General features: G+C 46.5%; 1 protein-coding gene and 1 pseudogene across 2 annotated transcripts; both read left to right on the top strand.

Annotated features, from left to right (window-relative positions):
• Positions 1-45430: 45430 nt before the first annotated feature.
• Positions 45431-137624, top strand: traf3ip2a (TRAF3 interacting protein 2a). Of its 2 annotated transcripts, none has more exons than XM_078542593.1 (9): positions 45431-45465; positions 76586-77548; positions 91857-92094; positions 102409-102611; positions 103260-103348; positions 106222-106290; positions 112521-112637; positions 129087-129161; positions 136975-137624. In XM_078542593.1, exons 2-9 carry the CDS (start codon positions 76900-76902, stop codon positions 137119-137121), a joined length of 1587 nt encoding a protein of 528 aa, XP_078398719.1. In that variant the 5' UTR covers positions 45431-45465; positions 76586-76899; the 3' UTR covers positions 137122-137624. The 2 variants fall into 2 exon arrangements, with proteins under 2 accessions (XP_078398719.1, XP_078398718.1); XM_078542592.1 differs by lacking the exon at positions 45431-45465 and adding an exon at positions 48466-48682.
• Positions 70286-70394, top strand: LOC144681216 (5S ribosomal RNA; annotated as a pseudogene).
• Positions 137625-139772: the final 2148 nt, after the last annotated feature.

Here is a 139772-nt window from a genome sequence, read left to right as displayed (position 1 = left end):
CCCTGAAAATATTCCAGCAATAGTACTGAAGACTTGTGCTCCAGAACTTGCTGTGCCCTTAGCCAAGCTGTTCCAGTACAGCTCCAACACTGGCATCTACACAGCAATGTGAAAAATTGCCCAGGTATGTCCTGTACACAAAAAGCAGGACAAATCCAACCCGGCCAATTACTGCCCCATCAGTCTACTCTCCATCATCAGTAAAGTAATGGAAGACGTCATCAACAGTGCTATCAAGTGGCACTTACTTAGCAATAATCTACTCACTGATGCCCAGTTTGGGTTCCGCCAGGGCCACTCAGCTCCTGACATCATTGTAGCCTTGGTTCAAACATGGAAAAAAGAACTGAACTCCAGAGATGAGGTGAGAGTGACATCAAGGCAGCATTTGACTGAATGTCACATCAAAGGAGCCCTAGCAAAACTGGAGTCAGTGGAAATCAGGGGGAAAACTCTCCACTGGTTTGAATCATACCTAGCATAAAGGAAGATGGTTGTGGTTGTTGGAGGTCATTCATCTCAGCTCCAGGGCATCACTGCAGGAGTTCCTCAGGGTAGTGTCCTCAGCCCAATCATCTTCAGCTGCTTCATCAATGACCTTCCTTCCATCATAAGGTCAGAAGTGGGGATGTTCGCTGATGATTGCACAATGTTCAGCACCATTTGCGACTCCTCAGATACTGAAGCAGTCTATGTCCAAATGCAGCATGACTTGGACAAAATCCAGGCTTGGGCTGACAAGTGACAAGTGAGATTCGCACCACAAAAGTGCCAGGTAATGACCATCTCCAACAAGAGAAAATCTAACTATCAACTCTTGACATTCAATGGCATTACTATTGGTGAATCTCCCACTGTCAACATCCTGGGGGTCACCATTGACCAGAAACTGAACTGGACTACCCATATATAAATACTGTGGCTACAAGAGCAGGTCAGAGGCTAAGAATCCTGTGACAAGCAACTCACCTCCTGACTCCCCAAAGCCTGTCCACCATCTACAAGGCAGAAGTCAGGAGTGTGATGGAATGCTTTCCACTTGCCTGGATGAGTGCAGCTCCAACAACACTCAAGAAGCTTGATACCATCCAGGACAAAGCAACCCGCTTGATTAGCACCCCATCCACAGACACTCACTCCCTCCAACACTGACACACAGTGCCCGCAGTGTGTACCCATCTACAAGATGCACTGCAGCAACTCACCAAGGGTCCTTAGATAGCACCTTCCAAACCCACAACTGCTACCACCTAGAAGGACAAGTGCAGCAGACACATGGGAACACCATCACCTCTAAGTTCCCCTCCAAGCCACTCACCATCTTGACTTGGAAATTTATCGCAGTTCCTTCACTATCTCTGGATCAAAATCCTGGAACACCCTCCCTAACAGCACTGTGGGTGTACCTGCACCACATGGACTGCAGTGGTCCAAGAAAGCAGCTCACCACCACCTTCTCGAGGGCAATTAGTGATGGGCAATAAATGCTGGCCCAGCCAGTGACCACTCACATCCCATAAATGAATTAAAAATATACTCCAGGTGAGGCCTTACCAAGGCTCTATATAACTGCAACAATACAACTTTACTCCGATACTCAAATCCTCTTACAATAAAGGCTAACATACCATTTGCCTTTTCAATTGCTTGCTGTACCTTATTGTTAGCTTTCAATGACTTATGAACAAGGACATGCAAGTCCCTTTGAAGTTCAACACTTCCCAGCCGCTTGCCATTTAAGAAATACTTTGTATTTCTGTTTTTCCTGTCAAAATGGATAACCTTACATTTCTGCACATTGTATTCCATCTGCCAAATTTTTTCTCACTCTAATTCAGCCTCTCTAAATCCCCTTGAAGCGTCTTTGCATCCTCCTCACAGCTCACACTTCCACCTAGTTTTCTGTCATCTGTAATCTTGGCAATATTACCTTATATTCCCACATCCAAATTATTGACACAGATTGTGAACAGCTGGGACCCAAGTACTGATCCTTGGGGTACCCCACTAGTCACAGCCTGCCAAACCTAAAATGACCCATTTATTCGTACTCTCCGTTTCCTGTCCATTTACTAGTTCTCAATCCATGCCAGTATATTCCCCCAATCCCATGTGCTCTAATTTTGTTTGCAACCTCATGTGTGGGACCTTATCAGAAGCTTTCTGAATATCTAAATATACCACATCCACTTGTTCCCCCTTATCTATTCTGCCAATTACATCCTCAAAAAGCTCCAACAGATTTGTTAAACATGATTTCCTTTTTATAAATCCATGTTGATTCTGCCCAATCCCACCATTATTTTCTAAGTGTCCTGTTGTCATATCCTTAATTATAGATTCTAGCATTTTCTTTACCACTGATGTAAGGCTAACAGATCTCTAGTTCCCTGTTTCCTCTCTCCCTCCTTTCTTAAATAGTGGGGTTACATTTTCCACCTTCCAATCTGCAGGAACAATTCCAGAGTCTATAGAATTTTGAAAGATAACTGCTAATGCATCCATTACCTCTACAGCCACCTCTTTCAACGCTCTAGGATGAAGATCATCAGGTCCAGGAGATTTATCGACTTTAAGTCCCATTCATTTCTCTAGTACTTTTCTTTTGCAGTTCTTCGTTTATATTAATCCCTTGATTCTCCAATATTTCTGGGAAGCTTTTTGTTTCTTCCTCCGTGAAGACAGACGCAAAGTATTTATTTAGTTTCACTGCCATTTCCTTATTCCCCATTCTAAATTCTCCTTGCCTCTGCTTGTAATGGGTCCACATTTGTTTTTGCTAATCTTTTCCATTTTACTTACCTATAGAAGTTTTACAGTCCATTTTTATGTTTCTCGCTGGTTTACTCTCATATTATATTTTCTCTTTCTTAATCTTTCTCTTGGTCCTCTTTTGCAGAATTCTAAAATGCTCCCAATTCTCAGGCTTACCATTTTTTTAAGCAACTTTATACACCTCTTCCTTTGATCTATTATTAAAAATGTTATAGCAGGGCACTTGGAAACGTTTAGGGGTATCAGGCAGAGTCAACATGGTTTTGTGAAAGGGAAATCATGTTTAACCAATTTATTGAAGTTCTTTGAAGGAGCCACATGTGCTATGGATAAAGGGGAACTGGTGGATGTACTGTACTTAGATTTCCAAAAGGCATTTGATAAGGTGCCATATCAAAGGTTATTGTGGAACATAAAAGCTCATGGTATAAAGGGGTAACATATCAGCATGCATAGAAGATTGGACGGCTAACAGGGAGCAGAGGGTAGGCATAAATGGGTCTTTTTCTGGTTGGCGGGATGTAATGAGTGGTGGGCCACAGAGATCAATGCTGGGACCTCAACTTTTTGCAAGCTACATAAATAACTTGGATGAAGGGATTGAAGGTATGGTTGCTAAATTTGCTGATGACACAAGGATATGTAGTAAAGTAAATTGTGAAGTGGACGTAAGGCTAGTATGCAGGTACATCAAGTAATTAGGAAAGCTAATAAAATGTTATTGTTTATTATGACAGGAATTGAATACAAAAGTAGGGAGGTTATGCTTCAGTTGAACACGGCATTGGTGAGACCACATCTGGAGTATTGTGTATAGTAGCGGTCTCCTTATTTAAGGAAGAAGATAAATGCGTTAGAAGCTAGTCCTGTATCTACTGGAGTTTAGAAGAGTGAGAGGTGGCTTGATTGAACCCTTTAAGATCCTGAGGGGTCTTGACAGAGTGGATTTGGAGAGGCTGTTTCCTCTTGTGGGAGAATCTAGAACTAGGGGTCATGGTTTAAAAATAAGGGGTCGCTCATTTAAGACTTGAGGAGAATTCACTGTTGCTGGATCAAAATCCTGGTACTCCCTTCCTAACAGCACTGTGGGTGTACATACACCACATGGATTGCAGCGGTTCAAGAAGACTGCTCACCACCACCTTCTCAAGGGCAATTAGGGATGGGCAATGAATGCTGGTCTAGCCACACCCACAAATGAATAAAAAAATTAATACAATCTTTGATTTGTTTTGTTAGCCACGGTTGGAAGACTTGCTGGGTTTTTGTGCATTAAGGGAATGTATTTTTGTTGTATTAGTTCTTTAAATGTTAGCCATTGCCTGTCCACCATCATACCTTCCAACATACGTTCCCAATCAACCATAGCCAGTTTGCCACGTATACCTTCATAGTTTATTTTGTTTAGACTTAAGACCCTACTCTCTGATTGAACTATATCACTTTCAAACTTAATGTAAAAATATTTCATATTATGGACACTATTTCCTAAAGACTCCATTACAACAAAGTTATTATTTAGCCCTTATTCATTGCACAATACTAGATCTAAAATAATGCGTTCCCTAGTTGGTTCTTCAAGGTATTGTTCCAGAAAACCATCTTGCAACATTCTAAGAATTTGCGCTTCAGAACATTATTACTGATTAGGTTCACCCAGTCTACATGTAGATTGAAATCCCCCACAAATATTGTATTACCCTTGTTACACACACCTCTAATTTCCTGATTTATACTGTGATTTACGCTATCACTGGTGTTTGGTGACCAATGAACAACTCCCACCAATGTTTTCTGACGCTTGCTGCTTCTTAGTTCTGTCCAAATTGATTCCACATCTTGATCCTTTGAACTAGGGTAATCCCTCACTACAGTACTAATGCCCTCTTTAATTAACAGAGATACCCCACCACCTTTTCCCAGTTTCCTGTGCTTCCTGAACGCCACATACCCTTGGATATTCAGGTCCCAGCTTTGGTTTCCTTGTAGTCACGTGTCCGTCATGGCTGTCAGGTCATACATATGGGTTTCTATGTGAGCTGACAATTCATCTGTTTTATAGCAAATGCTGCAGGAACAGATACAGAGATACAGAGCCCTTTTATTGGGTTTTGTAAACTCTGGCCCTGTACACTGGCACACCCTTAAGTTTGCAATCATTGTCCCTTCCAGTCATACTCTGATTATCATTACTTTTATTGCTACCTTGATCTTTTGCCTTGCCATTTCCCTATAATTTAGTCAATCTTCCCCTACATGATCCCTTCCACCTTTATTTAGTTTAAAACCCTTCCTACTTCCCTAGCTTTATGACTCGCTAGAACACTGGTCCCAGCACGGTTCAAGTGAAGCCCATTCCAATGGTACAGCCCCCACTTTCCCCAGTACTGATGCCAGTGTCCTGTGAACTGGAACCCACCTCTCCCACACCAGTCTTTGAGCCACACATTCATCTCTCAAATTTTATTTACCTATGCCAATTTGCACGTGGTTTAGATAATAATCCAGATATTAGCACCTTAGAGGTTCTGCTTTTTAATTTGGTACCTAGTTCCTCATACTTTGTACAGAAGCTCTTTTGCAGTCCTAATCATGCTGTTGGCACCTACATGGACCATGACAACTGTATCCTCCATCTCTCAATGCAAGTTCCTCTCCAGCCATAAGCTGATATCACGAATCCTGGCACCAGGCAGGCAACACAGCCTTCTGGATTCTCGCCCTCAGCTCCAGGGAATGGTGTCTAATCATGACCCAGACCTCCCTGTCGCTTGCCATTTCAACATTCCATCCTACTCTCATGCCCACATGTCTGTCCTTGGCCTGCTGCATTGTTCCAGTGAAGCTCAACGCAAACTGGAGGAACAGCACCTCATCTTCCGACTAGGCACTTTACAGCCTTCCGGACTGAATATTGAGTTCAACAATTTTAAATCATGAACTCTCTCCTCCATCCCCACCCCCTTTCCAATTCCACCCCCCCTTTTCTTCCAATAATTTATATAGATTTTTCTTTTCCCACCTATTACCATTATTTTTAAATGTATTTCCATCCATTGTTTTATCTCTACCTTTTAGCCTTTTTCGTTTCCTTCACCCCACCCCCACTAGGGCTATCTGTACCTTGCTTGTCCTGTTTTCTACCCTTAATTAGCACATTCCTTAGATAATATCACCACCTTCAACATCTCTTTGTTCATTTGTCTGTGACATCTTTTGGCTATCTCCGCCTATCACTGACCCTCTATCCAGCTCTACCCGCCCCCCTCCCTTAAACCAGCTTATATTTCACCTCTTTTCTATTTTTACTTAGCTCTGTTGAAGAGTCATACAGACTCGAAACGTTAACTGTGCTCCTCTCCGGAGATGCTGCCAGACCTGCTGAGTTTTTCCAGGTATTTTTATTTTTGTTTTGGATTTCCAGCATCCGCAGTTTTTTGCTTTTATTATAATGGTGTCTAATCCCCTGACTATACCATCTCCTACTACCATTACACTCTTTTTATCTCCTCTCACTTGAATGGCTTCCTGTACCATGGTGCCATGGCCAGCCTGCTCATCCATACTATAGCCCTCGCTCTTGTCCATACAAACTGCAAGAACCTTGAACTTGTTGGTCAACTACAAGGGCTAAGGCTCCTCCACTCTCACCTTCTCGATCCCCCTACCTGCCTGTCTCACAGCTACACTCTCCTGTCCTTGGCCACTGACCAAATCAGATGACACTAAACTAAGGGGTGTGACTGCCTCCTTGAACAAAGTGCCCAGGTAACTGTCCCCCTCCTTGAGGTGTCACAATGTCTGCAGCTTAACCTCCAGCTCATGAACTCTGAGCTGAAGCTCCTCAAGTCGCAGACATATCCTGCAGATGTAGTTGCCATGGATTGCAGTGACATCCTGGAGCTCCCACAAGTTGCAGCCACGACACATCACCCATCCTGCCATCTTCATTGTGTTAATTAAATAAATTTAGTTTTCTTAATTAATTTATAGTTCCCATCTTCACCCAACTCCCTCACTCACCAAACTCCCAGCTTGACACGCTATGCACCTGTTGTGGTCACTTTGACAAATGGACCACAGGAGTCTCAGGTACAGGTCACGATCGTTTATTCGTGCAATTGCAAGGAGAACACCATCTCAATGCAGCTTGAGACAGTACTCTGCTAAACTACAAGTGTTCACCATATTTATACATTATTGGTCACGTACAAGAACGGTTTCCAGATTCCGATCTTGTCAACATATAGGTTTACATTAAACAGACAAGTCTCTGGTAACAAGTACATGCATCGTATGTCCCTATTTTTCACCCAGGCAGAGACCTTCCCTCCTATCTAAACTAGGACTATCTGTTCTTCCCCTATCTGTTGAAGAGCACACTTAATCTTAGTTGTTATTGCCAATGCTCTGACTGCAGTCCGGCTCTAAGGCCTTTCTGTTGTTTGCAGGCCCTCAGGCTGTGCAAGGTTCATCTGGTAACCTTTAACTGCCAATGTGCTTGGTAGCCCTGGTTGCCTGGAGATTTTAAGTCATTCATTCCTTTTCAATAAATTCTCCCTTACCATAAATTCTTACTTACTTTCTTCCCCCTAACAAACCCAAAGCAGCACTTAAGCATAGGCAACAAATGCTGGCCTTGCCAGCGATGCTCACATTTCATGAAGGAATAAAGATAAAAATGACCACCCCTCCCACCTGCCAATCCAACCACCATCCTTGAATCATGACCCTACTGTGATTTATTGCCCCTTAACCTTTTCTCCCACTGTGGCACTGTCCAACAATGAATCATCCCCATCACCTCAAGGGATGGTGTAGTGGTATTGTCAATGGACTAGTAATCCAGAGACCCAGGGTAATGCTCTGGGGATCCTGGTTCAAATCCCACCATGGTAGATGGTGGGATTTAAATTCAATTTAAAAACAAATGTGGAGTTAAAAGTCTAATGGTGACCATGAAACCATTGTTGTAAAAACCCATCTGGTTCACTAATGCCCCTTTAGGGAAGGAAAGTCTGGCCTATATGAGACTCCAAACCCATGGCAATGTGGTTGACTCTAAATGCCTCTGAACAAGGGCAATTAAATGCTGGCCTAGGCAGCAATGCCCACATCCAATGAATGAAAAAAAACCTTATCCCTCATGCCAACCATCCTACATTACTTACCTGTGCCTCCTTTGCCTGAGAGCTTGCTTACCAGTAGCTATTCTTTGGATGCTAAAAAGATGTTTCCCCTTGTGGGAGAGGCTATAACTAGGGAACACAGTTTAAAAATACAGGGTTTCCCATTTGAGATGAGGAGAATTTTTTTCTCTCAGGGTGTCATGAATCTTTGGAACTCTCTTCCCCAGAGAGCGGTGGAGGTAGGGTCATTGAATAAGTTAAGGCAGAGGTAGATAGATTCTTGACTAAAAAGGGAGTCAAAGGTCATTGGGGTAGTCAGAATGTGGAGCTGAGGCCATAATCAGTTCAGCTGTGATCTTATTGAATGGTGGAGCAGGTTCGAGGGGCCGAATGGCCTACTCCTGCTCCTAATTCATATATTCCTATGTAATGCCCAAACCATTGTTGATCATTAAAACACAGGCCTGCTTAGGATGACAAACTCCTTAAACTGTACAAACAAATAGTATTAACTGTACAAATGCCTTAGCAAACTAAAAGAATCTGTTTTTACCTAAGGAGCCTTTTAGTTTTTTTACCTATGGTTGGCAAATATACAATATTTTTACATATACGTATTCCTTGAACAGTAAACTAGTGGTGAAACCAGTGGAAGTCAGTAGTGGTCTCTGGGGCAAGAAACTGTGGTGATAAAGGCAGGAAGCAAGTAGACGTTTGCAGTTTTCCTATGCTTCATTAATTTATCCCTTTGTCATTCTGTCTACTGATCCATGAAGTTACCTATTAGTGTGCTTGTTGTTCTGTGGAATTATTAATTCTTCGGTGGTTCACTAATGTATTAATTTGTTGATGTGCTCTCTGATCTGTGAACCTGTCATCCACTTCTCAAATTAATTCACCGCAGTTGATTTGAGCTGTTCATTCATTGGCCACATCAAGGGATGTGGGCATCCCTTTATAATTAATTGCTGCCTGTATTTTTTTTAAGTTCCCTGTTATTTATATGTGGCAGTTTCTCTTGTCGACCTTTTAGGATGGATTGTCATGCTATTTTTTAAGAACATCACTTGCCAACACGATACAGGCATTAACTCACTATCTGCAACACCAACAGAAACCGATGTATGTGAAAAGGACAAGCCAGATGACCTGCAGTGGGGCAACACATGGATATTTCTGATTTTTCCCTTCAAGAATCGGTGGGGTGATGGTGGTGTAGTGGTAAAGTCACTAGGCTAATAATTCAGAAGCCCAGGTTAATGTTCTGGCTGCAGGAATTTAAACTCAATTAATAGAAATAAAAAGCCTGGATTATAAAGCTAGTCTTTGTAGTGATGATCATGAAACTATCGTTGATTGCTGTTAAAAACTCATCTGGTTCACTAATGCCCTTTAGGGGAGGAAATCTGCTGTTTTTACCTGGTCTGGTCTACATGTGACTCCAGACCCACAGCAATGTGGTTGAATCTGAAATGGCGCAGAAAACCACTCAGCAATTAATGAGGGCAACAGAGGCTGGCCTTGGCACTGATATGCACAGCCCATGATAAAAGTAGATTTTTTTAAAAATTGTGAATTAGAAACTGGGCTTTGCACTTCTTAGTTTGCAGTGAAGTGAGGTAGAGGTTTTCAGTCACTACTTCTCACTGGTGATGTGATGAAAATGTTTTTGCATTGCAAGTCACTGGATGTACAAGCTGATAACAGTGTGGCCAAGGCTACAGGACATCTGGAACCTCGGAAATACAGGATCAGCAATCGATATCTCTTTCACCAATGGGGTTTTAAAGGTTGAGAACGAAACAGAGGAATGACAGAAAAGGAGGGTGAATTAGAGTCAAATCAGCTAAATGAAAAAGAACAAATTGAGAGGGAATGTAAGGCTGTATCCACAAAGACAGAGAAAAGAGACAGAGAGGGAGAGGAAGAAACAAAATTCAAATTTTTAATTTCAAAAATCTCCAGCAACAATTTACTACTTCTACATAAGAACAGACGAATTAGGAGCAGGAGTCGGCCCCTCGAGCCTGCTCTGCCATTCAATAAGATCATGGTTGATGCGATTGTAACCTCAACTCCGCATTCCTGCCTACCCCCAATAACCTTTCACCCGCTTGCTTATTAAACTCTGTAAAAATTTTCAAAGATTCTACTTCCACTGCCTTTTGAGCATGAAAGTTCCAAAGACTCACAACCCTCAGAGAGAAAAAAATTCTCCTCATCTCTGTCTTAAATGGGCAATGCCTTGTTTTTAAACAGTGATCCATTTGCCAGATCTTTGCCCAACTCAATTAACCGATCTATATGCCTTTGTAACCTCCTTACGTCTTCTTCACAATTTACTTTCCTATCTATCTTTGTGTCATCACCAAATTTAGCTACCATACCTTCAATCCTTTCATCCAAGTCATTTTATATAATTATAAAAAGTTGAGGCCCAGCACTGATTCCTGTAGTGTACCACTCATTAAATCTTGCCAACCAGAAAAATGACCCAATTATGCCTACTCTCTGTTTCCTGTTAGCTAACAAATCTTCTATCCATGCCAATATGTTACCCCCTACACCATGAGCTTTTATTTTCCGCAATAACCTTTGATGTGGCACTTTATCAAATGCCTTCTGGAAATCTAAGTATAGTACAACCACCAGTTCCCCTTTATCCACAGCACATGTTACTTCCTCAAAGAACTCCAATAAATTGGTTAAACATGATTTCCCTTTCACAAAACCATGTTGACTCTGCCTGATTACCTTGGACTTTTCTAAGTGCCCTGCTATAACGTCTTTAATAATAGTTTCTAACATTTTCCCTGTGTCAGGTGATAAGCTAACTGGCCTATAGTTTCCTGCTTTCTGTCTCCCTCCTTTTTTAAATAAAGGAGTTACATTTGCTATTTTCTAATCTATAGGATGCTTCCCTGAATCTAGGGAATTTTGGAAAATTAAAACCAACGCATCAACTATCTCACCAGCCACTTCTTTTAAGACCCTTTGTAGGAATGAGACTCCATAATTTAAACTGTTCCTTTTCTGGGCCAGAGAGGTTGAGTGGTGTGATGGGAACATAAATTGCATCGTTAAAATGATAGTTACACTGTTAAGTTCCAGCCCTAACTCTCTGTGCTGAGTCTAATTGAGCAATGAAGGTAGCAGTTTCTTGGCACTCCTGGAGAGGCTGCTGGGGAGCTGCTGTTCCACAAGGCTAATGGTGGAGTGGCCCAAATCATCCAGCAACTTGTGGAGATTCGTAACTCACGGAGTGTTTCTGCTTCATCACAGGCTGCTGGGCAATTTACACATCAATAACGGTGTGAGCGTATAACTCATCATTACAGCAAAATCTGGGCCAGTTATCTGTTTACTAGACTTGTGTATTATTGCGCATTCAATGTAGTCGGGCACGTTCCTTTTTCCTGTAATACTCACATTTGCCACTAGAGGATGCTCAGAACAGTCTGGTCTTGATCCTAAACAAAAACAGAACTACCTCATGACCCTTCAACAGTGAGGACTCGCAACGTCAACTCTTTTCTTCTCTGCCGATGCTGCCACACCTGCTGAGTTTTTCCAGGTATTTCTGTTTCTGTTTTGGATTTCCAGCATCCACAGTAGTTTTTTGTTTTTATCTCTGGTCTTGATCCTGTTGAGCTGGGACGGGTGAAAGCTTGCAGACGAGGCTTGTGTCTGGGCACATCCGGAGCTGAACTCCAAGCCATTGTCAGCACCTTCACTGAGCTGTATGAGTGTATGGGCCTTACACTAAACATCCATAAGACAAAGTTCTGCTACCAACCTGCCCCCTCCACCCTGCACTCCCCCACCCGTCGCACCCCCCCCTGCCCTCCCCCCAGTTATCAAAATCCACAATGAGGCCTTGGACAACATGGACCATACCTTGGAGGCTGTCAGTCGACAAGGGAAAACATTGACAGTGAAGTTCAACACCGCCTTCAGTGTGCCAGCACAACGTTCAGCTGCCTGAGGAACAGAGTGTTTGAAGACCAAGAGCTCAAACCCAGCACTAAGGCCTACAAGGCAATAGTGATACCCGCCCCTCTATATGGCTCAGAGACGTTGACTGCGCACAGCAGACACCTCAAAACTCTGGGGAAATACCACCAGCGCTGCCTCCACAAGATGCTGCAAATCCATTGGCAGGATAGGCACACCAACGCCAGTGTTCTCGCTCGGGTCAACATCCCCAGCATTGAAGCATTGGCCACGCTCGATCAGCTCCGCTGGGCGGGCCACATGCCTGACACGAGACTCCCGAAAAAAACGTTCGACTCAGAGATTCGACACGGCAAGCAAGCGCCAGGGCGGACAGAGGAAACACTTCAAGGGCACCCTCAAAACTTCCTTGAGAAAGGGCAATGTCCCCACCAACATCGGGGAACCCCTGGCCCAAGACCCACCCGAAGTGGAGGGAAAGCATCCGGGAAGGAGCTGAAAACCTCGAGGATCATCACCAAGGACTAGCTGAAGCCAAGTGTCGACAGCGAGAGGAGCCCGTGGCAACCCAGCACCCCACCCACCCACTCCCCCTACCACCGTCTGCCCCGCCTGTGACAGAGACTGTAGGTCACCCACTGGACCCTTCAGTCACCTGAGAACTCATTTTTAGTGTGGAAGCAAATCAGCCTCCACCCTGAGGGACAGCCGAAGGAGCCGCTTTCTTGCAATAGTCACATTTGTCACTAGAGGGTGCTCAAAACAGTCTGATCTGAATCCTGCCGAGCTCTTCATGGTAAAAGCCATTCATGAATAATCAATTGTTTCAAAGTGTTGTGACTGTTGTTCCCAAGGGATATTAGGGTTGCCAACCCTCCTGGATTGCCTGGGAGTTTTCCAGAATGGGACATGGATTTCCCAGCTCTGACCCCAGATGATCTTGACACTTTGCCTCTTCCCTGTGCCAGGGCTTCCAAACCTTTTCCCACTGTGACCCCATTTTGAAATTTGAAAATTGCCGTGAGTGAGGGAGGAGTGCTGGGGGATCTGTGAGAGTGGGGGGGTTGGCGCTGGTGGGGGCAGGGGGGGGTGCTGGGGGACCTGTGAGAGTGCGAGGGTGGTGGTGCTGGTGGGGGCAGGGGTGGGGGTGGCTGGGGAGAGTGGAGATTGGTCAGAGTAGGGGGTGAGATTTGTGTGAGTGGGGGGAGGAGTGAAGTTGAACATGGCGGGAGGTGTTTAACCTGCAGGGTTTTTAAAAATTAAACACCTGGGGCAGAATCATCCCAGAACTCGGCAAGGCCCAGTATCGGGCAGGGAAATCGGCGCTTGACCAGCCGATGGAAATGACGGCTTTTTCCATCATGTCGTGTGGCACTTTGTTGAAAAATTGCAGAGGCACTGGTTTCACATCAGGTCGCTGGAGGGGCTGTCTCTGATTCACCCGCCCCGCCATCACCTCAGGCCTTAAGTAATCCGGGCGCCATATTTAAAGGGCCCCCCTGCACAGACTCAGCTCTCTCTAAGGGATTGGAAGCTGCTGGAAAGTCATTGCTGCCAAAGGGAGGAAACATACTGCTGCCAAATTTAGCAAGGCCTCCCTCGAGCACCTACTGGATGTAGTGGATGTGCGCCATGAAGTCTTCTACTCCCACTCTGGGTGAAGACCAACAAGCAAGGTCACCAATCCAGCATGGGAGACAGTGGCAGCGGTGGTCAGTGCCAATGCCCTGCAAAAGAGGACAGCCACCCAGTGCAGGAAGAGGATGAATGATCTCCTCCATTTACGCCAGGGTAAGTCACTCTCCTCACCACTCTCAACTCACACACTCACAAAGCCATCACACATCCATAGGGATCTCACTCACTGCCAGTTCCAGGGACACCACTCACTCTCTCACCTTCATCTGCCCTGCGGATCATGTCCTCATCCTGTCTATGGCACCACTCACCACCCACACATGCCAGGCATCCTTCTCATCTGACTTGGCAGGTGTCCTGCTTACACTCTCTCCATCAGTATTCATGCAGGACAAGCTGGCACACAACAAGAGGGAGAGGTCACAGACTGGTGGAGGAACACCTGACATCAAGGTCCTCACAGACTGAAAACAGAGCCATCCAGCTGGCCGGCAATGATCTGGACCATTCCTGTGCTGACGGTGAGGATCCAGCAGTGCTGGATCCATGAGACACAGTGAGTTCCCCTGTTACTCAGGCCCCGGCCATGCACTGATTATCTCTCCTTGCTTTCACAGACACATCTGGGAAACAGCTGAGGGGGTCCACGAGCCAGGTCCTCAACTCAAGCCCCGAAGACACCTCAGAAGAAGAATCTGACGACGCCCTAATTGAAGACCTGTCACAGAGCTCACCCACACCCTCCACCAGCGCAGAGACATGCATCTCGGTGTGGCCTAGTTCTAGAATAGCCTCGAGGTCACAATCTGGTGGCATATGTGAGTGACCAGTTCCCTTGACCTGGGCAGACGTCGGCGACATGGTTCTCGCTCATCTGCAGGTAGCACATGTGCCATCTATAGACCCTGGGTCTAGCGATGTGCCTACGAACAATGGCTCTTGGGGTTCATCCTCTGTGTGCGGAGGAGGCCACTCCTTGGTCTTCAAAGTTCTGCTCCTCCCTTTGGCGAGCCAGGCGCCCCCATCACATTCTTCTCCTTCTTCTCTCCTGCCTATAAGCAATCAGGCAGACAGGGAGACCACCAGGCTCTATGTTCCTGATGGTGGTCTCACTGCAGTATCAAAGAGAGAGACGCAAGGTCAGCAATTGTCTCCTAAGGACTACTCTTGGTCAAGTCATCCAAATGTGGCTGCGTCTCAAGGCTCCTTAACGCATACCGGAGAGTCCAGGCCATGACATGGATGCCAAGTGTTTAGTGCACATGATGGCTCACCATGCCCCCGCCCAGCACTGCCCCACACCACACGACCGAACGGTGACAACTTCAGCCACTCGACTGCATCCTGAACTCTCATCTCAGGCACAGGCATTGTCCTAATCTACACTCCAAGGCTTCGCAGTTTGCTCGGACGATGAGGGTGACTTTTCAATGTCAACTGGAACATAATGCAAGGGACTAGGTTCGCACCCCTCCGTCAGTGTTTGATGGACGCCTTTCCCAACAGGATCCTCAAGCTCGCCCATTCGCGCATTGTTTCTGCAGCACCATAGCACTCATTCGAATTTGAAATATGTGCGCGAGGGGTTAACAGTGGAGGAGCAATGATTGGCACAGTCAGGAATTAGTGCTGCTTGACTAGGCTGTCTCCAAGCATGTCAATTGAGCTCAAGCTAAGCGCCCTCCACTGCAGTGGAGCGCTCATTGTTCACGATTTACCATTAGCCCGGTCGTTTTCTTCACCCCCACCACGCACCCCCCACCCACCAACCACCACCCGCCACCCCCACGTGTTTGTGCTCAAACTTCAGTCGGTGCTGTCATGAGCCCCCCCACCTCGGCACTGCCACCCTTGCCCCAGGTTGCCTTCTCCCCCTTCCCCCTTTGCAGTGCCGCCTTTGCCCCAACACCAAAAGCCGGCCACGAAGAAGCACTGTGGAGACTTGACCACGCCCCCCCTTGGAATCCGCGGAGCCACTGAGGATCACCGTGAGCGCTGTGCAGAGTTGGACACATTTACCTCTGAGTTCCCCTCGAAGTTGAGGTCGCCAGATTCACGCTTTTTAAAGGCAGTTGTAAATCACGCCATCATGAAATCACGTCAACATGGGATTTAAATCTGATGTGCAGGGATGATTCCAGCATGTAGCCACAATAATTAGACGCGAATTTATTAAAATTAAACTCATGGTATAGGGGGTAACATATTGGCATGGTTAGAAGACTGGCTGGCTAACAGGAAGCAGAATAGGCATAAATGGGTATTTTTCAGGTTGGCGAGATGTGATGAGTGGTGTGCCACATGGATCAGTGCTGGGACCTCAACTGTTTACAATTTATATAAATGACTTGGATGAAGGGATGGTTGGGATGGTTGCCCAATTTGTAGATGACACAGAGATAGGTAGGAAAGTAATTTGTGAAGTGGACTTAAGGAGGCTACAAAATGATAATAAATAGGTTAAGTGAGTGGGCAAAGATCTGACAAAATGGAGTATGTGGGAAAATGTGAAATTGTCCATTTTGGCAGGAAGAATAAAAGAGAAGCACATTATCTAAATGGTGAGAGATTGCAGAGGTCTGAGATGCAGAGGGATCTGGATGTCCTAGTGCATGAATTGTAAAAGGTTAGTATGCAGGTACAGCAGGTAATTAGGAAAGCTAGTAGAACATTATCATTTATTGTGAGGGAAATTGATTACAAAAGTAGGGAGGTTATGATTCAGTTGTACAGGGCATTGGTGAGACCACATCTGGAGTATTGTGTACAGTGCTGGTCACTTTATTTAGGGAAGGATGTAAATGCATTGGAAGCAGTTCAGAGAAGGTTTACCAGACTAATACCTGCAATGGGCTTATGAGGAAAGGTTAGGCAGGTTAAGCTTGTATCTGCTGGAGTTTAGAAGAGTAAGAGGTGATTTGATTGAAACATATAAGATCCTGAAGGGTCTTGACGGGATGGATGTGGAGAGGATGTTTCCTCTTGTGGGAGAACCTAGAACGAGGGGCCACTGATTAAAAATAAGGGGTCACCCATTTGAAATGGAGATGAGGTGAAATTTTTTCTCTCAGAGGGTTGTGAGTCTTTGGAACTCTCTTCCTGAAAAGGTGGTGGAAGCAGAGTCTTTGAATATTTTTAAGGTAGAGGTGGATAGATTCTTGGCAAGCAAAGGGGTGATAGGTTATCGGGGGTGGGTGGGATGCTGATTTGAGGTTACTATCAGATCAGCCATCATCTTATTATGGTGGAGCAGGCTTGAGGGGCCAAATGTCCTACTCCTGCTCCTTGTTTGTATGATCCCAATGTTTGATGGTGACCATCGATAGGGGGAAGGGACAATCGCTTTGGATTTACGTTGTCGGGAAACACAACTAGGGCCTTCTCGCAAGATTCTCCTACTTCGCCATCTAACATTCCCCCCCACCGCATATAGGGGAGGTGGAAAATCCCAGCCCTACCTTTTCACAGGCTTTTTTTGCAGCAGCGATCGGGCCTCGAAGGTCTGTCCTTTAGGCTACGCCCACCATAAGAAAAGGGGTCTCAGAGGTGTTGGCATTTAGTCTGAACTCCACAGCAGCCTTCACTGCCTCGAAGCTTGAGGGCCCATTAAGGGTCACAACCCACAGTTTGGGAAGCCCTGCTCTGTGCAGTTGTAGCCCACCCACACAGTGACATGTTCCTGACAGATGTGATAAGGGCCAGTAAATGCCAACATTTCTTGTTTGTTGATATGAACTTGAAACCATTATGCATTGATACATAAACGGTGCGATAATGGCAAACTAAATCAGTCCAGTGGTGCACCTTAGGCTGTGAAAAACTGGTGACAACTGTATTTTTGTCTGCCTTCTGTCTGATAGCATTATTCAGGACCATATTACGGGGTCTAACTCCTCCTATATACAGATCTGACAAAGCTCTACACAATGCTCACAAAAAACAATGTGCTGTGTGCTGAACTTTGCTTAGCAGTCATATAATAATGATACAATTATAAATTACAGAGTAGGTTCCAAGGTGAGGAGCGAAGGTTCCAGAACCTGTGGACAAGTTCATAATTGGGGCGAATCATCGGCAAGCATAGTAAAACTTAAATACTAGCAAAACAGAATCAGCACCAATTACACTTTGAGAGGAAGCGACTGAGGTTGCTTTAAAACAAACTGATCTTCTCTATGCATTTTCATTATTTTTGAAATGGAGATGAGAACATTTGTTACACAGAGAGTTGTGTTACAGACAGGAGGAGGGAGGGGGGGCGTTAATTTAAAGAGCCCTGATTTCTCCTCTCACCACCCGTCCATAAACAGAAAAGTGTTTTGATTTTGATTTCCCCCTTTATAAGCAGTGGTATATTTCCCAAACCCTCAGTTTTGGCGTGACGCAATTTCTATTTATAACCGCACAGTAAACTCGAGTTAGGATAAACTCAGAGGGTTAGTTTATTTGTGCATACTTAAAACACAGGAGGCGGGTTGCTATATAGCCCCCTGTGCATTCAAACAATAAAAGAGGGGTAGAGAAAGAAAAATTTACTAGGCAAAGACCACAGAGCAAGTAATTGTTGTTTCACATGTGTCCAGGATCCAGAATCAAAGTCCAATGGTGTAATCCTTCACAGAGGTCAGCAGACTGAAAACTGGCTGGATAATTCACTTTTCCTGTAGTGATAACTTTCACACTGAGATAGGTCCGCATGGATGAATCAGTCTTTGGGCGATGGTACAAAAGGTCTAGTAGTTCCAGTCATAAACAGTGTAGATGGGGCCAGGCATTCAAACCTGGACAGAGCCCCTTTTCTATGCTGCTGCTTGGTAGATGGAAGATGGCAGACTAAGCTTTGCAGCTCCACTGGCTAAGGGTGGGTGGTGGGGGGCGGGGGAGGGGGGGATGGTCATGTCACATGACTACCACATCTCCACTTTGGCTTTGACAAAGGATATATATGCCTTTGTCTGGGTTCCAACTATTAAGAATTTGAAAGGAAGGTTGCAGGGCTCTTTGTCCTAGTAGATGAGTAGACCCCAGTTAGCCATTCTGGGCTCTGAAATTCAGATGGCCTTGATATGGTTCCCTTTGAATTTGGTCTCTGCAGCCCACAGGGGCTGTTAGCGTCTCTTCAGAGATAATGAGATGTGAATTTCCTTGATACTGCCGGATTAGCCTTTGAATCTTTTCTGCACTCTCTCCATTGCCTTCACACCCTTCCTAAAGTGCAGTGCCCAGAATTGGCTTGGCTTAGACCATACTCAGAGTACTGTGAGCAGATCCAGTCTGCAAAATATAAAAAGAAGATTGAAACATTGGAGAAAGTGCAGGAAAAAAAATTACAAGGATGTTACCAGAACTATGAAGAAGGTTTGAACAGTCTGGAGCTCCCAAAGAGAAAAGCAATTAAGAGAAGACCTGATAGAGCTCTTTAAAATTGCAACAAGGTTTGACAGGGTGGATCTAATTGTGGGCAACAAGAGAGCATAAGCTTTAGGTCACAATTAACAGATCAATTTAGAAGGAATTTCTTTGTACTGAGAGTGATGTGCAATTGACTACCATGTGAATCAGGTAGCATTAACACATTTTTAAGGGGAGGTGATGATGGAGAAGAAAACAGAGGGACATGGGGAACAGGATGGGAAGAAGTAATTTAAGTGGGAAGAGACACACGTGAACTATAAACACTTGAACAGAGCAGTCGGAACAAAAAGACCAGTTTCTGTGCTATCGATTCTATGTAACTTTATGTAAATAATGAAAGGATTATCCTATGAATCAGATGAGGAGGACAGTTACGTTCTGAATTTAGATATGATGTATGGAAAGAGCTCTTTAGAAACATTGGTGTATAAAGTGGAAACTGGGCAGTAGTGCGGGTCAGACAGTAGCAATTTGGCAGCTATTTTCGCTCACCCTTCGGTTTCTATTTCTATTGATTTCAAGCCGAATATCTATCCCAGTAGGCAAACTTGCAGGTGTGTTTGGTGGAGGAGGCAAGATGCAAATTAGTTTAACATTTCTTAAGTAATGTGTTTCTGGTTTTCAGTTTAAGAATCCACCCTTTACCTCTACTTTTTTAAAAATTCTTTCACAGCATATGGGCATCACTGGCTAGGCCAGCATTTATTGCCCATCCCTCATTGTCCTTGAGAAGGTGTTCTTGAAAAGTCATCTTCTTGAACTGCTCCAGTCCATGTGGACATTGCTAATGCATGATAAAATGAGAAACAATTATTCGGGACAGAATTAGTAGTCACATGGAAAAATATAGGCTGATAAGGAAGAGCCAGCATGGGTTTCTAAAGGGGAAATCATGTTTAACTAACTTGCTGGAGTTTTTTGAAAAATTAACAGAAAAGGTCAATAAAGGTAATGCTGTTGATGTGGTGTACATGGACTTTCAAAAGGCATCAGATACGGTGCCACACAACAGACTTGTTATTGAACATGGAATAAAAGGCACTGTAGCAACTTGGATGCAAAATCGGCTGAAAAATAGAAAGCAGACAGTAATGGTCAATGGATGTTTTTCGGACTGGAGGAAGGTTTGTAGTTGAGTTCCCCGGGGGTCGGTCTTGGGGCCCTTGCTTTTTGTGATATATATTAATGATCTAGATCCTGGTGTGCAGAGGACAATTTCAAAGTTTGCGGATGATATGAAGCTTGGGAGTGCTGTGAACTGCGAGGAGGATAGAGTAGAATTTCAAAAGGACATAGACAAGTTGGTGGAGTGGGCAGATGAAATTCAAAGCGGATAAGTGTGAGGTGATGCATTTTTGTAGGAAGAACATGGACAGACAATAGAAAATAAGGGGTGAAATTTTGAAGGGGGTGCAGGAGCAGAAATATCTGGGTGTATATGTGCTTAGATCATAGAAGGTGGCAGGACAGGTGGAGAGAGCAGTTAATAGTATTCTGGACTTTATTAATAGGGGCATAGAGTACAAGAGCAAGGAGGTTATGCTGAATTTTATAAGATACTCATTAGACCTCAGCTGGAGTATTGTGTACAGTTCTGGGCGCCACATTATAGGAAGGATGTGAACACATTGGACAGAGTGCAGAAAAGGTTTACAAGAATGGTTCCAGGGATGAGAAAGTTCAGCTATGAGAATAGATTGGAGAGATTGGGACTGTTCCCCTTGGAGAGAAGAAGGTTAAGAGGAGATTTGATAGAGATGCTCAAAATCATGAGGAGTCTGGACAGAGTTGAGAGGAAGAAGCTGTTCCCACTCATAAAAAGATCAAGAACGAGAGGGCACAGATTTAAAGTGATTTGCAAAAGAAGCAAATGTGACGTGAGAAAAAACTTTTTCACACAACAAGTGGTTCGGGTCTGGAATGCACTGCCTGGAAGTGTGGTGGAAGCAGGTTCAATCGAGGCATTCAAGGGGGCATTGGGTAATTATTTGAATAGAAACAAGATGCAGGGGTACGGGGGAAAAGGCAGGGCAATGGCACTAAATCATAATGCTCATTTGGAGAGCCAGTGCTGACACAATGGGCCGAATGGCCTCCTTCTCTGCTGTTAAAATTCTGTGATTCTGTGAAAATCCTTTTGTCAAGAACTATAGGCTGCTTTCATGCTTCCCTTTCTGAAAGGCATTATAATTGATATAAATTTTATTCAGAACATTGTATTTGTGGTTTGAACCACACTGAAACATTGAAGGCTTTCTAAGGCAGATTATTTACTGTCTCTGACTGTAGATTTGCTCAGTGGATGCCCATTTTCCAACAGTCTGCTTTTTCGACAATTGTAGTGTGGTCAGCTGGTTGAAGGCACTTCAGAGTTGAATAAAAATTGTTTTTAGAGACATGGAGACAGTAAGAGAAGGAAGTAGTATAGGAACTCACTGTGGAGTGCCCAGTTGGAACCAAACACACTCAAAGTGGCCACTGCTCACACCCCCATTGTTTTAACACTGGGAAATGGAGCTGTTATCCCAATTCAGGGATCATTGTCAGGCACGCTTTGGCCAATTAAAACCCCAGCTAGATACAAAACAAAGTTCCCTCTACTTCAACATGGGGCCTTAACCCTAGCCTTTTACTTCACCAGTGTGCTACTCCCCACACCTTGTGACCTCTCTGAACAAGATTTCCTGCCAACTTGTCCACTCAGATTATTGGTCATTTTGCGCTGCAGAGCCACAACTGCTAGGAACAAAGCATCCTGTACCCCCAGCAACCAGCCAGTGAAATTTATTCCTGCGTTTTGGCATTGATGGCATTTGATGACTTCAGACAAAATACTGTTTTTGTTTTACAGGCCAATGAACTAAAACCCAAATGTAGCTATTCCTGGGAAGGGTATAGCCGGGAAGGTGGGGGTGGGCAAGGGGATTGAGAGATTGTCTCCTGCTTTTCTTGTCGCTCTCTGGGCAACAAGTGGCAGTGTTTCAACAGTTAACAAAACCCACCGATTTCAACAGTTAACAAAACCCACCAATTTCAACAGTTAACAAAACCCACCTAATCAGAACTGAAGATCTCCTTAATATTTTCCATTCATTCCAGGTTTCTTACAACATTCTGAAGTGCGAGGTTTGGGCGGGGGTTTAAAACAAAGGCTGACTTTGTGCTGTGGGAGAGATTGGTGATTTCACTGACTACAGGGTCTATAAAATGCACAAGTTACTAATTGATCATTTGAAACAAAATGTAGCCATCAACAGCAGCACCTGGTATTTCAGAATTAATTTAAAGAGATGCTTCAGGCTACACCAAAGAGCTAAGTACCCAAAGAATAAGCAATGTGTACTTCCAGTCAGCCTTTTGCTCATGCAAAAGACTATAGGGACCCTGTTGCAATTATAAAGCTCACTGTGCTGGTCTCCAAGCACAGAGGAAGAGTTGAGGAACCCATAAACCAACAGTTGGGATCCCCTGAGAACCATGAAAGCAATAGTGACTAATTGGAGATGATTCCCTTAAGAGCTTTAATGAGCATCTCCTCAGTTATGTAATGTTCCACAGCTAAAGACCTGATCTTTGGAGACAGGTTGGGTGAGTGCGCAGGTAGTTGCTAGATGGACTTTACTCGTTGCACATCTACTGAATATTCCTGGCAGAATTCATCAGATGAGTTCAGCTCCTCCTGTTTTCAGTGTAGCATGTGGTGGAGGGATTGTTTTGCAGCAATAAATGTTGTTGAATTAGACTTGCTGCATCTTTTGCACAAGGTTCATTGTCCACTGTCCTGAAAAGTTCCCATTAAACCCATCGCACACAAGAAGAACTTAACTCCCTTCTGAACAAAATGACTTGATTGTTGGCTATTATGAACATTGTCTGCATATGAAATGGGGGTGTGCAGCAATGTCATCCAATATTTATATTTCACTAATAGATGTTTGTGGTCTCGTTCATAAAATATAATGAAGTATGACAACTTTTTAAATTCATTTTCATATGGGCTTCGCTGGCTGGGCCAGCATTTATTGCACATCCCTAATTGCCCTTGAGAAGGTGGTGGTGAGCTGCCTTCTTGAACCGCTGCAGTCCATGTGGTGTAGGTACACCCAAGGTGCTGTTAGGGAGGGAGTTCCAGGATTTTGACCCAGCGACAGTGAAGGAACGGTGATATATTTCCAAGTCAGGATGGTGAGTGGCTTGATGGGGAATTTCGAGGTGATGGTGTTGCCATCTGTCTGCTGCCCTTGTCCTTCTAAATGGTAATGGTCATGGGTTAGGAAGGTGCTGTCTAAGGAGCCTTGGTGAATTCCTGCAGTGCATGTTGTAGATGGTACACACTGATGCCACAGTGTGTCAATGGTGGAGGGAGTGAATGTTTGTGGATGGGATGCCAATCAAGTGGTGCTGCTTTGTCCTGGAGCTTCTTGAGTGTTGTTGGAGCTGCACTCATCCAGGCAAGTGGAGAGTATTTTGTCACACTCCTGACTTGTGCCTTGTAGATAGTGGACAGGCTTTGGGGAGTCAGGAGATGAGTTAGTCACTACAGGATTCCTAGCCTCTGACCTGGTCTTGTGCCACAGTACTTATATGGCTAGTTGAGTTCAGTTTCTGGTCAATGGTAACACTCAGGATGTCAATAGTGGGGACTCAGTGATGATTATGCCATTGAATGTCAAGGGATGATGGTTGGATTCTCTCTTGTTGGAGATAGTCATTGCCTGGCACTTGTATGGCGTGAATATTATTTGCCACTTGTCAGCCCAAGCCTGGATATTGTCTAGGTCTTGCTGCATTTGGACATGGACTGCCTCAGTTTCTGAGGAGTCGCGAATGATGCTGAAAGTTGTGCAATCATCAGCGAACATCCCCACTTCTGACCTTATAATGGAAGGAAGGTCATTGATGAAGCAGCTGAAGATGGTTGGGCCAAGGACACTACCCTGAGGAACTCCTGCAGTGATGTCCTGGAGCTGAGATGACTGACATCCAATAACCACAACCATCTTCCTTTGTGCTAGGTATGACTTCAAAAAGCGTAGAGTTTTCCCCCTGATTCCCATTGACTCCAGTTTTGCTAGGGCTCCTTGATGCCACACTCGGTCAAATGAGGCCTTGATGTCAAGGGCAGTCACTCTCACCTCACCTCGAGAGTTCAGCTCTTTTGTCCATGTTTGAACCAAGGCTGTAATGAGGTCAGGAGCTGAGTGGCCCTGGCAGGACCCAAGCTGGGCGTCAGTGAGCAGGTTATTGCTAAGCAAGTGCCGCTTGATAGCACTGTTGATAACCCCTTCCATTACTTTACTGATGATCAAGAGTATACTGATGGGGGGGTAATTGGCTGGGTTCAATGTGTCCTGCTTTTTGTGTACAGGACATACCTGGGCAAATTTCCACAGAGCCGGGTAGATGCCAGCGTTGTAAATACATAGAATCATACATAGAAATTAAGAGCAGGGGTAGGCCATTCGGCCCTTCGAGCCTGCTCCGCCATTCATTATGATCATGGCTGATCATCCAACTCAATAGCCTACTCCTGCTTTCTCCTCATATCCTTTGATCCCTTTCACTCCTTTCACTCCATCTAACTCCTTCTTGAAAACATACAATATTTTGGCCTCAACTACTTTCTGTGGTAGCGAATTCCACAGGTTCACCACTCTCTGGGTGAAGAAACTTTGCCTCAACTCAGTCCTAAATGAGTATCCTCAGACTGTGACCCCTGGCTCTGGACTTCCCCACCATCGGGAACATCCTTCCTGCATCTACCCAATCTAGTCCTGTTAGAATTTTATAAGTTTCTATGAGATCCCCCCTCATTCTTCTGAACTCCAGCGAATATAATCCTAATCGACTCAATCTCTCCTCATATGTCAGTCCCGCCATCCCAGGAATCAGTCTGATAAACCTTCGCTGCACTCCCTCTATAGCAAGAACATCCTTCCTCAGATAAGGAGACCAAAACTGCACAAAATATTCCAGGTGTGGTCTCACCAAGGCCCTGTATAATTTCAGCAAGACATCCTTGCTCCTGTACTCAAATCCTCTCACTATGAAGGCCAACATACCATTTGGCTTCTTTACCGCCTGCTGCACCTGTATGCTTACCTTCAGCGACTGGTGTACGAGGACACCCAGGTCTCGTTGCACATTCCCCTCTCTCAATTTATAGCCATTCAGATAGTAATCTGCCTTCCTGTTTTTGCTACCAAAGTGGATAACCTCACATTTATCCACATTATACTGCATCTGCCATGCATTTGCCCACTCACTCAGCTTGTCCAAATCAAATTGAAGCATCTCTGCATCCTCCTCACAGCTCACCCTCCCACCCAGCTTTGTGTCATCTGCAAATTTGGAGATATTGCATTTAGTTCCCTCATCTAAATCATTAATATATATTGTGAATAACTGGGGTCCCAGCACCGATCCCTGCGGTACCCCACTAGTCACTGCCTGCCATTCGGAAAAAGACCCGTTTATTCCTACTCTTTGTTTCCTGTCTGCCAATCAGTTTTCTATCCATCTCAATACACTACCCCCAATCCCATGCACTTTAATTTTACACGCTAATCTCTTATGTGGGACTTTGTCGAAAGCCTTCTGAAAGTCCAAATAAACCACATCCACTGGCTCCCCCTCATCAACTCTACTAGTTACATCCTCGAAAAATTCCAGTAGATTTGTCAAGCATAATTTCACTTTCGTAAATCCATGCAGACCCTGTCCAATTCTGCCACTGTTTTCCAAGTGCTCAGCTATTAAATCTTTTATAATGGACTCTAAAATTTTACTCACTACCCACTGTATTGGAACTGCTTGGCTAGGGCATGGCAAGTTCTGGAGCACAAGTCTTCAGTGCTATTGCCAGAATATTGTCAGGGCCCATAGTTTTTGTAGTATCCAGCACCTTCAGCCATTTCTTGATTTCACTTGGAGTGAATCAAATTGGCTGAAGACTGGCATCTGTGATGCTGGGGACCTCTGGAGGAGGCTGAGATGGATCATCCACTCGGCACTTCTGGCTGAAGATTGTTGCTAATACTTCAGCCTTATCTTTTGCACTGCTGTGCTGGGCTCCCCCATCATTGAGGATGGGGATATTTGTGGAGCCACCTCCTCCAGTGAGTTGTTTAATTGTCCACCACCATTTACGGCTGGATGTGGTTCGTTGGTTGTGGGATTGCTTAGCTTTGTCTATCACTTGCTGCTTATGCTGTTTGGCATGCAAGTAGTCCTGTGCTAAAGCTTCACCAGGTTGACACCTCATTTTTAGGTATGCCTGGGCCTGCTCCTGGCATGCCCTCCTGCACTCTTCATTGAATCAGGGTTGATCCCCTGGCTTGATGGTAATGGTAGAGTGGGGGATATGCCAGGCCATGAGGTTACAGATTATGCATGAGTACAGTTCTGCTGCTGCTGATGGCCCACAGCGCCTCATGGATGCCCAGTTTTGAATTGCTAAATCTGTTTGAAATCTATCCCATTTAGCACAATGGTAGTGCCACACAACACAATGGAGGGTATCCTCAATGTGAAGGCAGGACTTCGTCTCCATAATGACTGTGCAGTGGTCATTCCTATCGATACTGTCATGGACAGATGCATCTGTGGCAGGCAGGTTGGTGAGGATGAGGTCAAGTATGTTTTTCCCTCTTGTTGCTTCCCTCACCACCTGCCGCAGACCCAGTCTAGCAGCTATGTCATTTAGGACTCGGCCAGCTCAGTCAGTAGTGGTGCTACTGAGCCACCCCTGGTGGTGAACATTGAAGTCCCCCACCCAGAATACATTCTGCACCCTTGCCACCCTCAGTGCTTCCTCCAAGTGGTGTTCAACTTGGAGGAGCACTGATTCATCAGCTGAGGGAGGGCGGTATGTGGTAATCAGCAGGTTTCTTTGCCCATGTTTGGCCTGATGCCGTAAGATTTCATGGGGTCCGGAGTCGATGTTGAGGACTCCTAGTGCAACTCCGTCCCGACTGTATACCACTGTGCCGCCAGCTCTGCTGGATCTGTCCTGCCGGTGGGAGGGTGCTACCCAGGGATGGCGATGGTGGAGTCTGGGACATTATCTGTAAGGTATGATTCCATGTGTATGACTATTCCGTGTCTATGACAGGCTGTTTCTTGACTAGTCTGTCAGGCAGCTCTCCCAATTTTGGCACTAGTCCCCAGATGTTAGTAAGGGGGGCTTTGCGGGGTCGATGGGGCTGAGTTTGCTGTTGTCTTTTCCAATGGCTAGGCTAGGTCGATTAGGTCGATGCCAGGTGGTTCGTCCGGTTCCCACTTTGTAGCAGTTTGTTAGGACATTTATGAGTTAACCACATTGCTGTCCGGAGTCACACGTAGGCCAGACCAGGTAAGGACAACAGATTTCCTTCCCGAAATGGGGGCCAACAATCAACAATGGTCACCATTAGACTTATATTTCCAGATTTTTATTGAATTCGAATTCCACCATCTGTCATGGTTGGATTCGACCCAGGTCCCCAGAGCATTGCCCTGGATCTCTGGATTACTAGTCCAGTGACAATACCAAAATGCCATTGCCTCCCTGGATATCGTCCAGGTCTTGCTGCATTTGGACATGGACTGCTTCAGTATCTGAGGAATCACGAATGATGCTGAACATTGTGCATTCATCAGTGAACATCTCCACTTCTGACCTTATGATGGAAGGAAGGTCATTGATGAAGCAGTTGAAGATGGTTGGGCCTAGGACATTACCCTGGACATTACCAAAGCCCAACCTTGCAGTGATGTCCTGGAGCCGAGATGATTGACCTCCAACAACCACACCTATCTTCCTTTGTGCTAGGTATGAGTCCAACCAGCAGAGAAATTTCTGCCTGATTCCCATTGAGCCCAGCTTTGCTAGGGCTCCTTGATGCCACACTCAGTCAAATGCTGCTTTGATGTCAATGGCAGTCACTCTCACCTCACCTCAGGAGTTCAGCTCTTTTGTCCATGTTTGAATCAAGGCTGTAATGAGATCAGGAATGAGTAGCCCTGGTGGAACCCAAACCCAGTGTCAGTGAGCAGGTTATTGCTAAGCAAGTGCCGCTTGATAACACTGTTGATGACCCCTTCCATTACTTTACTGATGAACTAAAGTGTGACAGGAAGCAAGTGTGATGCTTGCATCTATATTCATATATTGCTCCCAGATCTCCCTGGTTTCAACGCAATGTTGTCTTACAGCAGCAGGGATGATGGGCATGTAATAGACAACAGCCGGGTCTTTCCAGTCCCACCTGTGGTGGGAATTGGCACTGGCGGGACCGGAAAGTTTGGAGAGCAGCCAAAAGTCAGTTGACTTTGGGCGGGAATTTCAGCAGCCGGAATGGAAAATCCCGCTGATGATTCTTCAACAGCAACTTCAAATCCCAAGGGCAGAATCATCCCAGATTTGCACTAAGTGCTGTAGCAGACGGCTAAAATGTCGTTTTACCTGCAGGCCGCAATGGCAGCTTTTCACGTCGTATTGTCCCGAACCCGCCAAATTAATTATGCATTCCCAGGAAACACACCATTTCCATGGCGGGTGGGCACTCATTCACCCGCCACGCCATCACCTCACTGCTTCATCACGCCAGGCACCATATTTAAAGACCAGCTGCACGTACACATCTCAGTGCTTCCAGACCACGACTGCTGCACGGAAGACAGGTTGACCCCAAAAGGCAAGAAAACTGCAGCCCCCAGGTGTGGTAGCACATCCCTCAAGCGGCTTTTGAACATCATGGGAGAGGCGCCGTGATGTCCTCTACCCCCACTCTGGCCGGAGGATAGGCAGTTGCATCACCAGTCCAGCATGGGACGTGGTGGCAGCTGTGGTCAGAGCCAGTGGCCTGCAAAAGAGGACAGCCACCCCCTTGACCATCAACCGTTGTGAGCATCAACGCTGACTTTCCAACTTCTGTGGACATCGCAGCAGAGCCATGTCCATGAGGATCCACCCAGCATGCCATGGACATTCCTCCAGGATCCCATTGCTTTCGGGCTCCAGCATCTTCTGCTCCTCGGATGTCCACAATGTGGGCAAGGCCCTGGCAGTAAGTCCCGACTTCTGCACGTCACACTTGTCAAGAGGTGTTCTGCACCGGTGTGTTTTCCTGCCGATGTGGGTGGATGATCCAGTCGGGGGGATACGTCCGGTGGGCTGGCCTTATAATGATATGTTGATGTTTTACAATGAGGTTCCCAACGTCTGATGGCAGGGAAGGCAGCCCGCCATCAACAGGCTGAGCAGACGCTCGCAAACTGGTTTCATGACGTCATGAAACCGATTTTTGGCCTTCTCGCCATATTGTCCACTCACGCCGCCGAACACGCCCGACCCCAGCGGGCACGGACGATTCCACCCCAAGAATTCTGCTGCCTGAAAGGGCAAAAGCACGGAACACATCAGAACAACATAACCAACAAGCTCCCCTCCAAGCTACACACCACCCTGACTTGGAACCAAATCGCCTTTCCTTCACTGAGCGGAGTCTTCCGGGCCCACCTGCAATGGGGAGCGAATAAGTTCTCAAGGCTTTTAAGGTGGGTCGAGCTTCCCGGTGATCAATGTCAGGAAGCCTTTTTGCATACATTTGCATATCATGCACGCTCATTAAAAGGCCAGCTCACCAGGATTAAGTGGTCCCTCCAAATTAAGTTCTCCCATAGTGAGAACTTCAACCATGCACCTGATGAGGTTGACTTCTTCCTGGACTTTGGAGTGAGTGGGCACTGCTTCATCCTACTTCGGGACCGTTCAGAAATGTCAGCCCTTGACTGAGAACGGATGCCAATAGACAAAGCTGTGCTAGGTCATCTAAGGGTCTTCTAAGTCTCCCTCTGCCAAGACATTCTTCCTTTGTAACACAAAGTTGTGCAGAGCGCAGCAAACAACGGTGATCAGGGACACTCTGTGCGGGGAGTATTGGAAAGGCCCACCTAAAGGGTCCAAACATCTGAACCTCATCTTTAGGAGGCCTATTGCCATCTCAGTAGTGGCTCTTATGGAGGCAAGTGCGGCATTGTAGCTCTTCTCAGGGGCACTCTGCAGATGGCAAACTGGCGTCATCCGGGGGCACCCTTTGTCCTCAAGGAGCCAGTCCTGCAATCGTCGAGGCCCTTCAAAAACTTGTGGTTCAGAATGTAGGCATCGTGACAGCTCCCTGAGAATCGAGCACAAATACGCAGGGCTTGTCTGGTGTGAGCACAGCTCAGCGGCATGTTCAAAGATCACCTATTGATGAATGTATTTGGCTGATGCGAGGGAGCTCTCAAAGCCACATACGTGCAGTCAATAGCCCCCTGCGATTGTGAGAATCCTGCGATTACTACAACATCCAACGCTCTGGCATCCTGGCTTTCGGGATCCAAGTGGAATTGGAAAAGTTGGCGCACTCTCCTGAAGAGGGCCTCTGTTACCTCCCGGATGCACTTGTGCGTCGGTTACTGGGAAATGCCGCACAGGACCCCCAGTGGAGCCCTGGAAGGAACCACTGGCGAAGAAGCTTAGGGTGGCGGTGACCTTTAATACCACCGGCATGGGATTGCCTCCTTGTGGACGCAGGTCTTCATGAAGAAGCTAGCATAGGTGAGCACCCACATTCTGCAATATCCTAAGGCGCCTCTGGCATTGCCTTTCTCTCGTCTGCAGGTAGCTGCACCATAGGCGATTGACCCGAGCTCAGGCCGATGCTCACCATCGTGCTGGCCCCTGGTCACCAGCATCCTGACCTCCTTGATGCTCCCCTGCCTCTTGCTGCACTGGCTGTTGCTCCTCCTGGCCCTGGGCTAACCTGCACAGTTCCTCCTCATCTTGACCAGAGCCAGTAGAAAGGCAGGGTTCCTTGGAGCCTGCATCATCTAGGCCTCATGTAGATCGCTGAATGAATTGCAGTGATCCATCTAGTCAGCATATTCTTATAGGCTCCATCTCTGAGCCTCTAAGCCAATGCTAAGCCCTGTGCCTGGCAGCTGTCTGGACATGGCACCCCTGCCCCACCCCTACCAGGTGAAGAACATCATGGAGGATCACAGATGAGTGTTTCTCCTGTTCATATATGACTGTGCATGGAGACATTTGCTATTGACCAGGATGATGACAGCCATGAGCGAGAACCCTCCATCAGACACTATTCCGCTTGCCTCCATTACCCTCGAGACTCTGTGGAGAGACCGTTGCCTTGGCAGCATAGAAAGACTCACCAAATGAGCTCTTGTTAGCCATGGTCATTTGCCAGGGAGGATGGAGGTTTGGAGTTGGGAATTTGCTGCCATCCACCATTCTCCTTCCACTCATCCCTGCCTCTGACAGCAGCAGATACCAAATCGCACAGAATGAACAGCAGTTCATGATGTGTGCTCGCTGGAATGCAACCCATGGAGCAATGCTGGTTTACTGGGCATTGGAACCTCGAGAGATGGACGCAGCCAGGCCTGGTCCTCCATGAAGTGAACTAATATTTAATGGGGTGCCCCTCTGCTTGGCCTAAAAGAAGAGGCATTAACCCCTCCCACCCAAAAGGAGACTCCTCCCATATTGAACGCTTGAGAGGTTTTACGAACTGCGCAACAACCTTGACAGCTTCAGCATGGTGCAAGTGAGGTTTGTCAGCGTGTCAAGCATCATCTATCCTCCCGCTGTTACCCAACGAGATACCCCCATCCTCCTACATAATCACAGCTTTGTCATTCCACTCCCTCCTATAACCATTCAGCCTCCCCCTGTTACCCTGGGCTTTATTATTATTCACGTGGAGATGCCAGCTCTCCCCATAACTGTTCCCATTACTGTCGATGTGCTCATGCCCCTCCTGAACATGACCCCTCTCCTTCTCGAGCCCAGCTGTACCCTGACTTTCCACAACAACCCCCACCACCACCATGAGACCATCCACTACCTCCCCATGAGCCGAGCACTTCCACCCTACCTGGTCCAAATCCCCCCTCTGACTGTAACTGTACCCTCTGCCTCCCAGTAATCTTATTCAAACCAATGTCTCGAGCTCACCGACCTTACCCTTTAGACCCATCTCTCCACCTCACCCACTGCCCAGAGCAGGCATTCAGTGGCCTACAACAGGACCAAGACACACATGACATGCTTATCCTCCTAAACAAGGTCCGGACAGCCTGGCTTCTCTCCCCGGACACCTTCCTAAACAAGGCCTGGACAGCCTGGCTTCTCTCCCCGGACACCTTCCTAAACAAGGCCTGGACAGCCTGGCTTCTCTCTCCGGACACCTTCCTAAACAAGGCCTGGACAGGCTGGCTTCTCTCCCCGGACACCTTCCTAAACAAGGCCTGGACAGCCTGGCTTCTCTCCCCGGACACCTTCCTAAACAAGGCCTGGACAGCCTGGCTTCTCTCTCCGGACACCTTCCTAAACAAGGCCTGGACAGGCTGGCTTCTCTCCCCGGACACCTTCCTAAACAAGGCCGGACAGCCTGGCTTCTCTCTCTGGACACCCTCCCGCCCTTCCCCTCTGACCCTGCCTCCATTTCCCAGCCTTCACTCCAGCCTTTGCCGAGGTCATTCCTCCGACGATGAGGACAGTGAAGGGGATGGTGATGACAAGGGCTAGGATGTTGCGGTGGAATGTGCAGAGGCCCTAGCAAGGGTAAAACATGGCAGGCAGGCCTGGGACAATCTAATCGCTAGCAGATTCCAGGAAGTGTAAGCTGTCCTACAAAGTTCAGTCCCAGGTGGCCTTAGTATTATTGTGAGACTGTGTTCCATCATTCTGACACTCCAGCCAAGATAAACATCTTTCCTGCATTGACCCTGCTAAGCACTTCATGTTTCACATGGATAGTCTCTCAGTTCTCTGCATGATTCAGCACACAGGCCCATTCTGCCTGCTCACACCTCATGGGAAAATACCCTGGTCCTTTTTTGAAGCCCGGTGCACTTTGGTTGCAAACCCTTTATGCGAGGTCAATATGCGAGGTATATGTAGTCTTTGTCCATATGCAGCAAGACCTGGACAATAGCCAGGTTTGGGCTGACAAGTGGCAAGTAACATTCGCGCCAAACAATGACCATCTCCAACAAGAGAGAATCCAAACATCACCCCTTGATGTTCAATGGCATTACCATTACAGAAGCCCCCACTATCAACATCATGGGGGTTACCATTGACTAGAAACTGAACTGCACTAGCCATTTAAATACTGTGGCTACAAGAGAAGGTCAGAGGCTAGAAATCCTGCGGCGAGTAACTCACCCCCGACTCCCCAAAGCCTGTCCACCATTTACAAAGCATAAGTCAGGAGTGTGATGGAATACTCTCCAATTGCCTGGATGAGTGCAGCTCCCACAACACTGAAGAAGCTGGACACCATCCAGGACAAAGCAGCTCCACTTGACTGGCAACACATTCACAAACATTCACTTCCTCCACCACCGACGCACAGTAGCAGCAGTGTGTACCATCTACAAGATGCACTGTAGGAATTCATCAAGGCTCCTTAAACAGCACCTTCTAAACCAACAACCACTACCATCTAGAAGGACAAGGGGAGCACGTAGATGGGAACACCACCACCTGCAAATTCCCCTCCAAGTGACTCACCATCCTGATTTGGAAATATATCGCTCTTCCTTCACTGTCGCTGGGCCAAAATCCTGGAACTCCCTTCCTAACAGCACTGTGGGTGTACTTACACCACATGGACTGCAGCAGCTCAAGAAGGCAGCTCACCACCACCTTCTCAAGGGCAATTAGGGATGGGCAATAAATGCTGGTCTGGCCAGCACAGCCCACACCCTATAAATGAATAAAAGAAATTCCTCCTCTTGACAAGGAGACGAGCAGGCCAAACAAACCTCCATGTGAGGTTTCACAGTTCTGGAGAGTCATACGGACTCGAAACGTTAACTCTGTCTTTCTCTCCACAGGCGCCATCAGACCTGCTGAGTTTTTCCAGCAATTTTTGTTTCTGTTGCGCAAACACCTCTTTAATCCTACACTCAATCCCTCTTGCAATCATGGCCCACTTGCCCTCTGCCTCTTTACTTCCAGCCTTCACCTGCATATTAACAATGTAACAGGGACAGCCAGGAACGAATGGACATTCACACCCCATTATTCTCCTAACATCTGGGGAAACCTCTAGGCCTGAATTTTCAGCTCGGCAGGCCGGTGAAATCAGCGGGCCCAGGCGCGGCTGGGAAACGGACCACTGACCGCGATTGGCCCCCAACCACGACTCCAGGCTGGCTGGCCAATTAGCGGCCATCCAGCGTGAAAGGCAAGCTGAGGAGCTCAGCGCTGCCGGGGTGGGGGCGGGAGGAGGGCAGCCGCTGACAGAAAGCTGCCTGAAGGCAGAGAGCTGCGTCAGGGAGCTGAAGGCCCGAAAAGCCTTAAATAAAGTTCTTTTAAAATCAGGGGAAAAGCGTCGCAATCAGCCACCTGAACACATGCGCGAAAGAAACGCTGTCCACAGATTTTTCTTTTCCTTTCATATAATAACAGGAACCTCATCCCGACTGTGGATGATGTTTCATGAAAATTACGAAACCCCCCTGGCCGATTTGCCTGTCCACCAACTGTCAGGCTGGACGGATCATGAAAAATCGGAGACAATTGCACCTTTAATTACCTTAACCAGCCTCTTAATTATTTTTAAATTCACTCATGGGATGTGGGCGTCGCTGGCTAAGCCAGCATTTAATGCCCATCCTTAATTGCCCTTATTCAGAGGCATCCACATTGTTGTGGGTCTGGAGTCACACATAGGCCAGACCAGGTAAGGATGGCAGATCTCCTACCCTGAAGAGCATTAGTGAACCAGATGGGTTTTTACAACAATCCACAATGGTTTTGTGGTCATCATTAGACTTTTAATTTTGGTTATTTTTTTAATTCGAATTCCACCACCTGGTGTGTTGGGATTCAAACCCGGGTCCCCAGGTCATTACCCTCGGTCTCTGGATTACTAGTCCAGCGACAATACCACTTCACCATCGTCTCCCCAAAAATTGCCGTAAGGTGTTGCTTCCAACCTTTGCACGTGCCCGCTGACCGAAATATCGCGCGAGTGCAGGATGAGGTGGGGACGCTCGCCCAACGTCAGCTCAAGCGACTTTGCGTCCGATCGGGTTGGGGACACACCCGCCTGCCCAGCTAAACATTCTGCCCCTGGTTTCCTGTTGTTCAGACCACAGTGGAGAGCTTCAGTTTTTTGAGCCTTGAACTTACCCACGGTGTTCCTTGCCACTCACACAGCCTCTTTAACTCCCCTTGAGGACTCCTTTGCATCCGCCCACATCTCACATCAGGGCAACAGCAGCAGGAGGTGCACTGGCCTCGCTGCACACTCTGTGCAGACGCCATTCTCAGAGCTCTGAACCTGGTGGGCTGCCGGTAATGGGTTGCATGTTGCACGTCCAGGACGCGCACTCACAAATGGCCATTATTTAACCCATCCTCATGTTAGAATATTCAGTAGTCACAAACCGGCAGGAGGGGGGAGTGGAGTGGCAGGCACCCTTCCAGTGTCCTGGGATGAAGGTCCCGGGATGCCTGGCGGGTGCTCCTCCTCCCTGTGGGTGCCCAATGGCAGCTCCCTGACTCCTTGAGGAGAAGGGGCACCTGGACACCTGCACTGCACCCATGGCTAGAGTGAGGGAGTACAGGTCCGACAGCATATCCGGCATCCACTGTGTGTTCTGCTGGACCTGGGTCTCCAAGGCAACCGCCGCCCTCCCCATGGATGCAGCCAAGTGCTCATCGCGACATCAGACAGAAAGTGGATGGACTCCTCCAGCCTTCGGTCCAGTCTGCGCACGGCCTCTGGCATCGCTGCCTGACGTTCCCTTGCCTGCCTCTGCATCTCCGTCAGGTCTCTTATGGCTGAGTCCGGAGGCTGGTCACCTGCATGGAGCTGAGCAGGGGCCTGGTCTCCAGCAGCCCTCTGTCAGCCAGAGGCCTCGGCTGTTATTTCCTTTGTCGGCTGTGGACCCGGGTCAGTGATGTGCTCACCAGATTGTGACCTTGGGCCTACCCTAGAACGTGCAGCCGCTGAGGTGAATGTCACTGCGCTGGTGGAGGGTGCAGGTGAACGCTATGACGGTGCGTCCGCTGAGGATTCTGAGGCATCCTCCTTTGAGGGGGAGTTGGAGCTGGGTGTGTGGTGGTCCCCCTTTTCTTGCTGGTACGTGGAATGGAGAAAAGAAAGATTTAGTGGATGCCTAAGCAGTCTCCCTTATTAAAACCAGGTCTCACTCTGTGGCCGCCTCTGATAACAGCAGACTCGGTGGTCTCCCTCCTCCCGGCTAGCTCGGCGGTCCCGCTCCTCCCGGCTAGCTCGGTGGTCTCACTCCTGCCGGCTAGCTCGGCGGTCTCCCTCCTGCCGGCTAGCTCGGTGGTCTCACTCCTGCCGGCTAGCTCGGTGGTCTCACTCCTGCCGGCTAGCTTGGCAGTCTCACTCCTGCCGGCTAGCTCGGCGGTCTCACTCCTCCCGGCTAGCTCGGCGGTCTCACTCCTCCCGGCTAGCTCGGTGGTCTCACTTCTCCCAGCTAGCTCGGTGGTCTCACTCCTCCCGGCTAGCTCGGCAGTCTCCCTCCTCCCGGCTAGCTCGGCAGTCTCCTCTTGGCTCTGAGGCACCGAGCACTCTCAAATCCAGAATGCCGCCACTCGCCTTGGCGTGCTCCCTCTGGTTATGGGCGCAGACAGGCAGAAGGATTGAGGGCCATCCCAAAATGGCTGCATGAGCAGTTTGGGAGCTTGCGTGTCCATGTCAGCTCCTGAGCCCTGACCAGTAAGTGATTAACAGGCAGGATGTCCTGCAGCTGATAGAACAATGAAGTGGTCACATTGTGAGCACAAGTCACATCTGCTGCTGAGCCCAGCTACCCAAACTCCTGTTTGACATCGCTGTGCACTCACACACTTGCACTGCCTGATGCCCCAAAGAGTGTCACTTTGCAGTGGGCAGACGGTGCCACTTACCCTAGCGAAGCACAGCAGGTGGTTCATCCCTGTCTGAACGGACAGTTCTTTTGTGGGCCCCACAGGCACTAACCTCCGCTGCGACCTCCGTCCAGGCCGCCATGCTCAGGCAGGAGCGCCTCCTGCTGCCATCCCCGGGAAACAGCACCTCCTGCCTTCCCTGGACAGCCAGTGTGGTGGGGGGGAGAATATGCCGGGAGGCCTCACTGAGCAGTGGGGCCATGCGCTGTCTGCTCTGTGACATCCTGATGGATTAAGAATCTGGAGCTCCTGGCCCACAGTGAGTGAATGGCTGTCTGGGTTCCCTTTAAGTATGGCACCAGGGCCTTCGATTCCCCGAGGTAGGTACTCGACAGTAACTTCCTGCCTGCCCCTGCTACGAGGTTCACTGACCTCCTCGCTTATGCATATGTAATGAGCTAATCAGGCCCAGGTCACATGCGTCCAGCCTTCCTGCCTCCCCCAAGCAGAAGTCACTCTCATTTCCGCTCCCGCCTCCCAGTTTATTCTCCGGAACGGAAGATACCGCCCACTGTCGCTGGGTCAAAATCCTGGAACTCCCTCCCTAACACCACATGGACTGCAGCGGTTCAAGAAGGCAGCTCACCACCACCTACTCAAAGGAAATTAGGGATGAGCAATAAATGCTGGCCTAGCCAGCGACGTCCACAGCCCATGAATTAATACATTTTTAGAAAATGTGCTAACAGGTCAGCTGATTCTGGAACTTGTAGCTGTGTTTTGTTGATCAAATTTAAGAACTCTGACAATTTTTCCATGAATAATGACAATGGGTGACCTTGCTTATCAAATATTCCCTAATGCGTGTACTGAGTATTCATTTCTTACCTTTTTAAATGCCCAGGTGCATTTGGTAGGAAAACATTTGCACTTCCACCATTTCAGAGTCAACCACATTGCTGTGGCTCTGGAGTCACATGTAGGCCAGACCAGGTAAGGACAGCAGATTTCCTTCCCTAAAGGGCATTAGTGAACCAGACATAACAACCGATGATGGTTGTCATTGTCACCATTACTGAAACTAGCTTTATAATTCCAGATTATTAATTGAATTTAAATCCCACCAGCTGCCATGGTGGGATTTAAACCATTGACCCCAGAGCATTAGCCTGGGCCTCTGGCTTACTAGTCCAGTGACAATACCACTATGCCACCATCTCCAGAGATGAACTCTAGAGACGATGAATTCTGGATAAGCATGACGTCTATAGCAATTGTGGCAAGTGAGTGAGCCTTAATTCAGTTTATCTGTAGTGGGGAGGGACTCTTGGTTTTAGGTATGCTGTGGGTGGGTGCTGCTGGGTTTGGTAGGACTGTTGTGTCTGTCCCTGAGCGCTCAGTCTCCCCAATCTCATTCTCCATGATCTGTCTCTCTTTCTCCCTCTGCTTCCCCATCTCACTCTCCACTTCTCTCTCCCCATCATTCTCCCTGCCCAAGCCTGTTGCCAACTCACTCCCTTGCTTTCACTTGCCCACCTGGGTCCCTGTTCCACTCCCTCCATTTCCCATCCCTAGGCCCTTCCTAATACCCCTTTGCTTTCACATGTTACCTGTTGTAGAATGTGCTAAGCCAGGGTTCTAGCAAGGAAGAGCTGTAGGCATATCAGGGTATCTACTCAAAAACTGGTTCACGTACACCATTTACAGCAAGTACATAGTGAATAACAGGAAAGGCACATCTCCCCTCAAGGCTGCCTGTCTGCCACCCACAGTACCTGGCACATGACTCCATGATGTCAATACCACACCATCATGTGCCCCATAGATTGGCATATCCATTCTGTTAACCCTTTGTACCACATTATCTGCTGTCTTTGAGAGAAAATCAGCAATTCCGTTCTCAAGGAACATCTCCTTTTGGTCTGGTAGAACTTTACAAAGAAACTGCGCTTTGCCGGAGAAGACAGCAGACTGATGAGGAATGCAGGTGGGTGCGCAATGGGCCGTGGGTGGGTGAGGGAGGAAGGGAGGCCGAGCACAAGGAGTCAAAGTGACACCAACAAATGCATGCAGTCACAAAGCTGTGAATATAATAATGGAGGGGGATGGAAATAAACAGCACTGTACATAAGAAAGTTTCACAGCGATATCGCAGGAACCACTTTCCATTTCTGCATCTGAGTAGTTCTCTCTTAAAGAAAAAATCAGAATTTTACCACAGGGTTTTTATTATTGAGTTACTTAATTAAGGTCCAGATTCACACTGAGGAACCATGAAATACACTCAGTGTCCCATTGGGAATCAGGATTGGCTTCACGCTTCTCAGTCTAGTGAGCTTTAGGAGCTCATTAGAAATGCACACTGCCCCAAGACCTGATCAAATATCATTATTGTTCTGAAAGACTATTAGGAGGGCCGAGAGATGTAAGCCTTGTCAGCTCATCTCTGAGGCGTTGATCGATGAACCAAATGGCTCATTCCACACCTTTTAATCTTTTACGTTTTTGGGTGATTACTTTGTGTGAGCTGTGCCTTAGTTTGTAGGACTCTTTTGCCTGTGATTCTGCGTTCAAGTCCTACTCCAGGGCTTGCGCACAAGAATCTAGGCTGGCACTCCAGTGCAGTACTGAGGGGGTGCAGCACTGGCAGAGGTCCCTTTTAGAGGAGATGTTAAACCAAGGCCCTCTCTGTAAAAGATCCCATGACACAATTTCGAAGAAGAGCAGGGGAGTTACCTCCAGTGTCCTGGACAATATTTATCCCTCAATCGACAGCACAAGAAACAGGTGATCTTGTCATTGTCAGAGTGCTGCTTGTGGGAGCTTGCTGTGTGCAAACTGGCCATTGCAGTTGTGATAGTGGTGACACATTGGGTGCTTGCGAAAAGTGCGATGTAAATGCAAGTCTTTCTTACTGCTGACTTCCGTTTACCATGGATTTGAAATTTAGAGTTGCAGAGTGCTGCAAGTGCGGGGATTCTGTTCCTCCACAGGAACGGTTTGCACAGAGTGCAGGGCAAGACACAGCAGGAGGAATCGCAGACCTTGGTCCAATAATCCTGCAGGTGGAGGAGACAACTGGGATCGTACCCAGCTGAGGAGATGAGGAAGGAGAGGTGCAAGGTTCTGCAGTCACGGTGAGTTTGTGCAGAACAAACCCTAACAAGCAAAGCAAAAATATATATATATATATATATATATATATATATATATAATAATAATTTTCTGATACTTACTCTCTGAGGAGACCCTTACCTTAAAGAAGAGGAGAAATTTTTTTCTCTCAGAGCACCGTGAGTCTTTGGAACCCTCTTTCTCAAAAGGCGGTGGAAGCTGAGTCTTTGAATATTTTTAAGGCAGAGGTAGGTAGATTCTTGATTAACAAGGGGGTTAAAGGTTATCGGGGGTAGGCAGGAATGTGGAATTGAGGTTACAGTCAGATCAGCCATGATCTTATTGAATGGTGGAGCAGGCTCGAGGGGCCAAATGGCCTACTCCTGCTCCTAATTCATAAGTTCATACCTGAATAAAACAGTAAGGAAATGCAGATAACAGGAAAAATATTGCATCTGTGTCTTAATCTCTACACAGGAATGTGGAAGCAGAAAAGATGAAGAAGTGTGAGTTTGTGACCCAATAACAGGATCTTCAACAGTTAAGGACAGTCGAGAGAGCATGGGGAGCAGTAGTCCATTCAGCCCCTTGAGACTGCCCGCCATTCAATTTGATTATGGATGACCTGCTTCCAACTTTTTAATTGACCTACCATCAACAGCCAGTTAGGGAGATCTTGTGGCTCCCTGGACAGCATCCCTTCCTCTGGGTTCAAGTCCCATCACAGGACTTGATGGCCAAGGAAGGTGGGTTCATAACATGGTCAAGTATCAACCTGCAAATCCTTCCAACACACACGGCCATGGCAGGGGGTGGGACTGGGAGGGATTCGTGTTGGCTCTGTGATGGAAGGAACGTTGGAGTCTCTCCCATCACCATCCATAGCTCCAGGCTACAACATGCATGTAAAAGTGCACATTGCCATAGCAACTCGGATTCCCTGATTGAAGTGTTACCAGCTTTTCAGGGAAAGAGTCCCAGATTTCCTACGCCCTTTGTGAGGAGAAGCCCCATCCTGACATTGCCTCTGAACAACCAAGTTCTAATCTTAAGGATCGCACCCCCCACCGCCCACCTTGTTCTGAATTCACCCATCAGAGGAAATAGATTTTTTCCTCTCTCTGCTTTACCAACTCATTTACTGCATTTACTCGTGTAAAGGTGGATGCCACGATTTTTGGCCCAAAGAAACATAATTCTTCATGCACCTCATGTAAAAGTTGACCTTAGTTTTTCAGGGATCAAACTGTGTTGTGATTATTAAATACTTACTGCTAATTACGACGGTTCCTTCTTTTAAAGGCACGCATGGAGCCTTTAGATTTTGCCTCCGTTAATTTTAGCGGCAATCGACAAGACCAATGAGTGCCCCATGATCTATCATGATGCCTTCAAGAAAGAATAACAAGCTTACAGCGCAATTTTCAACCGGAGGAAATAGTGGCAGAATAGGTGATGGAGCAGCAGCGAAATGGCCAAATCCTCACCCACGGAGCCATCTGACTCTGTGCCCACAGAGAAACAAAGGAAGATGGTATTTCAGAATTCAAGGGCAGTGCCAGGTGGTGGACAAGATTCATGAAAAGGCACGATGTAATACTCCGTCAGAAAATGAAAACTTCACAGCCTCTGCACTTAAAACCATCAACTTCCACCATTTTGTCATTGGACATCGGGAGAAGAATGCATATGGATTGGCCCACAATGGAAATATGGATGAAACACCGATGACCTTCAACCTCAACAAAACAAGGCCATTATCAAGTACCACTTTTTAAATTAATGTGACCATTGACTACACTCCTCGCGTACCCCCTGTGAAAATCCCCTGGTGGAAGGCTGTGGAGGGAAACCTTACCAAGTACCAATATTGGTGAAGAAACCGTAAAGATGACTGGCCATGAGAAGACATGGTTCACAGTGATCCCATCTTGTATAGCGGATGGCACAAAATTAAAGCTGATGATGACATCCAAGTGCAAAGCTCTCCCCAAAGAGAAATTTCAGAAAGGCGTGTTGTCCATGTTCATGAGGAAGACCGGATGGACTAAAACTAATGCGGCAGTTGTTCCTGATGGTCTTACCAATGTTGTTCAACCTTGGATGTGTATAAATAAACCTCCCAAGGACAGTATCCAAAATATCTGGAACAATTGGATGTTGGAAGGTGAGAAACATTCACTAAAGGGGAGAATATGCGAGCACCCTCACATTGTGCCAGTGAGTCAGAGACACGTGGAATGAATTTGATTCCAATATTATCAAAAAGTCATTTTTAAAATGTGAAACATTGAATGCATTCAATGGTACTGATGACGATTACTGGTGGAATGATGATGCTGAAGTTACCAATAGTACCATGGTGATGACGATGATGAAGACGAGGAAGATCACATGATGCTGTTATATAACCAGGCTATTGGGACTAATTGTTTGGTGATTCAGTTGGTGATCAGAGTGATTTCAAAGGATTTCAGGGTGAAGCGTTGTAGCTAATTAATTCATTGTGGTATATACTTAAATTGCGCTGCATGTAATGTATGTAGTTTGTAATGTTATAAAATAAATAAATGTCTGAGAATTATTATGAATTCCTTTAGTGTTGTTGGTTTGTACTTTATTGCAACAGTGTTTTCCAGGCCCAAAGCCAGCACACATGTCAATCCCTCAAAAACACTGGGCGGAATTTTACAGCCCCATCATGATGAGGGCAGGGCCGGAAAATGCGACAGGCCATTCAAAAGTCCATTGACTTCAGCGGAACCGGAAAATCCCACTGGCAGGAGAGGCAGTAAAGTTCCATCCCTTATCTGTGTAAAAGTTGACCCTGACCTTTGGACTAAAAAATGGTCTCAAAAATTCGACTTTTACATAAGTATATGCGGTTATCACCTTAAACATGGCAATTAGATTAACCCTTAATCTTCTATACTCGAGTGAGTCTCTTCAACCTGTTCTCATAATTTAACTAATTTAGCCCAACTAGTCTGGGTATTATTCTGGTGAATCTGTGCTGCACCCACTCCAAGAGCAACATATCCTTCCTGAGATGCTGTGCTCAATGCTAAACACGGTACTCTAAATGGGGTCTAATCAGAGCCTGATATTTCGGTAACATATCTTCTATCCCAATATATTCCAACCCTCTTGAGATAAAGGACAACATTTCATTAGCCGTTTTAATTCTTTTTTGTACCTGTCCACTACCTTTTAAGTGTTCCAGGTACGATCTCTGCTTTGTCACAGCTCCTAGGTTCTCGCCATTTAGAAAGTACTCTGTTCACTCTTTATTAGGTGCAGAGTGGTTGACCTCACACTTGCCCACATTGAACTCCATCTCTACCATTTTGCCCACTCACTTAATCTATCTAAATATTCTTTTGCAGCTTTCTGATCCAATCCGCATGATTTACTGTGACACCTAACTTAGTGTTGTCAGAACTTTAAGGTAGGTGACTCTCTATTCCTTCATCCAGGTCATTTATGAATATAGTGAAAAGCTGTGGCCCCCGTGCAGATCCCAGGGAGAATCAATCACATGTTGCCAGTTTGAGTATATACCAATTATTCACTAATTATTCCTGGTTGCCTTCAATGGAATAATCTCCACTTGCCTGGATAAGTGCAGCTCTCACAACACTGAAGAAGCTTGACACCATCCAGAACAAAGCAGCCCACTTGATCGGCACCCCATCCACAAACGTTCACTCCCTCCACCCCGACGCACAGTGGCAGCAGTGTGTACCATCTACGAGATGCACTGCAGCAACTCACCAAAGCTCCTTAGGCAGCACCTTCCAAACCCACGACGGCTACCATTTAGAAGGATAAGGGCAGCAGATACATGGAAACACCACCATCTGGAAGGTCCCCTCCAAACCACACACCATCCTGACTTGGAAATATATCACCATTCCTTCACTGTTACTGGGTCAAAATCCTGACAGCACTGTGGGTGTACCTACAACACATGGACTGCAGAGGTTCAAGAAGGGAGCTCACCACCACCTTCTCAAGGGCAGCTAGGGATCGGCAAAATATAGGCCTAGCCAGTGACACCCACATCCTGTGAAAGAATTTTAAAAATGCTCAGTTACTCTGACCCAAATAATACATTCTAATGACTCCAGTTTTAAGATTCCAACCTGAAATCTCACCTTGCTTATTCTCTCCATAGAAGTTGACTGGCCAGCTGAGTATTTTGTCCTGTTTTTGTATCAGGAAGATATGCATGTATTTTATCTGTCCCACCTATCTATTTGTTTGTGTCTGCCTATCATTGTCTATCTATGTGTCTGTCTGCGTCTATCATTGTCTGTCCATCTGTTTCTATCTCTTTGGCCGGAATTTTCCATTCCCATTGGCAGTGGGCATCATAAACAGATAGGATGGCAAGAAGGCCAAAAATCAGTTTTACGCCATCGTGAAACCGGTTTGCGATTGTCCACTCCAACCATTAACGGCGCGGCCATTTCCTGCTACCGTACATCGGGACCTAATTTCAATACTTCAGCATCTCATTAAGCCCTGCTCGCCGGAATATCCCCCCCCCCCCCCCCCCCCCCAAAAGCTGGATCATCCTGCGCTTCAAGCTTACACTTCACTTGGGACTTTGAGGGTTGTTTGCCTATCCTGCTTCGGGCAGCACTCGCAGTCATCAGCGCCAGGCTTCACAGGCAGCACCACATCACTTTTAGTGGGGGCTCATGGGCAGGTCTCTACCTACCAGGCCAGCCGTAAGGCAGGGGTGGCTTTTCAACATCTGCAGGGCTAGGGCTTGCTTGGGGAAGGAGGAGAAGTGACCTCAGGCAAGCGAAAAGGCTGCAGGGTCAGGGCTGTACTGGGGAAGGGGGGTACCCCACTGTATGTGTGTGTGTGTGTGTGTGTGGGGGCACATGTTGATCTGTACAAGTGGCCTCAAGGTGGTGAGGGCTGAAGATGCAATCTCCAGAGGAGATGAGGCCAGATGGAGATGTGAGGGTGTGTGTGAGAGAGTGAGTGGTGATGCCCCTTGAGCTGGCAGTGAGTGAGATGCCAGTGAATGTGTGATGGGCTTGTGCGTGTGTGAGTTTAGAGTGATGGGATGGTTGCCTTACCCTGGCAGCACGGATGAGATCATTCATCCTCTTTTTGCACTGGATGGTGAACCTCTTCTGCGCAGCATTGACATTGATCACCGCTGCCACTGCCTCCCAAGCCGGAGTGGTGAGATTGCTGGACGTCCTGCAGCCAGACCGAGGGTAGTGGACATCATGGTGGGCCTCCAAAAGGCATTGCAGTGATGGGTCACTGAACTCTTCTTGGCTTTCAGGGCCATGTCTTCACTGGAGCAGTCCTGGGCTGCAGGTATTGAGAGCTGTGTGCGTATCCGCAGTTTATATAAGGCACCCGGAGTGAGGTAACAGTGAGGTAATGGCATTGCCGGTGATTCAGAGGCCGCTCGCCCGCCAGACAGCGTGTTTCCAGTGGCTGCATAATTAATGAGGCAGGAAGCAGGTGATACAGTGCGAAAACCCCCATCATGGCCGGCGGGTAAAACATCATTTTTCACACTTACTACCGCACTTAGTACAAATCTGGGACGATTCCACCCTTTGTTTCTGTCTGTGCCTGTCTATCTACCTACTTGTTTATACCTGTCCATCTGCAGGTATATTTAAAATTGTATTGATCAGCTGGGTATTTCTCCAGCGATACAAACAGCTTATCATAGTCACCGGGTGGAAGTTTTTCTGCTTCAGCTATGTCACCTTTTTATTGTGTTTTAAAAGAAACAGGAATCATGTGTGTCTGAGTGAGTGTGAGAGTGTCTGAATAAGTGAGTGTCTGTGTGAGTGTGAGAGTGTCTGAGTGAATGTGAGAGTCTGAGTGAGTGTGCGAGTGTCTGAGTGAGTGTGAGAGTGTCTGAATGAGTGAGTGTCTGAGTGAGTGTGAGAGTGTCTGAGTGAGTGTGAGAGTATCTGAGTGAGTGTGAGAGTGTCTGAGTGAGTGTGAGAGTGTCTGAGTGAGTGTGAGAGTGTCTGAATGAGTGCATGTCTGAGTGAGTGTGAGAGTGTCTGAGTGAGCGTGTGAGTGTCTGACTGAGTGTGAGAGTGTCTGATTGAGCGTGAGAGTGTCTGAATAAGTGAGTGTCTGTGTGAGTGTGAGAGTGTCTGAGTGAGCGTGAGAGTGTCTGAGTGAGTGTGAGAGTGTCTGAGTGAGCGTGGGAGTGTCTGAGTGTGAGAGTGTCTGAGTGAGTGAGTGTGTGAGTGTGAGTGTCTGAGTGAGTGTGAGAGTGTCTGAATGAGTGAGTATCTGTGTGAGTGTGAGTGTCTGAGTGAGCGTGAGAGTATCTGAATGAGTGAGTGTCTGTGTGAGTGTGAGAGTGTCTGAGTGAGTGTGAGAGTGTCTGAATGAGTGAGTATCTGTGTGAGTGTGTCTGAGTGAGTGTGAGAGTGTCTGAGTGAGTGAGTATCTGTGTGAGTGTGAGTGTCTGAGTGAGCCTGTCTGTGTGAGTGTCTGAGTGAGTGTGAGAGTGTCTGAATGAGTGTGTCTGTGTGTGAATGTGTGTGTGTGTGTCTGAGTGAGTGTGTCTGTGTGAGTGTGAGAGTGTCTGAGTGAGTGTGAGAGTGTCTGAATGAGTGTGAGAGTGTCTAAGTGAGTGAGAGTGTCTGAGTGAGTGTGAGTGTCCGAATGAGTGAGTGTGTCTGAGTGAGTGTGTGTCCGAATGAGTGAGTTTCTAAGTGAGTGAGTGTCCGAGTGAGTGAGTGTCCGAGTGAGTGAGTGTCTGAGTGAGTGTGAGAGTGTCCGAGTGAGTGTCTGAGTGAGTGTGTCCGAGTGAGTGAGTGTCTGAGTGAGAGTGTCAGAGTGAGTGTGAGTGAGTGAGTGTCCGAATGAGTGAGTGTCTGAGTGAGTGTGTCCGAATGAGTGAGTGTCTGAGTGAGAGTGTCTGAGTGAGTGTGAGTGTCTGAGAGTGTCTGAGTGAGTGTGTGTCTGAGTGAGAGTGTCCGAATGAGTGAGTGTCTGAGTGAGTGAGTGTCCCAGTGAGTGTCTGAGTGAGTGAGAGTGCCCGAGTGAGTGAGTTTCTGAGCGAGTGTGAGAGTGTCTGAGTGAGTGAATGTCTGAGTGAGTGAGAGTGTCCGAGTGAGTGAGTTTCTGAGTGAGTGTGAGAGTGTCCGAGTGAGTGAGTGTGAGAGTGTCCGAGTGAGTGAGTGTCTGAGTGAGAGTGAGAGAGTGTGTCTGAGTGAGTGAGTGTCTGAGTGAGTGAGTGTCTGAGTGAGTGTGAGTGTGTCTGAGTGTGTGTCTGAGTGAGAGTGTCCGAGTGAGTGTCTGAGTGAGTGTGAGAGTGTCCGAGTGAGTGTCTGAGTGAGTGAGTGTCTGAGTGAGTGTGAGAGTGTCCGAGTGAGTGAGTGTCTGAGTGAGAGTGAGTGTCTGAGTGAGTGTGAGAGTGTCCGAGTGACTGAGTGTGAGAGTGTCCGAGTGAGTGAGTGTCTGAGTGAGAGTGTCCGAGTGAGTGAGTGTCTGAGTGAGAGTGAGAGTGTCTGAGTGTGTCTGAGTGAGTGAGTGTCTGAGTGAGTGAGTGTCTGAGTGAGTGTGAGTGTGTCTGAGTGTGTCTGAGTGAGTGAGTGTCTGAGTGAGAGTGTGTCCGAGTGAGTGTCTGAGTGAGTGTGAGAGTGTCCGAGTGAGTGAGTGTCTGAGTGAGTGAGTGTCTGAGTGAGTGTGAGAGTGTCCGAGTGAGTGAGTGTCTGAGTGAGAGTGAGTGTCTGAGTGAGTGTGAGTGTCCGAGTGAGTGTGTCTGAGTGAGTGTGAGAGTGTCGAGTGAGAGTGAGTGTCCGAGTGAGTGAGTGTCTGAGTGATTGTGAGAGTGTCCGAGTGAGTGTCTGAGTGAGTGTGAGAGTGTCGGAGTGAGTGAGTGTCTGAGTGAGTGTCCGAGTGAGTGAGTGTCTGAGTGAGAGTGAGTGTCCGAGTGAGTGAGTGTCCGAGTGAGTGTGAGAGAGTGAGTGTCTGAGTGAGAGTGAGTGAGTGTCTGAGTGAGAGTGAGTGTCCGAGTGAGTGAGTGTCTGAGTGAGAGTGAGTGAGTGTCTGAGTGAGAGTGAGTGTCTGAGTGAGAGTGAGAGTGTCTGAGTGAGTGTGAGAGTGTCTGAGTGAGTGAGTGTCTGAGTGAGTGTGAGAGTGTCTGAGTGAGAGTCAGTGTCTGAGTGAGAGTGTGTCCGAGTGAGTCAGTGTCTGAGTGTGAGAGTGTCTGAGTGAGTGAGTGTCTGAGAGTGAGTGTCCGAGTGAGTGAGTGTCTGAGTGAGAGTGCGTGTCTGAGTGAGTGAGTTTCTGAGTGAGTGTGAGAGTGTCCGAGTGAGTGAGTGTCTGAGTGAGTGAGTGTCTGAGTGAGAGTGAGTATGTTTAATTGAGTGAGACTGTGTGTCCTGCTTCCCCCTCGCTCCATACAAAATCTCAGTGGCTCCCAGGGCAGGCCCGAAAAGAATTTGAGAGTAAGATTTTGGACACGCACACAGCAGGTATGACTAATCCCTATTCTGCCCAGGATGAGGAAACGGAACATAAATTTACAGGCATTTGATTTCCAGTAATTCTCGGTGTGTCCTGAGCTTTGGTCGCTGGGGATTTTCGGAGCTGCAGATTTGCATAGGGCGGGCGGGTTGAGACACCTTTTTCTAGTTTCGCCTCGGGATCTTTCTCCTTCCTACTATCTTTCTACTGTCAACAGGAGTAAATTCAGACCAGATCGTCGCCACAATCACTGGCACGGCAATGCAAGGTAAGACACAAAACGGACCCCCACCTCCTGCCTATGCGGCTGAGGCAGGGCTGCTTTTATAACTCTCTTCCCTGTTAGACTTGGTTGAATTGTATCATTATTATCACGAGTCGAGCGTGTGTATTAACAGTAACTGGCCCGCCTAATGTCAGCACTGAGCTTGAAGGTGAAGGAGGTGATCCACTAATCCGAATCCCACTTTAAGTACTAGAGCCTCTCGTTATTTGAAGAGTCAGGGCATCAAATTAAAAAAAAAGGCTAAAAGCAAAGAACTGCGGATGCTGGAAATCCAAAACAGAAACAGAAATACCTGGAAAAACTCAGCAGGTCTGGCAGCATCTGCGGAGAAGAGCACAGTTGACGTTTCGAGTCCGAATGACCCTTCAACAGAACTAAGTAAAAATAGGAAAGGGGTGAAAAATAAGCTGGTTTAAAGGGGTGGGGTGGGGGGTTATTGGGACAAGAAGAGCTGGATAGAGGGCCAGTGATAGGTGGAGATAGCCAAAAGATGTCACAGACAAATGAACAAAGAGATGTTGAAGGTGGTGATATTATCTAAGGAATGTGCTAATTAAGGGTAGAAAACAGGACAAACAAGGTACAGATAGCTCTAGTGGGGGTGGGGTGAAGGAATCTAAAAAGGCTAAAAGGTAGAGATAAAACAATGGATGGAAATACATTTAAAAGTAATGGTAATAGGTGGGAAAGAAAAATCTATATAAATTATTGGAAAAAACAAAAAGGAGGGGGAAGAAACAGAAAGGGGGTGGGGATGGAGGAGGAAGTTCATGATCTAAAATTGTTGAACTCAATATTCAGCCCAGAAGGCTGTAAAGTACCTAGTCGGAAGATGAGGTGCTGTTCCTCCAGTTTGCGTTGAGCTTCACAGGAACAATGCAGCAGGCCAAGGACGGACATGTGGGCATGAGAGCAGGGTGGAGTGTTGAAATAGCAAGCAACAGGGAGGTCTGGGTAATGCTTGCGGACAGACCGAAGGTGTTCTGCAAAGCGGTCACCCAGTCTGCATTTGGTCTCTCCAATGTAGAGGAAACCGCATTGGGAGCAACGAATGCAGTAGACTAAATTGAGGGAAGTGCAAGTGAAATGCTGCTTCACATGAAAAGAGTGTTTGGGCCCTTGGACGGTGAGGAGAGGGGAAGTGAAGGGGCAGGTGTTGCACCTTCTATGGTTGCATGGGAAGGTGCCGTGGGAGGGGGTTGAGGAGTAGGGGGTGATGGAGGAGTGGACCAGGGTGTCACGGAGGGAACGATCCTTATGGAATGCCGCCGGGGGGGTGAAGGGAAGATGTGTTTGGTGGTAGCATCATGCTGGAGTTGGCGGAAATGGCAGAGGATGATCCTTTGAATGCGGAGGCTGGTGGGGTGATAAGTGAGGACAAGGGGGACCCTATCATGTTTTTGGGAGGGAGATGAAGGTGTGAGGGTGGATGCGCGGGAGATGGGCCGGACACGGTTGAGGGCCCTGTCAACTACCGTGGGTGGAAAACCTCAGTTAAGGAAGAAGGAGGACATGTCAGAGGAACTGTTTTTGAAAGTGGCATTATCAGAACAGATGCGACGGAGGTGAAGGAACTGAGAGAATGGGATGGAGTCCTTACAGGAAGCGGGGTGTGAGGAGCTGTAGTCGAGGTAGCTGTGGGAGTCGGTAGGCTTGCAATGAATATTGGTGGACAGTCTATCACCGGAAATTGGGACAGAGAGGTCAAGGAAGGGAAGGGAAGTGTCATAGATGGACCATGTGAAAATGATGGAGGGGTGGAAATTGGAAGCAAAATTAATAAATTTTTCCAGGTCCCGACAAGAGCATGAAGCAGCACCGAAGTAATCATCGATGTACCGGAGAAAGAGTTGTGGGAGGGGGCCAGAGTAGGACTGGAACAAGGAATGTCCCACATACCCCATAAAGAGACAGGCATAGCTGGGGCCCATGTGGGTACACATAGCCACACCTTTTATTTGGAGGAAGTGAGAGGAGTTAAAGGAGAAATTGTTCAGTGTGAGAACAAGTTCAGCCAGACGGAGGAGAGTAGTGGTGGATGGAGATTGTTCGGACCTTTGTTCGAGGAAGAAGCGGAGAGCCCTCAGACCATCCCGGTGGGGGATGGGGGTGTAGAGGGATTGGATGTCCATGGTGAAGAGGAGGTGGTTGGGGCCAGGGAACTGGAAATTGTTGATGTGACGTAAGGTGTCAGAGGAATCACGGATGTAGGTGGGAAGGGACTGGACAAGGGGAGAGAGAAGGGAGTCAAGATAGCGAGAAATGAGTTCCATGGGGCAGGAACAGGCTGACACGATCGGTCTGCCGGGACAGTCCTGTTTGTGGATTTTGGGTAGGAGGTAGAAGCAGGCCATCCGAGCTTGGGCGACTATCAGGTTGGAAGCTGTGGAGGGAAGATCTCCAGAGGAGATGAGGTCAGTGACAGTCCTGGACTGGCTTGATGTTCGGTGTTGGGGTCATGGTCCTGGGGGAGGTAGGAGGAAGTGTCTGCAAGTTGACGCTCAGCATCTGCGAGGTAGAGGTCAGTGCGCCAGACAACAACAGCACCACCCTTGTCAGCAGATGTGATGACAATGTCAGGGTTGGACCTGAGAGAACGGAGTGCAGTAAGTTCAGAGAGAGACAGGTTAGAATGGGTGAGAGGAGCAGAGAAATTGAGACGACTAATGTCACGCCGACAGTTCTCAATGAAAAGATCAAGAGAAGGTAAGAATCCAGAGGGAGGGGTCCAGGTGGAGGGAGAATATTGGAGGTGGGTAAACGGATCCGTTGAACGGGGAGAGGATTCCTGCCCAAAGAAGTGAGCACGGAGACGAAGATGGCGGAAGAAGAGTTCAGCATTGTGCCGAGCCCGAAATTCATTGAGATGAGGGCGTAAGAGTATGAAACTAAGTCCTTTGCTGAGCACTGACGTTCAGTGTCGGAGAGGGGAAGGTCAGGGGGTATGGTGAATACACGGCCAGGGCTGGGATTGGAAGACGGGATGGGGACAGAGGGACAGGCAGGGTTGGAGGATCCTGGATGGGCGTTGGTGTCGATGAGGTGTTGGAGCTTGCGTTCCTTAGCACTTGAGAGAAAGAGAAAAAGTTTCTTGTTGAGGCGTCGGATGAGACGAAGAATAAAATGAAACTGGGGGCACGCGCAGCTTTGAAAAAGAGTGCGGCGGTGCTGCTGGAGGGAGAGGTCGAGTGTGTTCATATGGCGGCACATGGCACTGAGTGTGGATCTCAGAAGTGATGAGAACAGCAGTCCGAGGAGTGTTGTATGTCCCGGAGATACCTGTAATCCTGGGTGGGTTCGAAACATGAGGGATGGAATTTCAGTTGAAATCCACTTGGGGTAAGTTGGAGACGGAGGCAGTCACTAAGGAAGGAAATATGTCTGTGAAAGCGGGTTTTAGTAAACACCTTGTCAAACACCAGGAGAGAAATGGAAAGCAATGAAGGTGAACAAGGCAAAAGAGAGATACGAAAATCCTGTCGGAGAGAAGAGCAAAACTTCTTCAAGGTAGACATTCCTTGAAGAGAAGTGGCAGTCAATTAAACACTAAGACAAAAGCAAAGAACTGCGGATGCTGGAAATCCAAAACAAATAAAAACAGGCGTCGTTTTTAGACGTTTCGAATACCTTGACTGACAGACTGGATCTTGTCCGGGGGTTTGTTTAACTTTGTCACCTGGTCTCTCCTCCCACTGGGGGCGGGGGGAATACAGCAGGGCTGCCAAATGCTGACGTTGGCTCAATGCCCTAAATCCGAGGGCAGTGTTTGCCCCAAGTAAGGGGGGCTGTGCAAAGTTTTGGTTTGTAGGAGGGCAGCAGGCTCTACGTTTTACGAGACAACAATACTTCTTAACCCAGTGGATTGAGAGTTGGTGTCGACAAGATCAATGGGATCTCCTGGACTGGTTGCGAACATGTGACGAGACCGGAACGGAACTCTGCAGAGCGTTTCCCCTCCTAATGGGCTCTGGCTTTGCCTCTCCCACGTTTGTGTTGATGGGAGAGGGGGTGAGAGGATGGGGTAAGTGTAGGAAGCCACATTTAGTCATAACGCACCGGGCATCACGACTGTAAGTAAGGCCAGCCTGCTGAGTCAGTTGGTGCTTTCCTGCCTGATACTCAACGATAGGCGGGGAGGGGAGACTGTGGCAGAGCGGTATTGTCACTGGACCAGTATTCCAGACACCCAGGGGTTCCAGGTTTGAATCCCACCATGGCAGATGGTGAAATTTGAATTCAATAAAAATCTGGAATTAAAAGTCTGATGATGACCATGAAATGATTGTTGTAAAAACCCATCTGGTTCACTCATGCCCTTATCTGGTCTACATGTGACTCCAGACCCCACAGTAATGTGGTTGGCCTATTGAATTTACAAAATGGCAAATTGTATTCATATATAGCACATTTAACATAATGAAACCTCATGAACCTCCCAAGGAGCATTATAAAACAAAGTATGACACAAACCACATCTGGAGGTATTAGATCAGATGACCAAAACCTTGACCAAAGAGGTAAGTTTTAAGGAGTGCCTTAAGTGGAAGAAAGAGAGGTGTAGAGAGGGAATTCCAGAGTTTAGGCCTCAGCAACTAAAGGCCTGACCATTAATGATGGAACAATTAAAATCAGGCCACTTATAGAGGCCAGAATTAGAGAAGCGCAAGTCAGCAAACACAGCATTGATAGGGGAATGGGACTCACTGCGGGGTTAGGACACAGTTGGCAGGGTTCTGGATGGCCTCATCCAAAATCCATGGCGATTTTAGTGATGGCACGACTATGAGGTCAGAAGCTCTTCAGATCTCTGAAGGTGGAGGGGGATGTTAGTGGGGTGGTGAAAAAGGCATATGGGACACTTGCCTTTATCATTCGAGGCATAGATTACAAAAGTAGGGAGGTCATGTTGGAGTTGTATAGAACCTTGCGGTCACCACATTATAGGAAGGATGTGATTACACTGGAGGGGGTGCAGAGGAGATTCACCAGGATGTGGCCTGGGATGAAACATTTAAGTTATAAAAAGAGGTTGGATAGACTTGGGTTGTTTTCGTTGGAGCAGAGAAGACTGAGAGGTGACCTGATCGAGGTGTACAAGATTATGAGGGGCATGGACAGGGTGGATAGGGAGCAGCTGTTCCCCTTAGTTGAAGGGTCAGTCACGAGGGGACACAAGTTCAAGGTGAGGGGCAGGAGGTTTAGGGGGGATGTGAGGAAAAACTCTTTTACCCAGAGGGTGTTGACGGTCTGGAATGCACTGCCTGGGAGGGTGGTGGAGGCGGGTTGCCTCACATCCTTTAAAAAGTACCTGGATGAGCACTTAGCATGTCATAACATTCAAGGCTATGGGCCAAGTGCTGGTAAATGGTATTAGGTAGGTAGGTCAGGTGTTTCTCACGTGTTGGTGCAGACTCGATGGGCCGAAGGGCCTCTTCTGCACTGATTCTGTGATTCATCATCAAATGTGACACTAAGGCTGCAAACAGGCTGGCTGAATCTCTGATTGCCAGAGAGAGGGATGGAGTTGGTAGCTAGGGAACAGACTTTGGAGTGGGGAGCAAAAATAATGGCTTCAATCTTCCCAAAATTTAATTTGAGAACATTTCTGCTCATCCGATACTGAATGTCGGATAAGCAGTCTGATAATTTAGCAACAGTGAAGGAGTTGAGAGATGTGACCATGGCGAGATAGAGCTGGGTATTGTCAGTGAGTATGTGAAAACTAACATCATCTGGATGATGTCGCTGAGGGACTGTGTGTAGATGAGAAAGAGGAGAGGGCCAAGGATTGATCCTTGGGGGAACACCAAGGGAACAGTGCAGGAGCAGGAAGTGGAGCCATTGCAAGTAATTCTGTGGCTACGATTAGCTAGATAAAAATGGAACTGTATGTGAGAGCGGTCCCACCCAGCTGTACGGCAATGGAGAGGCCTTGGAGGAGGATGGTGGGGCCAACCCTGTCAAAGGTTGGGGACAGGCTGAGAAGGATGAGGAGGGAAAGTTTAACTTTGTCATGGTCACATAGGATGTCATTTGTAACTTTGATAAGAGCCGTTTCACTATTGTGGCAGGGATTGTAGGGATTCAAACATGGAGTTCTGGGAAAGATGGGAATAGATTCGGGAGGTGAGAACACGTTGGAGGGACTTCGGAGAGGAATGGGAGTTTTGAGATGGGGTGGTAATTTGCAAGGATGTGGGATCAAGGGTTGATTTAATGATGAGATGGAACGACGGCAGATTTAAGACAGAGAGGGACAACACCTGAAGAGAGAGAACCATTTCCAATACCAGCTAACATGGGGACCAGGAGGGGAAGTTGGGTGATCAGCAGTTTAGTGGGAATAGGATTGAGGGAACAGGGAGTGGGTCTGATGGACAAGGTGACTTCAGAGAGGGCAAGTGGGGAGATGGGAGAGAAACTAGAGAAAGATGAGAGTTCGGGGGGGAAAGCTTTAGTGGAGGCTTGGCCCAGTGAGCAGGTGAAAAGGAGGGACGTGGCATTGGCAGCTGATCAGATGGCCCCGATCTTAGTGACAAAAAAGCTTATGAACTCCTCACACTTATTGTTGGAGATGGGGTTAGATGGGACAGTGGAGAGGGGTTTAAGAACACAGTTTGTAGTAGATTGAAGAAGTTATAGCTATCTTTGTATTCCAGGCTGATACCGGAATAGCGATCAGTTTTAGTAGACAAGAGCAGGACCTGGTATTGCTTTGTGGTCCAGTCAGATCTGATGGTGGATGGCTAAGCTAATTGTGCACCATATCCTTTCAAATCTACACCTCTTGGATTTAAGGGAGTGGAGATGAGGGCAGTAATAGGGGAACAACCAAGGTGAGAGAATATTGGGAACTAGGCCATCAAAAGTGAAGTTGAGTGTGTGGTTTAGTAAATTAGTCGCTGCAGAAACGTTGTGGTGAATGGAGGGCCAAAGACTAGATAGTTGAGATTTTGAAAATGCAGCAAGTCCAATTCACACATGTAAATGATGGTGAAAAGGCAGGTTTGCAACAGGTAATTTAAAAGTAGGTGACAAAATGCTAAGCTATAGATGGAAATTAAAGAAATTATTCAGTTCTCTGAATTAATGAATTAAGTTCCAGTTCTTATTTTCACACTCAACAGAATTCAGTGATAGCAGAGACATTTATTTGAACCTCGACCTTGTGCAACAAAAATGAATTGTCTTTCCTTCCGTATTACTTAAAGTTTTTCCTTCAATACACAGTCAGATTTAGTGTTAGGAGTCAATGGGGTAGAGCTGGATGTGGTGTGTTAGTGTAATACAGACTACAGTGAGGTAGCTGCATGTTTTACATTGCTCATGATTTCTACTTAAAAAGAAAATTTTAAAAACTGACCTATTTTGCACGATAGCATAAAGTCAAGGTCCATCCCAGTGTTCCCTTGTGTCAAAGTTCAGAATAATAAAAACAGAAAGTGCTGGAAAAACTCAACAGGTGTGGCAGCATCTGTGGAGAGAGAAACAGAGTTAATGGAACCAGAAGAAGAGTCATACGGACTCAAAACTTTAATTCTGTTTCTTGAATCTTCCATGTGTTGTAGGTACACCTACAGTGCTGTTAGGGAGTGAGTTCCAGGATTTTGACCCAGCAACAGTGAAGGAACAGCGATATATTTCCAAGTCAGGGTAGTGAGTGACTTGGTGGGGAACTTACAGGTGGTGGTGTTCCCATATATCTCACAGAAACATTACATTTGATTCCCTCATCCAAATCATTGATATATATTGTGAATAGCTGGGGCCCAAGCACTGATCGCTGCAGTACTCCACTAGTCAGCCTGCCATCCCACTAAAGACCCATTTATTCTTACTCTCTGCTTCCAGTCTGCTAACCAATTCTCAATCCATGCCAATACATTACCCCCAATCCCATGTGCTTTAATTTTACACACTAACCTCTTTTGTGGGACTTTATCAAAAGCTTTCTGAAAATCCAAATACACCACATCCACTGGTTCTCCCTTATCTATTCTGCTAGTTATGTCTTCAAAAAGCTCCAGTAGGTTTGTCAAACATGATTTCCCTTTCATAAATCCATGTTGACTTTGTCTAATCCCATTGATATTTTCTAAGTGTCCTATTATCACATCCTTTATAATAGACTCTACCATTTTCCCTACTACTGATGCTAGGCTAACCGGTCTGTAATTCCCTGTTTTCTACCCCCCCACCCCTCCTTTTTTAAATAGTGGGGTTACATTTGCTTCCCCCTAATCTGCTGGGACTGTTCCAGAATCTACACAATTTTGCAAGATGACAACCAACGAATCCACTGTTTCCATGGTCACCTCCTTTAGTACCCTGGGATGTAGATTATTGGGCCCTGGGGATTTATCGGCTTTCAGCCCCATTGATTTCTCCAGCACTATGTTTTTAAGTAGTACTAATTTCCTTCAATTCCTCCTCCTCACTAGACTCTTGGTTCCCTAGCATTTCTGTGAAGTTATTTGTGTCTTCCTCTGTGAAGACAGAACTAAAGTAGTTGGTTAATTGCTCTGCCATTTCCTTGTTCTCTGTTTTAAACTCTCCCATTTTGGACAGTCTTCACTAATCTTTTTTTATTTTAAACACGCTTATAGAAGCTTTTACAGTCCGCTTTTATGTTCCTTGCAAGTTTACTGTCATATTCTATTTTTCCTCTCTTAATCAATCTCTTGGTCCTCCTTTGCTGAATTCTAAACTGCTCCCAATCCTCGGGCTTTGCTACTTTTTCTTGCAACTTTATATGACTCCTCTTTGGATCTAATACCATCCTTAATTTCTTTTGTTAGTGGGGGATGTTGAAGTGGGTGGTGAGGGGGCGGGGGTTGGGGGAGGTGGGGGGTGGTGAGGGGGTGGGGGGGATGGGGGGGGTGGGGGTGGGGTGGTGGGGGGTGAGGGGGGTGCCCCTCGTTGAAAGGCACTCAGTGCCTCATCGAGGGACCTGGCTTTGGGAAGTGGGGGAAGGAGGGGCCTACTGAAAGCCACACCCTTGCCCATTGCCTGCTTCTGATTGGCAGGCAGCAGGATTTTTGCCCCCAGGGTCCTTAATCCAGGGAAGGCCCGATGCTGGCCATTTAAGTGCCCTGATGGGTACTTAGTTCAAGCAGATCTTTACTAACGGAGGCGACTGGAGCTGCTGCAGTTCTTCAGGGGGGGTGGGTGAGACACCTGTCGCAAACACTAAATTCCACCTTATATCAGTCAGACAAACCCCATTTTGGTCCTGCCAGAGTGGCCTTTTTATGAATTGTGACCAAAATCTGAAGAAAACTGTTCAGATACTTCTCCCCCTTCCTTGTGTTTTGGATTCTCTCCAACTCACACTCCAGCTCTATGACATTGAGCAAGAGAGATGGAAGATGGAGCCATCTATGTGTTCATTCAGGACAATCTCACTGTCCACAAATGTCCAGGCACACAATCTGCTCTGCTATAACTTAGTCTAGATTAATTATATTATTTATGTCTAATACTTAAGTTTGTTGTAAGCTCCCCTCAACCCCACATGCCCAACTTGCACTCAGCACTGAAACACTGGACAAACATTTGAAATACTCACTGCCTCAGCTGACAATGGACCACTGCAAATATCGAAGGCAAAAATGCAGCACCTCATTCCCCTACTGCACCAAATTCTTACCCTCACCAAATTCCCAACATTTACATTCTGTTGATGATCGCTGTGTGACTTAATGTGATGACATTAAATTAGGAGAGACAGTAAATCGTGACACTGGGACGTTGCAAAGGAAGTTGCAAAGGGACGTGGAAGGATTCAGTGAGTGAGCAAATGGATTTCAGTGTAAGTGAGATCACCAGCTTTGGAGGGAAGAGAGATCAGTCAGGTGAGGAGCTCGGAATGAACTGTAGAGGAGTGGAGAGATTTGGGAGTCTGAGCACATAAATCATTTAAAGCTGGTTTATGGTCACTCTAGGGGCAGAATTTTCTGCCTGTCGGGCGGGCGGGCCCAACCCAATCTCCGGCGGGCGGGGAGCCGATCCCCGCCGGAGAAGCAGGGCCCGCCGCCATTTTAAGTGGGCGGGCTAATTAAGGCCAGCCCAGCATGACGTCCAGCGGGAAGCGCTATGCGCTTCCTGTGTAGAGCGGGGGAGATTCCCCAAATGCGAGAGTGCGCTCTTTTGCGCATGCACACGGAAGAGCACACATCTCCCTGAGGCTAAGTGCTGCCTCAGGGAGGTCGCTGAAAGGTTTTCAAACTTTAAAAATAGAAAAATTAAAAAATCATTAACATGTCCCCCTCATGTGGCAATGTCACACGAGATGGGACATGTTAATAAATTTCACTCAAACTTTAATAAACGTTTTTAAACCCTACATGAAACCTCATCCCGCCGGTGGATGGAGTTTCATGTTTTTTCAGAAGCCCGCCGGGGCTCCTGGCCTGCCCACCAACCTTAAGGTTGGACGGGCAGGGCCTTTAATTGTTTTAATGATCCTGTCAATGGCCTCAATTGGCCATCGACAGGTCGGCGGGCGGACAGCTGATTTTGCTGCGCCCCCGCCTTCCTGAAGATTTAAATGGGGCGGGATGACATCAGGGCTTCCTCCCAACGTCATCCCGCATCATTTTCGTGTCGGCGAGCGGGCCCCGCCCCCAGCTCGCCGATGGAAAAATTCAGCCCTAAGTCTCTTGTTTACTTTTAAACACCTTTTTTGGCTCACACCTCAAGTTCCTCGCACAGCTTCCTGCTCGCAATAAATTAGCACCTATTCAGCATTACTTACAGCTGATTGACAGTTAACTGCCACTGAGGCAGGAACAAGTAACTTGCCATTTCTTTTACAGTTTTTAAAAGTGTGAAGTTACATTCAAAACATTAAACTGAGTTTAAACTTGAAGAGCGCTCATCCGCTGCTTGACAGAAAATTCCCACGTTCACCAAATTCCCAATGTTTACGCTCTGTTTATGCACGCTTGCAAAGTGGCACTTAAGAGTATAAGAAATAGGAGCAGGAATAGGCCATTTGTCCTCTCGGGCCTGCTCCACCATTCAATAAGGTCAACTAACCTGAGTGTGGCCTTAACTCCACTTTCCTGCCCAATCCCCATATTCCTTACTTGCCCTAGAACCCAGAAATCTACCAATTTCAGTCTTGAATATGGTCAACGATGGCGCATCCACAACTCTCTAAGGTAGAGAATTCCACAACCTTCTGAGTGAAGAAATTTCTCCTCATCTCAGTCTTAAACGACCAGCCCCTTAAACTGAGAACATGTCCCTGTGTTCCAGACTCCCTAACCAGGGGCAACAGCCTCACAGCATGTACCCTGTCGAGCCCCTTCAGAATCTTACATGATTCACAGAGAACACTTCTCGTTCGTGTAAACGAGTATAGGCCCACCCTCTCCCACCTCTCATCATCCGACAACCTTCTTGCTCCAGGCGTCAATTTGCTGCACTGTCTCCAAGGCAACTAAATCCTTCCTTAAATAAAGAGACCAAAAGCGTGCACAGTACTCCAGGTGTGGTCTTGCCAAATGGTATCAGAGTTAATCAACCCTTTATCTCCCGTTCCCGAATTCTGAAATGATTTGAAGTGGTAAACCTTATTGGTGACAGTGGCTAGATTTTATTCAGTATAAGCAAGACTTGACACATGTTAACGTCTGAGCAGTAATATCAAAGCGCGGCAGCATTACCATTGCATTCTGGGTAGTGGCGTGATCTCCATTTAATCACCCCCGCCCTGGTCCCTCCAGTCAATGCGTGTGGTCCCTTTGTCAGCCCCTTTCTTCTGTGAGGGTCCATCTGCGGCATGGGTCCCAAACCTCTTCTGGCCAAATACCTCTCTCTCCCTGCCCAGGAGATCGCTTGTTATACTTCCTTATCACAGCAAAGCCTATAGAGACCAACTCAACCCATTCATTACCTCGCTATGTTTGAATGGCCAAAATACAATAGATGTGATTGAACCGTCTGCCCACCCAAGCCAGCTCCAACTCTCAAGATCTCTGGCTTCGCACATCCCGACACCGATCAGCTCATAAACACTCCAATGCTAGTGCCTGGTCACAGCAAGGAAAAGATGGCAGCCTTGGCACTCAATTATTTTAGTCTTGGCCCTAATTCGCATCTGGGCTGCTCAGATTCTGCTAAGATGGGGTTATCTTTTGGTCCCCACACAGTAAGCTGTCTGCTTTCACACTCTGCTGGATTTCTGCTGAAGTTTAATTTTTGACCATTAGGCTCCTATTGCACTACCTTTCAGGCCAACAAAACACTTGGTCAATGAGAGCCCAAACCACAGTCTCCCATCGTGTCACCTCTCGGCCGCTTTTACACAGTCTATCAGAAGGATTAAAATAGTTCAGTATAAGATTAAGTGTAACAATGAAATTAAAGCAATTTACAGTCAGATATAGTATTTAAGTTAGTTTTCACTATTTAGCAAGAAAACTGAACTCCCACTCAATTGTAGTGGGCTTTAATCCAATGTAACACGACTTCCTTATTCTGGTACTTCAATCGGCCATTGCCTGATTGCTTGCTGTCCCTGCATGTTAACTTTCTGTGTGAGGACGCCCAAATCTCTCTCAATGTCAACATTTAAAAGTTTCACCTTGAAACATTTTTTTTTTGCTCTTGCTACCAGAATGAACAACCTCAGATTTCCCCACATTACTTTTATTTGTGAACGGGACTTGGGCATCACTGGCAAAGCCAGCTTTTATTGCTCATCCCGAATTGCCCTAGGGAAGGTGGTGGTGGTGGGCCACCTTCTTGAGCCACTGCAGACCATTTGTTTATAATCCACCTGCCATCTTATTGCCCACTATCTCTAGCCCTTTGTAGCCTCCTGCTGTCTCATAGACTCATAGACGTCTACAGCACAGAAGGAGGCCATTTGACCCATCATGTCCATGCCGGTCAACAAAAAGCTAACTACGCTAATCCCATTTTTCAGCGCTTGGCCTATAGCCCAGGATGTTTCGGCAACACAAGTGAATATCTAATTACTTCTTAAATGTTATGAGAGTTTCTGACTCAACCACTCTCTCAGGCAGTGAGTTCCAGACTCCCACCACCCTCTGGGTGAAAAAATCTCTCTTCAACTCCCCTCTTAGCCTTCTACCTCTTACCTTAAGTCTACGGCCACTGGTTATTGACCCCTCTACTAATGAAAAAGGTGCCTTCCTATCCACTCTATCTATGCCCCTCATAATCTTATCCACCTATATCCCCTCTCAACCTTTGTTACTCCAAGGAAAACCACCCCAGCTATCCAATCTTTCCTCATAGCTCATACCTCTCCTCCTCACAGCTTAGTGTTCCACCTAACTTTGTATCTCCTGAAAACCTGGATACATTATTCTTGGTCCCTTCATTTAATCATTAATATAGATTGTAAGTAGCTGGCACTCTGATCTTTCTGGCACCCCTCTCGTCACAGTCTGCCAATTTGAAAATGCCCCACTTATCCCTACTCTCTTGTTTTCTGTCTGTTAACCAATCCGCTATCCATGCTAACGCATTGTCCCCCAACTCCACAAGCCCTTAATTTGTGTAATAACACCATGGTAGCTCTTCAAATTACTTTTGAAAACCCAAATATACTAAATCTACTGGTTCACCTTTATCCATCCTGCTAGTTACACCCTCAATAAACTTATCAGACACGAATTTTCTTTCAAAAGACCACATTGATTCTGCTTGAACATATTTTCTAAGCAACTTGTTAACAAAGGAAAAGAAAGACTTGTGCCGTTCCTGAATTCGGCACATCTAAAAGCACTTTACAGCCAATCAGGTGCTTTTGAAGTGTGGTCACTGCTGTAACGTGGCAGCTAATTTGTGCACAGCAAGCTCCCACAAACAGCAGTGTGATTATGACCAGATAACTGGGTTCTTTCATGACATTGATTGAGGAATAAATATTGTCCGGGACACTGGGGAGGACTCCCCTGCTCTTCTTTGATAGTGCCCTGGGATATTTCACATCCACCTGAGTGAGCTGCCTCTGCTCAGGCCCACTCTCACTCTCTCTCTCCCCCCCACTCTGTCCAGGTTGTCTCTCGCTCTCCTGCCCTTCTCTCTCTCTTCCCCGCCCCTCCGCCCCACAGCTTTAAGTTCTTGGGGACATGTGAAACAAGAATCCAGCAACAATCAGGTGCAGGGAGGTTGACCAAAAATGTAAAAAACAATATCAGCTTCATACTTTTGTCAGGGAGTGGCAGTGTGTATTCAGACTGTATTCCATTGAAACAGGCATTGCAAAGTCATAATGATATGAACAAACTAACAAAGTAAAAATAGAACACCCTCTATCTGCACTAATGGAGATCCACCTCCCCAAGGTGTAGGAGCGTTGTAGATACCTGGTATTATCCCAAAGGCCCATATGGATAAGGTTACTTTCTGACACTACAAAGTATTTATAGTACAGAAACAGGCCATTCAGCCCAACAGATCTATGCTGGTGTTCATACTCCACGTCCACATCCTCCCATTTCACTTCATCTAACCCCATCAACATATTCTTCTATTCCTTTCTCCCGCCAGTGTTTTTCTAGCTTCTCCTCAAATGCGTCTGTGCTATTCCACTCAACTATCCTTGATGTAGTGAGTTTCACATTCAAACCACTTTCTGGGCAAAGAAGTATCTCCTGAATTCACTATTGAATTTATAGGGACTATTTTATATTTTTCCCCTCTAGTTCTAGCCCTCTGCTATGTTTGTATGGGATTATCAGAATAGCACAGCTATTTTGAATTGGAAGCACAGTCACCCACCTTGTTGCTCTGAGGAAGATCACCAATTGCCTGTTCCATGTCTTTTTAACAGATATTTACCCTTTCTTGATTTTCCCAGGTTATGCACTAAACTGAAGCTGAGATCCTGTTCCCACATTCCACCAATGTTTCTCTGTAACTAGTAAGCAGCAGGATCAGAGAAACGGCCTCCTCAACCACTGTGTCACAGAATCAGAATGATCCATTACAGAATGAGGCCATTCGGTCCATCATGCCTGTGCCAGCTCTTTGGTAGAGCTTTCAAAGTAATCCCACTGCCCTGCCTTTTCCCTATAGTCTAGTAGCTCTTTCCCCTTGAAGTATTTCTGCAATTATCTTTTAAAAGTTACCATTGAATCTGCTTCGACCACTCTCTCAGGCACTGCCTTCCAGATCATAACTACTCACTGTGCCAAAATATGCTTCCTCTTTGTCACCTCTGGTTCTTTTGAAAGTTTGCATTAATCTAGGCCCTTTGGTTATGACAAGACCAGTGAACCTTCCCATCTCGTAAATGTCTGCCTCATGAGCGTGCAATTAGCTTGATTTTAGTCATGTCTCCATTTGGGATGTCAGCACTATAAGACTTCATTGTGAGTGCTTAGTGCAGTCAGTGAGAGGTATGTTAATTCCACACAACAGCCAGTGTCCTTTTGTGTTGTTACAGATTCACAGGACGACAATAGACATTTAAAAAAATTTCATTCAAGGGATGTGGACTTCACTGGCTGGGCCAGCATTTATCACCCATCCCTAGTTGCCCTTGAGAAGGTGGTGGTGAGCTGCCTTCTTGAACCGCTGCAGCCCATGTGGTGTAGGTACACCCACAGTTCTGTTAGGGTGGGATTTGGACCCAGTGACAGTGAAGGAACGGTGATATATTTCTAACTTAGGATGGTGAGTGACTTGGAAGGGAACTTGCAGGTGGTGGTTTTCCCATCTATCTGCTGCCCTTGTCCTTCTAGGTGGTAGTGATCCTGGGTTTGGATGGTGCTGCCTAAGGAGCCTTGGTGAATTCCTTGTTTCATCCTGTGTCACAGGTCATTCCCTTAAATGGGCTTTGAGGATAGAAATAGTTGAGCCTTTGGACACAGTGATCAGATATCACTACCCCAGCCTCCCGGCCCCCAGCTAAGGTCAGCTAAGGCATCAGAGACTGCAGAATGAGAAAGGAATCACTTTCTAGTTGGTACTTGACTAGAAATCTACCCAGAGGCCATTAGTTTATATGAACAAAGAACAAAGAAAAGTACAGCACAGGAACAGGCCCTTCGGCCCTCCAAGCCTGCGCCGATCATATTGCCCGTCAACTAAAACATTTTGCACTTCCGGGGTCCGTATCCCTCTATTCCCATCCTATTCGTGTATTTGTCAAGCTGCCTCTTAAACGCCACTATCGTACCTGCTTCCACCACCTCCTCTGGCAGCGAATTCCAGACACTCACTACCCTCCGCGTAAAAAACTTGCCCCGCACATCTCCTCTAAAGTTTTCTCCTCTCACCTTAAATCTATATCCCCTAGTAATTGACTCTTCCACCCTGGGAAAAAGCTTCTGACTGTCTACTCTGTCCATGCCACTCATAATTTTGTAAACTTCTATCAAGTCGCCCCTCAATCTCCGTCGCTCTAGTGAGAACAATAAAGAATCCTTTTTGTTTCGGTGCTTTTCTCCTGATATATTTTCAATCCTGTGGTATAACAACGTGGAAGTTAAGTGGATGAGGTGGAGGGAAGTTAAGTGGATGAGGTGGAGGAAACTTAGACTCTTCTCAGGAAACACAGGCCAGAATTAGACTTCAGACTCCCCTGCAAGTGACACTCAGTCAGAGAAGAGAAGATGAGAAGGGCGCTGGTCAATGTACGCTGCCGTATGTAAGGTTTGTTTGTCTGCTCTCTGATAGGGTGACCACTTTTCTTTTTCCTGGAACTGTGGTTAGACTCTCTGACTGTTCATGCACTCCCACGCACCACCCCCCACCACCCCCACCCCACCCCACCGCCCCTCAGAGTGTGTGTTTGCAGTGCACTAACTGTAGCTCTCACCTGGCACAGATCCAAACCTTGACAGCAGCCATTTTCAGGGCATGGCCAGTTTCTGGTCAGCCATCAGTCAGTTGACTTTGTTGCGGTTCCTGTTGAGTTTGAGTTTTTCGGTTATGGCCTGATCAAAACAAAAAATAAAGGCAGAGTCGTTCGTTATTTGAAGGGGGACCCCTAGACGCTAGCCAGCAGCTCTCGTGTAACGCTTTGAAACCACACGTGCTGAGATTCTCAGAAGGTCAGCGCTCTGCTTTTCATGCTCAGGTTCTGTGGTGTAGTGGTTATGTTCCTGGGCCAGTAATCCAGAGGACGTGGGTTCAGAAACCCAGCTGCGACGGTTTGAGAATTTGAGTTTACCTTAAAACACCTGGGAGTGAGTAAAAAGCTCGTGTCAGTAAAAGCGATCCAGAAGCTTTTGAATTGCCACAAAATAACCTCAGCGTTGCCCTTTGGAAAGGAGACCCTGCTGTCGTTGCTCAGTCTGTATCCGCGCCAACGTGGGTGCCCTGTACCTAAACACTGAAATGGTCAAGCAAGTCGCTTAGTTGCATCCAGGGCAACTAAGGATGGGCAAGAAATGCTGGTCTTCTCAGCAATGCCCACATCCTGAGGATGAACTTGAAATAAAGATAAGAAAGTGCTGGGAGCATCCTCAAGGCCACATTTCCAAAGGTAATGTCTTGCATTACTGCAGGTCTTAGTTATAGGTCTCTTCAGAGAAGAATGCACAGGATGGCGAGCAGAGTGCCACTCACCTCCATTCCCACAGACAGGTTTCAAGGGGAGCTCTTTTTGGGGAAAGATATCCAGGATCCCAGTAGTAATGTTTGTTGCTAGGGGCAAGTTGCAATTCCATCCTTGACGTCTCTTCCCTGCAACAATGTGGGGATGTTAAATTTGCAAAGAGTTGCACGAGAGCCAGGAATGGAAAATTGGGCACCACGTCTCTGTTAGTCTCTCCTTGGCAGTCATTCTCAGCTTTTCTGTCTCCCTTACCATCTGCAGAATAGAACCTGGCCTACGTGCCATCTGAAGGATGAAAGAAAACAACCTGCCAAGCGGATAAAAGCAAAAAACTGCGGATGCTGGAAATCTGAAATAAAAACAGAAAATGCTGGGAAACTCAGCAGGTCTGGCAACATGCGTGGGGAGAGAAGCCGAGTTAATTCTTCTTCAGAACTCTGTTTCTCTCTCCGCAGATGCTGTTAGACCTGCCGAGTTTTTCAAGCATTTTCTGTTTTTGTTAGAGGGAAAAACATACTTGATCTCATCCTCACCAACCTGCCTGTCGCAGATATATCTATCCATGACAGTGTCGGTAGGAGTGACCACCGCACAGTTATTGTGGAGACAAAGTTCTGCCTTCACATTGAGGATACCCTCCATTGTGTTGAGTGGCACTACCACCATGCTAAATGGGATAGATTTCAAACAGATCTAGCAACTCAAGACTGGGCATCCATGAGGCACTGTGGGCCATCAGCAGCAGCAGAATTGTACTCGAACACAATCTGTAACCTCATGGCCTGGCATATCCCCCACTCTAGCATTACTATCAAGCCAGGGGATCAACCCTGGTTCAATGAAGAGTGCAGGAGGGCATGCCAGGAGCAGCACCAGGCATACCTAAAAATGAGGTGTCAACCTGGTGAAGCTATAACACAGGACTACTTGCGTCCCAAACAACACAAGCATCAAGTGATAGACAGAGCTAAGTGATCCCACAACCAACGGATCAGATCTAAGCTCTGCAGTCCTGTCACATCCAGTCGTGAATGGTGGTGGACAATTAAACAACTCACTGGAGGAGGAGGCTCCACAAATAGCCCATCCTCAATGATGGAGGAGCCCAGCACACAGTGCAAAAGATAAGGCTGAAGCATTTGCTACAATCTTTAGCCAGAAGTGGCAAGAGGATGATCCATCTCGGCCCCCTCTGGAGGTCCCTAACATCATAGATGCCAGTCTTCAGCCAATTCGATTCACTCCACGTGATATCAAGGAACGGCTGAAGACACTGGATACTGCAACTGCTATTGTCCCTGACAATATCCTGGCAATAGTACTGAAGACTTGTGCTCCAGAACTAGCCAAGCTGTTCCAGTACAGCTACAACATTGGCATCAACTCCCGCTATGTGGAAAATTGGTATGTCCTATACACAATAAGCAGGACAAATCCAACCCAGCCAATTACCGCCCCATCAGCCTACTCTCCATCGTCAGTAAAGTAATGGAAGGGGTCATCAACAGTGCTATCAAGCGGCGCTTGCTTAGCAATAACCTGCTCACTGATGCTTAGTTTAGGTTCTGCCAGGGCCACTGACCTCCTGACCTCATTACAGCCTTGGTTCAAACATGGACAAAAGAGCTGAACTCCCAAGGTGAGGTGAGAGTGACTGCCCTTGACATCAAGGCCGCCTTTGACAGAGTGTGGCATCAAGGACCCTGAGCAAATCTGGAGTCAATGAGAATCAGGGGGAAAACTCTCCACTGGTTGGAGTCATACCTAGCACAAAGGAAGATGGTTTTGGTTGTTGGAGGTCAGTCATCTCAGCTCCAGGACATCACTGCAGGAGTTCCTCAGGGTAGTGTCCTCAGCCCAACCATCTTCAGCTGCTTCATCAGTGATCTTCCTTCCATCGTAAGGTCAGAAGTGGGGATGTTCACTGATGATTGCACGATGTTCAGCATCATTCGTGACTCCTCAGATACTGAAGCAGTCCATGTCCAAATGCAGCAACATCCAGGCTTGGGCTGACAAGTGGCAAGTAACATTCGTGCCATACAAGTGTCAGACAATGACCATCTCCAACAAGAGCGAATCCAACCATTGCCCCTTGATGTTCAATTGCATTACCATCACTGAATCCCCCACTATCAGCATCCTGGGAGTTACCATTGACCAGAAACTGAACTGGGCTAGCCATATAAATACTGTGGCTACAAGAGCAGGTTAGAGGCTAGGAATCGTGTGACGAGTAACTCATCTCCTGACTCCCCAAAGCCTGTCCATCATCTACAAGGCACAAGTCAGGAGTGTGATGGAATACTCCCCACTTGCCTGGATGAGTGCAGCTCCCACAATACTCAAAAAGCTTGACATCGTCCAGGACAAAGCAGCCCGCTTGATTGGCACCACATCCACAAACATTCACTCCCTCCACCATCAACACACAGTAGCAGCAGTGTGTACCTACAAGATGCACTGCAGGAACTCACCAAGGCTGCTTAGACAGCACCTTCCAAACCCACAGCTGGAAGGACAAGGGCAGCCTATAGATGGGAACACAATCACCTGGAAGTTCCCCTCCAAGCCACTAACCATCTTGACTTGGAAATATTTCGCCGTTCCTTCACTGTCGCTGGGTCAAAATCCTGGAACTCCCTCCCTAACAGCACTATGGGTGTACCTACACCACATGGATTGCAGTGGTTCAAGAAGGCAGCTCACCACCACCTTCTCAAGGGCAACTAGGGATGGGCAATAAATGCTGGCCCAGCCTGTGACGCCCACATCCTATGAAAGAATACAAAAAAAGAGCTGGCAGGGACAAGCTGGACCGAATGGCCTCCTTTTGTGCTCTAACCATTCTAACATAAATATATAACCTTGGGTATTGGAAGCAATTCCTGAAATCTCTCATTTTTATAGGAACTTTCTCTTCATCTCAGTGACACAAAATCCAATAAACCTTCCATCATTCTGAACTGCTGCAGATCAACTAACCTAGTACACGTTCCAAATCATTTTTCTATAAGCTTTGCTTATTTGTAAAGGAAAAAGATATAAATTAAATATACAAACAAAGGAATGGACATAAAAGATAGGGGAGTCTATAAATGGAAAAATAGTCAAGGTCATCAATTTATTCTTTCACAGAAAACTGAACAGTTGCGAAATATAATCTCCCAGAAGCTGATTAAAAAAAAAATGAGAATTGCTGTGAAACAATAACAGAATTTGGCTTATACAATTACCATGACTGGTGCTCATGTTAAACCATTGTACAGTGCATGGCATGTCATTAGCTGCTATGTATTAAAAAGGCACTGAGTAGTCTCACGTTTCAAAAGGGGCGTTCCTCTCGAGGTGAGAACATAACATTACATGGCGCATCGGGCCCAATTTTAACTCTGGGCTTTGAGTGAGTTAAAATCACCACCAGTGCGTATAATGTGGCAACAACGCATGTGGCCTTGACTGTTAGTGAACTGGATCTAGATTTTCATTACTGTTCGCAGTATAATTTCAGCGCGTAATCAGAGCAAGCAACTCCTTCTTGGCGAAACGGGATGGAAGCCGTTTACACACTCTTTCCGCTTCAGATTCAATCTACCCAACTCCCCCTTGTGCTTGATGGCCCCTTTTCATCATCCACATATTGATTTTGAAGGTTTTACAGTTGGCGCCGGTGGCCATTTGGCTCCATGCTTCCTGCTTTTGCACTCACCTTACACTCAGATAGGGTCAACTCCGAATAGTGAGGGGCAACTGTTACCAGCATCAGCCCAGCCAAGCAAAGAGGAGGGGTTTCTGAGCCTGAAGTAATTTTCAGTCAAAGAAAGACAGGCATTTCTATCGTGCCACAGGATGCCTCAATGCACTCAACGCCAATTTTTGAAGTGTAATCGTTGTTGTGGTGTAGGAATCTCAGCAGCCAATTTGCATACAGCAAGCTGCAACAAACAGCAATGAGGCACTACTCCATATGCAAATGAGCTGGCCCAGGATGTTCTGGTGTTACTGACTATCCAGTACATGGGTGCGTACAACCCTTTCCCTACAGCCAGACTAGTCTGGAAACATCTGATCTCGGAAGCTAAGCAGACTCAGGCCTGGTTAGTACTTGGATGGGAGACCGCCTGGGAATACCAGGTGCAGTAGATATTTGGCCCATGTTAGCTGTGGCTCAGTCGGTAGCATTCTTGCCTCCAAGCCAGAATATTGTGATTTCATAAACCCACTTGAGCACAAAGATCAAGGCTGACATCCTAGTGCATTGTTGAAGAAGAGCTACACTGTGGATGTGCTTCTCCTTTGGGATGAGACATTAAACCAAGGCCTTGTCTGCCCCCTCAGGTGAATGTCAAAGTTCCTACATGTTATTTTGGTGAAGAGCAGGTGAGTTATCTCTGATGGCCACTATTTATCCCTTTATTAATATTATTATTATCTGGTCAGAATCACATTGCTGTTTGTGGGAGCTTACTGTGTGCAAATTGACTGCTGCATTTCCTGCATTACAACAGTGACTGCACTTCAGAAATACTTCATTGGCTGCTTATGTCGGGTGGCCTTTTTTCTCATCAGCATAGAACCATTTACTTGTATTTGAATTCTCCATGCAGTGCCTTGGTTTGCCACCAGATGGCAGTGGACCATTCTATTTAGGGACATGGTTTTGTCGGGGGTGGTGGGATAGTTAGCGGTGAATGGGGAATGACGGCAATGCAGCTTCAACTCATGATACCCATGGCTGGCCACAAGCTTCATCTAAGCACCTTCCAAACCTACAACCACTACCATCGAGAAGGACAAGGGCAGCAGATAGATGGGAACACCACCACCTGGAAGTTCTCCTTCAAGTCACTCACCATCCTGACTTGGAAATATATCACCGTTCCTTCACTGTCGCTGGGTCAAAATCCTGGAACTCCCTCCCTAACAGCACTGTGTGTGCAGCGGTTCAAGAAGGCAGCTCACCACCACCTTCTCAAGGGCAACTCGGGATGGGCAATAAATGCTGGCCCAGCCAGCGAAGCCCACATCCTGTGAATGAATAAAGAAAATCTGGGTGAGCTGCCTGGGGAAGGCACGATGGACGGCATTGAACGTCCCACCAGCAGCAGCCTCGGATAAATACCAAAGTGGGGGGTTAGTGGGTGTGGGCAGGGGGGCCGATCATGGCTTACCTTTTCAGTGGTGGCCGAACTAAAGTCTGGTGGGCCGTGACTGTGTAGGTTGGGGGAACCTGGGTGGCAGTGATGCAGGTTATTTTAGGGCAACTTGCTCAAACTTCAAGTTAGCCGCAGAGTGATGCATTGAGCACTCCAGACTGGCTGGCCTCAGCAAACCACTTTCACCTTTAGGTGCAAGTCAGTTCTAAGCGGGTTTGCTCAGTCTTCATTACCACCCGAATCTCAATTGCAAACAGTACCATCAAGTGCTTCAAGCTCACAGTGGGGGTGGGACATGGTGGTGGTGTAGTGATAATTGTCACTGAGCTTGGAATCCAGGTGAATGCCCTGGTGATATGGGTTCAAATCCCACCTTGGCAGCTGGTGGAATTTAAATTCAATTAATAAATCTGGAATTATAAAACTAGTCTCAGTTCGCTAATGCCTTCCTGTGACTCCCCCACAACAATGTAGTTGACTATTAGCTGCCCTCCTGAATGGTCCTGCAATGTTCAAGGGCAGTGAGGGAATAGGTGATAAGTGCTGGCATTTCCAGTGTTGCCCCCCCCCATGAAAGAATGAAGAATGCATAGTTATTCACAGCTTAAGGTGCAAACTCTGATGGGTCTGGGAGGAGGAGGAGGAGAAGAGAAAATTGTGTGTCAGATTTAGAGGGGAGACATTTAAAGGGGAGCGTCATAGGGAACAAAGCTTCTGAAGGGTCTCAAAAAGTAACTCCAGCAGATGGGGTAGGAATGTGATTGTGATGAAGTAGTGGTGGGCTGATACGAAGGGAAAGGGGGCACTGGGGTGTAGGCAGGATACTGCAGATAAGTGATGGTGCAGCCCATCCCAGAGGAGGTACCCAGCCTCCTCTTTGATAACTACTAAAATCCAGGTGTAAGTGCACCTTGCTGTCCTTCCACAGCATTCACTGGTATCTTGATCATCACTGTAGCCTGCTGGAGCCAGGCCTCAGGCTGCAGGTAACCGTTACTGTCCCTGCAGACATGCGAGGCTGCCGCATGTGTCCTTGCGGTAGACAAAGAGCTCACCATTTGCATCTCTGCTGACCCAAACCCCAAGAAGGCCGGTTCCCCGATAAATTTTCCAAAGTCTACAAAACTGGTTAGTGGCATCTTAGCGGGTGTGGTCAAACGTGAAACACTGTCTCCTGATCACCGTGATATATCATGGAATCATAGAATGGTTAAAGCTCAGGAGGCCATTCATCCCATTGTGTCAGTGCTGGCCCTCTGACAGAGCAATTCACTTGATGACGCTCCCCCTTTCCCCATAGCCTTGCAAATTTTTCCCTTCCAGATAATGATCCAATTCGCTTTTGAAAGCCCCAGTGGACCCTGCCCCCCCCCCCCGCAAAAACTCCCAGGCAGTGCATTCCAGATCCTAACCACTCTCTGTGTGAGAGAGTTTTTCCTCAGGTCGCCATTGCTCCTTTTGCCGATGACCTTAAAGCTGTGCCCTTTGGTTCTCGACCCGTCCACCAATGGAACAGCATCTCCCTGTTCAGGTCCACGGTGGCCAACTCTTGGGGGAAAAAATCCGGGACATTTTGGCAGGTTGGAGCTGTCGGAGTGGGGCGAGGCTGGGGGGCGAGGCAGGGGGGACCATTGGAGCAGGACAGGGGGATACCAGTGAGACCACAAGAGCAAGGGAGGGTGACCAGACCATTGGAGTGGGGCGGCTGGGGGGTGGTTTCTATATATTATCCCTCTCAGTCCATCTCCATCTATATCTCTCTAGCTTTCCTTGTATCTATCAGCATCTCTACATTTCTGTATTTGTAATTCTCTTTCTATCACTCGCTCTGTATCTAGAAAGGTTAAGGATTATTTTCAAGGATCTGTACCAAAATGTCCGTGACGTGAATAGTCAGCAGGTGGCAGGGAGAGAACCAGGACCGGGACCGGGACCCGGAGTTGGAGCCGGAGTCGGAGGGATCCGCAGTTGTGCGAGAATCCAAGCTGTTCAGACAGTGACAGGAGGAGATTCTCCAGCTGTTTCCTGACTCTCTATCTCAGAAATAAGGGGAAAAGGGCATCCTGGCAGCAAACAACCGGTGACACGGGATGACCACCCCAATCCCAGGATGGTCCCTGTGAAATCGGGGACAGTTGGTCACCCTGTCCAGACCCTTCATGGTTTTGAATACCTGGAACAAATCTCCTCTCAACCTACAATAAAAACATAAAACGCTGGAAAAAACTCAGCAGGTCTGACAGGGTCTGTGGAGAGCGAAAAACAAAGTTAACGTTTCGAGTCCGTATGACCCGTCTTCAGAACCCTCCTCTCAACATTCTCCAAGGGGAACAGTCCCAGCTTCTTCAGTTTATCTACATAACTGAAGTCCCTCATTCCTGGAACCATTCTCATGAATCTTTTCTGCACCATCTGTAATGCCTTCGCATCCTTCCTAAAGTGTCCTGCCCAGAACTGGCCACAATACTCTAGGTGAGGCTGAACCAGTGTTTAATACAGGTTTGACATAAACTCTTTGCTCTTGTATTCTATGCCCCTATTAATAAAGCCTATGATACTCTATGCTTTATTAACCCCACTCTCAACCTGTCCCGCCACCTTCAATTTTCTATGCACATATCCATCCTCATCTTTCATAGAATACCAAGCAAAGCACGACATCCTGTGATTGGAATAGAGGGTGGTAGAGGGGAAGTTTCTGAAGATCATTCCAGCACAGACAGCATTTGTGGAGAGAGAAACAGAGTTAACGCTACAGGTCAATAACCTGAAACTTTAACTCTGATCTTTCGCCACGGATGCTGGGGCCTCAACTTTTTGCAATTTACATCAATGACTTAGACGAGGGGGCAAAGGCATGGTAGCTAAATTTGCTAATGACACAAAGATAGGTAGGAAAGTATGTTGTGAAGAAGACATAAGGAGTTTGCAGATGGATATAAGTAAGTTGAGTGAGTGGGCAAAAATCTGGCAGATGGATTATAATGTATGTGCAGTTGTTCACTTTGGCAGGAAGAATAAAAAAGCACAGTATTATACAGAGAACGAGTGCAGAATTCTGAGGTACAGAGGGATCTAGGTGTTCTCGTGCATGAGTCACAAAAAGTTGTGATGCAGGTACAGCAAGTAATCGAGAAGGGTAATGGAATGCTATCCTTTGTTACGAGAAGAATTGAAATAAAAGTAAGGATGTTATGCTTCAGTTATACAGGTGAGAGTGGATCTCGAATACTGTGCACGGAGGTTCCTGACAAAGCATCTGAAGCTGTAGAGCTGAGATGCTCTACATGCACAAGGAAACCCCCAGGAAGACTGAATTTGTAAATTACTTACCTGTGTAAATATTTTGCTGTCTTGAGGAATTTGTACTTGTAAATATAAAATATATATCCAAGTAAAGGGGGAGGGATGTGGTAATTATGGTTTTATCTAATGTGTAATATACCTTTAAGAGAATGCTGTTAAGGAAGATCACATGATCTTAGTACCCAATAGGAGAGTAGCACGGGCTGCCTCTGTAGCTCGTAGTTAGCAGTCAGTAGTTAGTAATGAGTAGTGTAGAGATAGAGTTTCAAATGAAAGCATTTGTTTAGTTGCTGCTGAGTACTTTTGTAAATAAACTAAAAGTTTCCACCTAAGAAGTGTCGGCTGATCAACTCTATCAATAGCACCAGCTCGGCCGCCACTCACAACAAAACGAAAACAAGGGAAGACCTTTCTCAGGCCTGAAACCATCATCTTAAAAATTGGCAGGTCTTTTTCGGGCTCTCCCACCTGAGGCATTTCACCACCTGGTTTGTGGGGACTCAGTATTCAGAGCACCGGAAGACAGAAACTGGTGTGTCATCTTTCGTCAGCCCCCTTCACAATATGCAAAGCTAGGCCCCATCTGTGACAGAAGGGAGCTCTGTTAAACACTAGCCATTCGTCTACATGGATAATTGACCAACCCCTAAAAACTCCGTAAAATGGGCAGTGCCAAATCTTGCATCATTTCCTAACCACGATGGTTCTATCTTTGACCAGACTACTACAGAGCCAGCCCGTCATTCAGAATTTGTGTATAGACATAGTGCTTATGTTACTGGGCTAGTAATCCAAAGGTTCAAGTTTAAATCCACCGAGGCAGCTGGGGAGTTTAAGTTCAGTTAATTAAATAAATCTGCAATTTAAAAAAAACCTTGTGACGGTGACCTGAAACTGCTGGATTGTCATTTGAAACCGACCAGGTACACAGCCGTCCTTCAGGGAAAGAAATCTGCCTCCCTTACTCGGTCTGGCCTACATGTGTCGCCAGATCCAAAGCAATGTTGTTGACTCTTAACTGCCCTCTGAAATGGCCCAGCTCAGTTATAGGTGCCTTGCTGCGTGCTCTCAAGGGCAGTTAGGGATGGGCAAAAATGTGGGCCTGGCATGTTCTAAATGAGTATAAAAAGCATTGTGTGAAGTGCTCTGACGCGTTTCTCAGGTATGTGAAAAGGCATTATATAAATCTGAGTCTTTCAAGTTATTGAAGATACTGAAGATATCCACTGACTAATATGCAAATATTCCGGGTCCGCATGTGACAACAACAACTTGCATTTATATAACATAGTTAAGTGTCCGAAGGTGGTTCACAGGAGCATTATCAGACAAGGTTTGACACCAAGCCGTGTGAGGTATTAGGACAGGCGATCAAAAGCTTTGTGAGAGAGAGAGGTTCTAATGTGTGTCTTCAAGGGGGGAAGGGAGGTGGAGAGGTTTGAGGAGGGAATTTCAGAGCTCGGGGCCCAGGCAGCTAGAGACACGGCTGCCAGTGGTGGAGTGATTAACATCAGGATTGCTCAAGCGGCCAGAGTTTGAGGGAGGCAGAGTTCTTGAAAGATAAAAGCAAAAAACTGCGGATGTTGGAAATCCAAAACAAAAACAGAAATACCTGGGAAAACTCAGCAGTTCTTGAAAGGTTGTAGAGCTGATGGGGGGTGTGAAAGCAGACATAGCAGGAAACGGATGACTGCGCCTGAACAGAGCCTGTGCATATGCAGGAAAAGTGGAGAAAAAGTGTGGCCAACAGCAGAAACCTGCGCTACAGGAGATCTGAATCAGGGAAGTCCAAATGTAACTGTGTCTAGGTGCCTGTGTCATCTCACTCAGCTCAGCATGCTTCCCCTCCATGTTTTTTTGTTTGTTTTTCAGCAGGAGCAGATTCCCAGAGCAGGGCCGAGGAGGTGGATGAGAGCCTATATTGCTGGACCCAGTCTTCAGGTTCACAGGGCAACTGTGTGGATAAAGAACTGGAGGCGTGCAGACAGTGCGTCTATGGAGGAAAGGCTGAAGCCAGTCACTGCGACCCTGTGTCAGCTCAGCGCACGCCTGCGTGTGGAGCGTCAGAGGAGAACACAGCTCCAGCAAGGGAGAAGCTAAGACCAGCTCTCCAACCTGCGGATGCCGGCAGTCATCAGTATCAATCCCAACCTGGCCCACAATTTCCGAAGCTGATTAGCAACAGCGAAATGTACCATATCCCAATGGTGGAATATCAGAGGAAGCCAAGGGAGGCACTGGAATCTGATTTTAAGGATTTTGCAATGGCGAATGAGCTTGATCATTCCTCAGGATTTGGAAAGGGCACTTCTTCCTCTGTCTTCTCTGACACCAGTATGTTTTTGGCAGCGGTGACCAACCGAAACCAATGGGGAATGACAGGCAAATGCGGCCTACCCGAGAACAGAGAGCAGGTGAAACCGGTCTTCTTTCCAGATTCTTTAAGTGCCAGGGCCCCCTCGCTCAATCTGGACCATCCATGTGAAATCGAGAAGGGATTGTTCGATGCATTTCCACGTTTAACCAAAAATCCTGCCAGCGTTTCACTGACAAATGCGTTGGAGTATCAGGCCCAATTAGAATTGCCCAGTAAAGACACTGGGTACGAATCCCAATATGACATTGGAATCAGTCAGCTGGATCCTCCTGGGCCACTTCTTTCAGGACTGAATGACCTAGAGCCTCCTGGCCCTTTGCGCTCCTGGAAATTCTCAGCGGGGGACTCCCACATGTATCCAGTGCTTCAATACCCCAATACCCCAGGCTATTTTCCTCCATATTCTTCAGGTATTCCTCAGTACAGGTACCTACAGGCTGTTCAACAACTGCAAGTTCCAAGTAAGTGAATCATTTGGCTCCTTAACTACAGGTGAAGTTATTAACGATCTTCAATTACAGTGAGATAAAAGCAAAATACTGCAGACGCTGGAAACCTGAAATAAAAACAGAAAATGCTGGGAAACCTCAGCAGGTCTGACAGCCTCTGTGGAGAGAGAAACAGAAGAAGAGTCATACGGACTCAAAACGTTAACTCTGCTTCTCTCTCCATAGATGCAGTCAGACCTGCTGAGTTTTTCCAGCATTTTCTGTTTTTATTTCAATTACATTGGTTGTCAAGGAGCGTCATTGAGTCACTTAGTACGGAAACAAGTCATTTGACTCAGTTGGTCCGTGCTAATGTCTTTGCTGCAGACAAACCTCTTCCCGCCCCTCCTCATGTAATCCAAGCAGCATCATTTTCTGTTCCTTTCTCCCTAATATGTTTGTCTAGCTCTCCCCTTAAATATGCTATGATTAACTAAATTCACAAGAAACCTTATGGATGAGGAAAGGTGTTCAGTCCATCTTACTTCACCTCATCCAGACCAACCCTCTAGTCCCCATATTGCTGCATCTTGTTGTTTCTGAAATTATTCCAAGTGTTTTGCCTCCACCACTCTGCCCAGCTCCTGTTGTCTCTCAGTGACCTGAGCTGACAAAAGAGCCAGAGGGGGCGAAGGAGCCATTGACTTACACCCTGAATTGTAGTGACCTAGAATGCATTGGCCTGAAAGGTTGGTGAAAGCCAACTTAATAGTTACTTTCAAAAAGGAATTGGATAAATACTCATAAAGGAAACTAGTGTAGGCCAAGGGAAGGGAAGGTTGACTAATTGGATAGTACGTTCAAGGATCCAGCATGATAAACTGAATGACCTACTTTAGAATCTTATAATCATGTAACACAGAGGGAGGCCTTTTTGACCACCCAGTAAGGTCGTCACTGAAATGAAATAATAATGATTTGATGACATCATTCAGACCTATATTTTAACTGCTGATAGCCACATTTGCTGCCCAATATTGCACTCACCAAGAGCAGCAATCTCAAAGGAACAGCAGGCCTAAAAGAAGTAAGGTCGAAAAGGTGAGTTAAATTTAATCTTTAATCATTTTCGCTTGGACAGAAACAAGATGGAGTGCTCTTTCCCTGAAGGCAAATGATTATTCCACCACTTATGTGATGTCCAGGGATGACTTATTCTGCTCCAGAAAGCCAATTGGTGAAGGACAAAACTGGAACCAATCTTTACACGCTTTTACATTTATTTACAGAGTTACACACTACAAGCATACGCCTCCTAACTCAACAACTACAGTTTTATTCTATAGTTATAGGGGGCTCAAGTGAATATCCAGTTAATGCCCACCATGTGCATACAATTAAACAGAATTCACATATAGTTAACACTATTCCTGTGGCTCCCTAGCCAGGGACTCCTGTCTAACTCCTGCTCACTGGCTGAACTGACATCCTTGGCACCAGGTTTGTTTGGGAGTTGGGGCTGATATATTTAAATGAGACCCAGGATTGGAAGTGGCCTAGACCTCATGTCAATGAGCCTATGCTCACTGCACCAGCCCCACTATACTCACACTTTACCTCCAGTTAACATTAGGGCTTCTGTTTCCATTTCCTCAAGTACATCTCTTGGTAATTTTAAACACCTCTATCATACCATCCCCTAATTGCGTCAAGTTGAATGAAAACAGCCACAGTTTTTGACACCTTTATTCATGTTTGTATTTCCTCATGGCAGGCAACATCCTAGTGAATCTGTACAATACCTTCACCATTGCCCCAGCAACTTTCCTATAATGTGGAGCCCAGAACTGCGCACAGTGCTCCAACTGTGGTCTTACTGCGGTTTTATAAAGGTTCACGGTTACAGTTCAACCTCTATATTCTATATCTCTTCCTACAAAATCGAGTATGGCATTAACTTCCATTAGAGCTTTGTCAAGAATGTTACAGGATCTGTTCAAATCTAATGGGCTAGAGACTCGAGGAAAGCAATGATTGTACCGACAATTAAAAAAAAATCCATTAACACTGAAAAACACGTCAGGAAAATTTGAACTTGTAAGGCCATTTGGGTTCATGATAAAAGATTTAGGACTACAATATAGAGAATTAAAAGTCCCCAAAAATGTGAGTAAAGAAGTTCCAAAAATAGAGAAACATTGTTCTGCGAATCAGGCAAAAATGAGATTGTGTCCTCGGACCAGTTGTGGTTTTGTGATAGGAGTTCCTCCCCCTAATTTGAATGGCGGATGAGAAGCTTTCCCAGGAAGTTTGGTCTCCAGCACACTTAGCCAAGGCATGGAAGAAAATGGTGATGCTGCGGCTCTTAAAGGACTGCAGCTTGCCAGAAAAGGGGAAGTTGTATTGGCAACAGGCAGTTGGACCTGTTTTTCACGATGGCACAACAGAGATTTCTGGGGAGCACTCCTTCTTTTGCTGTTGAAGGTGCTGTTGCCAGAGGTGCCTCAAAGGAGGGCAGCTCTATTTGGGGCTGAAGCAAGCCTCCAGGCAAGCAATGGGTTCCAGCTCCATGGAGGGAGGATGCAGATATCATCAATGCCTTCATCCAGGGCCCTCTACCAGGCAAAATTAAGGAAAGTGTTTGCTGGTGTTAGGGGAAAGTGAAACTGACAGTGACTCAGTACTCATGACACTAATGTAAGATGAGAACACTATACCCACTGGGTGGCACCATTTTACCAAGCCGCTTTTGCACACATTTTCACTGTTCCTAAGCTACGTGGTTACACTTTTTCCAGTACCAGTCGAGGAAGAGCAAGAACGTGTTGAGGCAACTAGGCTAAGGTGCATCTTTGTTGTTAGCAGGTTATGGGGATGGGGTGGGGTGTGGTTTCTCAGTGGAATCAACAGTTATACGGATACAGAGATCAACTACAGCCTTTTAAGCGCCATCCACCCGATGTTCTTCAATAGAGTATCAACAAAGAAACAGGTTGTTCAACCCAACCAGTCTGCTGGTGTTTAAAGTCCACACAAACCTCCGCCCAGCCTACCTCATCTAACCCTATGAAAAAAAAAACCCTATTTATAGCAGAAGGAGAGGTCAGCACGCTGAACATCCCAAGGAAACTAATGTTAAAACAGTGACAGGGTCTCATCAAAATTAATATCAGCAAAATAACAGTAATGAAGAAAGTAACGGCACAGAAGAGTGACAACTCCCGAGGACCGGATGGTTTCCAACCCTGGGTTTCTCTGTCCTTCTCTGCCTCTTTAAAACTGTTTAATAACTTTTCTTGTAAAATGCTGTCTTTTCTGGGAACAGCAGCCACAGGAGTCCTTGCATTATCTCTTCAAGGGATTGTGTCTTTTAAAAACACAAATTCTTCCAGAAAGCCCTTGAAGATGAACCATTTTCCATGATTAAAGCATTTACGACAGAACTTAGCACTGCGTTCAAATGCCTCTGCTGAGTCCAGTTTCCCAAAGGTGTGGCTCACATTCTGCCCCCTTTCCACCACCATCCTCTGTGGGAATAGCATCTGTCAGAAATGGGGGCAGGACTTCCGGATTCGGGGCTCGGGCGCCACTCTAGGCAAAGACGTGAAGCCTTTCCGTCTCTGCAAAAATTTGGGCCAAGGCATTCAGGAAAGTTAGGAAAGGAGGAAGGGTGGCAGTATTGATTAAGGAGAGCATTGCAGTGCTGGAGAAAGGGGATGTCCCAGAGGGTCCAAGGGCAGAATCTATTTGGCTAGTTCCAAGGAACAAAAAAGGTGCAATTACATTGCTCGGTGTAATCTATAGACCACCAACTAGTGGGAAGGATGTAGAGGAACAAATTTGCAAGGAAATTACAGAGAGGTGCAAACATTATAGAGTAGTTATGATAGGGAACTTTAATTATCTGAACACAGACTGGGATAGCAATAGTGTAAAAGGCAGAGCGGGGCAAGACTTCCCAGAGTGTGTTCAAGAGAATTTTCCACAGTAGTGTTTCCAGTCCAACAAGAAAGGAGGCGCTGCTAGACCTGGTTCTTGGGAATGAGGTGGGCCAAGTGTCAGCAGGGGTGCAGTGATCATTATATCATAAGGCACAGGTTGGCTATGGAAAATGCCAAAGAACAATCTGGAGTAAGAATAATTAAATAGGGGAAAGCCAACTTCAGTGGGGTGAGAATGGAGCTGGCCCACATAACTTGGAATCAAAGATGAGAGGCGATCTTATTGAAACATGTAAGATTCTGAGTGGACTTGTCAGGATAGATGCTGGGAGGATGTTTCCCCTCATGGGAGAATTTAGAACAGGGGACTCAGACTCCACGAGCATCCAGTCCCTTATCTTTAAACTATGTGGAGGGGTTAAAAGTGGGGCTGGAACCCAATTCCGGGGTTCCCAACTCCATTCCCAGGGTTTCCAATTTTCAGGAGTGCCTTTTAAGGGTGCAGGCTGGTTCGGGTCACGAGCTTGCACCTTGCACTCCCAACCTGGCTGGCTCCATTGTGGGGATAAGCATGTCCTAGTCCTCCACAATCTTCATGGAGTCGAGCCAGCTTTTCAAAAAGTCGTGGTTCACGGCACCTCAGAGGAGTCATGAAGCATAGTCTGCACGAGGGAACCTTTTGAAAGGCGAGTTTAAAAGGTCCTCCCTATCGCCTCATGCCCCCTATGCCAAGCTATGGCACTGCCATGCCTATTCATCCACTATACAGCTTATAGAACCAATGAACCTTATAATGACAATAGGATGTGTAAAAAAAAGCTTCTTAAAAAACACTCATTCGTTGATAACTTTGCACTTTCTTTAAAAACAACTTATTCTGTAGGCCAATAGAAGTGTCAATCATCCAGACCCCTTAAAATAGTAAAGCAAAAACTGCAAGCACTTGAAAGCTCTTTATTTTGTGTAAATAAACATTGTGCAATTGACAGAAGAGATCAGAGAGCCAAAGCTGTTAATCTAGCAAGGTTTTCCCTGGGCTCAGGTGTTTCAGTACTCTTATGGATATCTGGACTCTCACCAAGAATGTACAATAAGGCTTGGCTGAGAGCCCAGACATCCACTAGACTATTGAAACAGCCATCTGGCCTGTGCAGGTCCCATTTTCCCCAGAACTTATCCCAATGTCTCAAGAATCTAAAGCCCTCCCTCCTGCACCAACTCTCCAGCATTCATTTGCTCTATCCTCCTATTTTTATAGTTACTTGCTCGTGATTCCGGGAGTAATCTGGAGATTACTACTTCTGAGGTCATAGAAACATAGAAACTAGGAGCAGGAGTAGGCCATTCGGCCCTTCGAGCCTGCTCCGCCATTCACTATGATCATGGCTGATCATCCAATTCAATAGCCTGCTCCCGCTTTCTCCCCATACCCTTTGATCCCTTTCACCCCAAGAGCTATATCTAACTCCTTCTTGAAAACATACAATGTTTTGGTCTCAACTACTTTCTGTGGTAGTGAATTCCACAGGCTCACCACTCTCTGGTTGAAGAGATTTCTCCTCATCTCAGTCCTAAATGGTCTACCCCATATCCTCAGACTGTGACCCCTGGTTCTGGACTCCCCCACCATCGGGAACATCCTTCCTGCATCTACCCTGTCTAGCCCTGTTAGAATTTTATAGGTTTCTATGAGATCCCCCCCTCATTCTTCTGAACTCCAGCGAATATAATCCTAATCAACTCAATCTCTCCTCATATGTCAGTCCCACCATCCCAGGAATCAGTCAGGTAAACCTTCGCTGCACTCCCTCTATATCAAGTACAACCTTCCTCAGATAAGGAGACCAAAACTGCACACAATATTCCAAGTGTGGTCTCACCAAGGCCCTGTACAATTGCAGCAAGACATCCCTGTTCCTGTACTCGAATCCTCTGGCTATGAAGGCCAACATACCATTTGCCTTCTTTACCGCCTGCTGCACCTGCATGCTTACCTTCAGCGACTGGTGTACAAGGACACCCAGGTCTCGTTGCACATTCCCCTCTCTCAATTTATTGCCATTCAGATAATAATCTGCCTTCCTGTTTTTGCTACCAAAATGGATAACCTCACATTTATCCATATTATACTGCATCTGCTATGCATTTGCCAACTCACTCAGCTTGTCCAAATCACACTGAAGCATCTCTGCATCCTCCTCACAGCTCACCCTCCCACCCAGCTTTGTGTCATCTGCAAATTTGGAGACATTGCATTTAATTCCCTCATCTAAATCATTAATATATATTGTGAATAACTGGGGTCCCAGCACCGATCCCTGCAGTACCCCACTAGTCCTGCTTGCTAATTTCTTACCGAGGTCCCTAAATTCTGACTGCCTGACCACATCCCTCTTTCTACCTATGTTGTTTGGTACCGATGTGGAACATGTGTACAGGCTGTTCACCCTCCCCACTCAGTGTGCTCTGCAGCCGTTCAATGACATCCTTGACCTTGGTACCAGGGAGGCAACATACCATCCTGGATTCATGACTGTGGCTGCAGACACGCCTGTCAGTTCCACTAACTATCGAACCTCCTATCGCCATTGCTCTTCCAGTCTTCTTCTTCCCCACCCCTGCATCACTGAGCCAGCTGTGGTGCCATAGACTTGGCTCTGGCTGCACTTCCCAGATGAGCCATCACTCTCATCATTATTCAGAACTAAATACTGGTTGGAGAGTGAGATGCACTCAGGAGACTCCTGCACTCTCTGCCTAGGAAACACTTCTACACACAAAGGGTGATGGAAGTTTTGAAATCTCTTCCACAATAGGAATTGATGTTAGATCAATTGTTAATCTTAAATCTGAGAATTATAGATTTTTGTTAACCAGGCGTATTAAGGGATATGGGGCATATAGGGAGTTAGGTCAAAGATCAGCCATGATCTCATTTACTGGCAGAATAGACCCAAGGAGCTAAATGGCCTACTCCAGTTCCTATGTTCCTGTATCCCTCATGTGCTTATGTAGTTCCCCCTGTTTGCCACCACCAGTCCATGAGGTAGTGAGCTCCACATTCTAACCAGGATATCTGCAAAGCAGTTTCTCCTGAACTCCTTTTCGCGTTTAATAGTGACTAGTTTTGGACTCCCCACACAAGTAAAGCCACCCCCTCTATGTCTAACCCATCGAACCCCTTTCACGTTTTTAAAGGTCCTTATGAGGTCAATTAACCATGCCCAGGACTTCACAACGGAGGGAGCCCAGCCACTCAGGGGGATACAAGAATGCCAGCTGCGACAGGTATCCTCTTGGAGACTAGGAATGATCCAGTTGCGTAGGGGTTTAATGTCACACTACAGGGAAAACCAAAGAAGGGATGAGTGCACGCTTGCTTGTCATCAGAAAATAATCAGAAAAGAGTATAAAAAGCTCAGGGCAGTAAGGAAAAATAAACTTGAGATTTTTTAAGAAAAGACAGGTAAGAGGAAGCCTGCCTTGGAAAAAGGGCAATGGGATTGCAACGTATGGCTTTACTGACAAACACGCCGATGTACCATTCCTACATTGGCAGTGTTAACCTCTTTAGAATAGAAATAAACAAGCAGCATAAACATTTGTTGAAATAAGCAGAAGAACTTCAATGGCGATATATTTCCAAGTCAGGATGGTGTGTGCCTTTTAGGGGAGCTTGCAGGTGGCGGTGTTCCCCATGCATCCGCTGCCCTTGAAGGTGGTAGAGATCACAGCTTTGGAAGGTGCTGTCAAAGGAGGCTTCGTGAGGCTGGCTGCAGTGCAGAATATTCCATTGTACTCCTGACTTGTGCCCTGTCCACAACTACAAGGCACAGGTCAGGAGTGTGATGGAACACTCTCCACTTGCCTGGTGAGTGCAGCTCCAGCAACACTCAAGAAGCTAGACACCGTCCAGGACAAAGCAGCCCACTTGATTGGTAACTCATGTGCCACCTTCAACATTCACTCCCTCCAACACCAATACACAGTGGCAGCAGTGTGGTACCATCTACAAGATTTTTATTTATTCATTCATGGGATGAGGGCATTCCCATCCCTAATTGCCCTTGTTCAGAGGGCATTTAAGAGTCAACCACATTGCTGTGGGCCTGGAGTCACATGTAGGCCAGACTAGCTAAGGACAGCAGATTTCCTTCCCTAATGGACATAGTGAACCAGATGGGTTTTTATGACAATTGGCAATGGTTTGATAGTCATCATTGAAAGATTTTTTCTTGGATTCAAATTCCACCATTTGCCAAGATGGGATTTGAACACAGGTCCCCAGAGTATTACTCCTCAGTTTCCAGCCTAGTGACAATACCACTACACCACTGCACTTCAGCAACTCAACAGCACCTTCCAAACCCACATGCGAAAATTTATTCAATTCCCTTTTGAAAGTTATGACTGAATCTGTTTCCACCACACTTTCGGACAATGCATTCCACATCATAAGTTTTTAATGCTTCGAAAATCTTGTCCTCACATCAACTCTGGTTCTTTTTCCAATTACCTTAAATCAGTGCCTCATGGCCAGTGACCTTTCTGCCACTGGAAAGTTTCTGTCTGTGTTTTAACTCGGTTTCTATGAAGGTGGTTATGCCATTGTACCACAAGGCTGTGCTCTTATGCTTTGGGTCATAAAAACGTTACTGGCACATATGCTTTAGCAGCCTTATCTAGAGGAAACATCTTCAGCTTGACATTGTACGGTGATGGATTTACTGCTGAGCAGTTCAGTTTTTTTCATTAGTTTGCTAAGTTATGACCTGTGATGGCAGATGGTGTTTTTTTTTCACGACTTAATCCTTAGCGTGAGAGAATCAATTGCCATGCTTTGACAGAGATGTTAAACCGAGATGCCATCTTGCTGATTCCTGTGGTCCTCCTCTATCTTAAAGATCTAGCGAAGCTTTTCGACAAAAAGCAGGGAGTTTCCTAGCATCCTGGCCAACAATTTCCTCTCAACTGACACCAACCACCAAGCTATAACACAACTCACGATTCATTGCATTGCTGGTTATGCAACGGTAACAAGGTATCACATGGCAGATTACCAACGAACATTAAGGGGTATGGAATGGGGGAAGATAGCAAACTGGATTAAGTACTGTGTGCAATATTGGCTCCACACTATAGGAAGAAAATTAAGGATTTTCCTGGGATGCTGCCTGGTATAAGGAAACATAACTATGAAAAATGACTTGCTCTTTTTCATTCTGTTTTTAGGATTACAAGGCATTATGATCAATGGGTTTAAAATGATAAAAGTAGATCAGAGCACATTGTCACAGCTACAGGATAAAATGGAAGAGATTTAGAACAGAGGGCAGGCGAAAGTACATTACACTTAGTTGCAGGGCTAACTCACCCATCCCAAATAAGCACCATTCCCCCTATCAGTGGCAGTGAGAACTACAGCATGTTATTCCGTGGATACCACATTGAGGAGGCCATTTTGTCTGCTTCTTCTCCTGCAGAGCGATCTTTTCAGCTCTTTCAGGGTTGAGATGGGACTTTTGCTTCTGCGCCCAGCTATGTTCAAAGAACCACTTTTCACTCTAAACATGAATTTCTCAAAGGGAATACCTTAATTTCAATGTCCGGAGGAGGAGAATGAAGACAGTGCTACGGTACAGCATTTCAGAGTGAACTATGGATTCCTTGTACCCAGATACTCACCCACAAGTGTCTCCAACACAGAAAGATCTTACTCAGGCACCTTCAGAGTGTGAAGACGGTGCACAAGAAGAAGACAGGCTGTGAATGCGAGGCCCAACAACTTGTTCGAGGAGCTGAGTGCAAATGAGACACCAGAGCTTTCAACAAACAAACTAAGTCACTTCACACCTGCCTGTTGTCTTCCCTCATCCAGCAACACACACCCCCAACCAAATTTCCTACTAAAAGCAGATTCTATCTGGGTATTATCACATTGCTGTGCACAAATTGGCTGCATGTTTCCTACGACAGTGTTTACAATTCACAAAAGGTGCTTCATTGGCTGTATTGCCCTGAAATATTGAAAGGTGCAATACAAGTCCGGCTTTAAGCAAGTATACCGTTTTTGCAAGTATACTGTTTCACAGATGGCTATTTATCAGCTGCCATCAATACACTTGAGAAACCATAGTACGAAACTATGTTGTGAGGAGAGGAGTTGATTTAAGTTCTGACAAATGACAGCTGTGTGATAAGGCACGGCAGGTTGTAAGACAACATTGCTCCTAAATTTGCTGTACGCCTTTGTTGCCTCAAGACCTGACTATTCCAATGCACTCCTGGCTGGTCTCCCACATTCCATCCTCTGTAAACTTAAGGTTATCCAAAACTCTGCTGCCCATGTCTTGACCCACACCAAGTGCCATTCCCCTATTACCCCTGTGCTCACTGACCTACGTTGACTCCCAGTCAGGCAACACCTAGATTTTAAAATTCTCATCCTTGATTTCAAATCCCCCCCATCGGCTTGCCTTCTCCCTATCTCTAATCTCCTCCAGCCCCACATCCTCCTGAGATATCTGCACTCCTCTTCTTCTAGCCTCTTGAGCATTCCTGAATTTAATCTTTCTACCGTTGGTGGCCGTACCTTCACTGCCAAGCTCCGAAGCTCTGGAATCCCCTCCCTACATCTCTCCCCCTCACTACATTGTTTTCCTCCTTCAAGATTCTCTTTAAAACCTACCTTTTTGACCAAGCTTTTGGTCATCTGACCTCATATTTCCTTATGTGGCTCAGTGTCATGCTTTGCTTTACATTGCTCCTGTGAAGGGCCTTGGGATGTTTCATTATGTTAAAGGTGCTAGATAAATATAAGTTCTTGTTGTTGTGATTGTGTCCACACGGGAGTGATCTACCCTTTCAGTCTCTCTGAAGGCAGAATGCATTAAAAGCACGTGGGTGTGGTAGAGCTCTCTGTTCTCCTGCATAACATATGCAACAAAAACCTAAGTCCTAAATGGAAAGTAAAAATCCCCTTCCCACCACCATTACTGAACATGAATGACCTTGCATGTGAGCTTAAGGCCACACTCTATCTGCTCTCTAGTGAGCACACTTTCACCAAAAGAAAGTTCATTGGCACTCTTCAATTTCAAATACATTTGCTTCTTTTATTAAAATGCTTAAGGGCACACGATGCCATAAACATCATGAATAAAGGCGTTTATAACTGATGAAATTGTTGGCTGAACACACTGTTTTAAGCTCATCCTTTCGAAAAAAAAAACAGAAAAGAAAATCCACGATCCTAGTTATTGTGCTAATGTTTAAAGTCTGTTCCTTGGGTGATATTAGAATCAGTGTATGCGATCTTTCTGGTTAGATAGCAGACTGGCTATACTAATGAGTGACTCCACTCCCTCTGAGTGATGGCCCATTTGCCCTCCCGTGACAGGCCAGAGATCCACAATTTCGTTCCTTTGGGTAACTTTCCTTGACCTTTCTAGCTATCCTTGGATTTACTGTTGTCTGTTACACTGTAGCCAACCTAAACACAGCAATCAGGGAGAAATATTAACTTTTAGTCGGAGACTCTGCTGCTTTGCTGTTTTTCTTTCCCTTTTTTTAACTAATGCTATTTATTTAACAATTCTATGACTTTATATCTTCTGTGTTTAATTTGATGTATCGCAAATTACACTTTCAAACAAATTGTCTGTAATCCAAAACCTTTCTTCTTACTGTGGGGTGATGGTGGTGTAGTGGTAATATCACTGGGATTAGTAATCCCAGGCTAATGCTCTGGGCATATGGGTTCAAATCTCCAACCGTGACAAACGGTGGAGTTTAAATTTAACTAATAAAATCTGGAATGTAAAGCTAGCTGTTGGTAACGATGACCATTCCAACTATCATGGCCTGTTGTGAAAAATGCCTGAGGACAGTTAGGGAAAGGGAAGCTCACCTTTATTTGGGTAACGCTGCTTCCTTGTAACAAAATAATCACCCCAGCTGACCACTCTGGATGGACGTGTCACATTTTACAGATTCCTGGAAGGAGCTGGAGATGAAGAAATTCAGGGCTCTGGTGACTCTTACAGCCACTAACAATGTGTGCTGTCTGGTTTACCTGGCTAGAGATTTCCTACAGGAAGCTGCAAATGTTAGCAGCAAGCCTGCTATAAGAGCCTGAGCCTCCTGAGGCACTGGTGCTCGAGTCATGTCCAGAAAGCTAATGTTCCCCCTGTAGGTCCTGTGCTGAGTGGGGTGGAGGGGGCGCTCAGCTCCTTCCAACTGGATCTGTGCACTCCTTCCATTCCCTCTGTCCTGTGGAGCAGCATGTGGTTGAGAAGAAGATTGTTGCTGCTCCTGCTGGAGTTGTCTCAGCTGCTGCTTGGAAATCACCTCCAAAGCAGTGAGAGAACACACTCCGAACAGGTCCTGTGAGCAAAAAACTTAAAAGAAACAGCTGTCATATCTCTGTACTTAAAGACTTTCCAACCTGCCAATTGTTCAGCCCCATCCATCCCTGCTCTCCCCTCGTCTTGTTCAACATGGCAGCTTTCTGGAAGCCCAGTAGACCTGTGCGCTGGCGTTAAAGCCAGAATCAGTTGGCCTTTAACATAGGTTAATAGCAGATCTGCCTATTTCACAAGGGTGTCCTGCGTGCTCACTAACACGTTCCAGGTAAATGCGGAAGTCAGTGGCATTTTTTGACACTTTAACCTACTGCGCACAGCAAAACTAGTGGGTTAAAATTGCCCTCAACCTTCAAGCTGGGGCCTAGCCAGTGATTTAGAACACTACTTTGCGTCTGTACTCCTCTGCCTCTGTTTCTAAAGCTCCCTATGCTTCTTTTAACAGCCTTCTCAACTTGTGACACCTTTGTCAAAGACTTGTGTACTCCCTGTTCCTTTAAAATTGTACTTCCTGTGAAACAAGCATTGGCGATGTTTCCCAGAGAGGTGATAATGCAATATGTAAATCTGAATATTTCTCTAATCCTCTACTGCAACACTTTTGACATTTTCATTTCCCAACCAATCCTATATGTTTTCTGAGTGAAACATTGGTGCCATTTCCTGAGCCTTGTGATGGGGACTGAAAGTCATTGGAAACTCAGGTTCCTATCATTTCATGGGCAACAGAGAAAATACCAACATCTTCTCAGTGTTTGATGGATTAGTGCACATTCTGGAGGGGAGAGGACTGTGTGCGAACCACACTGTAGCACCTAATCTATCACCCCATTTATTTATAAATTTCCCAACCATATACTTACCAGGCTTCTATGTTGTGACCTGGAATGTGAACCACACGCCAAATTAAATCAATTGTATTCAAAAGACTGCAAGTTAGGAATGGCATTAAACTTCATGTAACAATGACAATCAGTGCCATACCATGTATCATTGTTATCATTGAACATGTACGAGATGTTTACTCAGTCCAACTGTCCCTGGGCTCAAGATCTATCTCAAAAAGGTGCCCAGTTTCCAGATGTATCTCACGATGGTCCTGAGCTACATGTTTACAGGAAAGAAGAATTGGACCATTCATACTTTGTTTGATTAATGTTACAGTCAGTTCCACTTATCACAATCAGGCTTCTGGCTGCAACGATAAGTAACCATGAGCATTTGAAATCTTTGTAAAGTCCTTACAGTGCAGTTCATGATTTCTGTGGGTAACTTGCATAATTGCACATGCCAGCTACTGCCAAATACACAAAACTAAAGAATTTTCTTGAGTCAAATTTAAAAGAACCCCAAAAGCAGCATGGTGATATAGAATGGCGACAAATAATGTTGATGCCCTAATTAACTTGGTCATCAAATGCTAGTATAAGGGTTAGCAGCTATGATTCTCTACCAATCAAGCTTTCAACCATGGATACAGTCAGAGGTACTGAGGAGAGGCAGGACACCTTTTCAAAAGACAAAGGAGGCATCTTAAAATGCTCCGATTATGAATGATACTAAATTCATTGATGCTCTGAACTTGCCTTTCTTGTTCTCCTAAGACCAAGATAGTTTGTTCTAGCGGTGGGAATGCTGCATTTGTCCACACCTTGCCTGACCCAGGAAAGAGGAAAGCTCAGATGATGTTTTGACTCCCATTCAGCACTGATGGAAAGCAGGCCGCTGTGGAGATTATGTGAGGGCAGATTCGCCCTTGTCTGTGATGCTTCACAAGGCCGTATAACTGCCTGCACTTTTCTGGGTTTGCAAAGGAATAGTGAACTCATCGATAAGCTGCCTGTGAAACTAGGGTGCACAGTGCAGGACAGGAGAAGGGAAAGGGGAAGAATTATGAGGGCGGGGGGGGTGGAATTGGGGTCCACAGGAGCAACAGTTTAACCAAACTTATTCCAGATGAATAGCTTTGACTGGTTAATCCAATACAATTGTCAGTTAAGTAAATCTCAATTTGTTTTTGCATGTCTATGCTACCAGATGGTGTGAGATTCCCTTCTCCAGCCTGCACGTGTAAACAATGCCATGACAACGCATATCGGCATGGTCCTTTTCCTCTACCTGTGAGATATAACCAAGATGTATCCGTGAGAGGGATGTCACCCATTCAGCCACGTGGACTGGTTAACTCTCCCCCTCTGTACTTTACAAGATATCCTCATAGCGGAGGAACGCAAAGCAATTTCGTCCAAGGGTCATCTCGGGCACAGGTATATGGGTGAGTTCAGCTGCTAGAATTTCACTTGGTTACTCCATGTTTCTTATCCCTTTATCTGTATGTGTCCTGCCCTGGAGTTTCTCAGTTTACTCTCTTTCCTACATATGCATGTATAGGGAGAGGAGATTGTGACAGAGTGGCAATGTTACTGGGCTTGTAATCCAGAGACCCAGGCTAGTGCTCTGGGGGCATTAGTTCAAATCCCACCACAGTAGCTGGTGAAATTTAAATTCAGTTTAAAATCTGGAATTGATTGGTAGCTAAGATCAAAACTCATACTGGTTCATTAATGTCCCTTAGGGAAGGGAATCTGCCAGTTCAAGGGCAATTAGGGATGGGCAACAAATGCTGGCCTTGCTGGTGATGTACAGATGCCATAAAAGAATAATTTTTTACAAATGTATGTATAAATATAAGAGTGGGTATTTATGTTTGCCTACGTGCTTCTTCCTGTCACTCCCATCTACTCCATTCTTCCTCTGCTAGTCTCACATGTGCCAACTGGACATCATTGGTATATTTAACTAAGCAGTGTGTGCCTGAATGCCATTTCATTGAACATCACATTCACATTGACCAAAGCCACTTGGCACCTTTGATTTGGAACTCCACCTGTGAGACATTGCTGGCGTCTCTTAGTGCCTTAAAGCCCTGGAGATTCCAAACACCTTTTTCCCTTTTCAATCCTGTCCTCTGCTGTGCCAAGGGCACCATCTCCTGATGCAGGGTTGGATTCACTGGGCATCACCCAGCCTACAGTGCCTTGCCCAAGGTGCCATTTGTCAAATATGAACCGGGACCGTGAGCTGTGAAGAGCCTCATGGTCAGGCCTGATGGTGTATGGCCCACCATCCAAGGGCAGAGCCCTGGGTGATATTTCCTTGTCCAGGGCTCCTAGGGCGGAATTCTGCCCTCATTGGGTGGGCTCAGCGGGGGTGGGCGGGAAGCTGACCGGCGCCTGCAATCAGGCCACGAGTGCAATGTCACGCTGGTGGGCCAATCAAGACCCACCCAGCGTGAAACGTGTGCTGCAGCACTCAGCACTGCCTGTGTGTAGGGTGGGTGGGGGGGGGTTGGGGGAGGGAGTAGGTGGGAGGCAGAGGAGGACGAGTGGGGAACTTTTGCACATGCAGGAAAAGCCCCCTGAGGCACGGAGCTGCCGCAGGGAGACGAAGAGTTTTGAAAGTTAAAAATAAAGATTTCTAAAATGTTAAAAAAATATATGTCCTCGCTCATATGACTCTGCCACATGAGCAGGGACATGTTATTAATGAAATGTTAAAAATGTTATTTTATTTTTATTTGCTGTTGGAAACCTCATTCCTCCCCGTGGATGAGGTTTCCTAAAAAATGCAGCGGCCCGCTGACCGAAATATCGCGTGAGTTCACGATGACATCGGGACTTTCGCCCGACGTCATCACGCGTCAGTTTACACTTGTTTGGGTCGGACACATGCCACCCAACAAGGTAAAACTTCTGGCCTTAAAGTCAGCTGTAATGTCTCTAACATACGAATTAGGAACAAGAATAGAGCACTCAGCCCCCCCCCAGCCTGCTCCACCACTAGATAAGATCATGATTGATCTCCTTGTGGCCTCAACCCCACTTTCCTTTCTGCCCCCATAATCTTTGTCTTCCTTGTCAATCAAGAATCTATCTAACTCAGTCTTGAATATATTCAAATACCCCACCTCCACTCCTCTAGGGGGAAGCAAATTCCACAGGTTAACCACACTCTGAGAGAAAAAAACTTTCCTCATCTCCATCCTAAATGCGAGACCTCTTATTTTTAAACGGTGTCCCTTGACTCTAGTCTTGCCCATAGTGGAAACATTCTCCCAGCATCCATCCTATCAAGTCCCCTCAGGATCTTATGTTTCAATAAGATCACCTCTCATTCTTCTAAACTTCCATGGGCAGAGGCCCAACCTGCTCAACCTTTCCTCATAAGATAACCACTTCATCCCAGGAATCAGTCGAGTGGACTTTCTCTAAACTGCTTCTAACGGAATTATATCCTTTCTTATGTAAGGAGACCAAAACTGTACACAGTACTCCTGATGTGGCCTCACTAAGGCCCTGTACAGCTGTAGTAAAGCTTCCCTACTTTTATACTCCATTCCCCTTGCAATAAACTACAACATTCCAGTTACATTCCTAATCATTTGCTGCACCTTCATGACAACCTTTATGTACCAGGACACTCAGATCCCTCTGTACCACAGAGTACTGCAATCTCTCTCCATTTAAATAATATTCTGCTTTTCTATTCTCCCTGCCAAAGTGGACAAGTTCACATTTTCCCACACTATACCCAACTGCCAAATTTTTGTCCACTCACTTAACCTATCTATATCTTCCTTATGTCCTCTTTACAACTTACTTTCCTTCCTATCTTTGTGTCATCAGCAAATTTAGCAGCCTTACAGGTGAAGAAGTTTATCCACATATCCCCTCTAATCCTTCTACTAATCACCATAAACCTATGACCCCTGGTAATTAAACTCTCTGCTAGGGGAAACAGGCCATTCCTACCCTATCTAGGCCCCTCATAATCTTGTACACCTCAATCAGGTCGCCCCCTCAGCGTGATCGGTTCCGAGGAAAACAACCCCATCCTATCCAATCTTTCCTCATAGCTGCAATTTTCAAGCCATGGCAACATTCTTGTAAATCTCCTCTGCACTCTCTCTGGAGCAATTATGTCCTTCCTGTAATGTGGTGACCAGAACTGTAAACAAAATTCCAGCTGTAGCCAAACAGCGTTTTATACAGTTCCAGCATTACATCCTTGCTTTTGCATTCTATACCTCATCCAATAAAGGAAAGCATTCCACATGCTTTCTTTACCACCTTGTCCACCTGTCCTGCCACCTTCAGGGACCTATTGACATGCACTCCAAGGTCCCTCACTTCCTCAACCCCTCCTAATATCCTCCCATTTATTGAGTATTCCCTTGCTTTGTTTGCCATCCCCAAATGCATTACCTCACACTTCTCCGGATTGAATTCCATCTGCCACTTCTCCACCCACTCAACCAAACCATTGATATCATTCTGGAGACAACAGCTTCCTCTTCACTGTCAACGGCCAATTTTTGTGTCATCTGCAAATTTCCCAATCATGCCTCCCACATTTAAGTCCAAATCATTAATATATACAACAAGCAGCAAGGGACCCAACCCTGAGCCCTGTGGAACACCACTGGGAACCGTTTTCCGTTCACAAAAACATCCATCGACCATTGCCCTTTGTTTCCTGTCACTGAGCCAAATTTAAATCCAACATGCCACCTTCCCTTGTATCCCATGGGCTTTCACTTCCCTGATCAGTCTGCCATGTGGGACCTTGTAAGACGCTTTACTGAAATCAATGTGGGCGACATCCGCCCTCATCAATCCTCCTTGTTACTTCCTCAAAAAAATTGATTAAATTAGTAAGACATGATGACACAAAGCTGGGTGAGAGGGTGAGCTGTGAGGAAGATGCAGAGATGCTTCAGTGTAATTTGGATAAGCTGAGTGCGTGGGCAAATGCATGGCAGATGCAATATAATGTGGATAAATGTGAGGTTATCGACTTTGGTAGCAAAAACAGGAAGGCAGATTATTATCTGAATGGCTATAAATTGAGAGAGGGGAATGTGCAACGTGACCTGGGTGTCCTTGTACACCAGTCACTGAAGGTAAGCATGCAGGTGCAGCAGGCGATAAAGAAGGCAAATAGTATGTTGGCCTTCATAGCCAGAGGATTCGAGTACAGGAACAGGGATGTCTTGCTGCAATTGTACAGGGCCTTGGTGAGACCACACCTGGAAGATTGTGTGCAGTTTTGGTCTCCTTATCTGAGGAAGGATGTACTTGCTATACAGGGAGTGCAGCGAAGGTTTACCAGACTGATTCCTGGGATGGTGGGACTGACATTTGAGGAGAGATTGAGTCGATTAGGATTATATTCGCTGGAGTTCAGAAGAATGAGGGGGGATCTCATAGAAACCTATAAAATTCTAATAGGGCTAGACAGGGTAGATGCAGGAAGGATGTTCCCAATGTTGGGGGAGTCCAGAACCAGGGGTCATAGTCTGAGGATATGGGGTAGACCATTTAGGACTGAGATGAGGAGAAATCTCTTCAACCAGAGTGGTGAGCCTGTGGAATTCGTTACCACAGAAAGTAGTTGAGACCAAAACATTGTATGTTTTCAAGAAAGAGTTAGATATAGCTCTTGGGGCGAAAGGGATCAAAGGGTATGGGGAGAAAGCAGGAGCAGGCTATTGAATTGGATGATCAGCCATGATCATAATGAATGGTGGAGCAGGCTCGAAGGGCCGAATGGCCTACTCCTGCTCCTAGTTTCTATGTTTCTATGACCTCAGAAGTAGTAATCTCCAGATTACTCCCGGAATCACGAGCAAGTAACTATAAAAATAGGAGGATAGAGCAAATGAATGCTGGAGAGTTGGTGCAGGATCTTTCTCAGCCTCCCCGCAGTTTATTGCTGGTCAGTCAACCGTGTTTGCTGCCGTTCGCGCTCCAGGAGTGCTGGATGTCAGGCAGCCTGTTAGGCCCAGGTATCCAGAATTCAGAGAGCAGTAGAGGTCTGGGCAGATAGTGGTGAGAGCCCTGCGTAATCACTTTTGAAACACGGCTGTGCACCGGCCCCACAGTTGACTGAAATCCTTTGAGCCTGAAAATCTGCCGCTCACCAGCCCACCTGACTCTCCCACCCATCCCAAGGCTGGTGACTTTAACCCCACAATGACATGGTTGTTATGCAGGCTGACAAGTTCCATTCTGTAAGTGAGTGTGGGGCTGGAAATACAACCAGTGCCAGTGGTCCTCTCGATCTGCCAGCAATGTGCAACAGTTCGGGGAGGAGTAGGGATGCAAAGCCTTGGCCGTGGTCTCCCTGCTGGTTGGGAGGGTTTCAGACGAAATAAGCTTTGATAATGAGCCTGAGCAGTTACAACTCAGTTCTTAATGCTCCCAGGCTCACAGCACAAAACACATGCCAAATAGCTAGTGAAGAATAGATTGGCAATCTCCTTCAGAAAGGCCGGAAGGAAGGAAGCTCATGTAGCTATCCTCGGTGGTTCTGTTACATCTGTTGTTCCCAAGTTAACTGCAAGATTGTTGCATCATACTGTTACCATTCTGGGTGCATTCAGGCTGTGCAATCGCACGTATGTCTCTCTGTATCACGCCAAACAGCAAAGTGCCTCCTCATGCACATGAGATGGGAATGTCAAAGAGCCTGCAAATGAAGGGAGGCTGACACCTCCCTTTGTTTATAGCAGACCCTTCGTGGGGGGAATCATCCGGTCCCATTGGCAGTGGGCGTCATGGCGGGCGTGAGCGGACAATATGGCGAGAAGGCCAAAAATCGGTTTTATGCCGTCATGAAATCAGTTTGCGATTGTCCGCTCCACCCGTCAATGGTGGGCCGCATTTCCCACTGCCTTACGTCAGGAACCTAATTTCAATACTTTAGCATCTAATTCTCAGCCCTGCTCGCCAGAATCATCCCCACACAATTAATTTACTGCCCACGTCGCCGTGACTACAGAACGGCGCGCTTCACGACTGCCTTTAAAAGGCGGACACCTGGCGACCTGAACTGCGAGGGACACTCGGAGGTGAGCGCACACAACCTTGCGCAGCGCTTGTGAGAGCCGCCCGTATCGCATATCAAGGAAGAGTCGCCGCGCATTTGCGGGGGCACAGGAGAGTCACTTTTTCCCGGCTGGCTTTCAGTTCAGTGTCAAGGCAAGAGCTCCAGAGCAGGTGAGGCTGGCGGGGGTGGATAGGGACAAGGCAGCCCAGACTGAAGGAAGTACTCAAGTACATGCCGGGGGGGTGGGAGGGTCGGGAGGGGGAGAGATGGAGGGTGAGGGGAGCAGCCACGCACTTGGAAAAGCTTGTCAAAAGTGGGCATTCTTCCACAGCTGAGACCGTCCAGCAGCTCCATTGACATTCTCGGAGTGGGGCCTCTGAAGCTTTTCTGCCCACTCAAATAACACAAAAGCATGAAAGTGCCACCAAATGCTCCAGAACTTTTCACTCCTCGGGCACGGACACCAAATTAATGTGTGTTTTAGGGGGCAGCAGAACAATTGGGCGACTGGGCAAGTTGTAGAATCCCCCTAGTGAAAGGCGGCCATGGCGCAGTTACTGCTGGAGGCGCTCAGAGCCCCTTGCAATGTCTTTATTGAGGTTTGAACCAGTATCCCTCATGGTTCAAGCTAACAGTGCAGCCTTGCAGTGCAGGTTAGGAGAATGCCTGCGCCTGAGCTGAGAGCACACCATGCAGTCCAATGGGCAAAGCTGTCACCAATCGGTCAAGTGGAGTGGGGCGGAGGTGGGTGGGGTTTCGGACAGTCAATGAGTGCATTACACACTGGCCATCCAAGTGGTGGCCAGCACTATCCAGCATATGTGAAGGGGCCTTGACACTTAACCAAGGGAGGTTCTTAGGGCACATATGCTAACCCACGTGTCTCTCTCTTTGATCCTGAAGGGGAAGAACATCAGGATCATGCAGCCTGGTGATTTAGTGGTATGCCTCATGGCTTACAGGGAGCAGAGGAGAAGAAGAAGAGTGCGGCAGAAGTGCCTGGATCGGTAAAGGGAGGAGCACCACCTCAAGATGAAGGGGCGGCAGGGCCTGCTGAACACGCAGCTGAAGATCTATAGACGCCGCTTGTCATTCCAGCAGATAACTGAGAACTAGTGCTGCCGAAGACTGCGTCCTTAGGGAACTGGTCCATCAAATATGCAACCTGCTGCAGGATTTGATGCCACGGGGACATGGAGGGCATCCAATGCCACTGGCTGTGAAAGTGACCGTGGCACTCAATCTTTACCCAATGGCTCATCATCTGACTTGGGCTCAGCAGGTTCCTTGCCTCCAGCAGTCCTCCAAGTGCCGGCAACCTCAGATGTCTCTGTCTCCGACTGCTGTGGAACAGATTGTGTGCTGTGCTCACCAGATTGTGGTCCTGAGGCTGCTCTAGAACTAGGTCCCGCCGATGTGTGTGTTGCTGCATGTGTGGAGGGTGTGGGTAAGCGCCATGATGGTCTTCAACGGTGCTGCCCTCAAGGTCCTCATCCAGGGTGGTTTTGGTGCTGGGGTCAGGGTCACAGTTGCCTGGGGGTGACACGGCAAGTGTATCTAGGACAGAAAGTGGAGATTATTAGTGCTTGGCAGCCACATTACACACAGAAAAGTGGACTCAGAGTAGCGTTGAGGAAGGGATGATGTGGTGCAGGATGTGGGTGTTTGCCACTGACCTCACTGTTGCCACAGGAACTGTCCACGCCCTCTCTGGCCAACTCTAAACGCAATTCTCAAATGGAATGAGGACCTTGGTGTTCAGCACTCCACTCCCCCCCCCCCCACCCCCCCACCCCCCCCCCCCCTCCAACCCCCGGTCTGGGACCTCTCCTGTTGATTGTGAGCAATCTTGTCCTGCATAAAGATAGATGGACAGAATGTGAGCAAGGCGCATGCCAGGCCAAGTGAGAAGGATGCCAGGTGTGCGTGGGTGCTGAGCGAAGCCATGGATGGGAATGAGGAGGCTACCTCCAGAGGAGATGAGGCCAGATGGAGATGTGAGGGTGTGTGTGAGAGACTGAGTGGTGATTTCCCGTGAGCTGGCAGTGAGTGAGATACCAGTGAATGTATTGACTTGATATTTGCCTTACCCTGGTGGCACGGATGAGATCATTCATCCTTTTTCTGCATTGAATGGCCGACCCCTTCTATGCAGCGTTGGCACTGACCACCTCTGCCACCACCTCCTCGGAGTGGTGAGACTGATGGGCCTCCTGCGGCCAGACCTGGGGTAGAGGATACCCTGGCGCGCCTCCACGGCATCCAGGAGGTGCCCCAGGGATGCATCACAGAATCGGGGGCGGGGGGGGCTGCGCTCTTCCTGGCTTTTGGGGCCATGCCTTCACCGGAGCAGTCCTGGGCTGCAAGCACTGAGAAACGTACGTGCGGCTGCATTTTGCCCAGCATGAGGAAGCCTCGCCAGGTAACGACCAATCAGAGGCCGGCCACCAGCGATTTGGCGAGTTTTCCGTGACTGCATCATTTATGAGGCGGGAAGGGGGATGACAGCGCAAAAACCCGACATTGCAGCCTGCAGGTAAAACCACTTTTTTCACGGCCGCTATCGCATTTAGTGCAAATCTGGGACGAATCCGCCCTTTGTCTTGTGTGGTCCACAGTAGATCTGCTGCTCAACAACCTGTTTAATGTGGAAATTGACATCCTAAGATCTAAATAGGAGGCCAGTGGCCCTTTGAGGTCAGTGGTGATGACCCCCATGCATCTGCTGCTCTTGTCCTTCCAGGCGTTCGAGCTTGCGGGTTTGGGTTGCTGTGGGTAAAGGCTGATCAGAGACCTGGCTCTGTAGTTGATTTGCTGGGATGGGTTGGGGGGAGGGGGTGAGCTAATGAATAGAAGAAATCATCACTCATTCAAATGTACACAGCTCTTGGTGGTTATCCTAGTTTGGAGCATCACTCCGCACTCAGTTCCCATCTTGAACCTTGCCAAGAGGTGAGGGCTGGAGCATCCTGAGAGAATTTCTTTTGGCCAAGAGTAGTCTGGAGACCAGAGAATGGGGGGGTCAGCGAAGATGGAAAAATCTAGGATTTTATCCTCATTCGTCTTTTGTCTTCCCTTTCTTTCTTCTCCCACCTTGGTCAAGAGGGCTGTGAGGAAGACTTCCCTCATTCATTCCTCCCTGTCACTGGGACTGATGAAAATCAACCATTGGAACAGCCCTGACTGTGCGTCTCCAAAAAGGAGAGGGATTCGGGCAGTTACAGTAGCCTTATAATGAAATGTTGTTATTCTGATTGTTAGAAGCTAAATAAAATGTGAAGTCCAATTCTTCACTCCTTGACGCTCCTTGAATTTTGCCACCTGGAGATTCCAGGGCCGAGTCAGGAGTGAGGCTGCCCTCTGATTTTCCTTTCTCCCTTAGAGAGAAGCCACAACTGCCACTCAATGGCCAGGATTTTTCCTATGGCGGGCGGGCTGGGTGGGAGCGGGCGCGGAGCCGATCGCCATTTTACACAGGCGGGCTAATTAAGGCCTGCCCAGCGTAATACGCAGCTGGTAACGCTCAGCCCTACCTGTGCAGACGGGGGGAGGAGGAGGGAGAGTCGGGGCCAGCGCTCTTTTGCGCATGTGCGCGAAAGAGCGCAGCAATCTCGAGGCACGGAGCTGATTGAATAGATATTAAAAGGATTGAATAAATGATTTAAAAATTTATTTAAACAGGTCTGCTCAAGTGACTGTGTCACATGAATTGAGACATGTTTTTAAGTTTATGAAAATTAATTTATTTAATAAAAGCTTCAGGAAACCTCATCCTACCCGGGGATGAGGTTTCCTGAAAAACGCGAAGGCCGCTTGGGCTTTTTGCCTGCCCGTCGACCTTGAGTTTGGACGGGCAGCGTTCTTAAGTCCTTTAATTAATTTCTTAATGGCCTTAATAGGCCGTTTACATTTCGACGAGCACGCAGCCGAACGAAATATCGCGATGGTGTCGGGACGCACGCCAACATCATTGCCCGTCATTTTATGCATTGCCATGCCAACCGGAAAATTCTACCCAATGTCTCTCCTGACTTCACGCACCACAATCGGGGAACTGAATCTTGAATCTGCATCCACGGTGGGCTTCATAGCTCTGAGAGCTACTGCATTAATGACATAGGTAGCTTGTGCTCCCCCAGAATCATCACCACTTTATCCAAAATTCAGCTAGAGATTCATCCCAGGATATATCGTCACTGACAATTCTTCTCATTGGCAGATGCTAGCACGCAAGTAAACATAGCAGGTCGACAAAAAAATATGTAAATTGCTTCAGTTGAGACTCCGATCAAAAGGATGAGATTAAGACTTTTTTTTCATTTATTTCTTTCGTAGGATGTGAGTGTCACTGGCAAGGCCAGCATTTGTTGCCCATCCCTAATTACCCTTGCACTGAGGGGCTTGCCAGGCCATTTCAGAGTCAACCACATTACATCAGGTCTACAGTCACATGTCAGTCAGACCACATAAGGATGCAAATTTCCTTCCCTAAAGAGGCATTGGTGAACCAGAGGATTTTTACAACAATTGACAATGGTTTCATGTCACCATTACTGAGACTAGCTTTTCAAATCCAGATTTATAAGTTGAATTTAAATTCCACCAGTGGGATTTGAACCCATGATTTTGGAGTTACTACTCCAGTGACTTCGCCGCTACACCATCTCTTTTATTGATGAAGTTACGTTCTCTCTTTTAGGTATAACCCAAATGTCAGAGGGATGAGCCACGAGGCGGAGGGACTTATTGCTGATGTTACCCCTCAGCATGAAGAGCTTCCTCCACATGAGAGAGGTCACATTTCCTGTGCTTACCCACTGCCCTATAATAACCGAGACATTCCTGCCAGCATCAATGCTGGACACGGTACTCTGCGAACAGTTAATCTGCCGGATGCATTACGTAAGTGCCTTGTATTCCTCATTCTGCTGGCATCTCCGAAAGACGCTGGTTTGGGGTCCTTAACAGAACCAAATAGAAGCTTCAGGGGAGCTGCCTAAAGTCAAGAGGGAGCTCATTTCCTCTTTGTATCCATCTCAATTTTTCCCAGCTTGCAAACGGAACTAAATCATTTGTCCTTTCGATGGTAGGACTGCTCTTGGTCATATCGCTGCATCCATATAAATGAGACCTGAGCATTAAAATGGCTCAGAGCCCTAGGGCGAGAGCATCAGGCAGGCAACATGAGCAAGCCTTGCACTCTCTCTGCCCAATACCCAGTTAAAATTGGCCCCATTATCCATTCACGTATAACTGCTTGTGGGATCTTACTAGGCGCAAATGGTCAGTTGTGTTTTCCTGCATAACAGTGACTGCACTTCCAAGATGTTCCATTGGTTGTCATGCTGTTTTGAGTGTCCTGAAGACAGAACTGGCGCTGTACAAACACAAATTCTTTCTCTTTGCTTATGTATAAGATCACTGGCATGCTCAGAACACTTCTATCATAACATACTGAAAATCACATCTGTTCGGTTTTGACTGGCTTTGCAAGAACTATGATGGAAGCAGAATGAGTGCTTTATCTGATACTATTCTTCCTTTTATTAGGAAAAGTGTTCGTTACCTACGCTGTGGACACAGCCAATGAAATTCATATCTTTGTGAACTTCCTGCGTATTAATGGCTTTGAGGCAGCAGTAAGTAACATCCTCAGTCCGATCACATCTCCCCATTCCTTCTACAGAACCAATGTAGGAGCCAACTATGACTTGCAGCACTGGTTGTTTTCCTAAGGAGTGTCACAAAAATTCAACGTTGGGTGAATTTTCACAGTGAGAGATTTTGAACTATTTTGAATCTAACCAAATGTTTTTTTTTAAATTTAGAAGTAATGAAAGAAGATGAAATGAAGGGGAAAGTAGCAGTATGCATTTAAAAAGCTCAGTGACAGGAAGCAAGTGTGTTGATGGATGAATATTTTTCAGAGTGGGAGGTGGTTTGTAGTTGTTGTGATCCCCAAGGGTCACATTTGGTTCCAGTGTTCTTTGCAATTTTTATAAATGGCGTGGGAGCAGTTGTAGGGAGCTGCACTATAATGTTTTCAATGATATGAAACTTGGTAAAAGAGTAGATCATGATGACGATAATTATAGGCTTGAGGATGACAGACAGGATGGTGAAATGGGCAGAAGTATGGTAAATGGAGTTCAAGGTGGAGAAGTGTGAGGTAATGCCTTTTGGGAGAGCTCACACAGAAAGCTATAAATGATCCAATTTTAAAAAGTACAGGTGAGGAGAGTGACCATGGTGTCCGTATACACAAATAGTTCAATGTAGAATGGCAGGTTAATAAGGTGGTTAAAAATAACATCCTGGTTACTTGTGCTTAGAAATCGAGAAATAGAAACTGGAGGCAAAGTGATCATTCTCAAATTCTATCAAACACTAGTGAGGCCTCAGATGGAGGATTGTGGAGAATTCTGGGGCACCACACTTAAGGAAAATGAACAAAGGGTACAGGGATGGTTTACCAGGATATTAATTTGGAATGAGGGACTTTGGTTGTGAATTGTGGGGAGGTGGTGGTATAGTGGTATTATCACTGGACTGGTAATCCAGGGACCCAGGGTAATGTTCAGGGGTCCTGGGTTTGAATCCTGCCATGGCAGATGGTGGAATTTGAATTTAATAAAACTCTGGAATTTAAAAAAAAGCCATTGTTGGAAAAACCCATCTGGTTCACTGATGCCGAGGGAGGTGGTTTTTGGGCATCTGGGCGCAATGGCCCACCATCGGAGCTGGTTCCACAGGAGCAGGGCTTCAATGCTGGTAGACGCAGCTTCATGGAGGACGCTCGTGTTAGTCTGGCAGTCCTCCCATTGATCCCCAGGATTTAACGCTAGCACCTCTGATGGAAGTTCTCAGGGATCTTAATGTGGCGTCAGCAGACAGTCCATGGTTCACTGCAGTGGAGGAGGGTGGTCAACACAATGGCCTTATAAAGCAGAACCTTTGTTGCCTTGCAAAGATCCCTGTTGTCAAAGACATGTTGGCGCAGCTTGAAGAAGGCAGCGGTGGCACAGTTGACTCTGTGCTGGACTTCCTCGTCGATGGTAATCCCTTGGGAGAAGTGAGATGAGGGAAGTGCTGTACACACTCCAGAACCACCCCACCTACATGGATGGCGCGGGGGATGCTCAACTAGCCCGGGGAAGGTTGGTGAAGGACCTTCGTCTTGGCGATGTCTAAGGACAGGCCAAGCCTCTTCTACGAGGTGTTAAAGAGGTCAAGCTTCCTTTGCATGCCCTGTACAGAGTGAACCATCTGTGCAGCAGTCATCCGCTAAATGAAGCTCGTGGATGTCCATGGTGGCGAGTTTTCCTTTTGCCCGGAAGCGACCAAGGTTGAAGAGCTTCCCGTCCAAACGAGCAGAGGGATCTGGGTGTACAGGTCCATAGGTCACTGAAAGTGGCAATGCAGGTGGATAAGGTAGTCAGGAAGGCATATGGCATACTTGCCTTCATTGGCAGGGGTATTGAGTATAAAAGCTGGGAAGTCATGCTGCAGCTGTATAGAACCTTGGTTAGGCCACATTTGGAATATTGCGTGCAATTCTGGTCACCACATTAACAGGAGGATATGGAGGCGTTGGAGAGGGTGCAGAGGAGGTTTACCAGGATGCTGCCTGGTCTGGAGGTTATTAGCTATTAGGAGAGGTTGGAGAAACTCGGATTGTTCTCACTAGAGCGACAGAGATTGAGGGGTGACTTGATAGAAGTTTACAAAATTATGAGTGGCATGGACAGAGTAGATAGTCAGAAGCTTTTTCCCAGGGTGGAAGAGTCAATTACTAGGGGACATAGATTTAAGTTGAGAGGAGAAAACTATAGAGGAGATGTGCGGGGCAAGTTTTTTACGCAGAGGGTAGTGAGTGTCTGGAATTCGCTGCCAGAGAAGGTGGTGGAAGCAGGTACGATAGTGGTGTTTAAGAGGCAGCTTGACAAATACATGAATAGGATGGAAATAGAGGGATACGGACCCCGGAAGTGCAAAATTTTTTAGTTTGACGGGCAATATGATCGGCGCAGGCTTGGAGGGCCGAAGGGCCTGTTCCTGTGCTGTACTTTTCTTTGTTCTTTGTTCTTTGGTATTGAATGCTGACACCAGGTGGCAGCTCATCTTGGATGAGGTGGATGATGACGGTCAGGTGAACAAGGTGGGGGCGATCACACAACCTTGTTTGACCCCGGGTCTGGATGTGAAAGGCGTCAGTTGTGGATCCTCCACTCAGGGCAGTGACGGCCATGTTGCCCTGCAGGAGTCTCAGGACGGTGACAAACTTCAACGGGCAACCAAAGCACTGGGGGATGATCCATAGAGCTTCACGATTTAAAGAATCAAACGCTTTGGTCAGGTCGATAAAGGCGAGGAATAATTCTTGATTTTGCTCCATTTCTCCTGGATCTGTCTAGCCACAAGATCTCCGAGTAGTGGGCCCACCTACATGACGTTGTCAGGTTGTATAAATGTCACATTTAAATCATTAACCTGAGTTCCTATTGTTCCACAGATTGACATTTTTGAAGACTCAGTTCGTGGTATAGACATCATCAAATGGATGGAAGGCTACCTGACTAATGTAAGTACCGAAATACACAGGTATATTATTGGAATGCTCAATTTTATAAGTGCCCGCTGTGGCTCAATGGTAACAATTTTGCCTCTAAGTTAAAAGGTTATGGTTTCGAGACCCACTACCAGACTTGAGCAGAGCATTGTGCTGACACTCCAGTACCAAGGGTGTACTGCACCTGTGGGGATACCATCTTTCAGATGAGGATGCAAACCCAGGCCCCATCTGCCCTCGTAGGTGGATGCAAGTGGTCCCAGGATATGTTTTCAAAGGATGGGGACAGAGGTTCTCCCCAGGAGAATTCCCGGCTCTGTGAACCCAACCTTTGGAAATGGCGGCCCACAGATCTGATTTGTGATCTGGTGTGTGGGCTGGATTAGAAGTTGGGCCTGCCACCCCGGGACTGAGTGTGGAGGCTGCCAGATATGGAGGCCTCTGGGCAGAAGGCCTGCCTCTGTGCTCCAGCACTTTGCTGAGTTTAATTTAAAAAATGATTAAAACAAATAACAGCCTCCAGCCCTCACATGCCTTACACTCCCATCTCCCATCCATACCAACCATGCCCCTCAACCCGCCCCCATGGCCCCTCTACCCAACCTCACAACCCCCATGCCAACCCATGCCCATCTACCCACCCCAATGGCACCTCATAACCTCATGCCAACCCATGGCCCCTCTACCCACCCCCATGGCACCTCATAACCTCATGCCAACCCATGGCCCCTCTACCCACCCCCATGGCATCTCATACCCTCATGCCTTTCTAACCATCCCCCTTGGCCCTTCTTACCCCAATGCCAACCCATGCCCATCTACCCACCCCAATGGCCCCTCATGCCCCCGTGCCAACCCACGGCCCCTCTACCCATCCCATGGCCCCTCTGCCCACCCCAATGGCCCCTCAACCCCTTGACAACCCATGGCCCTTCTACCCACTCCCTATGGCACCATAGCCCTCCTCATGCCCCCTATACCCCCCCACATCCCCTTGACCCTTTATAACCCCTGTAGCAGCTTAGTGCCAACTCATCCCAACCCGTAGCCCCCATTCAACACCTCTTGCCCTTACCCCCTCCATGCCAGCTCACCTAGTATCCACAATGGGTAAACCTCAGGAACCATGCTGACATAAAATGATGCGTCTCATGATGATATCACTATTTTTAAAAAGAAGTCTAATTGATAAAACACCATTCAATACACAGAAATTCCTTCAACTAATCTCATATGAAAACAAACATTTCTACACTATAACCACCTGGATCTGTCAATCAAACTGTTTATTTAACAGGCACCCCGCTGTGATAATGTTAGTGTGTAAAATCAGTCATTGCAAGCACAAATCCTTTAATGATAGCCGTCAGGCTTATGTTAACAGACAGAATGAAATATCAGCACTGATTTTTTTTGAACCCTAATCTGTTTTTGTTTTAATTTAAAGCCCAATGGAGTTAAATCCATTGATGGCTTTGACAGTTGCCAATGGGTTTTGACAGTTCCAGTGAGGTTTGACAACTCTTTGACAGCTTTGACAGTTCCAGTGAGTTTGTGCACTTTTTATAAATCATATTTACTTTTAACAATCCCAAAGGGTTCCTTATCTCTCCCAAAGGGGTCCCGGGACCATATCCAAAGGGGTACATTACCCCTCCAAAGGGGTCCGCTGGCTATCCAAATGAATCCACCAAGCTCAGACCAGCTCTTATCTCGTCTAATCTGCACACGTCAGGTTTCAGACCCCTGGCCTACCAGAATCCAACTGCAATAGAGGCAGCTGATGATTTAAATGGCCAGCTGCCTCCATAAAGTGTGTATGTTTGAACCCCACCCCGCCTTCTCTCCTGTCCTCTGCAAAAATAGGAATAGAAAGAGCCTCTCCATTGTGGCGAAAATCTGAGCCAAACATGCCAAACGCTCCTAAAGGCCAGCCTCTCCCTGTCTTAAATGGCTTCAGCTCCATTCTGAATTATGACTAGAAAGAAGCATCTTTCAAAACTGTAGCATCTTTCAAAACTGCAGATACTTTACAGCCAACTTCTCTTGTTCATCCTTCATGGCGAAGGTGATCATAGTCACCATCTGGAGTGCTTGGTATGGTTCCGATAGGTATGTAGGTGACTGCTAAGGCCGATCTGTGCCCGGAAGGTTCTGTTGCAAATAGGACATGATACCACAGGCGATTGAGTTTTGAACAAGTTACTGGCTCGGGATTTCCTCTCCTTCCCCTTTTCTCTCTGCCTCGGGCGTGCGCTTGCTTTCAAAGGAGGCCATACTGTTTTTTTCACGAAATACTGTTGAATTTTAGTTACCGTTACAAAGCGGTACAAAGTCCCACAAACATCAAAAAGATGAATGACTGGATAAACTGTCACTGTTTTAGTGCCAAATTTAGCAGCAAGAACTCATTGTCATTTTTTCTTGTTTCCTGTCCAGCAGCCAACCAAATCGACAGGCTACCAATCGACAGGCTGCCAATCGACAGGCTGCCAATCGTCAGGCTGCCAATCGTCAGGCTGCCAATCGACAGGCTGCCAATCGACAGGCTGCCAATCGTCAGGCTGCCAATCGACAGGCTGCCAATCGACAGGCTGCCAATCGACAGGCTGCCAATCGACAGGCTGCCAATCGTCAGGCTGCCAATCGACAGGCTGCCAATCGACAGGCTGCCAATCGTCAGGCTGCCAATCGACAGGCTGCCAAGCGTCAGGCTGCCAATCGACAGGCTGCCAATCGACAGGCTGCCAATCATCAGGCTGCCAATCGACAGGCTGCCAATCGTCAGGCTGCCAATCGACAAGCAGACAAACCAGCGACAGGAGAATGGTCTCCTCAGGAGGGGGTAGATTGGAAGATTGGTCATCAGGTCTTAGGGAGGTTGTTGACTATGGCACTGCAGATAAAGAGGCCTCAATCGGCAGAGGGGCGGCCAAAGGCTTCCTTGAGGAACCGGGTACTGAAAAGACCAGCAGTTCCTGCCACCATTTCACTGCTGGGTTCCCCCACTCCTGTGAAACCCAGTCAGTTACTGTAACATTTCAATTGGGCTCCCTAATTGTGTTGTAGGAGCCTGGGTTAAATCTGTTAATGAGCTCCCACACCTCTCCATACTGGGATGCTCGAACGCTTTAAAACCTGTCTCCATAACAACGGCAAAGGACACAGTAGGCTGGGACACATATTCATTTTTAAGCCTTCCCGGCCCGTCATTGGGGTTGTTAATATTGGGCAGAATCGTCCCAGATTCGCACTAAGTGTGGTAGTGGGCGGGAAAAAGGATGTTTTACCCGCTGGCTGCAATGGCGGCTTTCTGCGCCGTATCATCCCAATCCCGCCTCATTAATTATGTATTCCCGGGAAGCACGCCGGGTCGCAGGCGGGACGGCCTCTCACTCGCCCGCCCCGTTGTCACATCAGGCCTTCAGCATTTAAAGGCCGCCAATGCACAGAGCTGGCACTCCTCAAGGGATAGGAAGCTGCTGGGAACTGATGGCTGCCAAAGGGAGGAAACTTGCTGTCCCCAGGTTTAACGATGCCTCCCTCGAGTGCCTACTGGACGCAGTGGAGGCCCGTCCCGATGTCCTCTAGCCCCCCTCTGGGTGAAGGCCAGCATGCAATGTTACCAGTCCAGCATGGGAGGCAGTGGCAGTGATGGTCAGCGCCAACGCCCTGCAAAAGAGGACAGCCACCCAGTGCAGGAAGAGGATGAATGGTCTCATTCGTTCCGCCAGGGTAACTCACTCTTCTCATCACTCTCAACGCGTACACTCACAAACCCATCACACATCCACAGGGATCTCACACCTCAAGGGACATCACTACTAACTCTCACACATAACCTCACACACACGCCCTCAGCTCAGCTCCATCCACATCCTCACCTCCAGCCAAGAGGACTCCTCCTCCTTTGAAGAGCTGGAAATAAGCAGCCTAGGAGACCTGTCACAGTGCTTACCCACACCCTGCGTCAGCGCAGAGACACACACCTTAGTGGCACCTAGACCTAGAGCAGGCTCAGGTTCACAACCTGGTGGTCACCGCATGGACAAGTGTCTGCAGCAGGACGAAGCAGATTCTGCCAAGCTCCCTGGCACTCGGAGGACTGCTGGGGAAGAGGCATCCGAGGGGGCCGAGTCAGATGATGACCCTCTGGATTCGGCCTTTCAACTCATCGTGGAGAATCAGCACAAGACAGGGGGACATCACGCAGAGCTGTTGGAGGCCCTCAACAGAGTAGCACACGAGTCAGAGGAGTGCATCCGCCTGCTCTCTGATGAAGTGGTGCCCACATGTGCGTGTATGAAGGTCTCCATAGGAAGGATGGCAGACGCCATGGTGACCCAGGTCCAGCAGAACACGGAGATGTGCCCAGACCTGCACTCCCTCACGGGAGCCATGGGTGAGCTCTTGCAGTGGCAACTCGAGAGGGAAATGGGGACCTCGACGTCCCTCCAGGTGCTCCTTCCCCTCAAGGAGTCAGGCCGGGGCCCTCTCGCACCAGAAGAGAGGAGAAGCAGCAGCTGGACACCCCTGGGTCATCCACTCAGGAAACTCAGAGCCTGTCATCTCACTCCGAGTCCCCTTTGTCTGTGACCCCCTCAACCTCATCCTCTGACAACCACAGAGGGAGCAGTTGGTCCACAGGAGGACTGCCAAAGTAAGCCAGGGTCCTCAAGGCCTCGGTTCTCCAGAGGACACATGCCAAAGACATCAGAGGCAACGGAGCCAGCCATTGCACAGGCTGTCACCACCCCTGCTGCTGGTGTCAGGGCAGCACCTAGAAGAAGTGGTAGGCCTGGAAAAATTTATAATTTCTGATCACAAGTGGTTCCACAGGTGAACTCATTTTGTCACTTTATAATCTGAAAATATATTCACTTTCACTGAATAAAGTGTAATGGTGTCTTTCAGCTTCATTTATAGGCTTCGCAAGTCCTCCCACTGCGTTCCCGACCCCAACCCCCTCCCCCCAACTAGCAGTTCAGCTGTATGCAGTGGGCCCATGAGTGATTCTGGAGGGAGAAGTGTGCGTGTGACAGGGCCTTTCAGAGCCTCATGCAAGCACACTCATTCCCCCAACCCCTGCCCCCCTCCCCTCCCCCCCGCCCCAGTACACCTTCCTCCCCAGTCAAGCCTAGACCTTCCTCTCCCAACCCCCTTTCCCCCAATACACCTTCCCCTCCCAGTCAATGCTGTACCTTCCTCTCTATCCCCTCGATGATCATCCATTGCAGACCATGGCAAAGGCACTGAAGTCCCAAAGCAGCCCCTCGATGGTGACCTTCAACCTTCTGAGAGCTGCTTTGTGATGGAGCCATGTACATGAGGATCCACCCAGCATGCAGTGCACATGTTCCTCCAGGGTCCAGTAGCTGTAGTGCTCCATCCATCACCTGCTGCTCGGACACCCACAATGTGAGCAAGGCCCTGGCGGTAAATCCTGACATCGCACTTGTAAAGAAGTGTCCTGGGCCAGTGTGTTTTCCCACTGACATGGACAGTAAATTTGACATGGTGGGGGGGTGGGGTGGGGGCCGGGGGCAGTGGTCCTAGCGAGCTGGGCTTATAATGATATGCAGACATGTGAAATGAAGTTCCACTGACGGGCAGAGTGGTCAGTCACAAGCTGGTTTCACAACAGCATGAAACCGATTTTTGGCCTACCCGCCATATTGTCCGCTCACACCCGCCATGACGCCCATCACCGACAGGCACAGAGAATTCCGCCCGTTGTGTCCATGGTATCTTTTACGCTGACCAGAGAGAATAGAGGAAAGGAAGCACCTACCTCAGCACTGCGCTGAAATGTCAGCCTGGATTATGTGGTCAGGCCTCTGGAATGGGCCTTGGCCCCATGGCCTTATAACTCAGAGACAAGAGGACTTCCACTGAGCCAAGTCTAACCACGACAAATATTCATATTTTATTGACAGCATGGTATGTGTTATAAACAAAATGGTTCACAATAAAAAACCGTAACAACAGCCGTCATCCATTTGAATTGTTCCATCTGAACCTCTCGATGATCTTGCACCTTCAGTCTCACTCTCAGCAATCCCTCGCTGTTTTATTGTTCAAAATAAAGATATGAAAATTGCTGTGGGGAGCAGGGGAGTTTTGAAATAAACCTTATCCAAACTGCGATAGCTCATGGAACCTCCTTCTTGGAATAACTGCATTAACATTTACAGCAATGGAACGATGACTGAAGAGTCATTATTTGCTCTTTTTGCTTACAGAGAGAAGTGATGATTGTGATAGCGATTAGTCCAAAGTACAAACAGGATATCGAGGGAACTAAATCAGAGCAGCTAAAAGATGACCACAGCTTACACACAAAATACATCCACAAAATGGTGAGGAAATGGACCTTGACTGCTTGATGTGCAACCTATTGTTTTAATAATTGTTAAAAATGTATTCTGGCCTAAACTATCCTATTTGTGCTAAGGCCTGAGCCCCCTGCGAACCAAGATCTTCAGTTAGGATCATATGTACTAATACACTACATAAAGAAAGCACACAATACAGTCATCCACATCCTCAGACCTGAGATCTAGACTACAGGCCTCAGGCCTCAGATATGGGAGTAAATGACTTCTTTGGCAAAAGCTGGAAAGACAAAGATTTTGAAATGCGCACCTAACTCTACCATTCCCAACTTTCCTTTCAATGTTCTCCCTTTTCCTGATAGCAGTGACTTCTGTCGCGATATGGTTCTATACCAAGTGTCCCTCTGGTGACTCCTGTCACAATATGGTTTCATCTGTACAGTTCCTCTGGTGACATCTGCAATGTTAGTGTTCCACAGGGATTGTCACTCTGGTGACTCCTGCATGAACAGTGTTCCAGAGGGATTGTTCCTCTGATGACTTCTGCAAGGATCATGTTCTGTAGGGATTGGCCCTCTGGTGACTCCTGCCACGATATGGCCCAATAGGTGCTGCCATTGTTCAGTTTTGATGTATGAGTCTACTCAAGAAATGTCATTGGGCTATTGAACAGCCATCCCCAGCCTGACCTAGTTTCCACGTGTGCACCTCCTGCCAGGAATTGCTGATCAGCTATTAGGAGCAGAAACACTGACTAATTAATTTTACCCTTCTTAGCCTGGAATAAGGAAGTCACTTGTCCTGCATACAATGATACCAGCTAATTCAGCACAGAACAGAAATAAAAACTGCAGCCTTTCTATAATTTCTAGGAATAGGCATTTACCTTAACCCGAAAGCAATTACAGTTTACAATTGAGGAACAGAGGAGAGGCTGGTTCATTAGTCTTCCCATTGCTTCATCTTGTATTTAATTATCAGCCTACAGGCATCTTTAGACACAGTGCTGTGAACAAAAAGTAAAACAAGACCTTTCTTTTCTGTATATTTCTTTGTTCTTGTTGCGCACGTTTCTTCAGTGCTACTTCTTTTCACCCAGCTCAATCTCCACTGAGCCCATAGCATGAACTGATATTTTGAAGAAGTGTTCTCTTGGTTTGGCGGAACAAATGCTTCCGAGTAATCCCAATGATTCCTGCTAACATTTCTTGGTGAAGACATTGGCCGGGATTCCACGGCCTCACCGCACAGTGTCTCGCTCCGGCGGCTGCAGTGAGTCATTTCAATCTCCATTCAGTTCGGCAGCACCATGATGTCCCGCCGGGTGGGAGGGGCCCTAAAATCCTGGCCAATGAATAGGAAGGACAACCTTGCTTCACTCATTTTTGAGAGAACTAATTTTATGTTGATTTTGAAACTGGGATATACATTCTGGATAATATCCAAGATTTGAATTCACAGTATCTCACAGTGTCACACTATCTTTACAGTGCAGAAGGAGGCCATTTGGCCCATCGAGTCTGCACTGGCTCTCTGAATCAGCATTCCTCCTGGTCCCACTCCCCTGCCTTAACCCTGTAACCTTGCACGTTCTCTCTTTTCATGTAGCAATCCAATTCCCTTTTGAATACCTCGATCGAACCTGCCTCCATCAGACTCCAACCAAAAACGTTTTCATCACATCACATTTACTCCTTTTGCCAATTATTTTGAATCTGTGCCCTCTAGTTCTTGATGTACTCTTGAGTGGGAACAGTTTCTCACTATTTACCCTGTCCATACTCCTCAGCATCCATGAATACCTCTATCAAGTCTCCTCTCAGCCGCCTTTTCTCCAAGGAAAACAGTCCCAACATCTCCAATCTATCCTCATAGCTATAGCTCCTCATCCCGCGAATCATTCTTGTGAATCTCCTCTGTTCTGTCTCCAATGCCTTCACATCCTTCCTCAAATATGGCACCCAGAACTGGATGCAGTACTCCAGATGAGGCCTAACTAGTGTCTTATACAAGTTCAACATGACCTCCTTATTCTTGTACTCAATGCCCCTATTAATAAAGCCTAAGATACTATATGCTTTATTGGCTGCTCCCTCAACATGTCCTGCCATTTTCAATGACCTATGTACATGTACACTGAGGTCCCTCTCTTCCTGCACCTCCTTTAGAGGGTCTCCCTTTATTTTATACTGTTTCACCATATCTTTCCTGCCAAAATGGGTCAACTCACACTTCTCTGCATTGAACTTCATCTGTCACTTATCTGCCTAATCCACCAACATGTCTATGTCCTTTTTAAACTCAAGACTATCCCCCTCACAGCTGACAATGTTTCCAATCTTTGTATCATCTGCAAATTTTGAAATCATGCCCTGCACACCACAGTCTAGGTCATTAATATATATCAGGAAGAGCAAGGGTCCCAACACTGACCCCTGAGGAACTCCACTACAAACCTTTCTCCAGTCCGAAAAACATCCATTCATCACTACTGTCTGTTTCCTATCACTCAGCCAATTTCTTATCCTAGTGCCTATTTTCCCTTTTATTCCATGACCTAGAATTTTGCTCACGAGTGTGTTGTGTGGCACTGTATCAAATGCCTTTTGAAAATCGATACACACCACATTAACAGCATTTCCTTTATCAACCTTCTCTGTTACCTCCTCAAAAAACTCCAGCAAGTTGGTTATACATGATTTTCCCTTGAGTGATCCATGCTGGTTTTCCTTAATTATCCTGAACTTGCCTAAGTGATTATTGATTTTATCCCATACTATGGTTTCCAGAAGTTTTGCTACCACTAAGGTCAAACTGACTGGTCTGTAGTTGCCAGCTTTATCCTTGCACACCTTTTTGAACAAGGATGTAACCTTCACAATTCTCCAGTCCTCTGGAACACCTCCCGTGTCTAAGGAAGACTGGAAGATTATCACTAGTGCCTTTGCAATTTCCACTCTCACTTCCCTCAGTACCCTTGGATGCATCTCATCCGGTCCTGGTACCTTATCTATTTTAAGTAAAGATAGCCTTTCTAACACTTCCTTCCTCTCGATTGTAAGTTCTTCTAGTATACCAGTTACCTCCTCTCTCACCTCGGCCTGGGTAACAAGTTCTTCCTTTATAAAAACAGATACCAAGTACTCATTCAACACCTCCGCTATTTCTCCAGCCTCCACGTGCAAGTCCCCTTTTTTGTCCCTAATCAGCCCTACTCTTTCCTTTACCACCCTTTTATTATTTACATGCTTATAGAAGACCTTGGGTTTCCCTTTTATGTTCGCTGCCAGCCTCTTTTCATGCTCTCTTCTTGCTTTTCTTATTAGTTTCTTCACTTCCCCTCTGGTCCTTCTATATTCAGCCTGATTCTCCATTGTATTTTCTACCTGACATCTGTCGTATGCGCACTTCTTCCTTTTCATCTTCAATTCTATCTCTCTTGTCATCTAGGGTGCTCTGGATTTATTTGCCCTACCTTTCCCCTTCAAGGGAATATACCTTGACATCGCCTGCAATACTGTCTCTTTGAAGGTGGCCCATTGTTCAGCCACCGTCTTTTCTGCCAACATTTGATTCTAACTCCTTGACTCAGGTGCATTTCTCATCCCATCGAAGTTGGCTTTCCCCCAGTAAATTATCCCTGCCCTGGATTGTTCTCTGTCCTTCTCCATGATTAAGATAAACCTTATGATACAATGGTCACTGTCCCCCTAAATGCTCTTCCACTGATATTTGATCCACTTGGGCCAACTCATTCCCCAGAACCAGGTCCAACAGTGCTTGCCTTCTCGTTGTACTGGAAACATACTGCTGCAGAGAATGATGTTGAACACATTCCAGGAAATCCCCAGGGTGCATCTCGCTCGAGAACCGTTTTTCTGTGTTGAAAAACAGTGAGAGCGACGGTTCCTTTGGGGAGTGCAGCCATGTCCATGGCACTGTGAGTAGTTCAGCTGCAGAGTGGGGGAGGAAGAAGAGGGGAAGAGCAATAGTGGTAGGAGACTTGATAGTAAGGGGAACAGACAGGCGTTTCTGCGGCTGTAGACGTGACTCCAGGATGCCAGGATCAAGGATGTCACTGAACGGCTGCAGAGCATTCTAAAGGGGGAGGGAAAACAGACAGAGATCGTGGTGCATATTGGTACCAACGACATAGGTAGAAAGAGGGATGAGGCCCTGCAAGCAGAATTTAGGGAGCTAGGGAACAGATTAATAAACAGGACCTCAAAGGTAGTAATCTCTGGATTACATCCGGTGCTACGCGCTATTGAATATAGGAGGTTAGTCCAGATGAATGCGTGGCTGGAGAGATGGTGCAGGAGGGAGGGCTTTAGATTTCTGGGACATTGGGACCATTTCTGGGGCCGGTGGGACCTGTACAAGGCGAACGGGTTGCGCCTGAATGGGATTGGGACCAACATACTTGCGGGGAGGTTTGCTAGTGCTGTTGGGGAGGGTTTAAACTAACTTGGCAGGGGGGATGGGATCCTGAGAGGAGGTTCAGCAGAGGGAGATGCACAGCCAAAATTAGAAGAGAGAGCAAGTGAGTCTGGAAGGCATAGAAATTATAGGCCAGTTAAGGCACAAAGGAGTTTGGCAAGGTTAGATGGTATTTATTTTAATGCATGGAGTCTGACGAATAAGGCAGATGAGTTGAGGGCACAGATTAACACATGGAAGTGTGATGTCATTGCTGTCACAGAGACATGGTTGAGAGAGAGGCAGGATTAGCAGCTCAATATTCCAGGATATAGGGTCTTCAGGCGAGACAGGGAAGGAGGTAAAAGAGGAGGGGATATTGCAATATTGATCAAGGAATCAATTATAGCAGTAAGGAGGGATGACATCTAAGAAGGCTCCTCAAATGAAGCCAAATGGGTAGAACTTAAAAACAAAAAAGGAGCAATCACATTGCTGGGAGTGTACTATAGGCCCCCAAACAGACATAGAGAAATAGAAGAACAGATATGTAGGCAAATTTCAGAGAAGTGTCAAAATAATAGGGTAGTAATAGTGGCGGATTTCAACTTCCTCAACATTAACTGGGTTGGTCATAGTGTGAAAGGTTTAGAGGGAGTGGAATTCTTAAAATGCATCCAGGAGAGCTTTTTAAGGTAGAAGGTCCTACAAGAGCGTCCTGGACTTAATTCTAGGGAATGAAAAGCTGGGCAAGTGGTAGAGGTATCAGTGGGGGAGCATTTTGCAGATAGTGATCATAACTCCGTTAGGTTCAAGGTTGTTATGGAAAAGGACAAAGATGGGCCAGAAATCAGAGTTCTAAATTGGGTCAAGGCCGATTTTAATATGATCAGATATGATTTGGCCAGAGTGGACTGGGAGCAGCTACTTTTAGGTAAATCTGCATCAGTGCAGTGGGACTCATTCAAGAAGGAAATAGGGAGAGTACAGGGCCAACATATTCCAGTAAAGATAAAGGGTGGGACCAACAAATCCAGGGAACCCTGGATGTCGAGGGATATACAGGATTAGATAAAGAGAAAAAGGGAGGCTTATGGCAGATACCGAGGGCTCAAAACAGCAGAAGCCCTAGAGGAGTATAGAATGTATAGGGGGAGTTTGAAAAGGAAATTAGGAGAGCAAAAAGGGGGCATGAAAAACATTGGCAGGTAAAATAAAGGAAAATCCAAAGTTATTTTACAAGCACATTAAGAGTAAGAGGACAACTAGGGAAAGAGTAGGGCCCATTAAGGACCATTGTGGTAATATGTGTGTGGAGCCGAAAGACGTAGATAGGGTTCTAAATGAATACTTTGTGTCGATGTTCACAAGCGAGAGGGATGACGTGGGTATGGAAATCAGGCAGAAAGACTGTGATATAATTAAAGAAATTAGCATAGAAAGAGAGGCGGTTCTAAGTGGTCCGGCAGGCTTAAAAGTAGATAAATCTCCAGGCCCGGATGAAATGTATCCCAGGTTGTTGAGTGAGGCAAGGGAGGAGATAGCAGGGGCGCTGGCAATAATTGTCAATACCTCTCTGGCCACAGGAGAGCTGCCAAAGGACTGGAGGACAGCTAATGTGGTTCTGTTATTCAAGAAGGGAGGAAGGGATAAACCAGGGAACTACAGGCCAGTCAGTCTAACCTCAGTGGTAGGGAAACTATTGGAAGCAATTCTGAGGGACAGAATTAATCTGCACTTGGAGAGGCAGGGATTAATCAAGGACAGTCAGCATGGTTTTGTAAAGGGGAGGTCATGTTTGACCAATTTGATTGAATTTTTCGAAGAGCTGACCAGGTGTGTAGATGAGGACAATGCATTAGACATAGTCTGCTTGGACCTCAGCAAGGTTTTTGATAAGGTCCCGCATGGGAGACTGATAACGAAGGTAAGAGCCCATGGGATCCAAGGCAATTTGGCAAATTGGATCCAGAATTGGCTGAGTGGCAGAAAGCAGAGGGTGATGGTCGAGGGGTGTTTTTGTGACTGGATGCCTGTGTCCAATGGGGTTCCACAGGGATCGGTGTTGGACCCATTGCTCTTTGCGATATACTTAAATGATTTAGACTTGAATGTAGGAGGGTTGATCAGTAAGCTCGCGAATGACACAAAAATTGGTGGGGTTACCACCCTATTTACCAATAGTGAGGAGGATAGTCTTAGATTACAGGAGGATATAGATGGGCTGGTCAGATGGGCTGATCAGTGGCAAATGGGATTTAATCCGGATAAGTGTGAGGTGATGCACTTGGGCAGGACAAACAAGGCACGGGAATGCACGATGAATGGTAGGACCCTGGGAAGTACTGAGGATCAGAGGGACCTTGGTGTGCATGTCCACCGGTCCCTTAAGGTAGCGGGACAGGTAGATAAGGTGGTTAAGAAGACATATGTGATACTTGCCTTTATTAGCCGAGGCATAGAATATAAGAGCAAGGAGGTTATGCTGGAATTGTATAAAACGCTAGTTAGGCCACAGCTAGAGTATTGCGTGCAGTTCTGGAATCCGCATTATAGGAAGGTTATAATTGCACTAGAGAGAGTGCAGAGGAGGTTTACCAGGATGTTGCCTGGGCTGGAGAGTTTTAGTTATGAGGAGAGATTGGATAGACTGGGGTTATTTTCCCTGGAGCAGAGGAGATTGAGGGGAGACATGGTTGAGGTGTATAAAATTATGAGGGACATAGATAAGGTTGACAGGAAGGAACCTTTCCCCTTGGTGCAGGGATCAATAACCAGGGGCATAGATTTAAGGTAAAGGACAGAGGGGATGTGAGGAAGAATTTTTTCACCCAGAGGGTGGTGGAAATCTGGAACTCACTGCCTGAAGGGGTGGTAGAGGCAGAAACCCTCATAACATTTAAGAAGTATTTGGATGTGCACTTGCGATGCCATGGCATACAAGGCTATGGGCCTAGTGCTGGAAAATGGGATTAGAATAGTTAGGTACTTGTTTGACCAGCGGGGTCTCAATGGGCCGAAGGGCCTTTTTCTGTGCTGTAGACCTCTATGACTCTAACTCTCGCCCCTCTTGTCCTTTTGTACTATTCCTATCCCAGTCTATATTTGGATAATTGAAGTCCCCCATTATGATTACTCTATAATTCTTGCACCTCTCTTTAATTTCTTTACAGATTTGTTTCTCAGCATCCCTTCCACTAGTTGATGGTCTATATCAACTAATATTATTGCACCTTTCCCATTCCTTACCTCCAGCCAGAGAGATTCTGACCTTGACCCCTCTGGAACATTCTCTCTCTCCAGTACTGAAATGCCACCTTTAACCAATATTGCCACTCTCCCCACATTTCTTCCTTTCCTGTCTCTCCTAAACACCTTGTACCCAGGAATATTTAACGGCCCGCCCTGCCCTTCTTTTAGCCAGGTCTCTGTCACAGCAATAATATCATAATTCCAATTGTCAACCTGTGCCTGCAGTTCACCAATCTTATTAGTCACACTCCGTGCATTCACATACATGCTCATTGGACCTGATTTAGGCTTTGTTACTTTCCCGCTTATTCTGGCTCCATCTAATGACTTACTGTTGCTTACGCTAATTCTATCAAACTCTCCAAGTATTCTATCTACCTTGATGCAATTCTCTGATATATCCTTGTTATCAGTTGATACTTCACTACTTCCCACTGCCAGTTTTTCTCCTCTCCGCTCTGAATTTCCCCTCAGGTTCCCATCTCCCTGCCAATCTAGTTTAAACCCTCCCCAGCAGCACTGGCAAACCTCCCCACGAGGACATTAGCCCCAGTCCTGTTAAGGTGTAACCCATCCTTCTTGTACAGGTCTCACCTGTCCCAGAACCGGTCCCAAGCAAAACTGGAGTCAATGGGAATCAGGGGGAAAACTCCTTGCTGGTTGGAGTCATACCTAGCACAAAGGAAGATGGTTGTGGTTGTTGGAGGTCAGTCATCTCAGCTCCAGGACATCACTGCAGGAGTTCCTCAGGGTAGTGTCCTCGGCCCAACCATCTTCAGCTGCTTCATCAATGACCTTCCTTCCATCATAAGGTCAGAAGCGGGGATGTTCACTGATGATTGCACAATGTTCAACACCATTCGCAACTGCTCAGATACTGAAGCAGTCCTTGTCCAAATGCACCAAGACCTGGACAATATCCAGGCTTGGGCTGACAAGTGGCAAGTAACATTCACACTACACAAGTGCCAGGCAATGACCATCTCCAACAAGGGAGAATCCACCCATTGCCCCTTGATGATCAATGGCATTACCATCACCGAATCCCCCACTATCAACATCTTGGGGGTTACCATTGACCAGAAATTGAACTGGACTAGCCATATAAATACTGTGGCTACAAGAGCAGGTCAGAGGCTAGGAATCATGCGACAAGTAACTCACCTCCTGACTCCCCAGAGCCTGTCCACCATCTACAAGGCACAAGTCAGGAGTGTGATGGAATAATCCCCACTTGCCTAGATGAGTGCAGCTCCTACAACACTGAAGAAGCTGGACAAAGCAGTCCGCTTGATTGGCACCAACAAACATTCACTCCCTCCACCACAGACGCACAGTAGCAGCATCTACAAGATTCACTGCAGGAATTCACCAAGGGCACAATTTTCCATTTGTTGAGCAGGTGGGCCTGACCCAATCGCGGACAGGCGCGGAGCCGATCACCGTCAGCGATTAAGGCCGCACCGCCATTTTGTGTGGGCGGTCCAATTAGGGTCCGCCCAGCGGGACGTCCGCCAGGAAGCGCTATGCACTCCCTGTGCGGGTGGGGGGGGATTCCTAAAATCGAGAGTGCGCTCTTTCGCGCATGTGCACAAAAGAGCGCACTCATCTCCCTGAGGCAAGTGCGGCCTCAGGGAGATTGCCTCGACTTTTAAAAATATTAAAAATAGAGAAAAGAAAAATCCCTTACATGTCCCCTCATATGACAATGTCACATGAGTTGGGACATGTTCATAATTTACAGAACAACTTTATTACAATTTTTAAAACCCTACACGAAACCTTTTCCCACCGCTGGATGAGGTTTCATGTTTTATTTAGTTGCTGCCGGGGCTCCTGGCCGACCCGCCAACCTTAATGTTGGACGGGCAGGTCCTTTAATTGCTTAATTGATCCTGTCAATGGCCTCAAGTGGCCATTGACAGTTCGGTGGGCCCGCAGCTGATTTTGCTGCGCCCCCGCCTTCCTGAAAATTTAAATGGGGGCGGGATGACGTCAAGTGTTCCGCCCGACGTCACCACGCGTCATTTTATGCGTCGGCGAGCGGGCCCCACCCCCTGCTTGCCGAAGGAAAAATTCTACCCCAAGTCTCCTTAGACAGCACCTTCCAAACCCACGACCACTACCACCCAGAAGGACGAGGGCAGCAGATAGATGGGAACGCCACCACCTGGAAGTTCCCCTCCAAGTCACTCACCATCCTGACTTGGAAATATATCGCCGCTCCTTCATTGTCACTGGATCAAAATCCTGGAACTCCCTCCCTAACAGCACTGTGGATGTACCTACACCACAGGGCTGCAGCGGTTCAAGAAGTCAGCTCACCACCACCTTCTCAAGGGCAACTAGGGATAGGCAATAAATGCTGGCCTAGCCAGCGACACCCACATCCCATGAATGAATAAAAAAAAATCTGTAGCCCTCCCTCCTACTCCATTTCTCCACCACGTGTTGAACTGCTTAATCTTCCTATTCTTATGTTCACTAACTTGTGGCATTGGGACTAATAATGAGATTACTGCTCTTGAGGTCCTGCTTTCTAATTCCCTATCGAACTCCCTAAAATCTGCTTTCAGGACCTCATCCCTTTTCCTACCTATGTCATTGGTCCCAATGTGGACCATGAGCTCTGACTGTTCACCCTCCCCCAAAAGAATGTCCTGCAGCCGCTCTAACATCCTTAGCCCTGGCACCAGGGAGGCAAATTACCATCCTGGAGTCATGTCTACGGCCGCAGAAATGCCCGTCTGTTCCCCGAACTATGGAATCCCCTACATGTATAGCTCTTTCACTCTTCCTCCTCCTCTCCTGCAGCTGAGCCACCTGTGTTGCCACGAACTTGGCTCTTGCTACAGTCCTCTGAGGAACCATCTCATTCACCAATATCCAAAATGGAAAGGTGATTAGAGAGTGAGGTAGCCTCAGGGGATTTCCGCACTACCTGCCTGTTTCTCTTAGATACTCTGGTGGTCACCCATTTCCTCTCTGTCTGTGTACTTCTTGGCTGTGGTGTGACCACCTCTCTGATCGTGCTATCTACATAATCCTCAGCCTTGCGGATGCACCACAGTGAATCCAGCCACCGCTCAAGCTCTGCAACTCAGAGCTCAAGTTTCTGCAGCTGGTGACACTTCCTGTAGATGTAGTCAGTAAGGGCACTTTGTGCCTGCACAGCTTCCCACACCCCACAGGATGCACATTCCACATGGCTGAGCTGCACTGGCATACCTTATACTTTATATAAAGCGTTTACTACAGTGTTTACTAATTTAGTTTAATTACTATCTTAATTTAGAATAATTCCTAAACATACAACGATTTACTGTGTTTATCTCAGTCTCGCCCCTTCTCGCGCTCTTTTAACTCTCCGGCTCCGCTCTCAAGCTCGCCCCTTCTCACGCTCCTTTAACTCCTGACCCCAGTACTCCAGTAGCTTTCAGCTTCTCCGTGAGGATTGTATAAGACAGTGGACTGAAAGCCGTATGGAAATAACTGTGTTCATTGTAAAAGAAGTTTGCCATGAGCCATATAATGCTTAGCAATCTCAAATTAAATCTCAACCGACAGTCGTTTTTTAATTATTCTGGGCTCTCTAGAGCATCTAATAGAAATAGTATGAAAAACCACTATGAGCCACTGATATCCATGAGATTTCTTTCCCATCTTTTAAACTCAGTAAGATCTCCCTCCTTGTGGCTAGAAATCATAACAATGCTCTGAAACATCAAAGGTCTCGGTATCTCAAAGCTTCACAGAGCAGATCCCAGATGCTTCACTGATCCTGACACCATGCTCCAAGACTGCTGCAGCTCCCCTCCTTCTCACTCGGAGACTTTAATATGAATATCTTGCTACCCGCTACCTGACCATTAATAGACAACACATCATCAGTCGTCTTCCTTTCATCCAACTGCTTCATTCTCCGCGCAGAAAGCATCATTCATTTTTTACAGCCTAGCTCCTTGCTCTGGCTTGTTGGGTTAGACACCAAGTTAGTATAGAATTTTCTCCAAATCCCCAAGAATACCCTTATGAGTTTCAAATTCAACAGGCAACCCATTTTAAACTATGGGAGAACAATTGAAAATCATTTTGATTTTAATTGTGCACACTTGAGATGAGTGTAAGCCACTGTGCACACTTTTTCTCCTTAATGGCTTCCTGATCTCATCATGCCCTACATCAGAACTTAACTCTGCAGCAAGCTTGCAATGGCATATTAAAGGCCCTCTGCGTTTGCCTAACAAGCCTGCTTCCCTTTGCAAAGGGTGCCACTTATTTGATGCAGCATCTGGCTTTAGTTCGTCTATCACTTAAACTGTAAAGCAAGGAAACCATTGATTACATTGATTCAGCTCTATCAGCAGCCACACCACCAACTGCAAGTTCTCTTCCAAGCCACTCACCATCCTGACTTGGAAATATATCGCTGTTCCTTCACTGTCACTGGGTCAAAATCCTAGAACTCCCTCCCTAATGGCACTGCGGCTGTACCTACACCACATAGCCAGCGATGCCCACATCCCATGAAATAATTTTTAAAAACACACAGCCAGATTCAATCTTCATTGTCAACCCAATCTTTTCCTTACGGTTGAACCTCTTGGCCTGATTGCTTATAACACAGATACCATCAAACACCCTAACTTGGCAGTTATTCTTTTTCATGAATACTTTCTTTTATAGAAGAATGCTATAAGCTTCCCTTTTAAAGTAAGTAAATGGCTAGTGATGTGAGGTTTCCCAATGTCCATGACCCTCAAAATAAGTTTAACGTTATTTTTCACTTGACCTGGAAGCACTGTTAATTTTTTATTTGTTGAGGAAACAATGGCCATGCATAACATTAGTTGTGAGAGTAGTTGTCCATGATGTTTCACTAGACTTAGAAACAAAATTGTGCAAATAGAATTAAGAGGCTGACCTCTTCTTACAAGGGGCCTGTTAATGATGGCTGACTTCTGGTGTGGAGTAGACGTAGATAGAACTTTTAGGGCATAGAAGAGATATAGTCATCAAGGAAGGCCCCCTGGATGTGCTTTACAGGTAGCAGTGCATGGTCCTCTGCAACTTCTCAGGCTGCTGCTCATCTTGTTGATGTCCTTGATCCTGAGAGGGGTCTTTGTCCTAGAAACATAGAAAATAGGACCAGGAGTAGGCCATTCAGCCCTTCGAGCTTGCTTCGCCATTCATCTTGATCATGGCTCATCGTCCAATTCAATAGCCTGCTCCCACTTTCTCCCCATATCCTTTGATCCCTTTCGCCCTAAGAGCTATATCTAACTCCTTGAAAACATACAATGTTTTGGCCTCAACTACTTTCTGTGGTAGCGAATTCCACAGACTGACCACTCTCTGGGTGAAGAAATTTCTCCTCATCTCAGTCCTAAATGGTCTACCTCGTATCCTCAGACTGTGACCCCTGGTTCTGGACTCCCCCACTATCGGGAACATCCTTCCTGTATCTACCCTGTCTAGTCCCGTTAGAATTTTATAGGTTTCTATGAGATTCCCCCTCATCTTCTGAACTCCAGCAAATATAATCCTAACCGACTCAATCTCTCCTCATGTGTCAGTCCCGCCATCCCAGAAATCAGTCTGGTAAACCTTCGCTGCACTCCCTCTATAGCAAGAACATCCTTCCTCAGATAAGGAGACCAAAACTGCACACAATCTTCCAGGTGTGGTCTCACCAAGGCCCTGTATAATTGCAGCAAGACATCCCTGCTTCTGTACTCAAATCCTCTGGCTATGAAGGCCAACATACCATTTGCCTTCTTTACTGCCTGCTGCACCTGCATGCTTACCTTCAACAACTGGTGTACAAGGACACCCAGGTCTCGTTGCACATTTTTCTCTCTCGATTTATAGCCATTCAGATAATAATCTGCCTTCCTGTTTTTGCTACCAAAGTGGATAACCTTACATTTATTCAAATTATACTGCATCTGCCATGCATTTGCCCACTCACTCAGCTCGTCCAAATCACACTGAAGCATCTCTGCATCCTCCTCACAGCTCACTCTCCCATCCAGCTTTATGTCATCTGCAAATTTGGAGATATTACATTTAGTTCCCTCATCTAAATCATTAATATATATTGTGAATAGCTGGGGTCCCAGCACCGATCCCTGCGGTACCCCACTAGTCACTGCCTGCCATTCGGAAAAAGACCCGTTTATTCCAACACTTTGTTTCCTGTCTCAACCAGTTTTCTATCCATCTCAATACACTACCCCCAATCCCATGCATTTTAATTTTACATGCCAATCTCTTATGTGGGACTTTAAGGTAAGCCTTCTGAAAGTCCAAATAAACCACATCCACTGGCTCCCCCTCATCAACTCTACTAGTTACATCCTTGAAAAATTCCAGTAGATTTGTCAAGCATGATTTCCCTTTCGTAAATCTATGCTGACTCTGTCCGACTCTGCCACTGTTTTCCAAGTGCTCAGTTATTAAATCTTTTATCATGGACTCTAGAATTTTCCACACTACCAACGTTAGGCTGACTGGTCTATAGTTCCCTGTTTTCTCTCTACTTCCCTTTTTAAATAGTGGGGTTACATTAGCTACTCTCCAATCTGTAGGAACTGTTCCAGAGTCTATAGAATCTCGGAAGATGACCACCAATGCATCCATTATTTCTAGGGCCACTTCCTTAAGTACTCCGGGATGTAGATTATCAGGCCCTGGGGACTTATCGTCCTTCATTTCCATCAATTTCCCCAGCACCATTTCCCTACTAATACTGATTTCTTTCAGTTCCTCCCTCTCACTAAACCCTGTGTTCCCCAACATTTCTGGTATGTTATTTGTGTCCTCCTTTGTGAAGACAGAACCAAAGTATGTATTTAGTTGGTCAGCCATTTCTTTGTTCCCCATTATAAATTCCCCTGTTTCTGACAGTAAGGGACCTACATTTGTCTTCACCAATCTTTTCTCTTCACATACCTGTAGAAACTTTTAGTCAGTTTTTATGTTCCCCGCAAGCTTACTCTTGTACTCTATTTTCCCCTTCTTAATCAATCCCTGGGTCCTCCTTTGCTGAATTCTAAACTGCTCCCAATCTTCAGGTCTGTTGTTTTTTATAGCCAATTTGTATGCCTCTTCCTTGGATCTAATACTATCTCTAATTTCCCTTGTAAGCCATGGTTTGGCCACCTTTTCTGGTTTACTTTTGCGCCAGACAGGAACAAACAATTGTTGCAGTTCACCCATGCGCTCTTTGAATGTTTGCCATTGCCTATTCACCGTCGTCCCTTTAAGTAACGTTTCCCAATCCATCATAGCCAACTCGCAGCTCATACCGTCGTAGTTTCCTTTATTAAGATTCAGGACCCTAGTCTCAGAATCAACTATGTCACTCTCCATCTTGATGAAGAATTCTATCATATTATGGTCACTCATCGCCAAGGGGCCTTGCACAACTAGATTGCCAGTTATTCCTTTCTCATTACACAATGCCCAGTCTAGGATGGCCTGTTCTCTAGTTGGTTCCTCAACGTATTGGTCCAGAAAAACATCCCGTATATACTCCAGGAATTCCTCCTCTATGGTCCTCTATTGTCTCCATGAGGATCTGTCTCTGTAAGGCAAAGTTGTACAGCATGTTGCATTGATCTTTAAACTGAGATCTTTGCAATCCTCCAATCTTGGCCTCCTGCATATCCCCGATTTTAATTGCTCCACTATTGTCAGCCTTCCTTCCACCTTCCTGAACCCTAAACTCTGAATTGTCTCCATAATCCTCTCCATCTCTAACTCTTTCTCCTGCATTAAGACATTCCTTCAAATTTACCTCCACCTATCCTGATATCCCTTTATGTAGTTCCGTGCCAAATTTTGTTTGATCATGCCCCTGTGAAGTGCCTTGGGACATTTTACATTAAAGAAGTTATATAGATGGTAGTTGTTGCTGCAGCTGGATTATATTGCAGGAAGCTCCCAAATTCCTGTCATGCCTTCAACATGTCCACAGCACGGCATGTGATAATTAGCAGAGTACTAGGTCCCATTAAGGTGCTGCTTAGCTGTAATTCCACAAAAGTACACAGGTATCATAAGGCATGGCTGCAGCGGATAATCTTGATCCTAGGAATCCGCCGTGCGACCAGTCTTGGAGTTAGAGGAATCTCACCACTTGGTAAAACGGCTGTGATGGTGCAGGTGTCCATAAGGAAAATGAAAAATTGCTCGATGTAGAGAATAATGGGTAGCTTTGTGTGTCTGTGCGCAGTTTGATCTATGTTCTAAGTGGCAGCCTTCCATATTTCCATGGCATTGTAAATAAGAATGGCATTGGCCTTAAACGGCTACTGACAGCGGTGCCCTTGTTGAAGTTGGACTGTCAGCCAGCTTTGAAAAAGACACCCTAACTCTGTGACAATGGTCTTTGCAAAGCGAGACCTCCCCGAGCAGTGCATTCTCAGTCAAATCCAGTTAGAAGCATGATGTCCTGGTGGAGAGTCATACGGACTCAAAACGTTAACTGTGCTCCTCTCCACAGATGCTGTCAGACCTGCTGAGTTTTTCCAGGTATTTTTGCTTTTGTTTTGGATTTCCAGCATCCGCAGTTTTTTGCTTTTATCATTTTTGCTTTCATCAGAAGCATGATGCTGCTGCCACCAGATTTTCTTTTCTTCATTTCCTGGGTTCTTTGCCACCTGGAAGAAGTTCTACATCTTAATGTCAGCTGAGGATAACCTTAAAACCTGTCGCGCCGGTCCATGGCACACCGCACTGAAATGTTTGCTGGATTTTTTTGGGAGCAGAGGAGTTACCGTGTTTTTCTTCTTTCAGATGCAGATTGAATTTATCCAACAGGCAAGCATGAACTTTAGGTTCATACCTGTACTTTTCGCAAATGCTACCAAGGCAAGTAAAGCCAGATATTCTCGCCACTCTACAAGTTCCTGCACAGGGTGGGGATTGTTGTCTGTAAATTTAAAAATTCCAGTGCACAACTTTAGATGCAAAGTCCTTTGTCCACTCATAACCAGGGGGACCTATTTGACCAGAAGAGGAAGTGTTCCTTTCGCAGAATTTGATTAATTTTAGCCTTAATTAAACCTGATAACATAAGAAACCAGCTCTTCCTGAGCCTAATTGGTAAATTCTTCAACATCAAGCGCACATTGAAATATGAAAAAGCAGCCTGTGTTATCATCACCAAGTCAGCATTTCTAGGAACACACAAATTGAACCTAAAAATAACCACTAAAAGTAAGGACAGGCCCAGCACCTACAGGCCTCAGCGCTGTGGAAGCTTCTAGAAATGACAATCCAGGACAAAATTAACAATCATTTGGGCAATTGTGGATTAATCAATGAAAACCAGCACAGGCTGTTGAGGGCAAATCATGTTTAACTAGGTTGATTGAATTTTTTTAATGAGGTAACAGAGAGGGTTGATTAACTGCAGTCGATGTGTGTAAATTGGCTTTTAGAAGGTGTTTGATAAAGTGCCGTATAAAAGTTTTGCTGGCAAATTTGAATGCAGTGGAATAAAAGGGAAAGTTGCAGCATGGATACAAAGTTAGCTAAGTGACAGGAAGCAGAGTAGTGCCGAACAGTTGTTTTTCAGACTGGAGGATGGTATACTGTGGGGTTCCCAAGGGACGGTACTAGGACCACTGCTTTTCTTGATATATATTAATGACCTAGACTTGGCTGTGCCGGGAACAGTTTTAAAATGCGTAGGTGTCACATAACTTGGAAGTACAGTGACCTGTTGGGAGTGGGGGGAGGGGAGGGGGGGTGCGGTTAGACATCTAGCACGTGGATCAGATTAATGCTAACAGCATGGGGATCAATCCCTATTCCAGCTGGGATAGACTCGGGGCCCGCCTCTCTGCACTACCCATAGTAAAAAAGTCAAGGCACTTTGCCAATGGTTTGATGAATAATTTCAAAGGACCTGTCTTCGGGCAGAGAACTCAAGAAGAAAAATAGGAGGATAGTGATAGACTTCAAGAGGACACAGACAGGTTGGTGCATTGGGCAGATACTTGGCAGATTACATTTAGGAAAAGTGTGAAGTGGTACATTTTGGAAGGAAGAGCAAGAAGAGACAATACAACATAAAGGTTACAATTCTAAAAAGGAACAGAGAGATCTGGAGGGTACATGTGCACAAATCATTGAAGGTGACAGGGTATGTTGAGAAAGTCAGACAGGAGCCCGGGCTTTATAAGTAGAGGCGTAGAGTACAAAAGCAAGAAAGCTACAGTGGACATTTTAAAACCCTGGTTCGGCCTCAACTGGAGTATTGTGCCCAGTTCCGGGCATTGCATTTTAGAAAGGATATGAAAGCTTTGGAAAAGTTGCGGAAAGGATTTACGAGACTGTATCTATGGAAGACTTGCTTCAGTTATGCGGATAGATTGGAGAAGCTGAGATTGCTCTTCTTGGAGAAGAGAAGGTTGAGAGGAGATTTGGTAGAGATGTTCAAAATCATGAGGGGTCTAGGTGGACTAGCTAGAGAGAAACTGTTCCCATTGGTGGCAGGGTCGAGAACCAGAGGACATAGATTTAAAGTAATTGCAAAAGAACCAAAGTTCATATGAGGAAAGCTTATTTATGTAGCGAGTGGTTACGACCCGGAATGCAGTGCCTGACAGGATGGTGAAGGCAGATTCAACCATGGTTTACAACAGAGAACTGGATAAACACCTGGAGGGAGAAAAATGCTAGGCTATAGGGAAAGGGTTGGGGAGTTGGAACTTACTAAATTGCAGTTATAGAGAGCCAGCATGAGCTCAAAGGGCCAAATGGCTTCCTTCTGTGCTGCACCTATTCTCTGATTTATTCTTGATTTTCTTCTGTGATTAACATTTTAAGAACATGTCTCAAACATGTATTACAAGATCACAAGATAGATTTTGACCTCATTTGATCTTAGCCTTCCAGAATGCTAACTTGATTATCTTCCAGAAAAGCACATAGCTGCTTCACAATTGAATAAGCTGAACTATTCTTCATGCTGAAGTTTTCCAGCTGCTATTCACTCTCTTTAAAAAAAAACAACACTTTCAGACACCAATCAGAACTTGATCGTAACACCCCTGAAACTGTGCCCTCCTGTGTCACCTTAGTGTGATTACTAGAATCCATTATTGAGGAGGTAACAGCAGGATATTTGGAAAATCGTAATACAATCAGGCAGAGTCAACATGGTTTTGTGAAAGGGAAATTGTGTTTGGCAATTCATTAAAGTTCTTCGAGGAAGTAACAAGCAAGGTGGATAAAGGGGAACCTGTGGAGGTAGTCTACTTGGATTTCCAAAAAGCATTCAACAAAGGTTACTAAACAAAATAAGAGGCTCATTGTGTAGGGGGTAATATATTAGCATGGATAGAGGATTGGTTAGCTAACAGGAAGCCGAGAGTAGGAATAAATGGGTCATTTTTGGCTTGGCAAGCTGTTACTAGTGGAGTGCCACAGGGATCAGTGTTGGGGCCTCAAAAGTTTACAATATACATCAATGACTTGGCTGTACTGTTTATGTGGAATTTTCAAGTCATTTGGTCCAACTGGTCAATATTGGTGTTCTTGCTCCACACAAACTTCCTCGCACACCTCTTATTCTAAGCCTATCAGAGTGTCCTTCTAACCCTTTCTCCCTTAGTGCTTATCTAGCTTCCCCTTAAACACCTCAACTAGTCCATGTGATAGCAGGTTCTATATTCAAAAGACTCCCTGGGTGAAGAAGATTTTGTCAACAAAACAGTAGTGATAACACTTAAGAGTGGAGGCTTTAAAGAGTGGAGGCATTTAAAGGTGTTATATAAATACAAGGTGGAAAAATTGGGCTCATTAGTGCATGTCTTTTGGGTGCTGTGAGTGCTGTTAGAGCTCCAAAATGGCATCCACAATGCTCACATAGTTAAAAGTCTTTGTTTAAAATTTATTCGTTCATGGGATGCGGGCATCACTGGCTAGACCAGCATTTATTGCCTATCCTTAATTACCCTGGAGAAGGTGGTGGTGAGCTGCCTTCTTGAACCGCTACGGTCCATGTGGTGTAGGTACACCCACAGTGCTGTTAGGGAGGGAGTTCCAGGAGTTTTACCCAGCGACAGTGTAATTCCAAGTCAGGATGGTGAGTGACTTGGAGGGGAACTTCCGGGTGGTGGTGTTCCCATGCATCTGCTGCCCTTGTCCTTCTAGGTGCTAGAGGTGACAAGTTTAGAAGGTGCTGTCGAAGGAGCCTTCATGAGTTGATGCAGTTCATCTTGTAGATGGTGCACACTGCTGCCACTATGTGCAGATGGTGGGGGGAGTGGATATTGAACGTGGTGGTTGAGGTGTCGATCAAGTGGGCTGTTTTGTCCTGGAGGGTTTCCAGCTTCTCGAGTGTTGTTGGAGCTGCAAATGGAGGGTATTCCATGACACTCCTAACTTGTGCCTTGTAGATGGTGGACAGGCTTTGGGGAGTCAGGAGGTGAGTTACTTGCCACAGAATATGCAGCTGCTGACCTCCTATTTTAGCCACAGTATTTATATGGCTAGTCACCCAGAGAGTCTTTTGAACATGGAACTTGCTCTCACGTGGACTAGTTGAGGTGTTTTAAGGGAAAGCTAGATAAGTTTCTGGCCAATAGTAACCCCCAGGATGTTGATAATGGGGGAGGTTCAGCAATGGCAATGTCAAGGGGCGATGGTTAGATTCTCCCTTGTTGGATATGGTCATTACCTGGCACTTGTGCGGCACGAATGTTGCCATTTATGAGCCCAAGCCTGGATATTGTCCAGGTCTTGCTGCATTTGGACATGGACTGCTTCAGTATCTGAGGAGTTGCGAATGGTGCTGAACATTGTGCAATCATCAGCGAACGTCCCCACGTCTGACCTTATGATGGAAGGAAGGTCATTGATGAAGCAGCTGAAGGTGGTTAGGCCGAGGACACTACCCTGAGGAACTCCTGCAGTGATGTTCTGGAGCTGAGGTGACTGACTTCCAACAACCACAACCATCTTCCTTTATGCTAGACATGACTCCAACCAGTGGAGCGGTTTCCCATTGACTCCAGTTTTGCTAGGGCTCCTTGATACCACACTCGGTCAAATGCTGCCTTGATGTCAAGGGCAGTCACTCTCACCTCACCCCTTGAGTTCAGCTCTTTTGCCCATGTTTGGACCAAAGCTGAAATGAGGTCAGGAGTTGAGTGGCCCTGGCAGAACCCAAACTGATTGTCCGTGAGCAGGTTATTGCTGAGTAAGTGCTGCTTGGTAGCACTATCGACGACCCTTCCCATTACTTTGCTGATGATGGAGAGTAGACTGATGGGGTGGTAATTGGCCAGTTGGAGTTGTCCTGCTTTTTGTGTACAGGACATACCTGGGCAATTTTCCACATAGCCAGGTAGATGCCAGTGTTGTAGCTGTACTGGAACAGCTTGGCTAGGCGTGCAACAAGTTCTGGGGCCCAAGTCTTCAGTACTATTGTCGGAATATTGTCAGCGCCCATAACCTTTGCAGTATCCAGTGCCTTCAGCCGTTTCTTGATATCACGTGGAGTGAATCGAATTGGCTGAAGATTGGCATCTGTGATGCTGGGGACCTCCGGAGGAGGCCGAGATGGATCATCCACTCGGCACTTCTGGCTGAAGACTGTTGCATTTATATAGTGCCTTTCACTACCACCAGATTTCCCAAATTGCTTTACAGCCAGTGAAGTATTTATTGAAGTGTAGCCCCTTTTGTAAGGTAGAAAACATCACAGCTGATTGCACACAGCAAGCTCCCACAAATAGCAGCGTGGTAGTGATCAGATAATCTGTTTTGTTATGTTGACTGAGATGTAAATATTCGCCAGAACACTCGGGATAACTCCCCTCCTCTTTCAAAAAAATGCCGTGGGATCTTTGACATTCACCTGAGCGGACAACTCATCTGAAAGATGGTGCCTCCAACAGGGCAGCACTGTCTCAGTACTATACTGGATTGTCAGGCTATTTTGTTGCACTGAAGTGCTGAGTGGGACTTGAACCCACAGGGTAGTGTCCTCAGCCCAAACATCTTCAGCTGCTTCATCAATGACCTTCTTTCCACCACAAGGTCAGAAGTGGGGATGTTCGCTGAAGATTGCACAATGTTCAGCACCATTCGTGACTCCTCAGATACTGAAGCAGTCCATGTCCAAATGCAGCCGAGACCCGGACAATATCCAGGCTTGGGCTGACAAGTGGCAAGTAACATTCGCATCACACAAGTGCCAGGTAATGACCATCTCCAATAAGGGAGAATCTAACCATCGCCCCTTGACATTCAATGGCATTACCAACACTGAATCCTGCATTATCAACATCCTGGGGGTTACCACTGACCAGAAACTAAACTGGACTTGACATATCAATACTGTGGCTACAAGAGCAGGTCAGAGGCTAGGAATTGGGGTGAGTAATTGACCTCCTGACTCCCCAGAGCCTGTCTACCATCTACAAGGCACAAGTCAGAAGTGTCATGGAATACTCCCCACTTGCCTGGATGAGTGCAGCTCCAACAACACTCAAGAAGCTTGACACTGTCCAGGACAAAGCAGCCTGCTTGATTGGCAGCACATCCACAAACATTCGCTCCCTCCACCACCAATGCACAGTAGCAGCAGTGTGTACCATCTACAAGATACGCTGAAGAAACTCACCTTAGGCAGCACCTTCCAAATCCATGACTGCTACCATCTAGAAGGACAAGAGCAGTAGGCACATGGGAACACCGCCACTTAGAAGTTCCCCTGTAAGCCACTCATCATCCTGATTTGGAAATATATCGCCGTTCCTTCACTGTTGCTGGGTCAAAATCCTGGAACTCCCGCCCTAACAGCACTGTGGGTGCCTACACTACACGGACTGCAGCGGTTCAAGAAGGCAGTTCACCACCACCTTCTCAAGGGCAACTAAGGATGGGGCAGCCAGCGAAGCCCACATCCCATAAATGAATAAATTTAAAAAAGAACTTTCTGACTAAGAGATGAATGGGCTACCAACCAAGGCATGGTCAATGGGGCAAATCACCAGCCACCCTAATTGGTACAGGCGTTAGTTCTTACACACAAACGTTAGCCAGAAATACACAGTACAGGCAGATCGTGATATCAGTCAGCATGCAACACTAGTTTGATGACAATGCTGAAAGTTTGGAGCTCACAATCTTCCAGCTAATCTCCTAGCTTCACACAGCTGAACACATGTTCAGCAGCAGGAAGGATATCCCAATAGCAATATTTAAATGCATCATCAACTGTTTACAGGTATGTTGCTAATTGATTGCTTCTGGCTGTTGCTATAATTTTACAAGTGTTTGGTGCCTTCTCTGGTTGCTTGAAGTTGCAAAGGTCCACAGAATGTGGCAGGCGCTGGAAGACTTTATCCTGACTTCAAGGCTTTGGCACAAACCAGTGATTTCCAGACATCATTGCATTATTAGGCTGTCCGCTTGGAATATAGACTGGCTTGGAGAATGAGCAAAGCAGGACAAGCTGCTGGGGGAGTGGGGAGGAGAGGGAGAAGGGCTCTCATTCTGAGGCCATAGCTGCCCAGGGTGTTCACAAAGCAGTTCTCTCAGTTAACCTCAGTGAGGAAAAATGACCAGAATTTTATAGGCCCCCACCAGCTCCCCACCACGCTCCCCCCCCGCCCTCGCCCACCTCCCCGGCCAACCACCCTGGAGCAGGGTTGTAAAATTGGGCGCCATGTCAGCAGCACTGTGCCTATTGGCTGCCACCTCCATTGGGATTTTACCCTCAGTAGGATGGCAGCAGGAGAGGCATCAGACAGCCTGATCACCTGTGGGCCTCCCCCCACCTTCACTGAGATTTTACCCATGGCGAGAGGTGTCAACACCATGTGGCGAAGGGGCCTTTTTTGCCAGCTTCGGGGGTGGGGGGAGTCCTTCCTGTTAGGGCACCCTGTGATCAACAGAGCTCACCCCGCCCTTCCCCGCCAAGGTAGTCCTGCAGTCCCAGTAATGATCATTGTTCCTACTGGTGCTGCTGGCTCTAGGGAGCTGCCAGCCCTTGGAGGTGGGGATTCCTTCCAGGTGGTTGCAGAAGTCCCGTCTCGAGCCAATCGCTGGCCTGACAGCTGTAAATTGGCTGCAGGGTGGACCCGGCCTAGCGGAAATGAGACCACCCCTGGCTTTTCAGCCGGGGAGTTGAGGCTTCTGCCACTGAGTAAAATTCCAGCCAAGGATACTCATAAGGAAGAAGAGGCTTTATTGCTATTAACACAATACTAAACAAAAAATGCCAATTAAATATTATAAGCATGTTCCATCTAGGCACTTTGATAACATATTCTCGGTAAAATGACCTTTTTCTGTCAGTTGATAGCCAATTTAACATCATCAAAAACTTTCCGTTATAACACAGCTGAAAAATACAAACCTCAACTAAAGAAACAATAGAGGTCATTGAAGTAAAAATAAAACAGACAACGGCGGAGAAACATTTCCTCTGTTCATTACTTTGTGGTGCGATCACAAATGCCATTCCAAAGATGCAACTACAATTTTGCTACAATGAGCTAACTTTGGGAAACCCTCTCCTCTCCTCTGTACCCCACATTTTCTCCTCTTCAATTAAATGCTCTTTGTTAAAAAATGATTGAATGCTGTACTTCACTCTCTTGTTTTCCATCAGTCTATATTGTACCTTGTACATTGTGTAAAGCTTTCCCTTTCATTGCAGGCTCACATACCCAGCTGGCTGCAGAACACAAACGTTTACAATTGGCCGAGAGATCAGAAGCGAATCCTCCTCCGATTGCTGAGGGAAGAGGAATATATTGCTCCACCAGTTGGGCCATTACCCACCATTCATTCAGTCCCACTTTAAGCCCTTGGCCTTGATTATCCTCTTTCTTCTTTTAAATTAATTTGTGGCCATCATTCCTGCCTCAGTAGCAACACTTTGATAAAAGGGGACTGTGCGGAAGTTATTGTAGTTTATCCAAGTCTTGCCAAGCTGGCCCTGTGCTACAGTCAATGATTTCTCCCTTAGTATGTAATGGTGGTAACTCAGTTGTTAACTGACTTTTAACCTACTGAAGGGTTCTCGACATCTGAGTCTCCAACACTGAGGTTACACATGACCCATGTATATTTTTAAAAAGGCGCTTCTAAGTTTAACGCAGTATGATTGCACCAACATTTTAACCTTTTGAGAGTTATCCAGACAGCGCTACATCCAAATTTCTCAAAAGGGAGTTTGTGAGTTTTATGCAATACTGTATACCAATCCCACTGTACAATACTTGATTAATACCAAGCACATGTCCCTAATGTACTCCTTGGAAAAATTGATAATAAATTGATAATAAATTGGCCAATGGCCTTCAGAAAGCTTCTGTCAAGTGATTTTTTTTTAAAAATAGCATTCCTCCTGGATTGTGTCTGAAATAATGTTGAGAGCTGACTCAACTTGCTTTCCAGCTCTTGGTGGTAGATTCACTGCAGCAAAAAGAACTCCAGCCTGGGGTTTGCCACTTCCTCCTATTCTGTCTCTTTTCAGATTTGCCACAAGCACCAGGAGAATCTCACTGCCACCAGCCCGAGAGGAAGTCAAACGCTCAGGAAGTTGATGACCTTCTCTGTTTAGCCACCATCAACAAGTTTAAAATTGGTAACAACTGCGCTGTTTTGCTTTTAGCAATAGAGTGCAACTCACTGGTTTTCTTTCCTCCATCCAATATCCTGAGTCAGAAGGTTTTCAACTATGAAGAATGCCAAAGCTGGGCTCCAATCCTATCCTTACCCAAAGGAACTTACTGAGGTAAGGAAACTAAAACTACACGATACTCCAGGTACACTCTCACCAAAGCCCTATATAATTGCAGCAAGACTTCCTTACACCTATACTCCAACTCCCTTGCAATAAAGGCTAACACCTGATGTATCTGAATGCTAATTTGCTGATTCATATACAAGGATACCTAAATCTCTCTGCATGCTGACATTTACAAGTCTCCCATTGTTCAATGAAAGTTCTACTTCTATTCTTGCTGCCAAAGTAGATCATTTCCCCATATCATATTCCATCCAACACCTCCTTGCTCACTCACTGAACCTGGCTATATTCCTTCGCAGTCTCTTTGTGTCCATATCCTGCCTAGCTTTGTATTGTCAGCGAACTTGGATATATTACACTTGGTCCCTTCATTTATGGTAATTGATATAGATTGTCAGTTATTTACTAGAATCAATTATTGAGCGATGAGAGCAGTTTTCCACTAATTCTCCAATACCAGGTAAACTTGTGTGCTCCTGGCAAACTTCAGAAAGTGGGCCGGGTAGGGGGAGATGCTGGGGGATGGGGGTGGGCGGGATGTCGGTAGGAAGGTAGGAGAATATTAAAAAATAGAAATAGAATTAACAGACTTTATCTTGAAATGTGCTTTTGTGTTTTCTAAGAGTTTTGGATGGATGGTTCTTGCACGAGATACAAATGGGAATATTCCATTCCTGATGCCGGCAATCTCTGACTAAAACACAACCATGGCAGTGCATCAACCATGTTAACAGGCTGACACGCTTAGTGGTTGAAGGGACACTGTTCTCATGGACAAGCAGTTAGCAAACTTAGAAAATTTGTTTACAACTGCCGTAATGATGCAAATCACATGCATGACATGATCTTCTGACTCTTCCCTCTCCAAATGACGGTAAACAAAGTTTTATGATGCCTGTGTTTTTAAAGGGGAGACAGCTCCTGCACAGCAAAAACTGAAGACATAGTCAGAAACGTCTAGTCACCACAGCGTTGTACTGTTGTGAGGCATGTTACAGTTACTGGTGGAGGTTTATTTGCTGTACAACCTCTTACAGTGCAGTGTATCAAATCTGGCTGTCCAAAAACCAGAGTTATCCGAAAACAGGATTTTTTTTTTAGAATACCATGTGTCAATTTTAATTGGGTAAAATGTAAATAAAAAACTTACCCAGACAATTTGGCGAGACGCTGTATTGGCATGTTGTGGTGCCTCACTAGTTATCCCCTTTGCCCCTTGCACACCAGTCTATTGTCATGCTCCAAGCGACCCTTGACCCCACCTGAGTCAGCTTGAACCGAACCACTCATGCCCCGAGCCGCCCAACCTGAAATCTGGCAAGGTCTGAAATCCGGCGTGGCCTTGGTCCCAGGTTACTGGCTTTGAGACACTGTATCTGTCTCCCTTAATTGTACAAATTGATTACCTTATATTAAAGATCAGCCCCACTGCACCCCACCACCTCCCCCCAACAAAATTACAGAATATTTTCTCGGGAAAAAAAATGAAAATGTTCCTGGTTTGTGGCGCAGTGGTTCACGCAGATTTGGCAACTATTTTAACAACAAACCAAAGGGTTAGTTTACCACAGTGACCTTTTGCATTTCTGACCTTTAACTAATTCCATGTTCCCTCCTGTTTCACAGCATTGTTTGATAGACTGGGTTTATTTATATTTATTTTCAAGATTTTTAAGATTAAGATGCATTCATGTAAAATA

The sequence above is a fragment of the Cetorhinus maximus genome, chromosome 5, assembly GCF_964194155.1.
Source record: "Cetorhinus maximus chromosome 5, sCetMax3.hap1.1, whole genome shotgun sequence".
In the NCBI taxonomy this organism is placed as follows: domain Eukaryota; kingdom Metazoa; phylum Chordata; class Chondrichthyes; order Lamniformes; family Cetorhinidae; genus Cetorhinus; species Cetorhinus maximus.
The sequence above is the reverse complement of the archived record's forward strand: the minus strand, read 5'-3'. Positions and strand labels throughout refer to the sequence as shown.

What these genes read in the sequence shown, in the direction of transcription:
- traf3ip2a (XM_078542592.1), top strand. An exon ending in TTAATGGCTTTGAGGCAGCA is followed by an intron (nt 103,349 to 106,221) that starts GTAAGTAACATC and finishes ATTGTTCCACAG; the next exon opens with ATTGACATTTTTGAAGACTC. An exon ending in TTTTCGCAAATGCTACCAAG is followed by an intron (nt 129,162 to 136,974) that starts GCAAGTAAAGCC and finishes CTTTCATTGCAG; the next exon opens with GCTCACATACCCAGCTGGCT.